A 144,179-nucleotide genomic window follows, 5' to 3' on the forward strand; every position below is an offset into this window, starting at 1 on the left:
ACTTGTCCCCGATGAGAATGGCCGCCTGCACCGCGGCTCCGTAGGCCACCGCCTCGTCAGGGTTGATGCTCTTGTTCAGCTCCTTGCCATTGAAGAAATCCTGCAGCAGCTTCTGGATCTTGGGGATGCGAGTGGAGCCGCCCACCAGCACGATCTCCTGGATCTGGCCCTTGTCCAGCTTGGCGTCGCGCAGCGCCTTCTCCACCGGCTCGAGGGTCCCGCGGAACAGGTCGGCGTTGAGCTCCTCGAAGCGGGCACGGGTGATGGACGTGTAGAAATCCACGCCCTCGTAGAGCGAGTCGATCTCGATGCTCGCCTGAGTGGACGAGCTCAGGGTGCGCTTGGCTCGTTCGCAGGCGGTGCGGAGTCGCCGCACGGCGCGCTTGTTGGGTGCAATGTCCTTCTTGTACTTGCGCTTGAACTCCTCCGCCAAGTGGCTCACCATGCGGTTATCGAAGTCCTCACCGCCCAGGTGGGTGTCGCCAGCCGTGGACTTCACCTCGAAGATGCCGTCCTCGATGGTCAGGATGGACACGTCGAAGGTGCCTCCGCCCAGGTCGAAGATGAGCACGTTCTTCTCGCCGCCCGCGGAGCCCTTCTTGTCCAGGCCGTAGGCGATGGCCGCCGCCGTGGGCTCGTTGATGATGCGCAGCACGTTGAGGCCCGTAATGGTGCCCGCGTCCTTGGTGGCCTGGCGCTGCGAGTCATTGAAATAGGCCGGGACGGTGATGACCGCGTTCTGCACCTTGCCCCCCAGGTAGGCTTCGGCGATCTCCTTCATCTTAGTGAGGACCATGGAGGAGATCTCCTCCGGGAAGAAGGTCTTGATCTCTCCCTTGTACTCAACCTGCACTTTGGGCTTCCCTCCCTCGCTCACCACCCGGAATGGCCAGTGCTTCATGTCCGACTGCACTGTGGCGTCCTCGAACTTCCGACCGATCAGCCTCTTGGCATCGAAGATGGTGTTGGTGGGGTTCATGGCCACCTGGTTCTTGGCGGCGTCCCCGATAAGGCGCTCGCTGTCGGTGAAGGCCACGTAGCTAGGGGTGGTGCGGTTGCCCTGGTCGTTGGCAATGATCTCCACCTTGCCATGTTGGAAGACCCCCACGCACGAGTAGGTGGTGCCCAGGTCGATGCCGATAGCCGGGCCGCGGGCAGACATCCTGACTGAGACAGGCAAGCGACGTTAGACGACAACACCTAGGGCAGAAAATCCGCGGCCTCAAGTAACGGTCGCCTCGCACCAAGCACAGCGAGCGCAACAACCGTCTCCCTCTCCCCTCGCTCGGCTCCCCACTCTTATAGTCGCCTCCCTGCCGCCTTCAGAGCCAATCCGCTCTCGGGACCGCCCTCCACAGGCTTGCCTGGGCCGGAGTGACCCGCCTGCGGCCCAACAGACTTCTAGTTGGGTGAGGGGCGGGACTACGGCCCGCGCTAGGATGCGACGGGCGGACGTTATGCAAGTGAGGCCCCGCCCACGCGCCCCAGGTGGCCAGTTGCCTCCGAGGCTCACTAGCAACCGGCGGCTTGGGGGCTTCAGGCTCGCGCCCCACGCGTTTTCGCGATCTTCGCCTTTCCTAAGGCGGGATTCGTCGACGTCCGTTGGATTGGCAGGAAACGCGGCCAATAAGCAGCGCGGACTCCCAAGTAGGGTGGGGAAGGAAGTGCTGGGGCGTGGCGCCGGGAGGAGGCGCGGAAAGGGAGCGCCGAGAGGGGAGCTACCTTTCCCCGTCGTTCAGTTCTTAAGGCCTGAAATGCTGTCCAGTTCCTAGTGTGTCCACCAACCTAGCTCGTAGGGGCGGCGTAATTCATTCTGAGTTGGTGGCCAGTAGGAACTAGGGCCAGAGCAGGCATTTTTCTTCCGCCGGCGCGTGGGCGTTGGCTTGGCTTGGCCTGGGCGTGAGGGCCGCTCTTGCCCCCTGGGAGGAGCGGGCGTAGGGGGGTTAGACAAAGAGAAATGACGCGGAAGTTCCTAGGCTGGGCTGTCGGCCTCCTGGAATTTAATTTTGCGTGCTTCGCAGCGTCTCAGTGGGTGTGAACGCTGGATAAAAACTGCCTGGCGGGCGGGGACAGCAGGAGCCCGGGAGAGCGCCCGGAGAGGCCGACCGTTTTTCCGCGCCGCGCGCGAGGCGGCCTGCAGAGTGGGAGACGAGATTGGTTGCAACTCGTCTTCCCAAAAGTGTAAACTTTCTCGACCTCGCTTTCCGTTTTCCCAGCTTGTCCTGCCACTTTAAGCGTCCTAGTATCACCTCCCTGTTCTCTCCACTGCTTTCTTTATTTTCCGTTTCAAGTGTTTTAAGCGCCGCTTTGAGTTCTTCACGAGGAAGTCTATAGTCAAATCCCACACTTTGAAGTACCATAAAATAACCCAGCCTCAACGCCTTTCACGATTCTCTCAACCCCAGGTTAAGCACGTGCGATCATGTTTATGACTGAGTTATGTTTATGAATGAGCTCAACTGAGTGAGATTATTTTCTTTAGCTATGCTGAAGTTACACTAGAGGCGTAAACTCTTCAGAGAAGGTAGATGAAAAGGAGCGCAACTTATTCTATAACGTTTAAGAGTAATATATGGGAGTAGGTCTGGAAGTATTGTCTGGCACCAAGTGATAGGTGGTAGAAGCAGTCCCTATAAATGGGCTCCGGAAGGAGGACAGTAACAAAACAGCGATAACCCTTCACATTATGTGGGGAAGTTGGAGACAGTCATTCAATTAGCTTTAAGAAGTCCCAGGATGTGAGGTAAAAGACAAGTGCAAAAATAATCTGTCTTTATGAGGTTGAAAGCCCAATAAATAGATAAAAATAATTCGAGGGGCTTCCCTGGTGGCGCAAGTGGTTGGGAGTCCGCCTGCCGATGCAGGGGTCACGGGTTCGTGTCCCGGTCCGGGAAGATCCCACATGCCACGGAGCGGCTTGGCCCGTGAGCCATGGCCGCTGAGCCTGCGCGTCCGGAGCCTGTGCTCCGCAACGGGAGAGGCCACAGCAGTGAGAGGCCCGCGTACTGCAAAAAAATAAATAAATAAATAAAAATTATTTGAGAGAAGTGCTATAGGGAACACAGAGGCGGGGGCACATCCAGACAGGGTAAAGTATGTTCCTGAGGGCTTCCTGGAAGAGGTGACATGCCTGGGCCAGGTGCTGACCTTTGCCATTCTTTGCATGGGTTGTAGCATGGGCAAAGATGAGAGCGGCGTGTGCTGGTGGCAACTACAAGGTCAGTGCGGAAGATTAGTGTCACTACATGGGGAGGGATACGAACCAAAAACAGTCCCTTCAGGAGGACAAGATACATTTAAAAGCTTTATGTGCCGTGATATTTTTTCTGAGGCTGTGGGAAGGGGAAACTCCTTTGAAGGAGGCTAATGTATAGTTAATATCAAAGTTGTTTAGGACAGTGCTCGAGAAAATTTTCTGTCTGAGAGACACAAAAGTTATCTGTGACCAAAAAGTAATGTTGACAATCCAATTAAGTCAATCAATGGACATTTAAGTTTCTTTTATCTAGTTGTGTATGTAATTTCCAATTTTTAAAAACACATCTATTAATTTGTAAATCTCATTTCACAATTCACATCTCTTTTTCCATGAAAGAAGTTAAGGAAAAAATTTGAACCAGGAAAACTAAGATCAAACCAAGAAGTTTCTATTGAAGTTGCCTTAAAATTTGAGTACAGATTTCTTGATTTTATTCTTAGAAATTCTTGTCTTTTGTGTAGTTAAAAAAGGGAGTGGAGGGAATTAGTGGGCTGGAGAGCAATACAAATTCTTTGTAGAACTAATGATATGATGTAATTTAGGGACAGGGTCCCAACTACAACTGAAAGCAGAAGAGAATTGTGAGAAACACAATCTCTTCAGATCTCTTGTGTTCAGACAGTCCTCACACACTTACCTCAAGCAAAGCAAGATTGCAAAAAAGCAGACATGCCAGTTCTTAACGCAAACACTAAAATTACAGCTTCAGAAGGGAGAGGTTCTTTTGTATAGTAACTATGTCCTGTATGCACAGTTATTGCAAAAAATCTTGCAATCTAACTACCACATTCACCTTTTTTAAAAATTTATTTTATTTATTTTTGGTTGCATCGGGTCTTCGTTGCGGTGCATGGGCTTCTCATTGCAGTGGCTTGTCTTGTTGTGGAGCACGGGCTCTAGGCGCGTGGGCTTCAGTAGTTGTGGCACGTGGGCTCAGTAGTTGTGGCTCGCAGGCTTTAGAGCACAGGGTCTGTGTCCAGTAGCTGTGACACACGGGCTTAGTTGCTCCGCAGCATGTGGGATCTTCCCGGACCAGGGCTTGAACCCGTGTCTCCTGCATTGGCAGGCGGATTCTTAACCACTGCACCACCAGGGAAGTTCCACATTCATCTTTAACACAGCTTTCTGAAACCAGAGTAGCAATTTTATCTGTATTTTCATTAGGTATATGTATTTTTTCTGCTGTAACTTCTCACCTAGTAAATTGATATTTCATAAGTTTCATACTTTAAATAGCATCCTGAACTTTTCTCAAAAAGACACAGTATTTGCATTTTTATTTCCTATGAAATAAACTTTTACAATCCTAGAACATTATCATATACTGACCATTCTTGGAGTTTTAATATTTTTCCTTATTTGTATTGATTTTTTTAAAATGTTCTTTTCTATTTGATGATTGTGGCTCATAATTCATTAAACGTGTAGCCCATTAAAAATGGTCAAATTAGCAAATTTATGATCCAGTGAAATTCATCAATGCCAGTAATGGTGCGGCAAAACAGGTAAACCCTACTGGTGGGAATGTAAAATAGTACAATCTTTCTGGAGGGCAATGTGACAATATATTTTCTTTACCTTAAGTATGATCATACCCTTCATTTAGCATTACTCTGTGGAATTTATCCTAAGGAAATAATAGAACATGCAGGTATATTATTTATGATAACAATGATAAAAGAGAAATGGCTTAAATATCTGACAATAAGAAAATGATTTTTTGAATTATAGTCATGGATTATTATGTAGCCCTAAAAATTGTTTACAAGATTTTTAATGATATGGGAAAATGTTCTTGGTATAATTAAGGGGAAAAATAAGATACAAGGCTTTTGTATATTCTTATCCTATATGTAGGATAATCATATATATGAAAATTGCATAAAAATGGTTATCTTTAGAGGGTAGGATTATCAGTAATTTTTCTAAATTTTCTTGTACTTTTACAATTGATTTTTCAAGCTTGACTATTAACATTCAACTGAAAGTTTGCTAATCCTACTATTTACATAGAAATTACTACTGATTTTCAACAGGTGTAATCTGACAGATTATAAATACTAGGGTGTTTCAAAATATTTTTAAAATCCAAGGACTGAGATTTTATACAGTCTAGAAAAAGCAAGAGCTTTAATATGTATCAAATTTTCTCTGATTAATTCCCCAAACCCAGAAGAGTACCTGGAAAACAGTAGTAATTTACTAGCTCAATGTTTATTAAAAGTGACCTGAGGCATATTATTTAACAACAACAAAAAACTGGAAATAATAACTTGTTTTTTCCTGTATAAGAGGAAGGTTCTCTGCCTACCTCTTATATTTCTGAACTAAATAATACTGCAGAGACCAAAAGTTGAAACAAATTTACATCTGAAAATATTTGTACCTAGAGATACAAAGATGAATAAGATGAGGTCTAAAACTGTGCGCTTGGGTAGTCAGGCCAGCCCTAAGGAGACTAAGTGAGCAAGAATACATTTTTTTCCAGAATTACTAGGAAAAAAATTTACAGATTTTCTGGAACCCTCTCAATCCCTACCCAGGCACAACCTTCATAAAGGTTGTGGATTGTTTTGAAGAGGTAATGTTGGCCCGAAGAGAAGGTGGAGTCAGTAGCAGCCTATAATTTGAGGACCTATCAGCAAACTGGAGTTCAACTATTACATTTAAGATCTCTATAAATACTACAGTTTTATAATTCTTTGGATGTACCTTGTCCCAAAACATTTCTCCAGTCACCTGTCACTCTAGGAAAAATTTCACCATCTGTTTCTTTGAGTCTTAAGAAACTCAGTCTTTGAAAGTTCTAATTGAACTGTAGATACACAGTAGCCTGGGGTAGGACACTACCATGCTTAGCCTTGTATGGCTAAGCATGGTAGTGCTTGTATGGAAGCCTAAGCGTCCCAAACCTGGAAGAGAGGCTTTTCCAGAAAAGAAGTGAATCTGTGCAATAGCAGACAAACTATACCTTCTTCAGTTTTGTAGAGTGCTAATCTCGAGGACAGACTCTTGTGGAATAATCTGAAAGAAGTGAAGCTGTTGTCTTACAAGTGGAGACTAAGATTCAACATGCCATTATTGCTAATGCTTATTAACTTCTGTGAAATTATGGCAATTATCTTTCAGGACTTACCTGAAATGAAGAGAAAACTCATTGCTTATCACTTGAAAAAAGAAAAACAACGTCCTAAACTGAAAATGAACAAAATGAATTATATTGGTAAGGAAGTTATTTCTCTGAATAAATTATTTTGAGAAATGGATTAAACCCTCTAAAAGAACTAAATACTATGTCAGTAGATTTTTATAAATAATTATCTATTTTTATATTATGAGGAAACTTAATTTGTTGCCGTTTGTGTTTGCTCTGAGATAGTACTTTTCTAGTCATTCTATATTGAAAGAAACCAGGATTTGGAAATAAGAATTTTAGTTAATCTTTGTGCACTTCATAAGCTGCTCAGAAATACCATAATTAGCTATATCAAATACTTTATTATTTTGGTATTATAGAATGAAAAGGATTGATAACTTTTCAATCAAATAATTTTTTTGAAAGAGCCAGGTTGGAAAAGTACAGTATAAATAAAAGTAATATACAGACATTTTAACTTCTGGACATAGAGGAGGAAATTTTATTAGGTAAAGCAATGGATTAAAAAATGTAACAAAAATTCTCTATGTAACCCAGTAACACCATTTTATACTAATATACAGAAAATAATCACATTATGGAATGCATTTATATCACTTATAATTACTGTAATTCATTACATTTGTAGTTTAGTACAGTCAGAATTTAAGCCATATTTCTTTTGTAAATCTAATTCCACCAGTAAATCAAAAATTATCTGTTGAGTTTCTGTTATATTGATCTGACACCTTTAATAATTGATAGTATTCATCTTTACTGTTTCCTATTTATTTGTTAGAAGTCTGCAGTTCTATATGCTTCTTCATGTTTCTAGATGACTAGCTATAGTTTTTGTTTTTGTTTTAGACTCTAACACTTTAAGCTTATTTATTATATTTCTCTTAAAGCAGGTGAATTCATATGAATTTGAAGTCTTTAGTGGATTTCTCATCTCCCTTTTCACCCCTGTACCCATTATCACATTCTAATTAACTCTTTCTGATTTTTTGTTAGTCTAATTATTAGAATGAATAGTCATGTTATTCCTACTTTATAGCTAGAGATGTTAATTGACTTAAATTCTTCATCTGCCATTATATATACTCTAAGTTAGATCTCTTTGTGTAACTCCTTATTATAACATTTGAAAACATAGGCATAAAAACAAAATAAACATTTCTGAAAATATATAACATCTTGATATTGCAGAAGAAACAATAATAAGAATATTGATGATGATATTGAGTTGGGTATGCTGTTAACCAAAACTACAAATATACTCACAATATGGAAATAATATGGCTATAAGATTCATATGGTTGAGAAATGTGTATCTATCTATCTTCAGGTTAAAATATCATCAAACATTTCATTTTCCCATGAAAGGTTTTTTAAACATGTTAACCATTGTTTCATTCAATACTTAGTTGAATTTTATCTTGAAATTTTAAAGCTGAGAAGCATGTTATTTTATATCAATACCAAGAAAAATGTTTAACAGAAGCTTATTCTGCGTTTTTAGGTTACATTGCTAAGTTGAGAAGAAAATAATGTGTCTTAAGATACATTCTTCTTGGTTGTCTGTGATTTGTGAAAATATACCACTGTTGAAATAATACCACTTCTGTTTTTCCTTCAAGTAACAGACTTAAAAGGGAGCCTCATCAATATTAATAATCAAGTTTGTGACTGGTATATACAGTGAAAAAAGAAGAAAGGCAAATGTTACATTACAGTAAGCAATAACTAGATTATCTTTTCTTGGTAAAATATTGGTCTTACACGATTTTTTCTCTGTACCCACATCTTTTTTTTTTTGCGGTACGCGGGCCTCTCACTGTTGTGGCCTCTCCCGTTGAAGAGCAACAGGCTCTGGACGCGCAGGCTCAGCGGCCATGGCTCACGGGCGCAGCCGCTCCGAGGCATGTGTGATCTTCCCGGACCGGGGCACGAACCCGTGTCCCCTGCAACGGCAGGCGGACTCTCAACCACTGTGCCACCAGGGAAGCCCATCTTTTTTTTTTTAAGATTATTTTTGATGTGGGCCATTTTTTGGGAAGTCTTTATTGAATTTTGTAACAATATTGCTTCCGTTTTTATGTCTTGGGTTTTTGGCCGCGAGGCATGTGGGATACTAGCTCCCCAACCAGGGATCGAACCTGCACCCCCCTGCATTGGAGAGTAATGTCCAACCACTGAACTGCCAGGGAAGTCCCCACATCTTTTTATTTATACTCTAAGCTACAGATTTTGGGGTGAAATTTTTGAAACTACATTTCATGATATGTAAACTGTAATTCCATTTAAGTTTAGAGTTTTATGCGTTTACACAGATATGTGATTACCTCACTTTATAATGTATTTATAGTAGCCTAGCAAGCCCTTTTCTTTTAGGAGGGATTCTTGAAGAGAATTAGTATATAGAGTTTTATTTTAGTGTAGCTTTAACCACTGATGTTGTATGAATATTCTAGTTACTTTTCTTTAGCTGATTTTTCACAAATAACAGGAGAGTCACCATGAATCGATTTTGTCACAACAAAGTGATTCCAAAGTAATCTTTACTGAGTTTTCTTGGATCCTTGCAACTGGAACTTTTGGGGTTGATGAGGTTTGTCAGAAGACAGAAAAGATGCTGTCACTTCAGATCTGATATTCCTGGGTCTGGACTTAAAGATTATCTGTTGAAGATTGATTCTTCCCCATGTCCTCTCCAAATTCAGATCTCACTTCTCCAGAGGTTTAGAAGGCCCTATTTGACCACTGCCACACAGAAAAAGACAAAACTCAAGAAAAATAATATTACAAGTTGACTGCTCTACAAGATACAACATAATTTCTTAGGTCAGAATTTCATGACTTTTGGCACCAGGCCAGCACACTGTTACTAGAATAAAGAATGGGAACAAAAGCACAGATCCTAGAACTTAGATTTATTTAATTTATTCCCCAATGTAACTCACTGTACCCTTTAAATATAAGGTGTTCTTTTTATCAATATAATTTTTCAGCTATTGGGGCACCTTTTTTTTTTTTTTCTCTTACGTGAGCTATAACGGGTAGGGCTCATAAAGATGTAACAGAAAGATAGGAGGGCAGCCAGGTGGAGGAAAGTAGGGAGGAAGGAAGCAGTTAAAAATTGTTTTCTTAAAAAAAAAAAAAGTGTTTTCTTTCAACTAAAATAATTTTACAATGAACTTGTTAATAGCAAATCCCTGAATGAAACATAGATCTAACAAGTTCGTATTCTTTTTACTGAGTGCCTTCAGCCATCAAGCTAACATTGTTTTTCTTCAATGTTAAGTGTTTTACACTCTGCAAATGAAAATACACACACACACACACACACACACACACACACACACACGAGGAAGAACTTTCCTTCAAATTCCTAAGCTGCCCCAGTGATTCTGGGTAGAATTATATTTTTCACAGCAATGATTTGCCCTAATTTTGTAAAAAGGAAATTGTCTCTTAAATATTTTTTTCCACATCAGGGAACACAGAAGCATTTGAAAGAAACGATGACTTTCATAATCTGGATGTTTATATTTCTGTCATCTAAAAATGAGCTCTGCTGATTTTGATTGGTAGAAGCAACTGGTTGAAGTAGAATAAAAACAACATAGTAACTTTAAAAATAAAGCTTACCTGGGATTTCATAAGCTGTCTACCTAACTATTCCTTTCTCAAATAGGTAAGTACAGAGTTATGCAACTTTTCTCAGATAAAATTATTAATATTCCTGACTCATGAAATCATGTCTTTTACATTTGCGTCATCCTTTGGCCCTAGAGTTTCCTGTGATCTTTACTTATTACAGTGGTGATTAGTACATTGATACATTTAATTCAGAGCCAAATACTGAATTGTAATCTTCACACCATCTTTTTTATCAGCAAATGAGTAAGATGATGAGTAAAATTATAAATGGCTTCCTGCCCACTAGTGATCTGTGGTGGATTCTGATAGAAAGGATGAACAATTCTGCCACTAATAATGGACCTCAATGATTTGGTTCTCCTAAAAATAGTAAGAGAGCAACTTATATGGATTTAACTTCTTTTTTTTTTTTTTTTTTTAAAGTTATTTATTTATTTATGGCTGTGTCGGGCCTTCCCTGCTGCATGCGGGCTTTCTCTAGCCGTGGAGAGCAGAAGCCACTGTTCGTTGCCAGGGCATGTGGGATCTTCCCAGGCCAGGGCCCAAACCCGTGTCCCCTGCATTGGCAGGCAGACTCCCAACCACCACGCCACCAGGGAAGTCCGGATTTAACTTCTTAATGCTAAAGTCAACTAAGCACATGCATGTAAGTATGTAAGTGGTATTAAATTGGTTCAAAATTAGCATAAATTTATAAGCCGCTATTGTCATTTAGTTAATATTTATATTTACCAATATTTAGAGACACAAACATTCTAAACCCTTGCACTTTTGCCTCTTACCCGCATATAAATTTATAAGTGGCTAAATTTCACCTGGTCTTATTATGAGACTCTGCCCATATGTTACCAAGGAATAGGTCCTTGAGTTTGACAGAAGGCAATGAAAGTGGGCCACCTAAGTGATTATATAAATATTATCTATGGAATCTTCACCATTTATTCTTCTATTCTCACTTCAAAAAAAATAACATTTGGCAGTTGGTAGAGAGATCATTAAAGTAGTAGACTTAACATAGTAATAGTAAAACCTATTGTATAGGTTTTAGAAATCAGGCAATAGATGCATGAAATTAAAATCAGATTAGATTGGGAGGGGCGTTGTTTCACTTAAACCATTAGGCTATTCATTGCTTAAAGGTTTGCTGCTAGGTTAGGGTGGATATTCAACTGTTGTTTCCTGAAATGTCATTTCTTTTACAAGTAACATTGTTAAGTTTACACTAGAAATACATAGGTATTTTTGGTAAATTGAATTATAAATGGCTAGAACCGACTTTTATTTTTAGACAAACTTAGATTGCTCTATAAACTTTAATCAATTACAATATGGTAATTAAGTATTTTGTTCTGTTTTTTAGCCAAACAAATGAAAAATTTCTTATCCACATCATCTGTTAAGGCAAAAAGAGGAAAACTGATTACTCTGGGGTCCTGATTTTTTGTGGGAAGATTTTCAAATGATTTGAGTTAGTCTACTTATCAGTCTCATAACTGATAAAAGGAAATGGTGACTGGTGGGAGAGATTAAAACATCAAGATGGGGAATAGGGAAAACAGAGGGGCAAAAAGTCAGAGGTAGAAATATAGAAGTTGAACTCAAATTAGTTTTTAGTTGAGCACCTATCATGGGCCCAGAAAAATGGCTGATATACCACTTAATGTTTTAAGTTTAAATAAAGGAAAATTAAAACATAAGAGTACTTAGTAATTATTTCTAAAGATCATTCTGAATGATCCGCTCAAATACAAATGTTTTGCTTCTGACTGGTGTATTTTCACATTATTCAACATGTTCATTAGGTACCCACTATTACCAGCTACCTTACTAAGCGCAGTAGATGACAGATGATGAACAAGGAGCACAGAGCACAGAGTCTCATAGAAGCTTTGTCACATGTGTTACTGAGCTGAAAAGGCCTTTCTTTGTACTTTTTGTTAGGTGGAATATGTAGCTTAGTGGTTAAGTAGGAATGTAGAAATCAAATAGGCCTAGTTTCAAATTCCAGCTCTAGGATTTAGTTTCTGTGTGATCTTAGGAAAAATACTCAGTGTCTCTGAACCTCAGTCTCCCATCTGGAAAATTAGAATACTTACCTTATAAGGCTGTATTAATTAAATTTAATCTGTAAAGCGTTTAGCAGAGTACAAAGAGTGCTAATGAAATGGATGATGGGATTACTGAGAGCCCTGGGATGGGTGGTTCATAGGTTTCCAAATCCGGGCCACAGCTTCAAGTTCTTAACACCAAATCTAACTCTACTTGCTTCAGTTCCCTGGCATTCATCCTGTCACCCCATTTACTGCACCTCAGGTATCAGGAGATGGGAGACATTCCACAAGGATATGTTCCCACAGTGCCTTTTGATACCCTGGGATCTTAGGCATTATCAATGCTAGGGTGCCTTTACAGCATAGGCTTGTATCGCTGAGAAGCATATGTTACAAAAGAGGTGGTGGTGGTGAGGAACTGATCAAAGTAGATTAATGGCAAAAAAAAGAAATGTGTAACTCATAAAACCCATTTAGAATTAATATACCAAATTGCTTTATTCTCAACTATGTGTGCACATACACACTCAGGTTTTCTCTTCTGGTTGGTACTAATTTAGTGTTTTGTTAACAACAATGACAAGTTTAATGTTTAACTTAACTGTTAGACTGGTTCTTTGGGGAATTTTCCAGAGATCTATTAAATACAGAAGTTCCTTAACTAATGATATAGAGGAATAGGTATTGTTTAATCAATGAGAAAGTTGCCAACCACCACGAGCCTCTCTTCCCACTCGTTTTAGAATATAAACTTTGGTATATTATCTCACATATTTATGCATATCCTTGGCATGTTCATAAAATTTGTTTTATTAGGCATTCTGTAGCTCTAATTGAATTAGTTCAGTCAAATTGTTTGAACCTATCAAATAACTTCCATTCTACTCACCTCACCTAGAAAACTTCAAATGTTTATTTTTTTATTCAATTTTTATACCTTGTTCATATTTTTGTTCTCAACTACAGTACTTAAGTACGATTTTTACTTAGTCTATTATTTTTCCTTTTAATTGGTGCTAAGAAAGCTCTGTCCCTATTTTATTTTTTTGCGGTACGCAGGCCTTTCACAGCTGTGGCCTCTCCCGTTGCGGAGCACAGGCTCCGGATGCGCAGGCTCAGCAGCCATGGCTCATGGGCCCAGCCGCTCCACGGCATGTGGGATCTTCCCGGACCGGGGCACGAACCGTGTCCCCTGCATCGGCAGGCGGACTCTCAACCACTGTGCCACCAGGGAAGCCCTGTCCTTATTTTAATTCTTTAATTTTTATACCTAGCCCCTGGAATCCTTATGTTCTTTTTTCTAATTTTTGTTCATACTCAAACTTCATGCATTAAAAATTAGCCATGTACCGTTTTACTCACGTGAGTCATTTCTCTGAATATTTTTACTTTAAAAATATGGGAGAGATTAAGACAAATTTCTGAGTTGTAATCCACTACTGCTTTAGTTGTGCTTTATTAACCTCTCAGATTCTTAGTCCTGTTTACTAAAAAGTTATAAACAGCTGGGCTGCACTGTAATCGGTTAAGCACTGACTCCATTCCTCCAGGATTTCTGTTGGAGTAGAAAAGGCCCTTTAAGCAAGACTCTATGTGAGACAAAAAGAGAAACAAGATTCCACATACATCTATCTAGATTTCCCCTTCATTTTCAGATTTGGAGCCTAATCACATAAATTATAAAGGCAGGAGGAGAAGGCAACTTCCACAACCTTGATTCATTGCCTTCACAGCACTGGAGGGCAAGAAGCAATAGTAAGTAGGTACAGCTCTGTAGCTCCACCGCGGGAGAGAGAGGAAAGAAGTGAGAGGAAACAGGGCTGGAGAGAGGTGTTGGATAGGTTTAATTCTCCCTAGTTTTAAAAGGCAAGTAGTCTTTAAATGAACTCTTTGCCTTAATAAGGAAAATTGTACATTATACTCAAAGAAGCTCGTGCTGCTGTAGCTAGTTGCAAAACAAAACAAAAGGTGTGTGTGTCCTGTAACATGAAACTGGGAGAAAACACATCGTGAGGTATGGCTTTCTGAAACTATAAACACCTCAGTTATGTAAAATTAGAGATTATGTTTAATGTTTATATATTTGCTTGCTAATTCTTGGCTGTTAGTATGTGTCTAAAACTAAACCCCCTTTCCTAATGGATTAAACAATCCTTTTTACAGAGTGGTAGTATTTAGAAAGACCCCTGTTCTTTAATGGTGGGAAAGCCATTGCAATAGAGGTTTTAAAGAGGGTCATGGAAAAAAGTGGTCCCAAAGAAAATGATGTCCGCTAAGATGCTATATAGTTTGGAAATTTGTTTTGAGTCGATATTCTCTCTTTACTCTGATGGTCTCTGGGTTAGTTACAGAACTCTTATTAGGTTCCTATCAGTAATATATATATCATATTTCATTTAAAGTTGTATTTCAGATCTAATTACTTGATAAACTATTGTACCCAAGGCTAAGATGAATCAATTTTCTTGCTTTTTCTACAATATGGCTTTTTAAAAATTCCTGATTTCTCATTTATCTTTTTGTGTATTTCCCCCATCTCTACTTGTTCTAATACTGCATGGCTCCTGTACTATTTCAATTCTTACTTAACACCTCAACGTTTCCCCACAAATCTCTGAGCTCACACTCTTTCAACTAAACCTATGCTAGTCAATATGTCTCTCAATTCTCTTGGCAACTTGTTCTTTTATGCAAATTGTATACAAAAATATGACTTGCATATCTTAAAAATGTGATGTAAACAAAAAGAACAATACCGTTAAATTACTGTTCATAATCACAAAATTATACTTTTAAATACAGGAGTTATTTAAAATCCCTTTCATTATGAGAAGGGCATTATAATGCAAATATAGGAGTTATTTAAAATCCCTTTCATTATGAGAAGGGCATTATAATGCAAGCAATTCACATTAAAAGGCATTCTATTCAACAGATATGTTGATTGGTGGGCCAGTTTTGCCAGTGTTTTAATTCACATGTAATTCGTGTAGACCCTGTGTCAGCAACAACTAACGGTAATACTACTTTATCTTAAAAGTGATAAACTATTTCCACTTATATGTTCTGTGATTATTTTACGGTTCTCAAATTTTAGTCCTTTACAGAAAAAAAAATAAAGCATGTTGATAAACTGCAATTTGCCATAACACATTCTCTCTCCAAATCTTAATATAAAACACAAGACATGACTTTTGCACACTCTACTTTGATAGAACAACCAGATTTGTAATTGATTTCTTTATTAGATTTGTCAATATACATGGCAGCTTTCTCAAATCTCAAAGTTCCAAAAGTATGTCATTTTAAAGGTGAAAAATCATTTTCCTTTAGATGTCATATTCCTAGAAAGCTATTAAAGTCTATTTATAAACAAAAATAATTCATAAACTAACACACTTTAGAAATCAGAATATTTTAAATTATTTTAAATGAATACAAGATATGCCTTTTTAATTAACTATCATAGTTAAATTTAATATCACAAAACAAAATGACTTGTCCCCACTAATTTCTCAAGTGGGGTAAAGTCATTGGGTTTTACACTTAATATAAGTTTTAAATGTGATTATTAAATGATAATATTTTATCAATTATAGGAAATATTCATTTATAGGAATTTCCTTAGGTTCATCAATCTTTTTAGGCCAAGTTTGAGCCCATGTCAACCTTCAAGGTTAGATTCAGTGCACCTAACCTGCCTATTAAGTTGTCAATTTAAGAATACGAATTTCATTGATAAGACAGGGAATAAACAGTGGCTAAATCACCGTTCAACTTCCAAAAAAAAAAAAAAAGCTACAGTGAATGGGATAGTTTCAAATAACTAATTATTTAAAACAAACAATTTTTAAAAAAAATTTAAACAGGAATGGCCAATGATGTTGGGTTTAAAATTTCACAGGGTAACTTTAGAAAAAAAAAAAACACATAAAAATAGTGAAGTCATCACCTTATTGATAAAAAACTAAACTTTAATAGTCACTGAAGGGGTAACAACCACTTGTAGTCTACATTTAAAAGTAATTTTAATATAGCTAAAACAAACTAAAAACAAAGAATTCTATTAAAAATAACAAAAATGATAAACATTTAATAACACCTAAAATGTAGATACTTAAGATCCTAAACAAAAAATATTAAAGGTAAAGGGCCTTAAAATTTTTTTCAACAATTCATCTTATAAATTCATTTTCTAAATAGCTCATATCCTTTGCTTTGGTGTTTTGTCTCCTATCAGCTAAACATTATACAGTAGAAAATCACTTATGTTCTTTTCAAATGCTTGGCATTATAATGTGATCTCATATCTTTCCTCAAATTAAACTTTGCTCCACATATTCCACATGTATACAGGTGAACATCCATGTGCTGTTCCAACTGTTCATTGTTTGGGAATATCTGAAAGCAGACCTGGCATATAGTCTCACCAGCAGATAAATGAGAAATCATATGCCGTACATGGTCATGTTTTCTGAAGTTGCCTTGATCACAAATGGAACAGACATACCTGGCCATGCCTTTGTGCATATCATTGTGGAGTCGCAACTGACGTTCCCTTAAAAACTGCTTTCCACATGTCTGACAAACAAACTGTTTTTCCTTGGTGTGAACAGTATAGTGTTCTCTTAAGTGACACCGCTGATAAAATCCTTTCCCACACAGATTACAAAAATGCTTTCGTCTGTGATCCCTTTCATTCTCTTCCATGATGGCACTCTTGAACATGTCTTGGTCTAGGCAACTAGACATATGTTCAACCACTAGATTTTCAGTTTCAAAACGCTGGCCACAATTAGGACATCGAAAAGGACAGGCAGAATGTTTAAATAACTGCTTTTTTTGGATATTGTTTATCTGGAAATGATTGTCCCTAAAATCATCCAACATTTCAACAAACATATCCCTGATTTCAGACTGTTCGTCAGGATTCTCTTCCATGTCCATCTTCTCCTCAGTACTTCCTAACCCGTTCATTGTCAGGTCTTGGGGCTCTCCACATCTCTGGGCATGTTCCTGAAGCTGTCTACCCTTCACAAGTATTTGTCCACATTTGCCACATGCACAGATATTTTCGATGTGTTTGGCTAAGTAATGAGATGACAGGTCCTCCTCAGTTATTGTGAGCCCACACAACTCACAGGATGCGTTTTCAGTATCCTCTTGTACTGGACTGCTGTTGTTAGGGGGCCTCATATTTTCTAAACCACCTCTTTCATCAGTGTTTATTGACATCCGAGGTTTCAGAGCTTTCCTCCCACTTTTTTTAATACTGACATCTTCTTGAACATAGTATCTATAAAATGTCTCTTCAGGTTCATCTTCTAATTCATCATTGTCAGTGGACTCATTACAGTCTTTATCAGTAACTTTAATAATGTTAAAGTCTTTCAGTTCATCTGTAGGGATATCTTCTGGTTCCATCTTGATAATGATTCTTTTCCTCTCAGCAGCTCTGCTTTTTTCTTCACTGGCTAGTTCAGACTCCACTGTGCTACTTTTTCTGCTTCCAGTGGTTGAAGTTGAGTCATCAGCAGCCTGGCTTGTGTCTCCTCTGTATTTGTCCGTCTGTGCAGAAAATGTCTTAGAAGAATCCTTTTCAACAAATTCAGCTTTGATGTTACTGTCTTTTCCATCTCTAATATCCACTATTCTGTGGTAGGATCTTGTATTTTGGTATGAATGTCTGTTAGTACAGGTTAGCACATGCTCATCTAGTAACTTCTCACAGCTAAAGCCAAATCCACAACTATCACAGGTAAAACTCCGTCCAAAGCGTCGTGAGACACGTTCTTTTGGAGTAGATAATTTGGACACAGAACTCTTCTTACATACATCAAATAATGGTTCAGGAAAATTACCTAATTGCAAAGACTCTTCATCAGGCTCTCTATTATGTGGTGTATTTACTGTTGAACTTGGCTCTGCACACCATCTATTGGCTTCACTGCCATTTCTAGCCACAGTGTCTTCATACATTCTTACCCCAAATATCATTTTGCTGTTCTGGTTGCTAGAAGCAGAAGATGAACATTTTGAACTAGAACAATCTGCATCCTGTATGTCTTCTAAACAGTCAGGAACATTGTACAGCTGTAGGTAGTTCATTGCCACTTTAAACTGCTCAAAACTGGAAGGAGCTGTCATAATTTTTCCTAAATACATAAACTGCAAAATAAGATCAAAACACTCGGCACTAATTTTCATGTTGCTGAGATTCAGCTGTGCAGTACTATGCTGATGATTCATGAAAAACATTCTAAAATAGGAGCTACAGGCAGCTAGAACTGCTTTGTGTGCTTGAAAGTAAATGTCATCAATTGCAATACAACAGTCACAGAGGAAGCCCCATTCCCTTTGGTTGTTTAGCTGCTGAAGGACGTAGCTGCTGTGGCTGGGCTTTGCCATCTTCTATTAATTATAGACCTATGTAAAACAAAAATATTAAAGTCAGACAGGATATCAGAAAAGCACTTAAAAAAAGAATAATTTTGATCATGACCTGTGACTTGTGTGAATTTACTATTACAATCAAGGTATGGCTAGCTTTCCAGTCTAATGTAGTAAAGAACAATAACATATACCTGAATCATTTTTAAAACTTGAAGGTGAAGATACCCAGCCATTTATTCAAGCATCTCGTTTTTATTTTAAGAAATACAAGCAAAGGTATCAAAAGCAAAAACCATACAGTTTTGGTTTCATTATGCCTTTAGGGAAAAAATGTATACTAAATTTGAAAGGAAAAAAGACACTAGTTTAAAAGTACTTGAAAAAAAAAAGTACTTGAAGGATACAAACAATGAAAGTTAAATAAAATAGCAATTTAAACTGAAAGTTAGTAATTCAGTCTCAGAGTATGAAAAACTTCTTAGATGATTGATATAAAGGAATGACTGCTCATCCTTTAGTGTGATATGGGTATGCTGGTTGTGTTAAAAGCATCCTTATCTTTTAGATACATAGACTGCTGTATTTATTGATGAAATATCTAAGATATGCTTGCAAATAATCCAGTGGGGTGGGTGTGGGGGCTATAGATGATACAAAACAGGCCATGTGTTGAGAACTATTGACGCTAGGAGGCAGATATAGTTCTATTTTTGCATGGTTGAAAATTTCCTTAGAAAAATTCTATTTACAAAAGCTTATTAGATTACATGGAAATGGCGCCAAGCAAATAGGTTTGATCAATGCTCCTCTCTTTTCTTGATTATTGGAGAGGCAATAATTCTATAGAGTCAGAGTATCTGTCTTATATTGCTTGGCTTGCACTTTACAGTATAAAGAAACAGTGGATCTATTTGGGAAGGAGATATCTATCCTTAGATTGTAAATTTTTCTTCACTTTTCAATCATTAAAAAAATACAAAAGTAACACACGTTCATTGAAAAAAACTGAAACATAAAAGTACATAGAATAAAAACACACCTTAGGTTGCACACCTCTTTCCAGAGGTAACCTCTCCAATCGTGTATCTTCAAATCTGTTTATGCTATACCTACAGAGTCAACAGCTACTGAGTGCCTACGACGTGCCAGGCACATAGTTTTGCTTTTGTTGTTGTTTTTGTTTGTTTTTTACCTAAATGGTATTGTACTGTATACACCTTTCTGCAACCAGTTTTCTTCACTTATCAACATATAAATATTTTTAATGTATGGAGCTGACAAGGAATAAAGAGAGGAGAGGAGAATATTAAAAGCACTGTAAGTCCTATTACATTACAAAGCGAAAATAAGATCAAATTTTAGCCTTAATTTTTAATCTGTACACATAATACTTCAGAATCTACCATCTACTCAAAAACAAGTTCTTACACAATTTGACTGAGCATAAGAAGAACATTTAACAAGCTGTTCAGAGAAATAAAACGTTCACTCTTCAGTCCACAAACCCTTCATTCCCTACAGTAGAAATTAAAAGATTATCTAACTTCACTAACCCACTTGTTTTTTATAAACTGTTTGTCCCAGATCACATGTGGATGACATACCCCTTTCCCCGACTACCTAAGGCCACTCTGCCTCCTTCTTCCTGCCTGAAGACAGGGTAACACAGTAGGCATGGGCACCTGGTGAAATGAAGGTGGCTTATAATGAGACCTGCTGCCTTCCTAAACTTGCAACCTCTAGGCCTTTTCTGTAAGCCAAATCAAGTATTTCAAGAAGGTCCAATATTTCAGCCTTGTGTAACTCAGATATCTGTACTAGAATTGAAGAGTCATGCTCAGTATGTACCCATATACAAAATGCAATGTATGCGCAGATCTTTATCAATGTGTTATTTATAACTTGAAATGCCTCGCAATAAGGTAGTTGTAAGTAAACCAAGGTAAATCTACTTCTTAAAATTCACCATCATGTGGCCTTTATGAAAATTATATTTATGAATGAAGGCTGTAGAAGGAAATAAGAAAAGTTTTCAGGATGGAAAGTCAAGTAAATAAACACAGGCTATGAAATTATGTAACGATTACAATTACATAAAACAAATCCAAACAACAAAGCCTTATTCAAAGGGTTAAAACACACACACACACACACACACACACACACAGAAAAATGCTGACCCCAAGCCCATTTTTTGTAGGATGAGATTTCTAGGTCTATAGACATTTTACAGGATTCAGAGAGACCTTTAATGAAAAAGGAGGTAGAGGGATAGATATTATCTCAATTTTTTTTCCCTAGTAATAAGAGTTGTTCAAAAATGAAACGAACTCATCTAGAGGATAATGAGTGCCCCGTGTAGAAGCAGGGATGAAATATTGTTGAGGACAGTATGGTACAGTGAAAAGAGCACAGGCTTTGGATCAGACAGGCCTGAGTTCCAACCTAGCTTTGCCACCTTAGGTAACTTGCTTGTCCTCATTGACTCCAAGTTTCCTGAACTGTCAAAGTGGGGATAATAATACCTCAAGAAAGTGGCATGGACATATATACACCACCAAACGTAAAAGAGCTAGTGGGAAGCAGCAACATAGCACAGCTGTACGGTGATCAGCTCGGTGCTTTGTGACCACCTAGAGGGGTGGGATAGGGAGGGTGAGAGGGAGACACAAGAGGGAGGAGATATGGGGATATGCGTACATGTATAGCTGATTCACTTTGTTATACAGCAGAAACTAACACACCATTGTAAAGCAATTATACTCCAATAAAGATGTTAAATAATAATACCTCAAAAAACACATCAGACATTAAGGTTCATAGGAGCAATGTGCAAACTGTATAGTGCTTGGCACATGATAATTAATGGAAGTAACAGTGGCAATTGTGACAGTGGTGATGCTTCCTTAAGCGTAGGAGGTAAGTTTGACGAGATAATCTTACAGTTTCCTTCCATATAAGAGCCCAGCAGTATGAAAGCCAATAGTTTATCTGTTAAAACTTTCAGGTTTTAAATGCCCTGTGCTTGAAATAATGACACGAAGAGCTTAAAAGTTCCAAGGACCCTTCTAATCTAAAGGAAAAGCAGTTTTATGGTCAGCAACCAAAATTAATGCAGCTACATAGAAGACCGATATGATAGACACATCGGTAGCTATAGTCATAATTCAATTAGTGAACATACATTCTGTATTAACATAAACAAGACACTAAAGCATATAAGAGCATCAACAGCATTTTAACACACACTTATTAATTCAACAAACATCTGTTGAGTATTTTAGTGTACCAGGCACTGTATAAAGTACTGAGAATCAGCAATAGCATAGGTATTCTATCATCTCAAGGATGCCTCACTGAGGGGAATTTTAACTTGTTCTAGACGAGTGACTTCATTGAACGTGTACTCTGCAGAGTGCCTACTCTGTACATGAAGGCACTGTGCTGTGGTGGAGAGAACAGGGCTCCAGGTCAGACACACCCGGGTATGAATCCCACTGCCTCCACATCCCTCTGTATTTCTATCTTCGCCTCTTATGGCTGGAAGCTGAACAAGTACCTTTTTGTCAAAAATTAATGCTAACACTACAGCTCCTAGGCTGACCTAAAACTGTAGTTTCTCCAATGTTATTATGCAAATGCCCAAGTTCTGAGTAAAGTGGATTTTAGGGAGAGTAACTTTTAATAGCAATCATTCACACATTGTACCAACAACTCTGTTCTTGTTACACCTCATTCAGAAAAGCTTTAAGAAGGCTTAATAACAGCAAAACAAAAACAAATAAACAAAAAGGTGGGAGGCGGAATCATGGGTGAAGGATCTAAATTCCTGTGAGACTTTTAGCTTGTTATGTCTTGAGAATAATTTTTGCATTAAAATGTTTATATTTCACTCACTTTTATTAATTAAACAATAATTTCATTCAAATTCCAAAAGAGGTTTGCTCTCTTCAATTTTTAAATTATCCTTAATAATGCTACCCAAAATACTTAGTGAACTTTGTTATAGTAAAGCTTGTTACCTGTTTTTAATAATTGCTTATATTTCAATTCTTGTTTTTATAATGGCATTGTGTGATTGCTTTTGTTTGTGTTACTAGCTACATCACTGGTAGAACAAGTTTGTACAGCTAGAAGTTCTTCAAGGGCTGGGGTTGAGAGCAGAAACTTCAAGTGATCCAAAGCCAAGGTTTCTCCTAAGGCTAGGATACCCAGTGTGGATGCAGTTCTCCAGAGGAATAAGGAGGTAGGTGATGCAAAAAAGTTTACACTGAATTTAAAAAATTTTTGTTTGAAAAAGTTTAACCAGCTCATCTCAAATTCAAAAACAGCTACCAAACACATTAAGAATATTCAGTAATTTAGATATTCATAGGCTTTTAGAGCTTAGAGATCTAATCTAGTCCAACATGCTGATTTCATAGAAGGACAAAGATGTTGTGCTGTTAAACAATGTATCAAGGATTAACTGTGGTAAAGTATTATAGGTACTAGGATTCCTGCCCACGCAGCTGGGTACTAACCACTGAACTGTGGTTACTACATGCTCCTTGGTATCATGCAGTGTACCCCCATATGTAAAGAACAGTCAGCAAGGACTGGGCATGAGTCCTTATCATAGCGTTTGTTAAGGCCCTTGCACAAGAAACTATGCCCTCTGAACTCTATCTGTAATGTGGTTATACCTATATATGCACATCTAGTCTCACTCAGCAGACGTGTTCCCTAAATTATACTCTGTACGCTGTTTCAGTAAATTTCTCACTGACACAGTAAGGTTTCAGAAATACTTTTCCTTCTTTGCTAAGTCTCTTAAATGGAAAAAAAGTTTTGCTGGACGTTTCTTTTGCCTTAGCCTTAGTGAAATGATAATTTAAGGGTCTATAAATAAGCATATAAAGTGAATGAAGAAGCAACTTAAAGGAATTTTTGAGTGACTCCTTCCATAAGGTAAACAACCACCCTCTGCGTCCCAGACTTGCATTATCAAGGACATTCCCCTGAGAAATATTTGCATAGCCTCAGTGAGTCTACAGTTCAGTGTCCCAATCTCTGAACTACTAACAATTACCTCTGGGTCTCAAGGGACATTGAAGTACCTACATTCATTTCCTTGTACCTATTTCTATGTCTTATATGACTGAATGTATGTATATGGATTTAACCTGTGGGCTATAGACTAGCTTCTTAAGAAGCTTGAAATGTAGTGAAAGGATTCTCCCCTGTTTATAAATCAGAGTATCAGAATGTATTGAACACCTACAATGTTCCCAACATGGCATAAAGCATTGAGGTGGAGAAGGATGGTATACAGTAGAGCTAATTACATATGAGGGATTACATTTTATACCAAGAAATGATTTGAGAAAAATTAAGTACTGAATTATATTGAATAAAGTTCAGTATGCATTTAGAAAAAGCATGACTTGTACTAGAACAGTAGTGGGCTTTAGGAAGGATTTGAGTGAAGTCTTGATGAATGAGTAGAAGAAAGAAAAATAGAAAGCGGTGTGGGGAAGGCATTTCAGGTATCTGTATTGGTGTGTACGTAAAAAATCGGGGAGAGGTACACAGCAGCATAAACAAAAGCTTGGAAATGTAATGGGAGAGAAGGTAAATTTGTTTTACTGGCCTTAGTACCAATGTGCCAGGATCTAGTCTAAGCAGGTGTGTGTGTGTGTGTGTGTGTGTGTGTGTGTGTGTGTGTGTGTGTGTGTGTGTGGTATCTGCTTAGACTAGAGCCTGGCGCATCAATAGTGAGATATATATATATATACACATATATATGTATATATATAGTGTATTATATATAAAACGTGTATGTATGCATGTAAATATGTGTATCATTTTATCATTTAATCCTCAAAACAAACTCTACAAAGTACGTACTGTTTTAAGACCCATTTCCAGATAAGAAAACAGAACACAATGTTATATAACCTTCCTAAGGCCACAGAGGACTGGGTGAGATTAGAACACAAGCAATATGACTCTTGAGCCTGAGATCATAGCCTTAACGACTTTGCCACCTATAAAAATAAGGTCACCTTGGCAAAATTCTTTCCTAGAATTCCATTTTCTAGGGTATACAGTGTTCCAATCTCTAAATTTAAACTTAATTCTTTAGGTTTTCTCCTTGAGATTTCTAAGAACTGGCTGTACAGGCTCCCAAAGATAAAAGGTTTTAATTCCAGGCATTGAAATTGGACAGACATGATCAAGTTTAGAAAATCTTATTCACTTTTTAGAACAAGCATCCTGGCTGATTATTAGACTGCAAATTCAGTACTTAGTACAGGAAGTTCTGAAATTGTAACTGGGTTATGTTCCAAAACTTTATTTTTAAGTTAGTTATTTGGAACTTGAAACACATATTCCCATAGAAACAAAGCTATAAATGGTGGCTCCATTCTGTGCTCACACCCTAAAGTCTTTAAAAACCCAAATGGAGCTGTGTGTTCATTTGTCCTAACTGTGCTGTAGTAGTACTTGCATCTTTAGGACTAACAGAGGGACTGTACAGCAATGCCTACTACACTCAACTCTTCAGGATGGGGACGAGGCTAAATGGCCTTTGTGTTCCCCGTGCCTAGCACACTGCCCATGTAGTTGGCACTTAATGCATGCTTGTTAAATGAAAGTGTTAAAAAAGAGCCCAGGGAGCAGACACCGATAGATTTGAATACCAGCTCTCCTACTTATTCAGCTACGAATTTTCTTCACCTCTCTAAGCCTGCTTTCCTCATGTATTAAATAGAGATAAGCATACTTCTAAACAGAACTCTTGTATAAACTAGAGATGACAAATGTTTGTCTTTTCAATCCAAGAGTAATAGGATTTTTCTTAAACATTAATGTCATCATTGTGAACAAAGTTCACAGAATTTTACCAAGTGACGATCAAGTTCAACCCACTACATCATAGATAAGAAAACAAATGGAGGCCCTGAGTCACGTACTCAACGTCACGTCTTGTTTTCGTGGCTGACAGGATGGGACCTTGGTCTCCTCAATCCTGGTCTAGGGCTCTTCCTTCTATTCTAACTGCTGCCCCCATATATAGCAACACCTAGCTGTCTGCTTGCTTCTCTGCATCAATTATGTCTTCCAGAAAAATAGCTGTTCAAATTTGCAAGGGTTGTTTGCACCTGCACAAAATGGCCTGAGGCTGTTATGCTCTTGGAGACTGTAGTTTGTTGGGTGGTATTTTTCTGTCTCCCTACTTGTCAGGCCAACAGCTGTCACTTGTAAAAGGTGTGCTGATCTCCTGCTGCCCGCCATTTCAATCTGTTATGAGTTATGAAATTAGAAAAAAACTCATTGAAACTGAATCTACATAAATAATTTAATTTTCTGTGAGGACCTAGGGCAGTGTTCTATGAATAAGATAAGGTTTTAATTCATGCACTTTGTTTAATCTATCTTAATTGTTGACAGGCAACAAATTGCCTTACTCTTTCGCTTCAGGTCAGGCCACTGGATAGCTGGGGTTGTCAACCAAATAACTGAATAACTGAGGTGTTACTGTAGTTAAGCTCTTAGGTCTGGGAAATGAATTCATCCACACAGAAAGCAAAGGGAACATAGGGGCTCCTGAAATTTTCCTCTCTTCCTCCAGGAGTGGAAGAGGAAAAGCATTTAATTCAGGCAGTCTAAATGTTGATCTGTTTATCCTAAAGAGACAACATGGCATCTTCTGACCACCAGAGGGCACTGGGGTGAAGAGCAGGCTTCTCTCAGCAAAAAGCAGCTTCACCAGGAAGTCCCTTTTTGCACGTGGCATTCATATTCTTAGGGCTCATCTTGTGGAACTTCTATTCCAGCGTACTCACGCTGTGACTTTGTCTGGGACCCACCTAAAACTGCTGCTCCCCCTTCTCCAGCATGCACCAATCACCCGGGATTCTTGGGAGTCACCTGGGACTTCTTCCTCATAATTAACTATTAAGTCTTGCCAGTTTTCTCACTATTTCTCAAATTTGCCCCTCGATTCCATCTTTACCTTCCCTGTCCTCTGAGGCCTCTATCATTACTCCTGAATTATTACAATAGACTCCTTAACTGGTCCCTCAAATCCATCCTTCACCCTCAGATGATTCATAAAGAACAAAAATCAGACCCTGTTATTCTGCTTCTGTGGGTCCTTTCACATACCCTCAGACTGAAGAGCAAACTCCTTCCCAAGGGATACAAAAGCCCTCCGTGCCCCCCCATCTAGTCTCCTACGTGGCTACTTCCTGCTTCAAACTTCTGTTCAAGCAGCATAAAGCTGCTGGCCGCCACCCCATCCTCCAAGCCCATATACTTCATGTATTTCTTACCTCCATTTTTACTCATGCTGATTGGTTCTTCTGTCTGAACCGGCCACATATCTTTTAAGAATCAGTTTATCACCTCCTCCAGAAAGCCTTCTGCAAGGCTTTGTTTTAGGTTTTGATATTACTCTGTGTATTATCTCCTTATTTTACACTTATTATGCTATTTTTTAAATCATCAGAACAGCAACATAAAGTAGATGTTAAAGCACAGACTAACCAGACTGCCTGGGTTCAAATTCTGGCTCTGTCACTTATTAGGTGTGTGAACTTGAGCAGGTTGCATCCAATCTGTGCCTCAGTTCTCTCATCTGAGAATTGGGATTGTAATCCTTCCTAGGGTTTAGTTACTGTAAGACAGTGTGTCACGGAGCAAGCGCTAAATAAGAATCAGCTACCACAATTATGTATATGTTGGTCTCCCTACTAGACTATGAGCAACTTGAAGGCCAATATTTTGGCTTGTTCGATTCTCTGCAACACAGTGTGTGTACTCAGTAAATGTTGCTGCATGAAAACTGGTGAGGCAAGGGGATATGGGGATATATGTATACATATAGCTGATTCACTTTGTTGCATAGCAGAAACTAACACAACGTTATAAAGCAATTATACTCCAATAAAGATACATATATATAAAAGAAAACTGGGGCTTCCCACAGTGGTTGAGAGTCTGCCTGCTGATGCAGGGGACACGGGTTCGTGCCCCGGTCTGGGAGGATCCCACATGCTGCAGAGCGGCTGGGCCCGTGAGCCACGGCTGCTGAGCCTGCGCGTCCGGAGCCTGTGCTCCGCAACGGGAGAGGCCATAACAGTGAGAGGCCCTCGTACCGCAAAAAAAAAAAAAAAAAAAAAGAAGAAAGAAAACTGGTGAGGCAGCTCTAAGATAATGGGAGGGACTACCCAGTTTCCTTCTTTCAGCAAGTCCACACATAATATTTTTTAACTGTACTGTTTCCAATTGTGTAGCTCCAAGTGCTACATTTTTTTTTTTTTTTTGCGGTATGCGGGGCTCTCACCGCTGCTGCCCCTCCTGCTGCAGAGCACAGGCCCCGGATGCACAGGCCCCGGACGCACAGGCCTAGTGGCCACGGCTCACAGGCCCAGCCGCTCCGTGGCATGTGGGATCCTCCCGGACCGGGGCACGATCCCGTGTCCCCTGCATCGGCAGGCGGACTCTCAACCACTGCGCCACCAGGGAAGCCCCCCAAGTGCTACATTTTAAACTCTAACCAAAATCCTGAAAATTTCACCCTTATCTAATTAAGTCAATGGAACCAATAAAAAGAGTATCATAAAAAGTATGTTCATGCCAAGAAGTTTAACTCCATTTTTGTCTTAAATCTATTTAACATTTAAGATTTCCCCTCATCCCAAAGCAACTAACACAGCAAAAGCCTTCATGCTTTCATACGTGCTATTCCCTTTGCTTAGAGCCTTTTCAACATCCAGCTCACTCTCTTCAGGACATTCTTTCTGATTCCAGAGTAAGGTAGATAAGCCTTCTGTGCTTCCAAAACAGTCTATACCTACAACTATAGGGTGAAAAATAATGTATCATCCAAACTGGGATACTATGTCTATCATCACACTCACAGCAGGGATTATAATGATATGGTTCCCCTGCTTTGCTGTAAGCTGCTTGAGATCATGGCACTGTCTTAGTCATTGCTGTATCCCCTGAGCCTCTAACAGTTGCCTGACATTTAGTTGATATTTGATCAGTTTTTGAATGAATAAGTGTTGAAGAAAGGAAGTTTTATTTTGCTTATCAATTTTTTGCATTATTTCAATTATGGCAACGTTTATATAGTAGTCAAAAATCTACAAAGTGATTTCCCATACATTATACAACTGATCCTTATAACAACCCCGAGGTAGGTATCTTTATTATCCTCATTTTGTGAATGAGGAAACAGGTTCAGTGGTTGGTACTCAAGCGCTCATCTTGTAAGATGGGACTCAAACTCTGACCCTTTTCATTCAGAGCCCTAAGTTTCTGTTTTTGTAAACCAGAAAACACTCTTTCTGGCAATGACTATTAACTAACATGTCCCCTTGGACATTCTAAGCCTCCCAGAGTCGCCCCATTCTCATAAAGCCCCATATTGCAGGCAGAATGCCCTGCACTCCCCATCTCCGCTTCCATCTTCTGACTCCCACGGCCCATCAGAGGAAGCCCTCCCCTAATACAAAAGATTTAAAGTGAGGATGGAGCTCTTCAGTTATCTCTAAAAAGGATCGCATGCATCTCACACAGACAACAAATAGAAAATCTGGTTGGCAATTTAATTCTTTCTTTAATTTGCCAATTTTATTTTGCAAATGATTTGTTCCCAACACTCTCAAATAACAAATGCTGTGATTTAACTTCTATGTACTATTTTGGGGATTTATTTTCAGAACATCAATTACTTCACAGCTTACTCTTCTTGAATATACCAGGCTAAGGAATAAGTGATTCTGTACTCTGACTAAGACTTCTTATACAGATAACTATACATGGCACAATATAAGTATACTTAGAAATCTACCTTAAATATGTACCGTCTCCTTCTAGGCCACATCTGAAAACCACAGTCATGAATCCCCTTCTTTCCTCTAATTTCCTTTCCTTGATGTTTGGTATGCTACCTCTGGATATAGATCAAGAGGGACCTCTCATCCCGTAACAGCACAGGGATTATCTTGGCAGTGGCCTTAATGGCAAGTATACCCACTCCTTCCCAACTATAGATTATGAAACTCTTTACAAATGTGAGGGTTTTGTTTTGTTTTGTTTTAATGAGTTTGGCAAGTATAAATCAACCCATCAAATGCTTGACACCAACATTAACATTAAAAGTGTGAGAACTAGCCCACCAAGCTACAGTAAGTACTTCATAAGGACAAACCTACAATAGCAGCCCTGTTGTATTTGAGCTCTCATGTCTGCTACTTAATCATAGAATTTAAATCAGTCCAATGCAAAACATTCCCTTTCCTCTACCTGGCCAATTCTCACCAACCTGAGCAGTGAATAGAGAACATGAGCCCATGAATCATCACGGCCATCCCTAGCCAGGGTGAGGCACACACAGCAGCACAGTATGACCAAATGTTGCTTTCTCTCATTTTAAACAAGAAATTGACTGTTAACAGAGATTACCTCTGGGGAGTGGGAGTCAGAAATGACTTTCATTTTTGTTTTTTATCTACTTCGGTATAGGCTGAATTTTTACAAAGAGCATGAATTTTATATAAAAGCATTTCCATTCTAAGAAAAAAAGAGACACTAATCCCTTTTAATTTGGTTCCCATAAGAGTATAAGAATAATGTCAATATTTTATGGTAAGAGATACCAGCACAAGAAGAAAAAATCAGGAGAAAAAAAATCCTATAGACACCAAAATGACCTCTCAGGCAAATATATCTCAATTTTTTTCAAATATATCTCAATTCTTTTTTGGAAGACAACAGATTGTGGCTTAAAAGTAAAAATCTATGGAAAAATTTCTGCATTTTTATCCCAAATGGTTTCCTCCCCTTTGGGCCAGAAGCTTCATAGGAAAGGCTTAGCACTTTTCCTGGATGGAAGAGAGGCCTGAAAGCAGGCACTTCTTTTCTCTTGCACATTAGAATGGCTGTCCTGCAAGGAACACAGAAATACCCTTAAAAAGCTCCATGGACTATACCTTTCCTGGAGCCTGGCAAAAGAGGAGAATGAGGAAACAGTACAAAAATTTAGCTGTGTTAAAGCGAAATCAAACACAAGGTCAACAGCAAGTGGCTGAGACTGTGCTCTGCCCTGCTAAGGTCCTGGTTAAATACGGTTTCTCTTTTCTCCGACAATGATGCAACCAGGGCTCCCCACTGCCTCCAATTTAGGCCGTGTTGGGGTAGGAAGAATAGAAAGGCTTCAGGTAAGATTGCTCAACGTGAGTTATTTTTCTATACCATGAAAATTTGGTCGTAATGGAGAAATCTACTTTTAAAATGAATGTAAGATGCTGATTGAAAGCTCTACTTGTAGACTGTCATTATTTTATCAATCTTTGGGAAAGCACTGCACCTCCACTAGGCTTCAATTTTCTCTGTTTAAGATGAGGAAGCCCCATCTAGCTTCCAAATACGTTCAGTTATTATTGAGACTTTATTATATCCAGCAAGTGATTCAAAAGGAGTTTTGAGGTTCTGATGGCCAGCCATCATTCAAGCTTCATCGTTTTGTATTCCAAGTGTCCTCATCATATCCATTTGCAATGACAAAATTTCATAATTTCAAAGGAGCGGGTGGTGATTGCTTTGGAGTTATCATGAGAACTGCATCCTTCATCAAATCTGCTCCAGAGTGCCTTGAACTTCAGCTCAAGAGACTGATTCTAAGTCTCAGAAAGCCTGGGACCACTTCTTGGGATCGAGTGTCAAAGGGAAAATTGTTCCTGGCATAGTTTTCCTGTCGTGATACATACTGCATGGAAATATACTTAGGCCAATAAATAAACTGCGTGTACCTACCACGTTGAAGCTTGATTTAGGAATATTATTACATACAGACAAATTCCATACTGTCCCCAGAAAACATCAAGGACTTTCATCAACATCTCCCTGACGCTCCCAATTTGGAAAATGTCATGTCAACCTTTCAGATCACGCAGACGCGCTGCTTAGGTAGGAAGGGAGACTGGGAGGGTGGCTGAGCTCAGACCCAAACCTACATATTTTATTGGTAACAACTCCTGATCTACATCCAACACATTTACCGAACACTAACAGAACTTCTAGCAAGCGCCCGCCACTGGAAGCGAAAGCACTCTCTTCCCAAGAAACAGATCTTTCCACCGAAAATCCCCAAACCCGAGACCTACCACTTTTTACTGAACAAAAAGCTTGTGTGCCGGGAGGGAGTGGGAAAAAGCGTGGCAAGAATTTGCACGGCTCTTACGCCTCCTCCCTCGGAGCGCGCCCAAGTCTGCGGCCTCGGGCTCCGGGACACTTCCCCTCCCACCCGCCAAGGAGCTGCGGCTGTAAGTTGAGAGAAGCGGGCTCTGGGCACGTCAATCAACCGGGTCCTCCCGCCTCCCGTCTACACCTCCCCTCCCCCCTCAAAAAAATAAAGGCAGAGAAAGAAAGGAAAAAGAAGGTAACTAATTTGGGAACTAGTCTCCGTGGGGGCTTCGCCTCCTACCCAGGGAGGCCACACGTCCCCGACCAGGCGCGCCGGCGGGCGGCGGGATCAAGCAGGCGGCCCAGCAGCCACCCGTGGCCGGGTCCTCGCCGCGCGCCCGCCGCGCTCCGGCTCCCCGCACTGGTCGGCGCTGCTCCGGACCCGCACTCCGCCAAGCCCGCTGCCCGCCGCCTTCCGGCCCGGGCCAAAGTTGCGCAAATAGCCCCACAACTGGCAAATACTCACCGGCCGCAGCAGGAACCGGGGCTGCGGAGATTTTAGGGAGTTTAAGGCAAATCGGCCACGGGAAAGGCGGGCGGAGGCAGAAGAGCCGAGAGCTGCAGTGGCGGCGGCGCGCGGCGCTCGGGCTGGGCTGCGCGGAGAGGCTCTGGCTCTGCCAGGGACTGTGCTGCAACAAAGGACTTCCGCTGCCGCACAGCCGCGCCTGCCGCACCGCACTGAGCCGGCCCCGCTTACGCGGCGACTCCGGGTCTGCCCACCAGTTCGCTGCGGCGTCCGCCAGCCTTCCCCTCCCTCTCGACCGCCCACCCACTCCGCCGCTGGCTGCTAGGGGCACCCGCGGTCGCCTGTTTGTTGCAACAAGTTTCTGCGTCGGGCTCCGAGGAGGCTGGCGCAACCCGCACCGCGGGGGCCGGCGCGGCGGCGGCCTGACCACCCCTCTCGCCCCTTTCCCAAGGGTAGGCTTGGGACCTCCTCCTCCTCCTCCTCCTGTTTGCACAGCTGGATGAGACTGGGCTCCTCCCGACTCCCCAAGGGCAGGATGCTGCTTTCCCACTCCCTCCAGATGTCAGACCCCGGCCCCAAAGGGCTCAGCAGTTAGGCAGTCCCTCACAGTACGTCCCTGGCGTTCTGGGGGCGCCGGCACCCTTGCCCTGAGCCGTGCGCGGCCAGTCGATTCAGGATCGCCCATTCCCCGCGCCTCCCCCACCCTTGCCTTCCGTGGGCCTGTCCGCCTCTGGCCTTGAGTCACTTCCCCCGCCATGCTCCACCCCGCCCAGCCGGCCTCCCCTCCCAGGCTCCCGTGGCTCAGCTTCCCTGGCCCCGCGCCCTCACCCCTCTTTCCGCGAACACGCGGGAGCATCCTTCCCCGCCCCCATCTCCTAACTGAGGGGGTGCTTGTGCTTTTGCACACCCTGGGGAAAGTCCCCGGGTCACGCGGTTGTGTGTGGGGAGCCTGACGCTCAGGCTCGTCTCCACGCTTCCGCCTACAGAGTCGCGACTAGCGACCGTGGCGAAGCCACCCGGAGCGGACCGACCCCCCTCCCGGCCACTCGAGCGGGCGGGCGGGCGCGCGAGCGCGCACCTACGCACGCACGCACGCACGCACACCGGCCCCCCCCTCCCCGCCCCTCTGGTGCGCCAGCTACGAGGCGTGCGGTCACGTGGGCCCATCCCTGGACGGCTGGCGCGGGAAGCCGCGCGAGAGCGGGCCGCGGGGTGCGTGAGCCGGCGCCGCCGCCGCCGCGTGACGTACGCGGCGCGTGAGCCGCCCCTCCCGCACGGAGGAGTCAGGCGGCCGCCCGCCGCGGCGGCCTCTGGGTAAGTGATGAGGCCCGGCCCCTGTGGGCTGCCCCGGGCTCAGTCCCTCCCGTCGCGAGTCGCATGGGGCGGCGGCCTGCAGCTGCGTCGGTCGCGGGACAGATGCAAGTAGCTGGGGGGGGGGGGTGCTTTTGGTCTGTATGAGATGTCAGTCAGGGCAGTGGAGGAAAATGGCAACCGCGAGTGAGAACTGGGCCGAGGAGGTCCAGAGCTGCCCTTCGCTGCCCGCACCAGGCGGCTGCCGGGGCCTGACGCAGGCCCGGAGAGGGCGTGAGGGCGCATTAAAGGCACTGAGTCCTTCCGGCTGCCAGTCCGGGTGCGACCGGCGCGGGAAGCCCCGACGGGCCTGAGGCATTCCCCATGCAGCCTCACCCCCGACCCCTCTCGCCAATGGGCGGGTCTCCAGGTGCCACCTGCGGGACGCTGCAGCCACTGTCCTCCCTTCCCCAACCCCGTTTGTGATTACCCCGTCTCTAGGGCAGGAAGTCCCCACCATCCCCATAATTGTTTTCTTTTTTCAGATTATATTAATCTCACTCTAAGCAAAGTCAGTTTTTCTTTTTAAAGCTTGCTCCATCTATCACTGCCTTCTCTAGCACTCATTATTTGGAGAAAGCAAGCAAGCTGTTGTCAAGCTGCTCTAAGCTGTACCTGGAAATTGACAGCAGCTAACATGTTTCATAAATTAACGCCCCAATGGCATGCATTCTCGAGACTAAAATCTTTTTGGCAAAGCTGTTGATTCTCAAAGGATGTTGTGAAGTGTGTAAAGTACACTTCGTAATCACAAATTTTTTTTTTTTGTGGTACGCGGGCCTCTCACTGTTGTGGCCCTTCCCGTGCGGAGCACAGGCTCTGGACGCGCAGGCACAGCGGCCATGGCTCACGGGCCCAGCCGCTCTGCGGCATGTGGGATGTGGGATCCTCCCGGTTCGGGGCACAAACCCGCGTCCCCTGCATCGGCAGGCGGACTCTCAACCACTGCGCCACCAGGGAAGCCCTGTAATCACAAAATTTAAAGCTGAAAGGGGCCTTATAGAAAATGCAGTTCATCCCTCTCATTTTACAGATGAGGACACCAGGCCGAAAGACGGTGTAGCTTGATCGAAGTCCCATACCTCTTCACTAACTGGACCCCAAGGCTCTAGATGCCTTGGTCGTTACGCTCCTCGCCACAGCCGGAGTGCGGTGCCAGTTTAACCCACGCACCGTAGAGACTATCTGCCAGAGGTGATTATGCTTGACTTGATTCCGGTTATTGAGAAATCAGACTTGGCTAGTGTGATGGCTCTGGTATCCTAAGGAATGCGGTTGACTATTTCTAGGTGGAATAAGCTGCCTATTAATGTACTTCGGGCTCAAAGCTTGTCGTCGTCGTCCCCCCCCCCCCCCCGCCCCCAAATTCAGCCCTATTCTCTGCAAGAATAACCAAGATTTACAGCATTGGTTGCTTCCTTGGGTAAAGGCATCAAAGACCTCTTTAGCAATCTGCATGTGCTTTAATTAAGTGTAAATTATTAATCCATTATCAGACATCAGCTCCTTAATAGAGAACAAAACACCGATGGGATAGGAAGCAGAATAGATGAGTTCTGATGGCTGGGAGGTTATTAGGAAGCAGTGGAGCATCACAGGGATGGTCAGCAAGAAAAGAGGAGGGGACCTCACATGACTTGCTACACCTTTTTGCCCAGCCCTGCTCTGAATGTCTTGGAGGTAGTAGAGGGATTCTGCTCAGGTGTGGTCACTGTTTATTGAGTACCTGCAGTGGCTAGCTGCTTTCATAGATGAATTTTGAATACTTAGCAAAAAGGAGGTAGTATTGTCTCCATCTTACAAGTGAGGAAGGAGTCTCAGAGATTTACCTGGCTTTGATGATGCAGTCATTTGCAGTAGAGTTCAAGCCTAAATCACTTTATCTCCCAAGTCTGGTCAGTGCTCTTTTGCATTAGATCTTGCTACCACTTCTAGCCAGGAAGGGGATGAGAGAATCGCCTGTGGCTGATTTATTGGCGCCTGTGGTTGCCCAGAGAGGCTGAGCAGGACTTTCAGCTGCCCTCTATGCCTTAGAAAGTGGAGCTGTGTGCTTCCACCCTATCTCCTGAGGGGAATGCGAAGGAGCCAGGCTGTCTAGCTGGGGAGGAGGGGCCCGAGTGCCTTGGCCATAAATTACCCTGGCCAGGGCTGTGCTGGGAAGTGTTGCATAATGCCCTCCCCACCACTGAACCGAAGTGATTTATTTACTATGGTCCATAGATGGTGCTTGACCATCTTGTTAAAGAAAAACTTCTCCATTTTAGTAATAACAGGGCCAGAAAAGCGTTGAGGGTTTTTTTCCCCCTTGTCTTAAAAAGCAGCACAGGTGCCCTTATCTTGATAAATTATAAAGTATTTCTGCACCACTTCCTGTGCCCCCTTTCTGCTTATATATTCCAAATTGCATGTGAAATTCAGTCTTTTCAGAGAAGAATGCTAAGAAAAATACTGTTCCAGTTTATAGTTACCAGCACAGGCTGTGGAGTCAGACGTAACTTTTGATCCCCACTTTATGCTATTTGCTAGTTGTGTGTCCTAAGCCTAGGTTTTTTCCTCATCTGTAAAATGGAAATAAAAATAATACATATAGTCATGGTGAGGGTTAAAAGAGATAATGTGCATAGAGCATTTAGCACAAGGCCTTGCACATACTATTTATTCTGTATAATAATAGCTATCGATAGTAACTAAACAGTATTTCCTCTAGGATAGAAGAGATATTGCTACTTGAACTTGCTTAGGGAAAGTGGAGGAAGAGGAAAGAGAGTAACAAACATCAGTTTCAGGATTATTGGTTGAATTTATTAACACTTCTACTTTCCCTTTGCTAGTAGGAATTTTTTTTCTTTCTTTCTCTTTTTTTAACCTTTCCTGGAGAAAAAGTGTTTATAGTGTTGTTAGTTATTTTTGAAAATTTTCTAATTCATTTCTTCCCTGGTTACAAATCAGTCATACAATGACTTTTTGTTCCCCCTAAAAATCCCTAGGCACTTTAAGCAAAGGGTTTCATTAGCCCACGTGGATAACGTGTTTGTGGAACATTCCATGGCAAAGGAAGTAGTGGTCCACCTATATTCAGAAGTTATAATCATTCTTGTTTATACTGTATTCTAGGTGTGTACTAGCATTGTTGTTTTCCAGCTTTCTCCTGTCCTGTGAGTAGCTTATTCTTCTTTCAGAAATGCAGACTTAATTTTTTTAGCAGACTAAGAAGAATCTTTTCCTTTCCTTTACGGGGTTCTGATATTTTTAAAGTCCAGTAGAAATTTGCCCTCACTGGTGTTAGCATTCTTGTTTGCCTGGTGTTGCGGCTTTATCAAGCATCCCACATGTTGGTTAGATGGGGGTAGAGATGTAGTAGGCTGACTGTGTCTGCCAACAGGCAGGAGGCCCCAAACTAACGTTTCCCTGTTCCGTTAAAGGTTTCTAGAGCATGACTGCTCTTCCTGTGTCATTTACCACGTCTGCTTCTTACCCTCTTCTCTTATACTCTCAGTGATTTTCATAAGCAAATGCCTAGAATTACTGCAGGTTTTACCTCACACAATAATTTTCAGATTTGGAATTTCCATGTCATTTTCAGATATTATGAAAATAGGTGTAATAGTGTATGAGAGAGTTAAATACACCTCTTTTTCTTAAGTACTTTTTAAAAAGTTTGAAAATGTGTTCCTCGTCCGCCCCCAATACCCATCCTACTAGTTTGGGAATATTTTTGTTTCTTAATCTGGCTAATATTTTAGTTTAAAGTTAAAATTAGAATTACAGTAGTTGATTTTTGTTCATTTAATGTAACTGGTATAAATCCCACATTTTGAGCACTTCTTGTGAAATTGCGTCTTTTTCTCTGTAACTTTAGTTTGTGAAATAGTCTCTAGGGTTTCCTTTATCCGTTGTTCTTTTAATGCAGTGGTTCTTCATTGAGGCATTATATTAGAATCACCTGAGGAGCTTAAAAAAGGATCTGTGCCTTACCCTCAGCAGTTCTGTTTGGGTTCATCTGGAGTAAGACTCAGGCAACAGTACAACTCTACATGGAAGGTTTTACAATGCAGTCAGCAGTTAGAGCCTCTATTCTGGGGTAAAATGATTTCTGCAAACATTCTCTTGGTTATAAAACGTTACACCACCACAATCATGTGAAAGTACATTAAAAAGTTAAAATCCTTGTATAAAGTCTTATTATGTAGCACTTGGGTATTTCTCCTTTTACTTTTGTATTTATAGCCATGAGTAAGTATCTCAAAAAGGCTGAGCACATTCCTGGGCCAACTTTCCTGTCTCCATGTCTTAACAATAATTAATAAAGTCACAGTGGTGAGAACCACAAAGAAAATATCTAAGACTTTGTTTTCCAAAGAAACAGATGTCTTACTCCTTTTGTTTCTTCTTTTGTTAAAGATTCTTATAGCCTGCAAGAATGAAAAGCTGTGTATTGTAGGACATCATTCTGGCTACCATAGATCTGAGAGTCCAGTCTAACTATTATAATAGATTTTTAAAAATAAAATCAAAGATGTTGGGTATCAAGCTAACTTTGAATTCAGTTAACAAAGATACTAGTATTAAGCTGTTCTAGCTTACTTAGTTTGAGCTAACCCAGTTATTGCAATCTAGTAAGTAAACAAGGTTTTTGTAGTCTCTTAAATATTAGTGCTATTATTATAAATACCACTTTGATAACAGATAAAGCATTTTAAGATGTAGGACCGTTACATTTGGCTATAGTATTTGTAAATATAATGATAGGTTATTTTTTTGCAACCTCTCTCACATTTTGAATTTCCACCAAAAATTCTCACATGTGACTTCTAAGATGTTTCTGTATACATAGGAAACTTTGGCTATTCCACATACTAAAGAAAATAAAATGAGTGGTCAAAAAATGATGAGCAAAGGCTATATAAAAAGCTTAGCTAATAATCTGCAAAGTAAGTTACATTAGAAAAATGTTCTGAATAACTTTGTGATGTATTGGCTCTATTAACATTAGGTAAAATCTGGTTGTGCTGCCTTAACACATGAAAGGTCTATTATGCAAACAAATTTGGATGAACTTATATATGTGTGTGTGTGTGTATATATATATATATATATGACTTTTATTTTTAACAGGTTTGAGTTTGTTTCATGTTATAAACTTGGAACATTTACCCCCTTATTTGATTCAATATATTTGCAACGTCTGCCATCAGTATATATGTTGAAAGTTCTAGATGGGAATTTTGAAGAAAGGGCACTGAGTTTAAAGTCAGACTTGAACTGAAGTTCTACCAGCACCATTTAACAGCTAGTTGTCTGACTTTGGGTACCTTTCCTGCCTTCTCTGAGCCTGTGGTTTCTTAAGCAGAAAATGGAAGTAATACAGTACCTGCTTCACTACCTCATAGGATCAAAAAAAGATAGAGTAGGGCAGAGGTTCTCAAAGTGTGGTCCAAGGACCCCTTGAAGGTTCCTGAAACCCTTTCAGTAGGTTTACAAGTATCTCCCTTTTGCCAAGGCCAAATTGTCTTAATACATTTGAACCAAAACAACATGTGGCAACAGATTGATTGCAGAAGCAGAGAAAAGAACCCAGCTGTATTTTTTAAAGCCAGGTATTAAAGAGGATTGCAAAATATAAAGCAATGCCACCCTTCTCACTTAAAAAAAAAATTTTTTTTAGAATAAATGTGTTATTTATATTAATATGTAATGGGTTTATTGTTATTTCAAATATATTAAAATTGAAAAAATTTCTCTTAATTCTGCATATGGTAAATATTGATAAATATAATCCACATAAACAGTAGTTCTTAACAGCCCTTAATACTTTCCTTAAGAGTGTAAATGGATCTTGAGACCAAAACTTTTTAGAACTGTTGATAAAGGGTGATGGCTGAGTTCCTATCAGGACAATTCTGCAAATAAAAATTATAAACTTGAAAAAAAGTTTTAAAAATGACCAGATGGCATTCAAGAGTGACAAAAAGCAAGCAGAAACTGGAATGAGGTCTATGCTTGGAAGAATGGAACAGCTGTGAATAATTTTCCATTTTTATGGCTTTTAGCCTGAGAGAAGGCCCCAGTTGGGGACATGAGGGGATGGCTAAAACTGTGATAATAACCCGTAGTCTTACTTGCTTGAAGAAAAGAGGACAGAGTTCAGAGTGACCACACAGGTAGAAAGTAAGGAGGAAAATCCTAGAAAGGATGTTGGGGGGGAGACCCCAAATCCTGTATCTAAACTCAGTTTGGATCTCTTGCCAGCCCCTAAACGTATACTAGTGTTGAGCAGCCTCCAAACAGCACACCTAGCACTAAAAAAAAAACACCTCCTAGAGAAATGGAAATAAAAACAAAAACAAATGGGACCTAATGAAACTTAAAAAGCTTTTGCACAGCAAAGGAAACCATAAACAAGACCAAAAGACAACCCTCAGAATGGGAGAAAATATTTGCAAATGAAGCAACTGACAAAGGATTAATCTCCAAAATTTACAAGCAGCTCATGCAGCTCAATAACAAAAAAACAAACAACCCAATCCAAAAATGGGCAGAAGACCTAAATAGACATTTCTCCAAAGAAGATATACAGACTGCCAACAAACACATGAAAGAATGCTCAATGTCATTAATCATTAGAGAAATGCAAATCAAAACTACAATGAGATATCATCTCACACCAGGCAGAATGACCATCATCAAAAAATCTAGAAACAATAAATGCTGGAGAGGGTGTGGAGAAAAGGGAACACTCTTGCACTGCTGGTGGGAATGTAAATTGATACAGCCACTATGGAGAACAGTATGGAGGTTCCTTAAAAAACTACAAATAGAACTACCATATGACCCAGCAATCCCACTACTGGGCATATACCCTGAGAAAACCATAATTCAAAAAGAGTCAGGTACCAAAATGTTCATTGCAGCTCTATTTACAATAGCCAGGAGATGGAAGCAACCTAAGTGTCCATCATCAGATGAATGGTTAAAGAAGATGTGGCACATATATACAATGGAATGTTAGCCATAAAAAAAAATGAAATTGAGTTATTTGTAGTGAGGTGGATGGATCTAGAGTCTGTCATACAGAGTGAAGTAAGTCAGAAAGAGAAAAACAAATACTGTATGCTAACACATATATAATGAATCTAAGGCAAAAAAAAGAAAAAGTCATGAAGAACCTAGGGGTAAGACAGGAATAAAGACACAGACCTACTAGAGAATGGACTTGAGGATATGGGGAGGGGGAAGGGTAAGCTGTGACAAAGCGAGAGAGTGGCATGGACATATATGCACTACCAAACGTAAAATAGATAGCTAGTGGGAAGCAGCCACATAGCACAGGGAGATCAGCTCGGTGGTTTGTGACTACCTCGAGGGGTGGGATAGGGAGGGTGGGAGGGAGGGAGACGCAAGAGGGAAGAGATATGGGAACATATGTATATGTATAACATTTACTTTGTTATAAAGCAGAAAGTAACACAGCATTGTAAAGCAATTATACTCCAATAAAGATGTTAAAAACAAAAAACAAACGAAAAACCTAAACCATGGGGAGGCAGAACTTGGAGTTTAAGTTCAGCCTAATTAATTTGCAAAAAACAAAAACATCAGTACGCTTTAGAAGAATATTACAGTACCTAGAGTCTTTAGTTATCGCAGTGTCTAAGATATTTTCCACAATGACTAGACATATGAAGAAACAGGAAACTGTCACCCTAATTAGTGGAGATTGACCCCAAGATGACCCAGAGGTTGGATTTAGCTGAGAAGATTTAAAGCAGCTACTATAACTATGCTCAAGGATGTAAAGCAAAATAAGGTTGTAATGTGTGAACAGACTGGAAATCTCTGCAGAGAAGTAGATACTAAGAAAGAATGAGATGAAAATTTTAGTCCTGAAAATATATCTGAAATAAAGAATGGGTTAGATTAGGAATGATGGTGAACTTGAAGGTAAGTAAATAGAAATGATCTCATCTGAAGCAGAAAGAGAAATAAATTAATGTATGTGAAAGTTCTCTATAAACTTCAACACTCTGTATTAGCATCAGGGATTAATAGGTTTCTTTCAAGGCCTAAACTCACCTCTTCCCTCTGCATATGGACTGACTTCATAGTTCGTAAAATCAATGCCATCTAAGAGTACACTCAAATTCTCTCTCCTTACCTCAACCATCTGCTTTCCACCATCAGAAAAAGAGATTGCTTTTTTCTCCATGGCTACCTGCTACACCTATACTTTTTAAATTAATTAATTAATTTATTTTTGTCTGTGTTGGGTCTTTGTTGCTGCGTGTGGGCTTTCTCTAGTTGTGGCGAGTGGGGGCTAGTCTTCGTTGCAGAACGTGGGCTTTTCATTGTGGTGTCTTCTCTTGTTGCGGAGCACGGGCTCTAGGCATGCAGGCTTCAGTAGTTGTGGCATGCGGGCTCTAGAGCTCAGGCTCAGTAGTTGTGGCGCACGGGCTTAGTTGCTTTGTGGCATGTGGGATCCTCCTGGAACAGGACTCAAACTTGTATCCCCTGCATCGGCAGGCGGATTCTTAACCACTGCACCACCAGGGAAGTCCCTACACTTACACTTTTGATTGCATTCTTTCTGGCTTCTAGAGATTACACCCCTCTTCAGCCTGAAAGTCTTTGATCTGCAGTTCCCTCAATGTCCTGTTCTGTCTGTACCTACCCTTTATGACCTCTGCTTTCTGACATTCCCCTGCAGTCAGATATTTTGCTCTTGCTGCTTTCCCGGACTGTTGTCAGAGGTCACCAGAAACCTCTTGGTCAGCACACTTGGGGGTGTTTGTAATAGGCCTCATCCTGTGTTTCTCTGCAGCATTTTATACCATTGCTACCTCCTCCCACCAAGGTTCTTGCGTTTTCTGTATCTCTCTCAATGACAATATATTTTCTTATTTCTCTTCTTCTGTCTAGTTGTACTATTCTTGTCTTTAAAGGATTCATTCTTAGCTTTTTTCCCCTCTTATTTCACTCAGTAGTCCCATCTAATCCTGGTGACTTAAGCCTTGTTATTGAAGAGAATCTCCTTTCCAGTGCTGCCTGTTGTCTCCACAGATAGCTAAACATTTCTACTCAGATGTCCTAGAGTGGACACATCGAACTCACTGTGTCCAAAATGAAACTTCTCTCTTACGAAGCCAGTTTCTGTGCTTCTCCTCTGGCGTTCTGCTATGCTACCTTTGTATCAACCTAGCACATGGCAGTTACTCTGCAAATAGGACCCAAAGCAATGAATGAATTCTTCCAGTTACTCCAGCTGGAATTCTGAGACTCACTTTTGACTTGATCTTCTCTGTGGCTGACCATATCCAGTCCTCTGCCAAGTCATGTCAGTCTCCATCTGGTATATCTTCTTGTATTCCTTTCTTCATTCCCACTGCTGTTGTTTGGATATTGCAGAAGGCTACTTGCTGGTCTTTATTTCTCCATGCCTTTCCCTTGCTAATCTTTTATGTGTGTTGCTACTAGACCAGTTTTGATTCCCAAGCCTAATGGTGGTGATTTTACTCATTCTTTTTTTTTTTGCTGTACGCGGGCCTCTCACTGTTGTGGCCTCTCCCATTGCGGAGCACAGGCTCCGGACGCGTAGGCTCAGCAGCCATGGCTCATGGGCCCAGCCGCTCCATGGCATGTGGGATCTTCCCGCACCGGGGCACGAACCTGCGTCCCCTGCATCGGCAGGTGGACTCTCAACCACTGCGCCACCAGGGAAACCCTACTCATTCTGTTTTTTTCTGCCTAGAATGCTATGTTCACCTTCTGCCTGTTCATTAAAATCCAGTTCAAATGGATTATTTTTCATTGGGTTTCCTGTCATTTATCTCTCCCTCATAGTGTGTTCTCCAGCTGCTGTTATTGGCACTTACCACTTCTACTTCATGTCATAGTTACTGTGTTTTATATTTTATCTCCCCTATTAGCCTATAATCTTGATTGCAATATCATTGTAATTTTTTTCTGTCCCCGTGCCTTGTACAAGGCATGCTTTCAAATATTTTCTCTTTATTAAATTTCTCTTCACAAAATATTTGTTCGATAAGTGAATTTAACTGTTACTCATAGAACATTAACCACAGATTTTTGTATATGTGGCTTTTTAGTGTGCTATTTTCATTTCCACATGGTTCAACAGTTCACTATACTAATGTACTATATGTATAAATATATATATATATATGGAACTGTTGAAAACGTTTATGATCTGAGGGAGGTTTTTTGGGACAGTTTGTAAGACTGGTTTAAGGTACTTCAATTTGAACCATTTTATTGAATCTAAGACATGTTTTCACATTGAAATCTCCAATATAGAGTTTTATTTTGGTTTTTTAATCTCCTTATAAATTGGTGGTATTTTAGAATCAGGAAAATGTGGTAAATACAATAAATAATTGACTTTTGGTTAAATGGCCTTTTGGAACAATACCCACAACCTGGATTTTCGTTTCTATTCTTAGAAGGTAGACTCAGGTCTTTGTAGGTTCTGTTATCTTATTTTTTATTTCATTGCTGCTTAAAAGCTTTTAAAATGAGATGGTATGGGAGAGTTTTGTTTTGTTTTGTATTTTTACTCGGGGGGAGGAGTAAGGGAAACTACTGTGTTTGAATTAGTAGGATTTTTGAAAGTAATGGTACCGAAAGCTCAGTTTCTCTGTACACTGGTGCAGAATCGAATCTTGGAGACAAGAGTTTTGGGTGAAGTAGAATAGGATAGCTTTATTACTTTGCCAGGCAAAGGGGGACACAGTGGGCTCTTGCCTCTAAAAACTATGTGTCCCAACTTGGAGGATACTGAGAAGTTTTATAGTAATGGTTCCAAGAGGGCATGATCAGCTCATGGACATTCTTCTGATGGGTTGGTGGTGAGGTAAGTAGGAGTCAGCAACATCAACCTTCAGGTTCCAGCTGGTCTGGGGTCTGCATGCTTGTGGGCAGCATACCATTGTTAATCTTAACTTCTCCCACCTGGAGGGGGTTTCAGTATCTCCAAAACAGCTCAAAGATGTTGTTGTGTGTATCCCTTGATGGGGAACCAAGACCTTGCACAAAGACTGCACTATTGTTTCTATGACTGTTTATTTCTCTCTGGTCTAGCATCCCCTCGTTTCCTGAATTAACAACTGCTTTAATCTGCCTGTTGGAATTCAGGGAAGGTCATGGAAGCTGAATGAAAGCTATGTCTTGTAATCAAAGAAATGGGGGACACAGAAAGGCTTTGTGCCCCAGAGCCCCACAGGGCCGTGCTCAGTATCGTAATGTATGAATGTAGAGTTAAAAGAAGCAAGTTGCAGGATTCCTAAAGTATAATATTATTTGTATAAAATTTTAAAACATGCAAAACAATACCAAACGTTCTTAAGGAATCTGAACACATGCAGTAAGAATGTGATAATGTACAGGAGAGTCATAAACATCAAAATCAAGATGGTGGTTACCTTTGGAGGCAAGGTAGGTGGGGGGGTAGAGTGTGGGAGAGATGCCAGTGTGTCTCTACCCTGTTTGTAATGTTTACTTTTTGTGCCCAGGGGTGGGTGCTTGTTACCTTGTTCTCTTTACCTACTGTCTGTCTGAAATATTTCAACATTTTCAAACAGTATAGTTCCCCCCACCCTTAACTCTCTGCTCCCTAGTTTCCCTCCCAGAAGCAAAATTGGTTTCTTTGAACCTTTCCAGACATGTGTATATAAACAAGAATATATTTATGTGTAAATTCCCCCACCTTTAAAAATAAAATAACCACTATCACTTTTACATAAATAGTAGTCTTCTCTACACAGTTTTACATTTTGCTTTTTTTACTTACTATGTCTTGGAGATTATTCCATATTAGTACATTATATATGTAGTTTTAATAAAAATAGATTTAACCTTTTATCAGTAATAATTGCCTTTATCTTTACCAGTTATAATCTAGACTTTATCCACTAATAAGTATAAATGTTTGTTTTGCTGTGTCACATTTGCTTAAGCAGTAGGAAATCTGGGTTTCTCCCTGGTTCTTCTTTGCAGGCTTCCCAGGGTGCTTGATGTGTAGACTGTTCCCTAGGCTCCTTCAGTTGATGAGTTGTGTTTTTTTCTGGGAGGTGGAGAGGGAGGACATTGGGGCTCTGGAGTCCATTTGCCTGGGTTTACGAGCAGTGTGATCTTGGGTCAGTTAACTCTCTGTGCTGATTGTTTCTTCATCTGTAAGGTGCATTGAGTATTTCCTTCCTCACAGAGTTGAACTGAAAATTAAATGAGTGAAAAATGCCTGACATACAGGAAACAGTATAAACCGTTGACTGTTTTTATTATATTATCCACCACTCAGCATTTTACTGTCCAAGCTACTGCGAGTCTTCAGACAGCTAAACCCACACTCTCATCACTGACCTCCTTAAGACTTTGGTCTCTCTGGTTAGTAGGAAAACTTCATTTCTTTTTTTAGGACCTGTTTTTTTAGAGGAGGTTCTCCCAGCCCCCCAGGGATGCCCTTTATACCACAGCTGCCTTCTGTCTGCACAGTTGAGGTGGAGAAGGTGGAGGAAGGAGAAGGTGGCACAGCCTCCCACCTCCCAGGGCCCTCACGAATGTTCTTGCTGCTCTGCTCACATTAGACTTCTCCGCCAGAATTCTTTTGCATGTTCTTCCTCATGCGTGATTTTTTCCCACGACACCAGTGGTCCCATCCTTTATTCTACTTCATCGGGAACCTCCATGCTTGTATGTGTCTGAGTCCAGTTAAGGTCAGCACTTAGTTTCTTTCCCATTGGGCTCCAGGCCCCGTGTGAATCTGGGGATGTGGCTTGACATCTATTTTAAGGGCTCCTGTGACTGATAAGTTACCCAAACATTATATGATAGGAGGCCAGTGTCCCCCGAGCATAACAGAGGATCCCTAAGGAGCAGTGACAGCTCTAGCCCAGGCTGGACACACTGTAATGTTATTAACATTTATAGTCAACATTTGAATAGTAGTTTCCATTACAAGGTGCTTTTCACATAACTTATCTCATTTGGCCCTGAGGCAAGGATCAGTACCTCATTCCCATTTTTGCCAGTGAGGAAACTGAGGACTAGAAACTGTGGTTGCATGGATAAAAAAGGACAGACTTCCTTCCACGTCTTTGTCACCACACCAAGCCACCTTCTTACCAGATTTTAAAAAGGCCACATTTTATCATTTCAGCAGGGTTGAAATCAGTTGTCATAATGGGGTATTTAATGTTAGCTAAGTTTGGGGTAAAATGAACAGTATTGAAAACTGTTGAATAATTTCATTTAAATTTAGGTCTCCTTGTATTCTGTAGGTTTGTATGATCTATAGCCAACCTTGTAAAAAAAAAAAAATCTATATTATCCTTTTTCTCAGAGCCGCAATGGACACAGCTAGCCATAGCCTTGTCCTTCTGCAGCAGCTGAACATGCAGCGAGAATTTGGTTTTCTGTGTGATTGCACAGTTGCCATTGGAGATGTCTACTTCAAAGCCCACAGAGCAGTGCTTGCTGCTTTTTCTAACTATTTCAAGATGATATTTATTCACCAAACAAGGTAAGGATGTGCTTTTGTAAATCAGAAGTATTTTTGATACTGTGATATAGCTAAGCCTTATTATAATCTCATTTTGGGGATTCTTTGTTACGGGATCACCTTAGGAAATAATAAAAATTTATAATTTTTTTACACATCTGTCATTAAACTCTGTGTAGGGTTCATGGTAGAAGATAAGAATGAAAACAATAATGGCTAAAATCTATTGAAGGCTTATACCATAAACAAGCACTAAGCATTTATCTAATGTAAATTCTGTTATCCATACTTTTTTAGAGAAAAAGAAACTAACTGAGTCGTTAAGTAACTTGTCCATCTAGGATTATACAGCTAATATATTAAACTCAAATGCAAATCAGTGCTCTTCATCACTAAGTCATTGATTTCTATTCCATAACACTTTCATAGCAAGGTTTCAATGTCATAACTCTGCCCACTTTATATTCCGTATTACAGTTCAAATGTCGTTTGTTTCAAATGTTTTTTCAAAAAAAATTTTTTAAATCTAGATTGCCCCAGCATGGGGTATTAAGGAGGGGGCTATAAAGTGGTATCCAGATTCTGAGCTCTTGGAAGAAAATAGCTTTAATACCTCCTAGGTTAAAAGTGATGCAACACTGTATGATTTTTTTTTTTTTTTTTTTTTTTTTTTTGCGGTACGCGGGCCTCTCACTGCCGCGGCCTCTCCCGTTGCGGAGCACAGGCTCCGGACGCGCAGGCCCTGCGGCCATGGACCACAGGCCCAGCTGCTCCACGGCATGCGGGATCCTCCCGGACCAGGGCACGAACCCGTGTCCCCTGCATCGGCAGGCGGACTCTCAACCACTGCGCCACCAGGGAAGCCCTGTATGATTTTTTTTAAAAGACCTTACATGGTGGGACTTCTCTGGCGGTCCAGTGGTCAAGACTCTTTGCTTAAAAAAAAAAAGACTCTTTGCTTCCAGTGCAGGGGCCGTGGGTTCAATCCCTGGTCGGAAACTAAGATCACATGCCAGGTGGTGTAGCCAAAAAAAAAAGTTTATAGTCTAAGAGAGCGGTAATGCGTGTAAAAATACAATGCAAATAATTGCAGTGTAATTGATCTCTTTGCGCCTCAGTTTCCTTCTCTGTAAAACACTAGAATAATATACCCACCCCATGGTATTGAGAAGATTAAATGGATTAATAATATTAAAATGCTTAGAACAGAGCTTTGCACTGTTAGCTGCTGCTATTAATAGTTACTGTGATGTCTATAATAGAAGTGCTGCACAAGGTAGAGTGGAGTGTCAGCAGCCTTATTTTGAGAAGGTTGGCACAGGTTTCACAGAGGCTCTGAATGTTGCAGGATCAGGAGGAGTTTTTCAGATGTTGTAGAGGAACGCAAAAAGTTACAGTTGCAGGCAAAGGGGGAAAATACATGAAAACATATGCAGATATGAACCAAGCTAGCACATTCAGAAAATGGAGTAGATCAGAATGATTGGAATATATGACACAAAGGGGAGAGGAGGTTAGAGTCGGGGACAGGTCATGGGTAGTCTTTTCTGCCACGCAAAAGAGTTTCCTCTCCGACTTAAGGGTCAGTGTAGAAACTAGATTGGAAACACTACCTTCACATAAGCCTCATCTAAGAGCAGTGAGTTGGTTCAGCTCTTAAAGCACCTGTTGTGTACCAGGCACCATGCTAAACTAAATCCAGGCGATACAAAGGTAGCAGGCCTACTTTGTGGTATCTCTGTTGAGCAACTAAAAATCCTCAGTTAAAAGAGCTCTGTGCTGATATAAAAAAAACCTTGCCACAGACCATGGCAGTGAGGTAAGAGTCACAGGTAAGAGTGAAACCCAAGAGGGAATCCTAAAATGTCAGGACTAAAGAAATGGATTGCCGGTGTACTGACACTTGCTTTCTGATGTATCGACACAAACTTTTGCTTCAGGGAAGGTGAGTGCATCAACTGATTCCATTGTTCCTTGTCATCCAGCATTTCCCTCAGGTTGTTTTTATCCTAATTTTGCAGGGTGTTTCCTGATTTCTTGTTACACAGTTATTTCCATCTATTTTCTGAATTCTAGATTCATATGTGAAAATTGGGCTTGAGATTAATTTAAACCTTTTCAAAGTTACACTTGTATTCGTTTGTGATTTAAAGAGTAGATATATTAATACAGTTTGGAAGCCAAAATAAGGTTAGTGTGATTTAAAATCCTAAATAGTACCAATTCCAATAGACCCTTTTAAATTTTTAAATTATTTTTTATTATGGTACAATATATGTAAACATAAAATTTGCCATTTTAACCATTTCTCTTTGTACAATTCAGGGGCATTAATCACATTCACAGTGTTGTGCAACCATCACCAGTATCTATTTCTTTTCTTTTTTTTTTTTTTTTTACCAGTATCTATTTCTAAAACTTTTTATCACCCCAGAAAGAAACTGTAACCATTAAATAATAACTCCCCATTCTCTCTACCCCCAAGCTCCTGGTAACCTCTAATCTATTTTCTGTCTCTTTGAATTTTCCTAATCTAGATGTTTCTTATAAGTGGCATCATATAAAAATTTGTCCCGTTGTGTCTGGCTTATTTCACTTAGCATGTTTTCAGGGTTCATCCATTTTGTACCGTGTATCAGAACTTCATTCCTTTTTATGGCTGAATAACATTCCATTGTATGTATATGCTGCATTTTGTTTATCCATTCATCTGCTGATGGACACTTGGGTTGTTTCTAGCTTTTGGCTAATGTGAATAATGCTGTAATGAACTTTGGTCTATAGGTATCTATTTGAGTTCCCGATTTCAGTTCTTTTGGTTATATACCCAATAGACTGTTAAGTTCCTTAAGAGCAGGGTACCTATTTTATTCATCATTTTTCTACCCCCTGGCATGCAGTTTAAGTGCATATCACTTAGGAGTCACTAATTAAATGTTGAACTAATCAGAATATCTGTGTTTCTTAACTTTAGGCAGTAGATTGAATACATGAAGACTTGTTGCTGCACCATAAAACTGGTATACAATGAAAACTTAAGCTTTTGTTGCTGAGTTTCATCAAGGCAGATTGCTAAGTTAGAACTTCTTAGGAAAAAACTGCTTTAGCCTAAGACTGTATACTGTTAACTAAAAGGCCAACCGGGTTGTTTCATTCTGTGTGGGTCTGTTTTTTTGTTTTTAACAGTGAATGCATAAAAATACAACCAACTGACATCCAACCTGACATATTCAGCTATTTGTTGCACATTATGTACACGGGGAAAGGGCCAAAACAGATTGTGGATCATAGTCGTTTGGAGGAAGGGATTCGATTTCTTCACGCCGACTACCTTTCTCACATTGCGACTGAAATGAATCAAGTGTTCTCACCAGAGACTGTGCAGTCCTCAAATTTATATGGCATTCAGATCTCAACGACCCAAAAAACAGCTGTCAAACAAGGGCTGGAGGTCAAGGAAGCTCCTTCCAATAACAATGGAAATAGAGCTGCTGTCCAGGGTGACCACCCCCAGTTGCAGCTCTCTCTTGCTATTGGGCTGGATGATGGCACTGCAGACCAGCAGAGGGCCCATCCTGCTGCCCAGGCCTTGGAGGAGCACCAGAAGCCCCCCGTGTCCATCAAGAAGGAGAGATGTGACCCAGAATCTGTGATTTCCCAGAGCCATCCCTCACCCTCTTCAGAGGTGACAGGCCCTTCTTCCACTGAAAGCGGTATCAAAATACACCTATGCCATTACTGTGGGGAACGTTTTGATTCCCGTAGTAATCTAAGACAACATCTCCATACCCACGTGTCTGGATCCCTCCCATTTGGTGTCCCTGCTTCCATTCTGGAAAGTAACGACCTTGGTGAAGTGCATCCACTTAATGAAAGTAGCGAGGCTCTTGAATGCCACAGGCTTAGCTCCTTCATTGTCAAGGATAATGAGCAGCAGCCTGACCACTCACACCGGGGTGCCACAGAGCCTTTGCAGATCAGTCAAGTGTCTTTGATCTCCAAAGACACTGAGCCAGTAGAATTAAACTGTAATTTTTCTTTTTCAAGGAAAAGAAAAATCAGCTGTACTATCTGTGGTCATAAATTTCTCCGAAAGAGCCAATTACTGGAGCACATGTATACACACAAAGGTAAATCTTACAGATATAACCGATGCCAAAGGTTTGGTAATACATTAGCCCAGAGATTTCAGCCATATTGTGACAGCTGGTCTGACATCCCCCTGAAAAGTTCTCGCTTGTCGCAAGAACAGTTAGACTCATCTTGTGCCTTAGAGTCAGAACTCACACAAGAAAATGTGGATACTATCCTGGTTGAGTAGCAGTTTCTCCTTCAGGATTTTTGTATCAGTTCTGAAAAAGAAAACTCACATACTTTTTTAATTCATAAATTGTTTTTCTCCTCAAGTTCTGTTGACTTTTTCTTTACCATTTATCCATAGTTTTAAGGTTGTATGTATTAGATCTTCTTATTGTAAGATATATTGATACATAGCTACTAAAATGTAACCTTCAATTAGGGCTGTGAAGTTTTCATAAATTAAATCACAATTTAGAAATTAGAAATCAATATAGAAGTATGGAAGTTTTTCCAGGTTGTAGAATCTGTAAAATCAAATTGAATATGAAATAAGTGAAATCTTTTTTAAAGAATATTCTAGACTATCACTTTTGGTTAATGTTCCACACGAAGTAAGCCCTTATGAGGATTATTTTAAAATATTTTCTGCCATACAGGGAATTAATAGTTTTTAGTGCATAACTACATGTTATAATGTATAAATCATTTGTTTTAAGGCATAGCTATACCAAATCATGAGTAGTTTTAACTTACTTTTTACTTACTAGCTCTGCAACATCTTATGTGGCTTTATTTTTTTTAACACTGAGCATACCTCATTTTCAATAAAAAATATTTAAGAGAGAGAAAGGGAGAAGAGTCAGAAACACACACAAAAACTTAAACAGTAAGATACATACACATAGATAAGCATAGAAGTCCCTGGTGTTAGAGACAGAAATTCAGATAGATCTGTGTTGACTGACACCCTAGTGTTGTTGTCTTAATCTAGAGTGTTTTCTTAAAGACCTTAAGGGAGGGGCTTCCCTGGTGGCGCAGTGGTTGAGAGTCCGCCTGCCGATGCAGGGGACACAGGTTCGTGCCCCGGTCCGGGAAGATCCCACATGCCGCGGAGCGGCTCGGCCTGTGAGCCATGGTCGCTGAGCCTGTGCGTCCGGAGCCTGTGCTCTGCTACGGGAGAGGCCACAACAGTGAGAGGCCTGTGTACTGCAAAAAAAAAAAAAAAGACCGTAAGGGAGTTTTGAGATTTTTATGACCAGAGGTTTACATGAGCTTATGAGGTAAATGATAAAATACAAATTATCTTTCTACCCACAGTATCAGAGGATTTTATAGGCTACCTGGGTTGACATTAATTTTCTAATAATCACCTGAAAAGGTAATTTTTCAGTGGCACAATTTAAACTTTTTTCTGGTCCATAAAACCAGTAGAGTAGATATAGTCATTGTCCTAGAACTATGTTTAAAATGCATGACAGCCTTCCCTCTATGAATCAACTTAACTCCCTTTTATATTGGTGAAACTTACAAAGCTAAAATTCCAGAAAAATTAAAATTGGTGGACTGAATGATAGATTCTCCTGCTCTGTGTAGCTGGGAAATAGCTGGTTAAACTTCACCACAGAGTATAGACGTAAATTGTTTCTGAGATGTTTAAATTTAAAATACTAGATAGTCAAGGATAACAAAAGAGAGAGGCTTCAGAACAGCCTTATCTTTTTTTGTATGCTGCCCTGCTAAATTCTAAACCTCACAGGTATCTTAGTAAATTTAATAAATTTGGTTTGTGAAGATTAGAATTAAACTACGTACAGAAACTGTTTGATCTCCTTCCTGACTGCTCACTTCTGCGGTTATTTCCTGACATCAGAGTTCCTCAACAGTATCCGAGTTCAGTCAGGATGTAGCTCAAAGAGAAATCCAGCTCATTCTGAGGGCACAAAGGTTTTCTCTGGGTTATCAGTGAGTTTAGGTGAATTATGAACTGATAAGTTTTTCTTAAGGAGTGAATGAAGAAAACCAATGGGCATTGTCTAAGGTGGTTGAGTTTCTGTCGTAGACATGGATGGGAAGCCTTGTGGGGCCCAGGTTGACATATGTTAAGAGCAAAATCTAAGTAGCTATTGATACAGAGTCAGTTGTATTGGGAGTAGTTAAAACAAATGTATAGCTCTTTAGTGTCAGAACTGCATCTAATCTTATATGTAAATCATTTAAGTAATTATTCAAGCTCATACTGTCTTCAAAGACTTCATCTCATAGGATGAACACAAATATTAACATTGATTTCATGTATCTTAGGCTATTCTAGATATATTCCCTAGCCGCCTTCAAGTAAAGTTTTATTTTTCTCATTTAGATAAAAATTTTCCTGATTTTTCTCTTCTGTTTTCTTTCCTACTTGCTCAGTCATTAGTCGTTGACACAAAAAAGTGTGTATAGCTAAAGGGTGGGAGTAAGTGTGCATATGAATTGTGGTGTAGGGCAGCAGTTCAGGCCAGAGTCTGGATGTGGCAAAAGTTTGCTTTTGGCTGACTGTTCATGATAGACAACATTAACTTAAAGCAGAGATATATCTACTTTTGTTGGGTGTTAAGAAAGGAGTGCTTAACTGTATTTTTATTCTTATTCATAAAGTTCCTTTTAATATTAGGAATTCAAAACAAATGTTCTTTTCCTTCATCTTCACAGTATTCTGTCTGTATTAGGAAGTGGGAAAATGATTACTCCATTTTATAGGAAAATATCCCAAAACCTGGGTTCCAGAGAGCCAGTGAATCACTATTCACTGTGGGAAATGACCCCAGTTTTATCTTTTTCATTCATTCAGCAGGAATATTTTTAAAATAGCTATTTTATGACTAACACTGTGCCCTGAGTGTATTTTTTTAAGACATGATTCTTCACTAAGAAAAATCTACTTTGTATAAAAAAGTCCTTCTAGCAAAACCCTTTAGTTTTGACTACATCATTTGTAAAATGGAGCTATTATCTTAGCCATATAGTATGGTTTGCATGATGATTACCAAACTCTTAAAACTGGAAATGCTGTGTACACCTTAATATATTGGGCAAGTACTAGACAGACATTTTCCCTTTGGATCAGCTTAGAATTTTCCCTTCTTTCTAGATCCCACATATAGTTGTTCTCTGGAGGAAAACAGACTGTTTCAGTATTTGTCCTTATTAGCCTATTGTCAGAACTCAGTATCTGATAAGTGCAGTCTGCCTTATAAGAAAACCAAAATTTCTTGATTTATCTCCTGAGATTATTATCTCTTTCTCTGATTTTCTGACTTCCCATCTGTAAAGTGTCTGTAAGCAATCCCTACCTCACAGGGGTGTTGTGAGGATTTGTATTAAAACTGTGTTAAAAAAAAAAAAAAAAAAAACTGTGTTAAGTTCTATCAGTATTACTGGTAAAAACCAACCATATAAAGAAAACTACATTCTACATGTTTTCTGCAGCTAAACCTATTAACTTTAGTATTCCAACTCATAAATTCTAGAATGTCTTAAAAGCAGTCATGTACTACTTAATACTCAATAATTAATTGGCAGAATTCTTATTTTTTTGGCAGAATTCTTTTTTTTTTTTTTTTTTACAAATACTCTAGAAACAGCAGTGTTGCTAGAATTCCTATTCTACTTACCATAGTTTAACCATCAGTATTTCTCTTCAGCCTTTAACAAGGAGGATATTAATTCTTTGGTGTTATTGGGAATGAAACTTTGCCAAGTGCAACTTTATTTAAAGTTCCCCCAAACATATTATTTACATATAGGAAAAGGAACAAAAGCAATGGAGAAAATACCATTTTCATTTCTCTGATGTAGGTCATCTAAAAAGTAGATGGAGACCAGAAATGGAGCAGGGCAAATAACCGAGTAATTCATTATGTTTTGTCAAAATAGTAAGGCTTCACTTAAAACTGAAGGAAATACATATTAATCATGGAAGAAGACAGTCTGGAAAATGTATAATTCCACTGATGTTTATTTGCACAGGCAAATTCTTGATGTTGTAACTCAGATCCTTGAGAAGTATCCGTTTTTTTGTAGTAATTGAGGTAAAAATAGGCAATGTGAAGAATTTTCATAATGTAACTTGTATCTTTGTATGTTTTAAACTAAATGTAGCTCTATGGTATTTTATTATAATTAATTTTTGAATTCCTAAGAATGAAATCTGTACATTTTTATTCTTTGCTGTACTTCTGTGTTTGTATGGTTGGACTTTTTTGAAAACTGGTGAGATTATACAGTCCTATGCCTGGCTGTCTTAAACATAAGGAATTACAAACTGTGATTTTTGTCTTCAAGACCTGGAATAATCCTTTGTGCTTCAGTGTATATCTGTGCCACACTTGATTAATTAGTAGATATTGCTCCAATGCAATTGATGTTAACTGTCATCAACTCTTCTATTTTGTGCCAAATAAAGTCATTTAATCAGATTAAATAACATATCAACTTAAAATACTTTCAAAGAAACTTGGATTTCAAAAACCTGTACCAAAACAAAAAGGCAAAAGGGAATTCCCTGGCGGTACAGTGGTTAGGAGTCTGCACTTTCACTGCCGAAGGCCTGGGTTTGATCTCTGGTCGGGGAATTAAGATCCCACAAGCTGCACAGCACGGCCAAAAAAAGAAAAAGAAAAAAAGCAAAAACTTGTACAATGAAAAAGGGCCCCTGAAGAAATCTTCAAAGTACTAGTAATAGTAACACATAATACAGGAGACTGAAATCAATAATATATTGTATGGTTAAACTCTTCCACCTAATGTATTGTGAGTTTGCTTCAGAAACATTATTTCAGAAAGTTTCGTATTCTCCATTTGGAATGAAAACTGTGAATTTCATGTATTTTATCATGACAAATAAATTAATGTGACTTGATCATAAACAAAACCTTTTATTAACTCAGCTTATAGAATGTGTTCTTATTTTACAGCAGTGTCTGCCAAATGTTGTCTTCCTAGTGTTGAGGTAAGTAGTCTCTGTACCAGGTAACATTTTGGATGTGTGATGCAAAAATGCATCAGTGAGTCCAATTCTTACCAGCCATAATCTGTGTTAATAGAAAAGTGGTGTCCTAATCAAGTGCTTTCCAACTGCCATCTCTGGAAAGAAAGGTACTATGTAGTCATTTCCCAGAAGTTTCTTGCTTTGCTCCTTCCTTTCTTCCCTATTTTCTCTCTATCTCCTCCAGTAGCGTAATCTGCAACAGTGGTTCTTAGCCAGGACGTATTAGTCAGGTTCTCCAGAGAAACAGAACCACACTGCGTGTGTGTGTGTGTGTGTGTGTGTGTGTGTGTGTGTGAGAGAGAGAGAGAGAGAGAGAGAGAGAGAGAGAAAGATTGAGTGATTGATTGATTATAAAGAATTGGCTCATGCAGATATGGAGGCCAAGTCCCAAGATCTACAGTTGGTTAGCTGGAAACCCAGGGAAGCCAATGGTGTAGTTCCAGTCCAAACTTTGCAGTTTGAGAATCACAAAGGCAGGAAAAGACCAATGTCCCAACTTAATAGGCAGAAGTTACCCTTACTCTCAGGAGGGTCAGCTATTTCTATTCAGACCTTCAACTGGTTGGACAAGGGCCACTCACGTTAGAGAGGGCAGTCTGCTTTACTCAGTCTACTGATTCAAATGTTAATCTCATCCAGAAACACAGACACATCCAGGATAATGTTCGACCAAATATCTGGGTATCCCATGGCCCAGTCAAGTTAGACACATAAATTTAACTATCACACGGGGTGGTCCCCTTGCACCATGGTGAAATTTGGCAATGTGGAGGTGTTTTGGGTTGTCACAGCTGGGTGGGGGTAGGGGAAGGTTGCTGCTGGCATCTAGTGGGTAGAGAGACCGAGGGTGCTCTAAACATCTCACAGTGTAGAGTATAGGCCCCACAACGAAGAGTTTTCCAGCCCAAAATGTCAGTAGTGCCGAGATAGGCTACTCCTGGTCTAAAAGGGCAAAGTAAGTTTTGTGAGGATTGTTAAGAGCTAAAGGATACAAAACTTAAATTTAGCGATTTTTGTCCCAGTCATCTTCGAAGTTAATACAGTTCTTATGGGCTATGAGATGTGTTTGTTCAGAATTAAATTTCTATCTGTATTCACTTTTATGCCATCTTTTCAAAGGTACAAAATGTGATTATTAAAAACCATAGATGTATTAAGCAACAAGACAGTTTTAAGTCTGTTCATATAACCTTTGAACTAAACAATTGTGTCTGTAATAAGGTCTCCCTGAAATTAAAATGTGATCGTAGTTTGTAATTTGTGTAAATATTTAATCTGGCCAAAAGGTGGCACCAGTGTACCTTTTAAAAGCCTATTTTACATTATGCTCAAATTTGGCATCACTGTTTGCTTAATTCACATTTATTTAATACTTAGCTATTCCTGAATCTTGCTTCACTTTATAGAGTCATGACTAATGAGAATCTTTCTTGAATCCCATAATATATTAGGTACTGAAATATATTGACATCCCTCTTTGATCAAGATGCTTCCAATTTACCTGTACAGCAGCAGATAACTTTTTAAAGTATCACATTTAGTGTGCTTGTTATATCAAGCATTTCTGAGGATTCTTGTAAGTCTTTAACATTAAGGCTTCGGAATTTTAGTCTCAATCACATTTGTTCTTCTAATCAGACATCAAACTCAGTTTTTGGTGTTCTGCCTGGTCAAGAGATAAATCCAGGGACATTTGAGTAAATACTCCCTAGTTTCTTACCTCTTGCTTCTTTTCTTCATAGCCACAACCTCGGAGTTTGGCCTGTATATTATTTTCTGAAATTTACTTTCTCTTTCAACTGTGATTCAACAACTGGCTTTCTAAGCTGCTGTTCTTTATCCCTTTCTTCCCTCACTTCCTTCCACCAGTTTCATTCTCCGAGACGGCTGAGACATTCTCTAATAGAGTTCTTGTACCTTCCAATACTGAGTGAATACAGGCTACTCTTTCCTCCCCATAATTTCTGCTTACAATTTACTATTAATATTATCCTAAGACTTTGCACCTCATCACCAAATGCTTCTCTTAAATTTATTTTACAACTGATTAGCCAACTTGGGCTTGGGCAACTTGGGAGAATGAACCTGCTTCCTCCCAGATAAATTCTCTTCCAGTATTTATATAATGTTGAAACTTTTTTCATTGAAACAACTTGGTGATATTGTATCAAAATAATGGAAATAAAGGATCTTCCCTTAAGCTATTAGAAAACCTTGGTGTCCTTTTATGTCAGAAATCTGAAGGAATAGCAGGGCTCTGGGAGAGCTTCTCTGCACAACTGAACTGGTCCTTGCTCTCTTGGGAGCTGGGGGAGAGGCTTGTGCAGGAAGGAGGCCTGGGAAGGAGGCCTTCATCAACTGCAGTTGTTACCCATTGATCTATGCTATTACTGAATTTCAGGAAGGTTCATGTTAGATTTTTGTGGACCAAACAGGCCTTTGAGGAATGAGATCTTGTGAATTTAGCTCTGCCACATTTTTCTGTAGTGGAAGCCATATGGTACTTAGTCCAAACCATATGTAGGAAAGTACCTAATTGAAAAAAAAATTTTTTTTTTGGTTTCTGGCATTTGTACTAAGTGCCTTGTAGGGAGGAAAATCTAAAGAACCTATGGTGGTTCTATAGGAAAAGGATACAACATTTGCAAAGATAAGGGAAAAGGTTTTAAAATGCAGACCAAAGATTCCAGTGGAGTGAGTCTCAAAAGATTTTTTTACTGGACCAGTTCTCATTTCCCAACATTGCCCTTCTTTCACATATGTGCATAGTCTGTGCTGTGAGCTCGGTGGTACCTGTCCTCTCTTTCTATCACAACATTTTAAAGTGTGGGAGGAAAGGCATATAAATGGAAGGCTCCTTTTTAAAATTTAAAACATTTCCTGTTTCACTGTTAACATCACCAGTTTTGCAGATCTCTCAAACTGGTGGTTATGTTCAGACCCACCACATAGAGCCATGCAAATTATGCACAATAAACTCTAGGGGGCGTCACTCACCAAATGCATGCTTCTGGAGTTGGGCTGTATAGTTTGAACAGCTGTGCAAGGCAGCCGTGCCTTTCCTTATCCTGGTTTAAATGTTGAGTCTAAGAAGCCCTTATTTTGAATTTCTGCAGCAAGTAGCAGTTTTCACTGATGCAGCCAGGAAATTATATTAAACTAAAATACACAGGTGGTATAAAGAACAATGAAATCAGAATAAGAAAAAACGAATACTCTCTAGGTGACACAACTATGTGTTTGTCAAAATGTGTAGAACTGTGCCCTAAAAAGGGTGTATTTTACTGTATGTAAATTGTACCTTAATGAAAAAAAGGTTAAGACCACCCAGATAAATATAGAAAGTCTTGGAGCTTAATGAGCCATGATGATTATCATTCACTTTTAATCCTTCCATAGGTCAGAAAAAAACACCAGCCAGATATTGAGTATAGAGAAGAAAAGCCATGAAACTAAAAAGGTAATTCTGAAATTCACTCTGAAATAAGCCAAATTACTGATAAGGCTGTTTGTGGCACATCTGAAAGGTTGACTTTTTTTCACCTGAATTGAATAGTGAGTGACCAATTATTTTGGCATTCCGTGCATGTTAGCCTTCACGGAGTACAAGAAGAGTTCTAACCAGTTATTTTGATCAGGGGGATAGAAATACTCTAGTTAAGTTTTGGGTTTTTAAAAATAATTTTATTTATTTTTGGCAGCGTTGGGTCTTTGTTGCTGCATGGGGGCTTTCTCTAGTTGCAGCGAGCGAGGGCTACTCGTTGCAGTGTGCGTGCTTCTCATTGCGGTGGCTTCTCTTGTGGAGCACCGGCTAGGTGTGCGGGCTTCAGTAGTTGTGGCATGAGGGCTCAGTAGTTGTGGCTCGCGGGTTCTAGAGCGCAGGCTTAGCAGTTGTGGCACACGGGCTTAGTTGCTCTGTGGCATGTGGGATCTTCCCGGACCAGGGATTGAACCTGTATCCCCTGCATTGGCAAGCAGATTCTTAACCACTGTGCCACCAGGGAAGTCCTCTAGTTGAGTTTTTATGCCACAAATGGCTATTCCACACGGAACCTCTGCATTGTAATTTATATATGAGGATATTTGATTGGTTTGAGCATGCATGCCTGTAGCTGCATTACTCTTACCTGTGACTGATCACAGATATGGTCCAGAGACCCACTTGTAGCTATACTGACTGGACCTTCCTGTGTTCTGAAGGTACAGATGTCAAAGTAGGGATTTGGGAATAAAAGGTTTGAGTACAAGTGTACAAATGACTGCATCTGCTTTTGTGTCACCCTGTGCTCCCTATCTCCCAGGAATATGGAATTGGAAGGCCTGTTTTTTATGGCAACAAGTATAGCTGTGAAAAGTGTAGGAAAGGCTTAATCTCTGCCCTATAATTGCACTGTCATAAATATCAAGATAAGGCCAAAAGTCCTATCTGAGTCTAGCCACGAAACAAATTGTGAGGGAAGTGTGTCTCGTCTTGCTAACATGCAGAAACTGCTGGACACCACTACCATTGCTATTATGATAGTTTGGAATTTACAGAGACAGTTTTAAGTTTGGGAGTTTCCCAACCTAGGAGCCACCATCCTCCCCTCACGTAGGTTTTCCTTAATTGTTCGTGGTGTCTGTGCCCAGCTTTGCTGAGGATTTTCTGTGAATGTATAGTGTGCTCATGTACATATATACATATACTTGCTTTTTTCCCTAAGTTCAGGAACTTAGCCTCCAGTGATCTCAAGCTTCAGGGAAAAAAAGAAAGGTATGTACTTCTCCAAGGGATTGGGAACTCCAGAATTCAGTGTTAAGGGCAGAATTGCCTGAGAGGACAAGTGTTGCAAAAGGTTATGTACTTTTCTCTTAAATTAGAAAGATGTGATTTAATAAAATTTTTTAAATTCTGCAAAGTGTGAAATATTAAATACCCTATGTACAGTGTACCTTAACAAGACATTTTATTTTGGAACAAAGTTTAGTTTTAGGACTTTTAAGACGCTATCAAGTTTAAATTGGTCCCAAGATTTGGAAAGCACATTCTTTCATAGTGCCTATTTACTGTCAATGGGCTGTGCTTAAGAAAAAAACAGGGTTGCTGATGTTAAGGGAAGAAAATCAGTGTCTTAATAAACACAGAACTTTTGAAACACTCAGCTTTAGCAGGCACCATCTGAATAAGCATTTCCACATAAAGATCGCTTAGTAATTTGGAAAACCATACAGATTATTACCAATTTATAGGTTAATACAGAAAAGACAACTAGTGACAATAGCAAGAGATGATGAAAACAAGTACACTTCTGTCAAGTTCATAGATGGCATCAAAGTCAGAATTGCCCTTTAGATGGAATTATTTCAGTGAAATTGAATTCAAGTTCGAGGTGTTTGTGTTTCTCTTTGCTGGAGGTGGGCTCTTTTAGGCATGTCTTGTAAAGTTTGGCCAACACTCAGGAGAATAGAACTTTTGGTGGTACTAACTCAGTAGTTTTAATCAGTGTGATCTTTATGGTTTTAGGAAATTAATGTACTATACCACGTTTCTCTTAAAAGATTTGGATAAATAAAATAAACAGCCAATATAACATTTATTTTGTATTAACAGTACATATATTAATTCAGGTTGAAACCTTTTTTCTACAGAGTATGATTTCTTTAATATTCGCATCTGATCCACAATAATATAGTACTAATTTTAATGAGAAATACAAATTGGAACTTCTGCTTTCATAATAGCTCATCCACTTAACATTTTTACAAAGAACTACTATAAATATGTAACATTATGCAGGCTTTTTTCTGCACCTGTTCACAAATCAGAAGGAATATACTTTTAAGCTATTTAGCAACCGAATGCTATCAAACTGCCCCTGTATTTATATGACCATCTCCCCATACCAGACAAAATGAATCTCTTTCTCTTTAGTCTCCATGCACTCACGATGCTGCATTACTGTGGTTCTTTGCTTTAACCCCTGTCCAAGTTTCAGCTGCTGCGGCTCCCTAGGTTGAGCTCTTCGAGGGCAGGGAGCCTGTCCCCTTTATCAGTGTTTGGCATGTGTCATACCCAACACATGTTGAATAAATTGAATTTAATCTAAATTTAAGTAGTTTCTTTCTGTTAATTTTTTGTAACTAAGTAAGGATTACAAAAAAACTTCCAAAATGTGCCATAAAATGTACTATATATTGAAATTTTGAATTCTGTATAATGAGAAACTTCATGTTTGTGAAGCAATAAAACATCATAGGAATTTGAAACTAAGAAACGCTAAACCTTAAATGAGGATGTTTAAAAATGCAGAAAGGGCAGGCAGAAAAGTCCACCCCTAATGTATTGAGTATCAGGTGAAATTAGAAAGCAGACTTCACACATTTGAATAAAGTTGACATTAAAGGGGTATTTTCAAACAATGGGATTCTAAAGCCTAATAATTATGTTAATTCTGCTGTAAATCCCCCCCAAATTAATTATTAACTATAAAAAATAAGGCAACTTGAAGTTAGAAACTTATGCAGTTAACTCTGGATTTTTTGCAGAAGCCAGATTCGACTGGTGCCCTCTCATGATCCATTATTTCTAAAAGCCTTTAGCTGGAAGGCTATTCACACATATTGGTGAAATAACGTAATCTCTCAGAAATAAATCAGAGTTTTTAAGACTTCATTAAATAGTAGACCAATTAAGATCACAAACTTCGTGCTGTCAAATGGATTATCTTCAAAGAAAATTATGCTGACAGCTTTTCTGAAGAACTCCATTTGTGCCAAATGCTGATTGTTCCTTGAGGTGGAGGAGGTGGCAGGGAACATGATTCCTCTTTGAATGTTCTTCTGTTTTCTGCTACCTTTACTTAAATGTGACCAGGGACTATTTTTATATCCTATAAAGTACTTTGAGAAAATGTTAAGTGAATAGTGCTACACAAAATAGAGGAGGATTTTTGTATTCGCTTGTTGTAAAGCAAACTGAATAATACTTGAATCTTAAAAGGGGGAAGATAATGTGCTGAAGAAGTTACCTGATAAACCAACCAGCTTTGTAAAATTGAGTTCAAAGAGAAACTGAATCCCAGCTACTTAATAAATGTTCACTAAAAGCAGCATTTATACCACAGCAAATTTAAAGGAAAATTAATGTGGTGTTATTAAATTGCCTTTTAAGTGATATTTTAATATTGTCAAATGGATGTGAATTGAATAAGAACCTATTTATATTCATTTAATGTCTTGCATATAAGGTCAGTCACATTGCTTAAAATAAATACCATTAAAATAAAAAAAAATTTTATGAGAAACTTCTAAGTCATCTGATTCCTAATTATTTCTATAACAACAAAACAATTTAGATCACCTTACAATTCATAGTAGTAGGATTTGGCCATGTAGCAGATATAATCAGATTGAGACCAATTAATTTCTGGAATCCTTTTTCAAACTGGATCCTACTTATTTAATTCACCAGATATTCTCAATAGAAAAGACTGAGGAGAAACCACTTAAGAATGAATGCAAATAGAGTACACATTTCATCACAAAAACTATCAATTATAATACATTCTAACCAAATATGTACCACACCACAGTGGAAAAAAACAGAAACCTAGGACTACTTAGATAAAATGTTACTTTCTTAGAAGAATTTCATTACACATATTTACCTCACGTTTTTAAAACTCCCAAATAAATATACCTGCACGTTTCAAAATATTTTCAATAACTGGTAAATGCTATACTTTTTGCTCATTCATGAGAAATTACTAAAAATTTACAATGAAAGTATATGGCTTGAGCCATCCTTGCAGTAAATGAAGGCAGGATTCTTCGAAAACACTGTTAAATGCACCAACTTTAATCAGTCTTTTTAAATTGCTCACTTTTAAATATGTAGTTGCTGGTAGCTGTCCAAGTCCATTAGCACCACATATAGTGAATTAAAAAGAGTTTTTAGGGAGGATGACTTAGCATTCTTTTTTAAAAAAATGTTTAAAAATTATACAATTAAATGAAATTGATTTCTTGGGTCATGTTTTGAAAGATCCACTTTTCATCTTGTGAAACTGAAGGATTTTGGTAGCTTCCCTCTTCCTCCCACCCCACCCCCCAAGGTTATAAGCATGAAGGTAGGAAAATCTGGGGGAATACGGGGAATACATTTACACTTCAGCAAAGAATCTTGCTAATAATATCCATTATCTGGTTCAGTTCCAAAGTCAGATTAGGTTCTTCTGCCAGAGGTCTCAATATGTACTTACAGGAAGAAACAAAGATTCTATTGGAAAATTAGCACATACTTTCTGTATGCAATCCATAAATAATGCAGGAAGTCACCAGATCATTTGAAATCATCTAATGTACATTCTTTTCTCCAAGAATGTACAAATACCTTACAACTCAAGCAAAAGCTCTTCATTACTTCATCTACTTTCAGAGTGACACTGTCACTCAGTGTAGACAGTGGAGGACTGTACAATAGGAACCCTGACCTGTGAGGTACGGAAGTGTGTTGCAGTATTAGGGCCATTTCACACAAGGAAAGGTTGAAACAATTACTTATTTTTTCAAAAAATGTGACAATCATTGAGATCGATGATTTAAATAACAATAAAATGCAAACAAGCCCTTCTCATTGTTATATTAAGTTCATTTTTTTTTTTTTTTTTTGTAAGGGACTAGCTGGACTAAAAGTACTGATGAAAAAGTTTATTTTCAACATCCGTGTAAAATTTTTACTGGTGTCTCTCAACACATAGGCACAATGAAAGATGTATTTGGCTCATTCTTAGCCAAGCATGAATATTTTCACTAAATTATTATGATTTCCTATGACTTTTACTGCCAGGTTTGCTTTGAGTCCACTCTCCCCTCTTTGAGGAGAGATTGATGAATACAGTCTCCAGAGATTTAATCTTGCAAGATGAATTGTGTGTTATATGTGGTAATTTGTTACTTGGGAAGTTTGTCTTCTCCTGGATGGAAAATAATCCACTTTTTGTTGTTTTAATTTAAAAAAATTATTTATTTTTTGGTTGAGTTGGGTCTTTGTTGCTGCGTGTGGGCTTTCTCTAGTTGCAGTGAGCGAGTGCTACTCTTTGTTGCAGTGCACGGGCTTCTCATTGCGGTGGCTTCTCTTGTTGCGGAACACAGGCTCTAGCTGCGTAGGCTTCAGTAGTTGTGGCACGCAGGCTCAGAAGTTGTGGCTCACGGGCTCTAGAGCACAGGCTCAGTAGTTGTGGTGCACTGGCTTAGTTGCTCTGCGGCATGTGGGATCTTCCCTGGACCAGAGCTCGAACCCGTGTCCCTTGCATTGGCAGGCGGATTCTTAACCACTGCGCCACCAGGGAAGCCCTGTTTTTAGCTTTTCAGCAGATGATCCCATGTGCAAGTGGATTTTTTTTTTTTTTTTTTTCAGTATGTGGGCCTTTCACGTTGCGGAGCACAGGCTCCGGACGCGCAGGCTCAGCGGCCATGGCTCACGGGCCCAGCCGCTCCGCAGCATGTGGGATCTTCCCGGACCGGGGCATGAACCCGTGTCCCCTGCATCGGCAGGCGGACTCTCAACCACTGCGCCACCAGGGAAGCCCGCGTGCGCAAGTGGATTTTTATACAGGTCTGCTTGGGGCAGAAGAAAGATGGAGATGGAAAATGCACTGCCTGTTTCCACACCTTTGCACTTGATAATTATTTGCCTGTTTGAAGTAATTTGTGAATGGCTTTTGTAAGGAACTTGAGCAAGACTAGAAAACCACTCATGTTTAATCAAACTATTATTTTTTTGGTTTGCAGTATTCTTTTTTTTTTTTTTTTTTTTGCGGTATGCGGGCCTCTCACTGTTGGGCCTCTTCCGTTGCGGAGCACAGGCTCCGGACGCGCAGGCTCAGCGGCCATGGCTCACAGGCCCAGCGCTCCGCGGCACGTGGGACCCTCCCGGACCGGGGCACGAACCCGCGTCCCCTGCATCGGCAGGCGGACCCTCAACCACTGTGCCACCAGGGAAGCCCTGCAGTATTTTTTTGAGATAAGACTACTACCTAGGAGTATAACAGCTATAAGTCACACATTCACAAAAATAGCTCACCTTATCACCATTTTATACAACATAAAAGTGCACTGTAAAAAAAAAGTTGTTGAAAACAGAATGCGATGTTAACCTATACACAGTGTTGAACTTTTAAAAGGAAACCAGGCTTTGTGACATCAGGACATTAAAGAGCTTACGGCATATGGCAAGTGCTCGATAAATACATCTTGCTTCTCCCAGGCAGTCTAATCTCCACAAACCATTTTAGCAATTTCCTGGATATTACTTTTCATTGCAATCTGTACTGACTTCCTCCAATCCAGAAGTGGCTACATTTCAGTGATAAGGGAGGGTTTTACAACTTAATTCTTTAGCACTTCTGGGTTTGAATTGTACCTTTAAATTCTACAGATGTTAAATCTCTCATTTGTTACTGAATAAGAAATGCCACAAATATGTAAAATAATTTACCATTAAGCATTTTTTCCCTCCCATGATATGGAAATTAAGTCACTGTAGAAGATTGCTTTTTGCATTTTCATCAGAGGCCATTTCATTAACCAGCTGTTCTATAGATAACTGGATAGCATTCTTGACAAGAGAAGAAGCTGTTTCTATTAAGAGTGTTTCATATTGCTCTGAAGTTCTACTCTCAAAACCACTATCATTAGCAAAAACCCCCACTTGCTCATTTTCGATTGAAATTAAGAATTGCTTAGGGACATTTTTAGATTTCTTAACATCAAATTCACTGATTTCAGTGTCTGTGATAATAATAGCAATTGGCTCCATTCTTTTGCTTTCTTCTGGTTTGGGTTTTTCTGCAGTGATTTCATTTACTTGAAAATCTGATTCCTGGCTCAGTTCAGTATCTTTCGGCTTGCTCTCCTCAGCAACAGTCTCTTTACTTTCACGGTCTTTCCAGTCTGGTCCACTTTCTAGGATACTGTTTCTGGCTTCTTCCAGAATTTGTTGATCTGGGACTGCAGGTGAGGGAGGGACATCAGAAACCACTGGGAGCTGGTGTTCTGTGTCTGAAGTTTCCAGTGGGCTTGCTTGCTGAAGTTGAATGCTTTGTTTTTCCTCAAGCGTTTCAATATCTTTTTCAAGGATTAGAGTTCCTGTTTGAATAGCAGAATGCCCTGTATCTAACTCAAGTTCTACTGAAATCACTTTCTCTCCAGGAGAAGTTATGCTGTTGTTCACATTTGATTCACAGACCTCATCACTCCCTTTCTGTGAGACATCTTCCCTTACATCCTGCTTCGACTTGGTCTTTGCTGCCTGGTCATCTGATTGAGTCAGAGTTTTTGTATCCAAACTTCCAGCCTGTCGTTGGACTTTGATACTGCAGTCTGAGTCTTCTATAATTTTGGAATGATTACTTCTTTTCTCCTCTTTTGTGAATTTTATACAGGGAATCTTGAGTCTGGATTTTGCCTTTTTTTTAGAATTATCATCCTCAGCATTGATTTCAGGTTGCACTTTGGCCTCAAAGGGCTTTTGCTGCTTTGAAGAATCTGACCTTTTGCTGCGCGTTACAAGGCGTTTGATGGAAGCCCAGGCCCCCCCGGGGGGCGCTGGCTGATAAGAAGCTCCAGCTTCTGGGGGACACTTCCTTGCTGCATCAGCAGCTTCAGAGCCAGCTTTGGGCTTCATTGCTTTGGCTGCTTTCTTTCTTCTCTTGAAGCAAAGCGTCGATGCTTTTTCCTCCTGCCTCTGATTCTGAGGATTAACTTCTGCTGATCTCTTCTCATCCTTGCTTTCTACTTGTATTTCAGGAACTGTGATCTCCATTTTTATATTACACTCTTTCTTTCTCTAGAAATCTATATCCTCTCTTCCTTAGCAGGCTTTTATGACAAAAAAGTAGGCAAAAATATCACACTAAGTAAAATTTCTTCCCAATGTAATCACTCCTTTCGTCTTACTCCATACAGTTGTTTTAGGTGGTTTTTCCAGTTATAAAAATGCCTTGTTTCACTATCACTTGTAATTTCTCTCTTTAATTTCTTCATGAAAGCCCTTTTACTGGATAGATTTTTGTTTTATTTAAGGGTCAACCTGATAAGAGAAAAGAGAGTGGTATTTTATTTCACCATCAGCCTACTGTTTTCTATAGAGACTATTTCAGTTGAATGCATATGGTTCTACTGGGCATGTTTCCCATATAATAACTTACTAAAATGACTGGAGAATAAAAATTGGGGTTTACTTTTGCCCTATCCAAAAGATTTCAGTGTGAATTTCTTTTGCTGTCTGTTTGTTAAAACTTCATTTTGGATTACTCTGCAAATCTGATATTATTTTATCAGTTCTGGAGTTGTGTTGTCTTTACGAATCGCTTATGACTCTGAATTGCAAGTTAACAAACAAAAACCACCACCACCACCATGAACAACAAAAAACAATGAAGGGCAGGGTGTAATTTTTATTAATGCAATAAAGAGCTCTGAAGTTGCAAAGGATCTTAGAGATTATTTGAGATTATTCAAGTCGAGCCAGATGAAGAAACTGAGCTCCAGAGTGGGCAGCTGGCCTGCTAAAAGCCACACAGTTAGATGAGGTCATAGCCAGAGTTAGAACTGAAGACTTTGACTCTCTAATGTTCTTTCCATTATACCATAAGGTTTCTGTTCTAAAAATGTATGTTCCATGAAGGAGGTGCTACTTTTCATACATGCCTTGGGAAATTTTTAACATTACTGTCATTCTCCACTCTTAAATCTGTTTGTGTAATTTTGACTTTTTTTTCTAAGTATCTGCAGTTCAGACATTTTCCATAACGAGCACATAGTTGAAGGTCAGAGTGAACGGTAATAATAGTTGACATTTATTGAGCAACTCCTGTCTATCAGGAAGTGCTAATAAGCACTTTTACATACATCTCTCATCTTCCCACAACATTACAGAGTAGGTGGTGGTATCACCATCTACAGATGAAGAAATTGAGGCCTAGAGAGGTTAAGTAACTTGCTCTAGATTATACAGCTAATCGATAACAGAGCTCAGATTCAACCCAAGATTGCCTGTTTCTAAAGCCCGTCCTCTGGAACTGGGTTTTAAGAGTTTCATCTGAAAAATGAATTGTTTGGAGATGCTAATCTGCACTAGACTCGCTAGTCAAAAAAATTTAAAAATTGCTTAAATGGTTGTGTTACCATAATGTAGCCCATCAACTGATAACTGAACCAAGACTAGACTGAGTTCTTGCTATTTTAAAATTTAAGCTTTTGCAGTTCTTTATATTTTATTTTCTTGGTTCTGGAACTAATTTGAAAGCCAGAAATAAGTTGATAAGATATGCAATTGGCAAACTGATCAGTTACATATAAACATAAAGGTATATTTTAAATCAATCCACAGAATGGTATGAGGGTACCAATGAATAGAGACGTGAGGTGATCACCTAAAAAAAAATCCTAAGAATTTTAGTTGATGGATGTCCTAAAATAAGCAAAGGGACTCTTTCTTTGTACTGTTTTTTTTTTTTTTTTTTTTGTAAATCCATCACTGTTGGAAGGTTTATTTGGGTAGCTCTTGATTCTGTGAACCACAGAAGGAATTGGAACTCTGAAAAATCAGTTCATGATCTAAGTAAATATTCTCTTAGGTTGAGTGTTACATACTCCATGCCCCTGACAGAAAGGCAAAATCATCCTAGAACAATGATGGAACTAAAATATGAACATTTTACAGTGTCCCTCCTCATATGATGTTTCCATAAACACAAGAACCACAGCTGATTATAGCTCCTTAAGTCTCGTCACCTCTTGTGAGTTCTCAGTGCCTGAGAGTTTTTATTAACCAGAGGCTGTATAGCTAATAGAAATACTGAAATCGGATCATGTTTAGGAATGTATCATTTGAAACTAACCTGGACTGCCCAAAGACAACTGCTTGAGAAGCTCACTTAAATGTATATCATGATGCAGAAATAAATACCCAAACAAAACCTAACTGAAATGGGGAAAATGCAGCCTGTAGATACTAAAACTTTGCAGGACATTAGACTGCAAATGATTCTCCCTTAACCTGCACAAATAGTTTTATCGCCTGGGCAATCTTAAAGTCCCTGTTGTAATTTCCTGATAGAATCGCAAAGTCTACTGCCACAAAAAATACCCCTTCCCCTTTTCCCGTGAGCAGAGAAGCAAGGAGGCAAAGAGCAGCCACTTCCTGGGGAAAGCAGTGAATCTCTCCCAGCGCCAGGTGTGGACCACGAAGCTTTCTCCTGGAGAAGGGCATCACTCCTTCGGCTTGAATCGCCTTATGGCAGGAGCTACAGCGTAGCAGAAAGTACTCAAAAAGGAAAGTGCTGGGGCGGGCGTGGAAGACATAACCCAGCTTCAAGCTATCTGCACAATTATAATGTCCAGGAACCCGGCACTCTTATCTTCCCCCAAAAGGGCAAAGAAGGAAAAAAGCTACCAGCAACACGAGCTGTAACGCGCAGAGGATAGGTGTGGGCAGAGCTTTTGAGGGTCGCGCTGGCTGGAGATTTCTGCAGACAAACGACCTTCCCGATTCGCACTCCGGCCACCTCGGGCGGCCCGGATTCCCGGTGTCCAGTGGGCACCTCCCGCCCACTTTTCCGCGCAGGTGCACCGGTCCGCACCCTTTACCTGCAACCTACTCGCCCTCTTCACTTACCGCGGGCGCCGGGGTCCCTGGCCGATGCTGTTGCCGAGGTCGCGGGGGCGCTCGCTGGGCTGGGCGCATGGGTAGGCGGGAAGCCACGGTCGCACCCGGAGCAAGCAGCCCTCTGCAGAGAACGCAGCCCCGCGGCGCCCCCTCCCCCAGAGGGCGGGGACAGACAGTCGGCTGCACCAATGAGGGCGGAGGGTGCGGGCGCGGGACGGGGCCGGGCTAGGGGCGGTGGGCGCGGGGGAGGGTGAGGGGGTGATCGGGAGGTCTTTCCGAGAGCAGTTCGCCCAGCCACGGGCGCTCCCAGCCTGGCGCGAATCCCCGGCGCGCGACCACATCGGGGGCCATCGAGAAAGAGAGGGCTGGCAGATGGGGAGGGGACCAGGGTCATAAGCCTCCCATTTTCTCAGACGCAAAGTAGCAAAATCCAATTTTAAATTATGGCACTCCCATTATAAATCGCCCCACTGAATATTTAAGTCACAGCAGATACCACATTTTCAAAGTAGGATTCAAAAGTGCAGAGTGAATCTCGTTTGGCGAGAAAATTACATGGACTGAGAGAAAAACCTCATTACACCCAAACCCACTCCTGGAAAAGTTTTGGTTATCAAAGGGTTCATTGCCAAATCCTCTCAGAGGCCCAAGACACAAACCCGTGTCTTCATAAGTATCTAGAAGGCAGGCAGAGATGATGCAACCTGTGTGCCATCGAGGTCAGAACACAGGAACCCAGCCCCATCCATCCTTTATACCTTATATATATTTCCAAGAATAAGTAGCTTACAAGCTATCCATGTTTCCCTTCAGGATATTCCTAGGTGCCTGCTTAACCTTGTTCCTCTCAAGCGGGGCGTGGAGAATAGGAGACAGCTTTCCTCACAATTCCAGTCCTGATCAGAGCAAAGGGCACAGGCAATATCTACCCTCCTGCCTGACTAGGCAGGCTGTGTATTTTCACACATTTTGAGTCTTTAAACACGTTCCTAGCCTTAGTGAAAAGCACCATAAGCATTTATTTGTACACATAATCCATTGTGTACAATGCATTTAACACTAATGAAAGGTGTTACAATGAGAGTGGGCTTAATGTTACCTACAACGGCATTCCTGGGAGCTCCAGAGGTGAGGTCCCGTGGGACGCACAATTCCTGCCTACTCCTCTGGCCCCTCCCAGGCAGATGAAGGACCTATTAAGATGGAGGGAAGAACTACTGAAAAGTAGTTGTACTTAACTCTCTTCTTCAACAGGATCATGATCTTTGAGAGTAAACCTCAGTTACCCATTTTTGGATGTTTTTCCAGGAATATATTTTACCTCTAAGTTTCTATAGCTTCCACTGAAACTTATTAAGCAAAGCACTATTAGGACACAACAGCAAAGCTGAATCTAAGCTGTCAAGATCTTAGAGACAAGAGCTGTAAAACAGGAAAATCCATAAGCATCTAATTTATAGTAGTTATAATTAAGAATTCAATTTATCTTTGTTCATTCATTGAATACCAGGCTGTGAAGATGTTTTATATCCCCAGATGAGTTACTAACCCTGCTTACTGTCAGTTTTGAACTTTAAACAAGCCAAAAGAAATCCATGCCACTCATAACCAACCGAGATGCAATTACTTATTGAGATCCAGGTTTTCTCAAATCTAGCAGATCTGGGAATTTGCAACAATTTCAGGCAAAAATAAGATGAGCTTATCTAGATGAAGACAGGGTAGAATAGCTGTCTTATTAGGAACTAACTGGAAATGAAATCAGCGATAGGTTAAAAGCAATAAAGGCCATCCTAAGGACTTGTAAGATCTTATCCCACTTGCTTTTCTTAAAAAAAAAAAAAAACGACTACTGAAAGGGAACTGAAGAGTGGTTTGAGGTAAGAGGTGAATTGATTTTGTATTTGAAGGGCAAATTTCTGTAAGGTGTATTACATATAACTCATCTCCAACCTCCAACACACACACTCACAAAGTACAGAACTATAAATAAAATACTGCACTGTCGTTTTTCTTTAGAATACAACTAGAAGCCGATGCCATATCTGAGTTAAAAAAAAATGTATCCAGTACCTCATACATGAAAGAAACCTGTCATCCTTGAACTCACTTAAGTGACAGTTAGTAAGTTATTACCCATATCATTGTCTGCTACTCAGTTAGTAGCTTTTCATTATATAATGAGAAACAGGCTCTAAATATATCTCCAATCTGATGAGAAATTATCCTACCTACAGCTTATCTTGTTAACATCACCAGATACAGCGTGCCAATAAAATCACTTGCTTATTTATGATCTCTACTGATCATACCGTTTCTCCCATCCTGGTCCCTATTCACCCACAGCCTGGGCCTGTAGCTACCAAACCATGAAACAATGGTTAAGTGTCCATCAGAAGGACTGTTTAAATACTCCACAGCCATATGAAACAAGATGAATCCCAAACTGCTGATGGAGCAAGACCTCCAAGGTATATTGCCAAGTGGAAAGAGCAAATTGTACCATTTGAATTTTTACTGAAGGCATATTTTACTTCTAGGAAAATTCTTGCATTAGTCCATTCACTCCAAGCAATACCTGGTAAAGACAATTTGGCTTATTTATTATATTAGGGCTGTTTATAATTTTTGCCTTATAAACCTCCACTTACCCTCTCCCACCAACTGTGTTCACTACTTCTATCAATATTAAAGATTTAAACCCACACAGCAGGGACTTCCCTGGTGGTCCAGTGGTTAAGACTCCGGGCTTCCAATGCAGGGGGTGCAGTCGGGGAACTAGGATCCCACATGCCGTGGGGTGCGACCAGAAAAAATTTTTAATTAAATAAATAAATAAACCCACATGGCTTTTGGTGATATGAGGAAGCCTAAATTCCTTAAGTCACCATGTCTGACAATAGACTGCTTTCTTCCCCTGTTTGCAAATTGAATTCCCAGAAAGTCCCATCCAGATGAGGTTTTATAGGACATTTTAAAAAACACTAGAAACAATGAACTCTGTGCAGACAGGGCCCAAATGATGCTTTTGAACAGGAAATGACATCACTGAGTGTGTACAATGTGCCAGGCAGTATACAAAGCATGGTGGAGCTGGGGCTCCGTGCTCATGACCCCTTTGCCATATGCCCTCCGAGGCACTGTCATCATTTCTTTAAACTGCAAAACCGACACTATTACAATCACACCTAGGGGATTACAAATAATAAAACCAAGGACACCAGGAAAACACTGCTCTGCCCATGCTAGCAGTCTTTTAGCACTGGCACCGGTGGGGATGCAACATCTTCTGGAAGGATCCAATGCAGGAAGAAGGGGAAAAGGGAGGAAAGATGGGAGAGGAAGAACAGAGTTAGAAGATAAAGAACAAGAAGAGAAGGGAAAACATGTGAGGGAAAAAACATCCTGTAGGGAGGGAGAGAGAGCTCAGAGGCACAGGGCAGAAGCTCAATAAATATGTGCTGACCCAACAGAGCAGAAAGAGCTACCCTACAGTTAATGCTGTATGACCACCCTTCCTGAGGACTTATTAAAAATAAATGGTGCTGGGCTTCCCTGGTGGCAGTGGTTAAGAATCTGTCTGCCAATACAGGGGATACAGGTTCCAGCCCTGGCCTGGGAAGCTTCCACATGCCGTGGAGCAACTAAGCCCATGTGCCACAACTACTGACCCTGCGCTCTAGAGCCTGCGAGCCACAACTACTGAAGCCCGCTTGCCTAGAGCCCATGCTCTGCAACAAGAGAAGCCATCGCAGTGAGAATCCCGTGCACGGCAACGAAGAGTAGCCCCTGCTCTCCGCCACTAGAGAAAGTCCGCACGCAGCAACGGAGACCCAACGCAGCCAAAAAAATATATAAATAAAATAAATTTTAAAAAAATGGTGCTAAAGCTGTGACAGAAACGGGAATTCTAAGGAAATTCAGGACAAAAACCTGTGTAAGCAATACTTTCTCGGTGTAAAAAAAAAAGAACAATACAGAAAAGTATATGACAAAAAGGCACGTCCTCCGGATTCTACTTCTCCCTCAGCCCTCTCAGGAGGTCTCCTGTCCTCCCAGAAACACACAAGCCATGCACCTTTCCCCCTTTAAACACAATGTATCATATAGTATACACTACAACTTGCTTCTTCAGTCCCAGGGGTCTCCCAGGTCACACAGGACAGCAGAGCTAGGGCGGCAGTCTGTTAATGCTACAATTTATATTTGAACACCGAGATTGCAAAATTATTTACTTTTATTCTATGGATGCAGTAAAGTAATTAGGCATGTGCATGAATGATTTGTGTTGATTTATACACAACGGTGGGAATTAAGACTGAAGAAAGGCTTCTGGGAAAACTCCCACTACTTATTTTTCAGAAAATCTTCGGGGCCGGGACTGACTTCTCTCAACTTCCACACACTTCCCGATAGGAGGCCTGAATAAACACTGGCCAAACTTTCAAAGTTGCTTCTTGAAGATGGACAATCTGGAAGGAAAATGAAACAAGAAATAGTTTTTTCTAGGCGCTGAAACATCTCCTCTTCCCTTCCACACAGCACCATCACCCTCTCTCACTGTCAAAGTTGTCAACATTTACCTCCCTTCCCACTGCCAGCTCTTCTGGGGTCTGTCCATAGACTTGAAGACAATGCACAGCATTTACATTATGGCTGTGTGAATACTGTTCAAGGGCAGACCAAGCATGAGCCAGGATGACATTTCTGTGTGCTCCCCCAGCATCTAGCACATGGTCTCTCTGCTGTGTAAGCAGAGGTGTTTCTATGAGCAACCACCCTTACAGTTGCCCAGATGATGGCCACGGTTTGCTTCCACCTGGACCTTTACATTCTTAAACAATGTTAGAGCTTTTCTTTTGCATAATTACCCTTTTGACACCCTTGTCTTTCTAGCTCTCTCTACTCTTTCTCAATTCCTCCCTTCTCCTCTTCCATGTGGGATTTGTAACTCTGGGTCACCTGCAGTTGTCAGGACTCCCCTTCTTTACAGTCCAGACCAGGCTTTGGTTTCCTGAAAACCGTGTCTCCCTTTTCTTTGGTCTTCGCTGTGCTGGAGTACACTGCTAAATCCCTTCCTAGGAAGAGGCATCGGGGTGCCAAACTGTGCGTGTCTGAAAACCTCTGGACAGATTTGGTGGGTGTAAACACAGGTGGAAAGTCATCTTTCCCCGTAGACCTGGAGGGCATTCCTCCACTGTCTAGGAGCCTTTTACTGCTGATAAGAAGACAGGGGTTCAGGCTAATTCTCAGTTTTTTTCATAGGCAAAAGCCATTTCTTCTTCTTTGGAGAGGATTTTTAGGATTTTCATCTTTGATGTTTCTGAAATTTCACCTGGATATGTCCAGGGGTGGCCCATTCATTGTGATGAGTACTTGGGGGCCCTTCACTTAAGACCCAAGAACTCCTGGACTGGTCCTGCTTCCTTCTCTTTTCTACTTTCTGGGACATTTACTTACTCTTGTGTGCCAACTGTCTATTCAGAGTATGCAGACCTTCAGCTGCTCCTGCCCTCCAATGTGCCATCACCTCCAAGCCCGGAGCCTCCTGGGGCTCCACAGAGGAGGTCTAACCTCCACTGGGGTCCCTCCTTAGTTCACTGGATGGCACCTTTCCACCCTATGCTGCCAAACTGTGATGAACCCTCTGCTCTCCTTCCAAAAATGCTGAAATGTAAGTACTTCATTCATTGGTTACACTACTGCCCCCTCTCCTCACTGATGTCTGGAAAGAAATCTTTTGAAAGCACTGAATTTGCGCTTTCATAGCTTTAGCTGGAGTCCTATAATTCATAAACATGCCTCATAAGGAAAAAAGCAGAACTTTCACCAGAAACAACTTACCTGTTTAGAACAGCCCATTCACCTGCTCAGTTTCAGGGTCCAAATCAATATCATAGAAACAGGGCCGGGTAGGGAGTCCAGGCATGGTGCTCATCTAGGAGATGCAAAATAGCATTACAAACAAACTTAATATGATTTTTTCCCACCTTCCCTTCGCTAGAAAGCTCAAGGCACAAAGACAGAATATTATTTTATAGTTAACCATAAAATGGCACTCTTCATGTTACATATTAAAAACCAAGTCACTGATCCTGTTATGATCTCAGAGAGAAACCCTGGAGTCCTCCAGCAAACCAAACACCAGATTTCCTCATGGGCTCCCACACAGACTGGTGCAATAAGAGGCTGAGGAGGTGCCTCCACCTTCGTCCCACAATGGCAGGTGCTGGGGGTGCTGAGGAGTCAGTTATTCACCCCCTCGGTCCTCACATCACAAAACCAAAAGGAGGTGCAGGGCTTGTCTGCTGTTTAATTTTATTTTAATGAGTCTTGTGTAGATACCCATATTATTTTTGCTTCAGCAACACAACATTAGGAATCAGTATCCTTTAACTTGGGCCAAGACCTTTCTGTACCTAATCTATATGGTTTTACAATCACTGTTCTTACTGGTCCAATTTGTCCTTCTAAACCTGAACTTGCAATGCTCATGTATTTTATTTACACTTGCTTCTTTTTCTAAAGAGTTGGCTTTGACAAACATCTACTTAGATATAAATCTGTAAGGCTTGTAAGTGGAAAACTCAGTATATTTTTAACCTGTAACAATGTCCTTTATAATGAATACATACATACAAGTTTCAAATCAGATCTAGACAGGAAAAGAGTTTAAGTGGAACTTCTACAACTTAACTATAAAAATGTCATAGAGGGCTTCCCTGGTGGCACAGTGGTTGGGAGTCTGCCTGCCGATGCAGGGGACACGGGTTCGTGCCCCGGTCCGGGAAGATCCCACATGCCGCGGAGCAGCTGGGCCCGTGAGCCATGGCCGCTGAGCCTGCGCGTCCGGAGCCTGTGCTCCGCAACGGGAGAGGCCACAACAGTGAGAGGCCTGTGTACCGCAAAAAAAACCCCACAAAACCTGGTTCTGACATCTGAGCGCCAATCAATACTTCCTAGAACGTACTACAGGTAGCTGTCAAGGGTCTCTGTTCTCACATTCTGTAAGAGATAAGCAACTGCTGAGCGTGGGGACAAGGAGGAAAAAGGAAGGGACTGGTCCTCCGCCCTAGCCTAAGAGCCTGAAGATGACGCTAAAGATGAAGGACAGGGCTTCCCTGGTGGCACAGTGGTTGAGAGTCTGCCTGCCAACGCAGGGGACACGGGTTCAAGCCCTGCTCTGGGAAGATCCCACATGCTGCGGAGCAACTAGGCCCGTGAGCCACAACTACTGAGCCTGCGCATCTGGAGCCTGTGCTCTGCAACAAGAGAGGCCGCGATAGTGAGAGGCCCGCGTACCGCGATGAAGAGTGGCCCCCCGCTTGCTGCAACTAGAGAAAGCCCTCGCACAGAAACGAAGACCCAACGCAGCCAAAAATAAAAATAAATAAATAAATTAAATAAAAAAGATGAAGGACAGGTGCCCACTGATGTAGACACGCATGTGCACATGGGCAGAAAATTCTGAAGATAATCCCCAAAATAGCGATTAGTAGAATTATCAGTACTACTCTTTCCCAAAGAGGACTTTTTTCCCCTTAAACATCGGTCATGTTGATAATCAGAAAATGTTTTTAAAAGAAAAGAGTATGTGTACATACATATAGGAACTTAGATATAAAACTCCAAAAAGAAGCCACCACACCTTGAATTAGTACATAAAATGCTCTCAAGTCCTCTGAACCCTGTTCAGGCCCCAACAGCAATCAGAAACCCTGAAGAACAGTAATTGTTAAGGCGTCTAGATTATGTGCGGAAACGTCTTGGTCCAGGTGGGCTTCTAAGGTGAGAGTCTGTTCTGGATGAGAAAATCCCAGCCTGACACTTTCAGCTTTGCTTTCGTCTCTACAGCCACCCCTCTGCACCCACACATCAAAGTAGCAGCGACAATACTGCTCCTTCAGCTGCTAGGTGCTGATAATTTCTCCGGAAACAACACACGTTCTACAGTATTCGAGGTGCTGGGTAAATGGTTTAACGTTCCTACTGAAAGGGAATTTCTACAAACCCCAGGCACTGATGAACCTCGGAGCAGAGCGATGCACGCCTTGTGCCTCTGGAGGGAGGGGCTGAGGGGCACTGGTGCACACACCCCGTCTGAGCACCACTGTGACGCGATGATGCTGCCCCACAGAGAGCTGACAAGAGCAGGGCTCACACCTTTAATAACCTGCCCAAGGCCAAAACCAGCAGGGGTGAAAGTGGATTCAGTTTTAATGTTCCGTACTTTCAACTATCATATCACCTCCTACTGCTTTCTTACTATACTGAAAGAAGCTCCAAAAGGAGGTCTATTGGTTTCCTTTACTTGTGTATTGGCTTAGTTTACTATTTCGATCCTGTATTGCGGTAAGAACCATCTGCAGATGTAGGATACTGGGCGGATCTGTGGGGGAACCTGGGCCCAGGATCAATGCAGACTCCGGGACAAAGTTAGTCCAAACTGCAAGTATGTCCTTAAGCTTTCCTCTACTTCCCTATTAGCAATTTTCCTCCTTAAACATGCATGAAACCTGTAAGATAAGATTTGATAATCAAATCATCTCAAAGTGTAAATAAACCCCCTCACCTTTCATATCTACAGGGTTCACTCACATTTTAAGGGGAAAATTCTTTACTCAAAAATGATGCATTCCCTGAATTTCAGGCATAGACTCCAGGCCTGTCGAGAAGACCTGGGAGGTGCAGAGCCTCAAAGGGGCTGTTGGGAGGACCGAGTCAGTCTGTGAAAGGTGCCCAAAAAAGTCAGTTGTGATTATATATAAGCACCACCACAGCCTACCAATCAAGCCCATCCTGGATTCAGTCAAGGTCATACTGCCACTGGGAAACAGTATTATTATTCAGTACAAGCAGTCATAGCATCATCCTTGAACTGAGACCAAGATGGTCCATAGCAAGACGATTCATCGTAACGGGCCCGACTCCAGCTTTCTCCTCAGCAATGAACTCTGCTAATCCGGCATTTGCGTGATGGCTTCAGTAATCAATTTAAGAAGCACGGGTAAACAAGCAGCGCTCTCTGCTTGCAGCGCTCACTCACCGTTCCCACCAGGGGGTACAGAAAGCCAGCCCCAACGCTGGCACGGATGTCGCGAATGGGGAGGACAAAGCCAGTGGGCACGCCTTTTTGCTCTGGGTTGTGAGACAAGGACAAGTGTGTCTTGGCCATGCAGATGGGCAGATTCCCAAAGCCCTGGGGAAAGACAGGAACAGAAGTGGGACAAATGAAAGGCTGGCAACGCAACGAAGAACATCCGGGCACTGTGCTGATATGGCTTCTGCAATTTATTTGAAACATCCAACTCCCTTTACATACATCTCTACATCACTGCCCTCCTCCAGCTTAGGTATTACTGATTAGAAAAAAAAAAAACCTTTGTTGGGTGAAGGAGGTAAGCACTCACAACCATATCCCACAAGTGAATATTTCACTTTCATTTATATGACCAGTTAAAAATGATAGCTTGGAGCAGACATGAAGGTACGACTAAAGGCTCTCAATAAAGACACCCCATATTTCCTCATGGCTTTCCCACGCTCACATACCACCTCTGGGTAGATAAAGAACTTGGGACCAGACCACCTAATCCACGCTCAGTATTTAAGAGGGGAGAAGGCTGCCGCCCAGAGGAGGGAAGCAATGCCTGGTGGGCTGGAAGAATGCAGGGATTCTGACCCCAAGGCCTGCTGGATAAAGAGCTGAAAGAACCAACCAAACATCTACCTGCTTTGTGTAGACTTCAGCTTTGTGCTGTGCTTCGGGGAGCAATTCAATGTCATCTGCCCCATAGATCTTCTGTGCAATGATCCTGATTTTATCCTCAACTGGGAGCTAACAGACAGGAAAGAGAGGGGAGACCATGACTAGATACCCATGAGGACACGAACCTTTACTTACAGCCATGTTCCAGGTCAGAGTCCCCAAAAGGGCCAGAGAAGTTTTTATACACATACACAAACAGGCAAATAGTTTGAGGTTTATTGGATTAGAACTTTTTTTTCTACCAAGCCCCAGATTTTATACGTGGAAAATGTCCCACAGGTGTAAAATTACTGTGTGTGTGTGTGTATTTAAGACCTCACTATCATAAACAATACTGCTCACTACTCAAGAATAACTATTTCTTCATAAATAAAATATAATGCTTCAATAACGAAGACCGGTCTCCTGTCAAAGCAGACCTGGGATACTGTTTATGAACTAAGGCAACTGATATCCATTCACAGAACCCCTGGTGTGTACAGGAGAGGCAGATGCTATCTTTAACACAACATACCGATCGTTAATTGCTGCTACTTAGAAATTGTTATAAAAACAAGATCATCTACATATATATATATTTCTTTAGCTCATCTACATATTTAAACAACCTAGTGACTTACACAACCAACGTGCAATGGGTGTGGTGGGAAAGGACATGCTTTCCATGGCACCTGTGCAAACAGTGCAGCAGAAGGAGGCCAGCGGTCCAAGCAGTGACCTCTAGGTCTAACAAGGAAGCCCAGGGCTGCTTCCTCCAGGGCAAAGCTTTTGGAAGTGGGGCCTGGCCTCTTAAATGCTCCTGGAGCCTAGCTCAGGGCACTAGGATTCAGAGCAAACAGCACAGGGAGAAACTACCCGAAGGAAATGGGAAGGACAGCTACTCACAGGTAACCTGGGTGAGCAAATCACTGAAATTAGGCAATATCAGACTCTGTGCTCCCTAGCAACTAAGGCTAAGAGAACACTGAGCTTTGTTTTGTGAAAGAAATATCTTAAATAATGAAAATAAACATTTTCTTTTCAACTAAACAGTGATCATTTATGAAGGGGCTTTGTATAATGGATATAAATAAATATAATTGTCTATTCAGTTACAGCTTTATAAAGATCCAATAGGAACTACTTTCATATGCCTCTTATAATTGGAGCTCTATAAATGCCAAGGCATATTCAGAACTTCTGAAGCAAAAGTACTTCCGCTGAAGAGTGATTTAAGACCAACAGATGCTTAAGACAAAAAGTGGCAGCCTCCTGTTTGTCAGAACAGAGAAAAGTTCCAAGTAGAAATGGGTTATAAAGTCCTCACTACCCCACTTCTTCCAGGCTTCCTGCTCGCCTTCAAGGACTGAGTTTCCTAATTCAGGTACTGTGGATGCGGCTTAGAAAGGGTGCCTATAAATGCTTTGTATTTGTGTGCAAACTTGTGTTTAGGGCATTTCCTAAAAAGATGGTTGGTTGAACAGGTTTTCAAACCAGTCTATAAAACTAAAGCTCAACAGGAAAATGTCCATGTCAATAGGAGAATGTTAATTAATTGTAACTAAGATATAAGAGTATTCTACCTGCAAGGGGCAAAGAAAACGAGATTGTTAAAATTCAAGAGTAATAGGGTTTCTTCCATCTACCTTTTTATGGCTATTTTTGAAAGTTCATGATTATCTTCTAAAAACCAAGCCAAAAAGCAGCCTAGATAATACAAGCAGAACTAGCTTCAACATCCATCCCATGTTCCTAACAGTTTCCAATTATTGTGGGCATACTACGTAATGTCTAATCACATCCTGAAATACACAGAGAACTGAAAACAAAATACAACCCTATAATAACAACATTTTTGTGAACTGTCTTTACTGCATCCCAGAATAAGCAGTGCTTCTGCCTGAGCCAGATGTACCATAATTTACTCAGTGATGGAAAGAATGCTGAAGCCTGCCAAGGTGCTTTGGTTTTGCACCTGAGTGCTTCTCTGAACTTGAGGCAGCGCCCGTACCAGGAAGTGCACTTCGGACCACACTGCTTTCCCCTATATTGGGGAAAATGTTTCTGAGTTTGATGTAGCCCCTTGCCAATTTGCCATGACTCTTGCTTCTATATGGAACCCTCTCTCTCCTGCCAGCAAAGGGACTGTACTGTGAGTCTTTTCAAAGTTAGGATGTGAGCCAACCTCCCGGGGTGTTCTTGCCTGGACGCCCTCCTCTGCCCGTAAGCAGCAACGTGCGTTGATAAGAAAGCTGTCTGGAGCTGAGAGTCCAGGCTGTGGTCGTGTAACTCACCTACATGGGAATTGAACCCACAGGTTGAAGCTGCTAAACACAGGCTCTAAGCAGAAGCAGCCACACAGAAACTGCACTGTGCTTTTTGTTTTTTTGCATACAGCAGGTAACCCACCTTGAGGTCATAGAGGAGCTGGAAGCTGCTGGGTGCCTGAGCTGCCCTCTGGACGGCCTGAGCCAGCACCAGGGCGCCCTTGCCCCCTTCTGCCCAGTGAGTGCACTTCACAGCATCAAAAGCCCCATGTTCTTTGGCGAGGCGGGTGATGAGGTCCAGCTCGGCCTCCGTATCTGTCCTGTAAAGGCAACGCTTCATGTTAAAGCACTGACGATGGCTGGAGAGGACAGAATCTGTCATGTTTTTGCCATTAAAACCCATGTGAATTACCCACTGATAAACAGACACTAATCAAGTAATACTGCCTGGGTTTGAACCCTGGCTCCACAATTTACTAGCTTGGTGACTTTCAGCCAGTTACTTAAACTTTATGTGCCTTGGTGTCCACATGGGTAAAATGGGCATAATCATAGCACTTATTTCATTGGGATGTTACGAGGCTTAGACGGTAAATACATGCAAAGTACTTAAAACATTCTAGGCACATGATAAGGAATCGATAAATACTAGCTTTTCAAAAATTTTGCTTCCTATTTTGCTGTGATTAGAACATCAGAACAAAACCAAAACCAGCATTACGATAACTAAACAACCCACACAAGTTCTCTTACAGGAACACTTCCAGCTCAATACGTTTAACAAATTGTCAAGACAACATCCTACCAGGCCTGGTGAACTAATGGAACTGTGTAGGGCTATGACCTTCTCTTAGCACAAAAGGCCTTTAAAGACCAAAAGGAACAGTTAACTTCTGGCCTGTGTGTTACCCACTTCACCTGGTGGAGAAGGGCACCCACAGGAGCCAAATCTGACTCTGGACCCTCAGCAAGTGAGGTGATGAGTCCCCTGTGACATATGCGGTGCCTGTCATATGGCAGGCTCTCATCAATAGCTCCCAAAGCACAGGCTTAATAACCAATAGCAGTAACTGAAGAAGAGAACAAAGCTAAAAGCTGGGCTGTACAATCAGTACCAGGAGATGTTTGCTGGCCGTTTTCCACAGTCCCCCTCGACTCTTACACTTTATACTTACTTGAAGGCGTTCACGGCCACTACCACTGGAACTCCAAACATCCTGGCATTTTCAATTTGTTTCTTCAAGTTACTGAAGCCTTTTTCAACCAGCTCCAGGTTCTGCAGAAACAACAGTGGAAGGTCTGTGAGGTCAGAGAGCAGAACTGAAAACAGTTGCAGGTTCTTCTTAAAAGAGAAACTGTCTCCTTGACCCAGAAGCCACTCACTGTCGGGACAAGCCAACAGAGACATGCTGGAGCCTGCAGCCCTAGGGTGAGCTGTGCTCCTGTCCTGGCTGCCCTGAAAGGGTGAGATTTGCTGGTGCATCTGCCCTCATCGTGCTGTATCTTCATAGCTTATTTGCTGTTTGAATGGAATCAGCTGCCTTTAAATAAATTACATTTATGACCCCTGTTTTATAGATTGTATGTACTTATATGGTACAGCAGTACAAACCGACTCTGTTCAGCATGGCACAGACCCTGCCATCAGAAGACAGGGCCTAGCATACATAGTGTGTGGCATTTGTCAGAAAACATGGAGTCGTCAGTGATGCTTTCACGGGTTTAAATGAACTCAACCATAAACCTTTTTTTTTTTTAATTAATTTTTATTGGTATATAGTTGCTTTACAATGTTGTGTTAGAACCATAAACCTTCTTGTGTCAGAAATGAGATAAATACCATTTTTAAGAACCAAATACTATGAAATTTAAAGGAAAGTAATTAAGGAAACACATTTTAAAATACGCTTCCTGGAGCACTGCTTGCAGCATGGGAAAACTGCAAACAACACAAAGCTCCTTCAGTAGGGGATTGAGCCAGTGAATCATGATATACACACTCGATAAATATGTATCAGGTACATGTTACGAAAAGTGCGAATATCTGTATTAGCATGGAACCTCTCAAAGATGTACTGAAATGGCAAAACTATGAAGAGATTAATTAATCCCATTTTTGGACAAATACAAAAATACATGTGCATATTCATGGAATTTTTTTAAATGTTGAGAGATACGCACCAACCGTTAACTGGGGACTCAAATAATATATATATTATATTCTTGTATTATTTAATTTTTTTTACAAAGGGTATATTATTATATAAGCTTAAAATACATTAAGTATTTTAAAAATGAAAATATCATAGTCTTATATAAAAATAAGTACACTAGATTGTGAGTAAAACCCGGCAGTAATAGCGCTTGGTTTGTGGATTTCATAAAACAGCAGAAAAAGGTAAGATATAGAAAACAACCGAGATCATTATAAGCATGATTTATGCTTTTTCCCCCTTTAATAATTGAAAACTGAGATTAGAATTTAGTTGACATTCTAAAGAGCACAGCTAATTCCTTACCTCTAGTCACATGAAAACCAATTAATACATAAGATTGATTGAGAACAGTTTTAAATAAGTAGAATTTCTTAAATGAAGACACCAGCTGGGCCAGTGAGGGGCAGTTGCTCTAATTAGATGCAGGAAAGGCTGCGGGGTGGCAGGAGGGCCAGAACTGTGAATTCCCCTCCTACGCATGAATCAGACAAATGACCATAAAAGGCAAATCATAACTCAGAAGACAGGCAAACTGAAGGCACCAGCAATTCTTTGCTAGCTGCTTTTGAATTACTTCATTTGGGGGCTGAAAAGTGACCCTGTACTGCCTGACAATTTAAAAGCCTCCAAAAAAGGCAGAAGAACTTGAATCAACAGTGATAGCAGCCGAGCTTACCATCTCATTCGGGGGCCTAAGCTCTCACATGATAACCCCAAACTGGTGCTAGAGATGCTTCTTCAACGGTTAATGATATAAATATGAAAAGGTTTGAGCTCACAATTCCTTGAGCCCCTGCTTAATGCCATAAACCAAATTAGTTTATGAAAACTGCCTAGAAAAATAACCAGGATGCTGACCCTATCTTGGCCCCTTAATATGGATTTAGCTCTGCAGAGGAAAAAGCATTTCAAAAAAGGCCCCTACTTGCTTCTGATATGAACGGCATTTGAGAATCAACGAGCTAATGCAGGGAAGACAAGGAAACTTCCATGAGACTAGTGCAGGCTTTCTCAACCTCAGCACTACTGACATCTTGGGCTGAGTATTTCTTTATAGTGGAGAGTGTCCTATGCACTGTAGCATCCCTGGCCTCTACCCACTGAATGCCAGTAGCACTCCCCACCTCAAGTTGCAACAATCAAAAATGTCTCTAGACATTGCAAAATGTGCTGGGGTGAGGGTTGGGATGGGGGGTATTGCTCCTGGTTGAGAACCAACCACTGGTCTAGGGGAGCGGTTTTACTGACATCCTATGCGTGCAATTGCTTTCTGAGGCATTTCTTCCCTGTTTCATTTAGTAAAGTTCTTTAGCACACTGCAGGCCTGTTAGCACACCCTGCTCCCAAGAGCAACCCTGGGTCATAGCGACAGCCCAGTCATTTCTAAATGGGCCAGGTTGAGAAATGCTGATTCAGAATGTGGTGCTTTCTAGGCCAAGTAATTAGAAGTGACTGAAGTTACCTCCTCTATGTAAGCCTTGGGCAGAGGAAGTCCAGCAGTAACCTGGAAGGAAAAGAAGCAAAGTCAGAGGCATTTTCTACTTCAATTAGAGTTCGGCTTCAAACAGTGCTTTGCTATGTGTTAAAGGCCAGAAGCTGCATGCTTGTGGGATACACAGCAGTAGAAGGTTGTTTTCTGCCCTAAGGATTTAGAGCTATGACCAAAACTATGGCACAGAACAAAAATGACTGCTTTGAGCAGAGTGGGAGACCTTCAAGGCCTGAACTGAAGAGGTGAGAAGGGATGAATCTATGAAGGCAGGTGAGGGAAGGGATGTGTCCTTGGCAGGGGCAATAACCCCAGCGAGTGAAGCACACAGCAGTGGGGGTGGAGATAAAGCTGAGTGTAGAGAACAAGGCAGTTGTGAGCCCTGCAAAAGCCACCCTGAGACATCTGCCGTGGAGTCAGATGCCCTGCGGCGGGTCCGTGCGCTGGTCCATGGAGCCAGCCACCCTGAGACATCTGCCGTGGAGTCAGATGCCCTGCGGCGGGTCCGTGCGCTGGTCCATGGAGCCAGCCACCCTGAGACATCTGCCGTGGAGTCAGATGCCCTGCGGCGGGTCCGTGCGCTGGTCCATGGAGCCAGCCCACTCCCTCGCGGGGCTGAATGGGGCACGTGAGCAACAGGAACAAGAGGGAAACAACACACAAGGATTTTCTTCCCCTGTGGGTGCTCACTGTTCCAGAGGTACCTGGTGGGTCAGCCCTGCTGCATCCACAGGGAAGTGCAACAGGGGTGAAGGCGCCAGTTCCAGGGACCCCACTGGGCAATGGACAGTGATTAAGAAGCCTTCAGCTTGCTCTGCTCCCTTTCCTCAGAGACACCATGGTGCTCCAACTCCAAAGGGGCCTCGGAGAGGCGGGGCACGAAGCAGGGACCTGAGCCCACGGTCCGGGCCACACGTGGCTCCAGCAGGTAACAGGAGCAGCAGGCGAGGGTCCCGGCAGAGCTGTGCGCAAAGCTCTCCTCTCAGTGCTGCCAGCTTACGCGCCCACAGTGTTTTCCAGACATGAGATCAGGAGAGGAGGTGCAAAGGCGTGAGGGTGAGTGAGGGGGTGCAAGAGAGAGAAATGTTGGTTATGATCAGGAAGGAAAAGGGAGTCCATCCTGCACGCCTAGCAGAAAGGGGCATCCTGGGTTAGGAGCGCCTCGGGGACGAGTACGACTGCAGAGGTGTGCTGGGGTTGTGAGAGCAGTGGCTCTCCCCTTAGTGGGGACCTAATCCTTTCCTGGGGTCCAAGAGTTCAAGACTATTTCCATAATTCTAAGACATTATGGCTCTTTTCACTCTCATTATTTCCTGAGTATACAATGGACTTTTCCAAAGATTATGTGACATGTGATATCACAACAAATCAAATGCCAAAGATGAGACTCCATCAGTCTTCGATTAAGCCAGATACTGAACAGATCTGAAAAACGTACAATGCCTAAATGTTGTTTTGGAAAATATAGTCACTTTTCACTTAAAAAAATGTTATTTATGTTAATATTTATGTCAATATTTAATTTCTAATATAGTAAATATCACCAGACATAACTCACCTGAACAAAGAGCTCTTTTAGGCCCTTAATAATTTTTAAGAGCGTAAGGAAGTTCTGAGACCAACATTCTTGAGAACTGCTATAATAGGAAAACCCCTGATCACTACACTAAGAAACAGTGATTTTCTTCTGTAGGTGAGGGAGGTCTTATTTATCAAGTTACTAGACCAGCTCCCGGAGGACAGGAATTTAATACTTCAACTAATTTCTGAAAACGAGCACCATGTCTTCACATGCAGGTGCTGAAGAAAAGGTGTTAAAATAATAGAGCAGAAAGTACAATTTCTAAGCAGTATGAATTCAGGAAAACACAAAGTTCAGGGTGGAGCTGAAGATAAACCATGCTCACCTGTTTCTCCCCATCACCTGGAGGCAGTCTGGAGCTCCTTCTCCCCTGACTCCAAGCTGTTAGCGGTCCTGCCCAGCACCCACCTCCCAATAAGGGGCTGACCTCTATCTCAGCTAAATGGTTTGATTGGCTGGCTGCCAGCATCACCATTAGAGGGAAAAGGACTCAGATTTAAAAAGAACAGTCTGAACATAAAGGTGTTTTTTGTAAATATAGCCAAGCACATGTCCTTGGAGGGGTTTTGATATTATCAGGTGTTTTGCTCCGAAAGGTAGGCCATGAAGACAACCTCGGCCCTCTTAAAATGCCAAGAGCTGGTACTGCCTAGAAGTGATAAGGCGGCCAGCACAAGAGCCGTCTGAACATCCCCTGCTTCTGGCAACCCATTAGTCATGAGGACAAGAGCAGCTTAATGAAGAAACTGGCACAAGTCATCCAGTTTCCCTTTAGCCTTCAGAACATTTCTGAGAACCAGCCTCTTCCAACTCCTGATCCTCACCGTGGGGCCGCCTCCGTGCATTTTCAGAGCCCTGACAGTGGCAACAAGCACCACCACATGCGGGCGGAGACCAGAATACCGGCATTTGATGTTAAAGAACTTTTCCATTCCAATGTCTGCTCCGAATCCTGCTTCAGTCACTGTCACGAGAAAAGCAACTGTAAAAATGCCATCCCAACTCCCTTGATTTTGAAAGAAAAAACAGTCTATCACCGATTTCGCAAAAGCACTCGCCTACAAACCCTTCGGGACCAACCAGCTTGAGTGCAATCCGGTCTGCAATGATGGAGGAATTCCCGTGTGCGATGTTGGCAAATGGCCCGGCGTGAACAAATACTGGAGTGCCCTGTGGAAATCAAGACATCGTGAGCGAAGCTGCGCATCCTACTTCAAAAGGGACCACTCGGTAAGGGGACCAAAATTAGCTGGAATCCAAAAGAAAAAGACTTCCCAAGGGAAAGTATGAAGCCGCCTCTTTTAGATTTCAGTAAAGTCCCAGTCACAACTATGAGAAAGAATGGGAAGAAAGAGATGACCAGGGAGAGAAGGTCTCTGACTCCCCAGGAACAATCTGCTTTACAACCAATCCAGGAAGGCAGGAGTCACTCTGCTCACCTCTAATGTCTGCATGAGATTGGGCTTGATGGCGTCCTTCATGAGTACTGTCAATGCCCCGCTCACTCCCTGCAAAACAAAGGCATGAAGGGTTGATTCCCATCAGCAAAAAACCTACCTTTTGGAGCCAAAATTCAACATTCTTAGGTCTTCCTTTTTTAGCCATCTTGGACCAATGAGTACTTTTACCTAAACTAGACCACCCATTCATTTGTTTATTTATTTTTCAGGATATACAATAAAGTTGCCAATTATCTTAACGGAGAAGAGAGAATGAAAATGACATCCATATGTAAATTCTGGAAAAATACGTAACCCTGGAAACAAGCATCTCAGTGAAGCTCTGTTGCTGATCGATGTGGATAATCCATTTTAGACTCATTTACGGTATGGAAACGCTAGTTCCTAAGAATACTGAATTATAGGTAACTTTGGTGTCTGGGCAGAAATGTCTGTAAACCTGATTTAATATGTGTCTCCTGTACCTTAATCTGAAAATTTACCCAGGAGTTCAACACCAACTCTTATATATCAGGTCCCTCTTTTTAAGCCATCCAGCCACAGATGAACAAACTGGTATCATTGTAAGATACAGCTATGGATCCCACTTATATTCAGGTTTAATGAGTTTCTAAGTTCCTGGCTTGGTGTAAAAATTTAAAACAATTTCTGTTCTTATACACATTAACTGTGAAAACAGGAAATTAATATTTCCCCCCTTTTCCAGATTCATCTGACAGACCGCTAATCATAGGCCAACCATTTTGGTGTATGTGAACACAAACGGGCTTTTAAAAAAGTAATCTAGGGGACTTCCCTGCTGGCGCAGTGGTTAGGAATCTGCCTGCCAATGCAGGGGATACAGGTTTGATCCCTGGTCCGGGAAGATCCCACATGTCGCAGAGCAACTAAGCCCGTGAGCCACAACTACTGAGCCTGCGCTCTAGAGCCCGTGCTCCGCAACAAGAGCAGCCACCGCAATGAGAAACCTGCGCACTGCAATGAAGAGTAGCCCCCGCGTGCCGCAACTAGAGAAAGCCCACGCACAGCTACGAAGACCCGACGCAGCTAAAAAAAAAAAAAAAGTAATCTATAAGATTATCTCATTTCAAACTCCATAATACCATGTAGATAGTTCAGAAATAATCCTGATGTGGACAATGAATATAATAGCAGGACCATTAGAAGAACTGGCTGAGCTGTTCCCAATGTGGTCATCAGCGTGGATATGGTGCCGAGCCTTATGATGAGAGGCCTCTGTGCAGGGAGGCCTGTCATGGGGAGAGGCCGGGGGGTGACTCCAAGCTCAGCTCTAAGGGCCTCACATGGACTCCTGATGCTCTCTGAAACCGAAGTCAGACACCCTCTCTTGGAAATACTCACAGGCTGAAGATACTGCTCAAACCACCTGTGGTCTATTATTGGAGCATACCATCTATCACTCACTATGGAGTACTTTTTATAAACTTCATAATTATATAGTGAGTAACAAGATCATATGAATTTATTAGTTAATTGTAGCATCTTAAGTATGCCACAGTTTTTGTCAGTGGTAACTGCTGAGAAATGCTGGGACAACAGACGCAGATGGATTGCCAAGTCTGGAGTGCCCGGCTACCCACCAGATCTTCGGTACTAATGGGCTCCCCTTTCTTGCTGGATGCCACCACCATTTTGCTCAGTCTCTCTCTCATATCTTCTAGAGAACTGGTGAGAGCCAGGACAGCCATGATTTCACTGGCCACGGAGATATCAAACTGGGCCTGTTGGCAGGGAAAAGACGCATCAGGGAAAACTGTGTTAAACAGAAGCGTGGATTGCAAAAGTAATCCTTGTTTGCATCCCAGGCTTAAACAAATAGCTTAAAAGGACAGAATAAAAGAACAGTACAAAAAGAACTTAATGAAAATAACCTTCCAACAGCAAAAATTTGTAATTAATTATTCTAAGACCTTGAGTAGTCGATTTTTACGCATAAATGTTCTAGTAGGACCAACGATCCCTGTGAAGGCAGCTTGTAATCACGTGATCATGGTTTCCCTAACATACAAGGGACTAACTCAGAAGCTCTTACACCGAAGAGGCATACTACAAAATGGCCACAAAAAAGAAGCAATTTTAATCAATTCATGTACAAGGATATTCACTTGGGGCACTCCACCTCCAGGAAAAAATACTGGGGGAAAAATACACAGGTGACACATGGGATTTACTGCAAAAACTGTCAGGAGTGCTCAATACCACACACCTACTCGCTCTCATTTTACAAGGGAGAAGGCAGAACAACACCTGGCAGTATCAGCTGATCAGGAGGGAATGGAGGAGGATAGAAGCAGCAAGGATCTAGTGCCCATGAACTAATTTACTTAGAAAGGAACAGGCAGTTACCGTCCGTGTGTGCCCCTTCTCCGTGGGAGCCTGTCCAATTGTGATCTTCCTCAGGAATCTGTCATTGGTATCCAGCACTACGGTAGAAAAGGAAGATACAGTAGAGAGGGAAAATACAGCAGATATAGTAGAGAGGGAAAAGGACCATAAAGTCAAAGGAACCAGCAGAATTTTAAGCAACAAATCTAACTTAATGACTATAATATTTGATTTCAAAATTTATGGTAAAGCTAGAATATGGGTCCAAGTTTAGAAATGATGTTTTCATACCATTAATGTGCAGGAATTAAAGACAAGACGGTAGAGTGGCTTGGTTTATTCTTCCTAGAGAATTCAAACAATTAACTAGAAATCTGGAATCCATTTCAAAGCATATTCCACACTCCACAAAAAAACAGAGCAGGCCAGTTTTTCAAAAGGCCGAGGTTTATGTTGTTCTGTGGGATGACTCACTGATCTTACATAACCCTGAGACACACAAGGCCCATAAACACAGGGCAAAGGCAATGCCTTTTGAAGCAGGCTGGGTAACAGACCTGCTCTTTCCTTTAGCTCACTTAGAAGAAGTAATTTCCATTCTGATGACAGAACATCTTTCCAATTGCATACTCTTGAAAACATGGCAAAGATCAACCTACTAACTAATCTTAATCCCCCCACCTCCTAGGTCTAACTACGGTGAACATTTTAGTGTATTCCCAATTTTGTTTTTTGTATGACATACCAAAAATAACAACAAAACACAAAATGAAAAACAGCAGCAAACCAGTTCACACTCTTTTAGGGTGGGTCAAAGAGGAGAGGCACTTTCAAGGTACTTGATAACATGCCAAAGTATTTTCCTTAAAGACTGTAATAATTTAAACACTAAAAGCAGTGTCTTGTGCAGCACTTGGGGAAACACACACACCACCCCATTTGATAAGTGAAGGATGTAATGAGTTGTTGGAGTTTATCCTTATTTTTAAAAAAAAAATAGTGTCTAGTTCCTTGCATCTAATTTCTGTGTATAGAACAGCCAGTCAATGGGTATGACCCATGTTTTCCCATGTCTGCTTCTACTTTCTTAGAAAGCATGAATTACATATAAAGCAAAGGAAAAATGATTGTGATAATAAATTTTCAAAATGGATCTTTAGCTTATTCCTCATAAAATATGATACCATATGTCTAAAGCTATTGAAGCAAAGGAAGAGAAAGATCAGTGTGGTTTTAGATATTAGGAGAGTTGCCTTAAAAATGCCATTAGCTAGCACGGTTACTGAGCCAATGACAGTCACAAAAACAGTCAATAAATGGCCTGTCAGCTGCACTCTGTACATCTAGATGAAAATTTCTTCTCAGCAGTGACAGAGTTTAGACGCATACACTGTTGGTACAAAATAAAACTCTAAGCCATGCTAGTTGACACAGACAAAAGCAACATCTGGCAGTGAAACCAGGCAACTCACTCACCAATCTGCTGGATGTTTAAACCTTGAAGGCTACCTACTTTGTTACAAGAGAGTTTAAGAAAATGAGGTAAAAGTGAGCAGGCAAGCTCCAGACCTACAAGAAAAATCAAGTCACTTATGCCAGACAAGAGTTCTAAGAATAAAGGGCAACATGATTTAAGAAGTGATTAAACATCACTTCTCTACTTAATGACACCAAAACTTTCTGCATAAAATGAAAGTTGCAAAATGTTATTTTTGGTTTATGTATGAACTTCCTTAAAACCCTCCTCACGCCAATGAACACTGAAGAGCCAGCAAAATGTCCAACTAACCAAACGAAAGGAGGTTTGATTACAGCTAATAAGGAGGGAGACTGATGGAGGTGGCCAGGAAAACGAGTGAGTCGCCATCTTAGTCAGGCCTTAACCATGAAAACACCAACACACAAGCTATGGACCTCCCATTTTATCACCTCTAAGGGAGGTCATGGGGCGTGCAGTATAACCAAACCAATGGGGTGTACACCCTGCTCTGGTACCTCTTTGCCAAGTTATAGTTTCTGGATCAATGTCCAATCTTGCAAATCTGTGTATCTCTTCATCTGTCAGTGTGGTAGGGTCAGTCTTTTCAATGCCTAGTCTCTGAAGAGGTAGGAAAATTAAAAAATAAGACAAACCAAACAAAAGCAGATATGATTTAAAAAAAAAATTTTTTTATCCCTATCTCCAGATAGGGGAAATATAAACCATGTTAAATTCAGAAGGGAAAACTATGATCCCTTTGGCTAAATCTTTATTTCCCATTTACACATGTACAAAGGTATTATTAACATGTTTGTCCCTATCACTGAGCACCAGAGGCATTTCCCTAAACCGAAGCCCTACGTAAACATAGTGACCAAAAAGTGTTGTACCTAACTCACCATATGCAAACATATTGAAAGGAAAAGCTTTTTCAATCAAACAGTTGAGAAGCCCAAGTCACATGCAAAATTAGAAGGGCAAAAACAAGTATCGATCAATAAAAATCAATGTAAATCACTTTAAATGCTTTTTTAAAAACTAATATGCTGACCTTTTGAATATATTTAAAGGGATAAATAGTCCTTTCGATGCAGAAGAAAAGAAGAGACATTGCTCTAGCACAGTACATGCTTTCTAAGTAGTACTATCCTTTCACTGCCTTCTTACTATTCCAAAAGGCACAAGAAGGGTTTGTTTCTTCCTCCTCACGGAACTTGGAAATTTATTTATTTACAATGTGTACCATGGTCAAATACTGAAATGGAAAATGCCTTTAAAATGTACTCTCTTTTTCTCTTAACTCCTGGTAGATCTGAGTGGCCCCAGCAAACCCTACTCTTCCCATAGTTCCCTTCCTGTGTTATGAGGTTAAAACCTCAGGTGTGTTTTCAGAGCTGGTGCTCACTGGCTTGTCAAATAGCATCACAAGCCTGGAACATGACATTGTTTACAGAAGTCAGCAAAACCCTCAGTCACTAAGCTGAGAATTTGCTGTTGACAACCCTTCTTGACTGAGTACCTGGTGGGTAGACTGTGATAATACAGCACAAGAGAGGATGCCTGGGGACCAGGAAACAGAAGATCAACGTTCTAGTTCCAACCTGGTGAGGGGTGCTGTGGCCATTGACAAGTCCCTTGATCTCAAATCCCAGAGCTTTTTAAAAGATCATTTAAACGTTGAGTCCAGCCCCTCCCCACACCTGACAGAAAGTTCCATCAGCAAAGGTAAGATTAGAAGTTGCCTGCTCTTCTACAGTACTTGCTGCCTTGCAGAACACAATTCTTTTACATAACAAGGTAATAGCTGACTTACCTTATGCAAGGATGTTTTGTGGGGTGTGAGAACAAGAGAAGCTAAAAAATATCAAACTGTGTAAAAGTCACTTTTTCTCAAGTCCAGAGAAAAATGCATATATATAAATAGTGACAGAACTGTAAAGCAAGTAGGGCAAAATGTAAATCATTACTGCATCTGGAGCTTGTGTACTATTCTTACAGCATTAAAATATAAAGTTGCAAAAAGTTAAAAATAAGGTGAGTGTAACTACTATTGATAACTAGGTAGCACATACCATTTATTGAATGCTTATGTGTGTCAGGCAGTCTAAAGAATATTTACAGATATATAACATTTCTTTCATATGTAAAAGTAACACAAGAATATATTTTGAAAATTTCCTTGTGCTACCCCTTTATAGCCACACCTTTCCCCAACCCATAACTCCTGGCACCCACTGATCTATTTTCCATCACTATAGCTTTGTCTTTTGAGAATGTCATATAAATGGAAGCATACAGTATGCAACCATTTGCGGCTAGCTTCTTTCAAGCAACATAATGCCTTTGAGATTCATTCAAGTTGTTGTGTGTATCAGCAGTTCATTCCTTTTTACTGTATGGATGTACCAGCTTGTTTATCCATTTATTACAGAAAGATATTTAGGTTGTTTGTAGATTTTGTTTCTATATGAATACAAGTTTGCATTTCTTTTGAGTAAATACCTAGGATTAGAATTTCTGGGTCATATGGTACAGTGTACGTTTAATAACTATATATTTGTAATAGAAGTTCAAATAAAATACAGAAGCAACCACTCTTGCTTAAGGCCCTGATGCTGCAAAGAGCAGGTATTCAAACTCTAGAAGCTGCTATGTTGCCACGCTGGCATCCTGACTCCTATATCCATGCTATAAAGAAGTGTCATTCTTCTTAGCTGAGAGCAGGTCCTCAGTGCTCTATCGATCCTGGGACTAGCCACTAAAAATTCTAAGATAAGTGAGAAACAACCTCTGCCACCCATCTTTATGTATATCATAACCTTATGACTATGGTTATGGATGAACTTGTCCAAAACAGGCTACTCTAAGGAGATTATAACCTCCTTATCAATCACCTAATTTCACACAATATCAAAAATGAACAAGGGAAAAGCTTACCCGTAACCTCCGGATTTGGATATCAGAGAACTTTCTCACTCCATTTACTGATGGTACCAAACGATTAAAGAGGGCCTTAGAGAAAAGGAGGAAGAGGGCTTTTAAGAGAGAGGAACGCCACTGTCTTGCTACCTGCATTATTGGTACCCAAGGGTCCAACATTAATTTGAGTGCTTCAAACCTTCTGAAAGTGCCCGTGGGGGTCTCAGCAGCCTACCTTGTCTGTCTGGGTCTGTTCGTGGAACATCCGGGCATCGATGGCTGCAGCCACAAGGTTATTAGCCGCAGTGATGGCATGGATGTCACCAGTAAGGTGGAGATTAAACTACAAAAGGGTAGAAGCCACATCAGTCTTCCAACTTCTCTGCATCTTTTCACATTCATTCTATTGCAGCCAAACCAATCCCTATGTTAAAGCCAATGGGAAACTGATGGCAGCACAGCTAGTGGACAAACACCAACACAGCTATCTCTTGAAAACAAATTACTATCTATCCTCAGAAGGAACACTGATTTTCCCTAAGAGACATGGCCAATAACCATAAACGCCACACCCCTGGGATCAGCAGCAACGCTGGATTAGTAAGAACACACTCACGTCCTTTAAACAGTGAGCAAGAAGTACACTGGAGCGACCCAACTCCATGCCTATACGCTGCTCCCACTTCTGTGGTTATTACTTTGAATTCACTTCATGTTTGTTCTTCCCTATCTTATGCTTCATTTAATCACTTGCTTATTATTTTCACTGCAAGCCAGGCTTTGAAGTCCTTGTCATGTCAAAAAAGTAAACTGTTGGGCTTCCTTGGTGGCGCAGTGGTTGAGAGTCCGCCTGCCGATGCAGGGGACATGGGTTCGTGCCCCGGTCTGGGAGGATCCCACATGCCGCGGAGCGGCTGGGCCCGTGGGCCATGGCCGCTGAGCCTGCGCGTCCGGAGCCTGTGCTCTGCAACGGGAGAGGCCACAACAGTGAGAGGCCTACGTACCGCAAAAAAAAAAAAAAAAAAAAAAAAAGTAAACTGTTTAAAAGTTGGCAAATTAAGATGTTTTTCTCTGAAGTACTGCTTCTGTTGAGCAAACAAGTCATTTGCCTACTAAGATCTCTACAATAAACTTTAATCCCATGAAGGAAAAACTATAAAAAAAGGTCTCATCCAACCAAATCCCAGACCACATTACCTCTTCCATAGGAATGACCTGTGAGTAGCCGCCACCTGCAGCACCACCTGGAGGACAGGTCAAGGTTGAAGACTCATGTTAAGCACGTTTCACCATGACTTGCAAATCAAATGAAAACAAATCGGTTTTTGTAACTGCTCCGCATATTATTTACTTTTTACAACCATTTGGACAGATTCGATCAAGTGCTTTCTAATTTTCTTGACCAAACTAAACCGCTTGATCTTGTTCACTCTGAATAGTCTCTCAACTGAAATCTGAATCTAACTGACAAAACCATAAACACATAACATACCTACTCATTATCTTTAGAAACAGGTTCCTCTTGATTCCTAACATTTGTTAAGAAAAACCCAGCCTACAGTTACATAAAGGCAAACCTGTTCAATTTCCTACCCGCATAAATGCTATTCTGGCATTTTAAAAAAGGAATATTTAAAAGAAACACAGCAACACAAACACAGAGACTGCAATTCTTCCTAAATAGGACACATATGGTAGAAAACAGCTTAACTGCTAGATTTTTGCTGGCCCATTTGGATTACTAACCAAAATCCAGTTAAAAATGTCCAGGTTTACAGTGAGATAAATGTCAATCTGAGGTAGAGGTTTTGTGTGGGGTTTTTTTGTGGGGCAGAGATCATGCAATGAAAATGGGGCAATTTGTGATAAGAGGAAAAGGAGCATATTGGGTTCAATAAGGGGGAAAAGGCTCATTCTGAAATAAAAGGGGGTTGTTAAGCTCAAAAGCAGAACTAAGTTAACGCACTTATATCAAAACAATAGGCTGAAGAAGGACAAAGGCGTACCCCGTGTCAACATTTGTAGTAATTGTTAGAACAAGCGGGATATGTGATACCCTATCGCCAAGCAAATGATGAAGCTGACTCTGAGAACCTATTTTAATTAATAAAAATAATTTTAATTAAATGAACATGTCTGCAGTACTGCAGCTATCAAAAACTGAAGGTGAAAAAAAAAAAAACTGAAGGTGAAGTACAGTTATTGTTGTTGTGTTTTCATCTAATCAGAAGAAACATTGGGTTGATGGTATTATCTTAGAGCTTGACGTAGACGTGGGGACCCACCCTGGTACTTGATGATACTGCCTTGAGTTCAAGCTACCTCTGAATCCCAGTTGCTGCTACTGTAAGTGGAGATAAAACTAACCATCTTAGAAGATAAAGTAATAGGCATAAACTGCGTAGCACAAAACCTGGCACGAAGCCTATACTCATAAGCATATACTTTTCTTATTCCCTCAGTGTGAAACATCTGTAGGGTTTGTCTTTGTCTCTAGAAAGTCAGCATGGTGATCAGCGGCTGTGATTACCTTTATTGTTACTATGAGAGTCGACTATCGGTCATATAAAAGCACCCCTGGCTACATATTACCCATCCCAGGGAATCCCTGTGCAGTATCAGACAGTGACAGCAGGAGTTGGGGTGATCCAATGAAAGCCTTCACCAAAAGCACCATGATGCTCTTCTGGGATGTGATGAAGCTGTTTCTAGTGTCTAAATGAGCTGAAGACCCCGCACACATTCATGGGCCAAGTGGGCCAGGAGGACTGAAGGAGGTGCAGGCGCCCTCTGGCCACCCAGGTCTGGTCTCACTAATACCTTTTATTCCGAAGGTGGGGCCCTGAGAAGGCTGTCGCACACACGCGAAGACATTCTGACGGAGATGGGCACTGAGGCCCTGCACCAGCCCAATCGTGGTTGTGCTTTTCCCCTCTCCCAGGGGTGTTGGAGTTATTCTTCAAGATGAAAGCAAAATAGGAAAATTACATTTATGTAAATTAAATTCATGTGTATCACTAAGTCAGCTCTGATCCTAGAGAGTGACTCTTAATCTGAATAACCAGAAAGATGAAACACATGAAAGGGATCTTTTCCAAGGGTCTTAGTTGTAACTTCCCCCCAGTTTGAAATTAAAAAAGACTTCTGCATTTTAGCTCTTCTGACAGTTAGGGGCAAATATACTCTACTTTGTAAGAGACACTGCTATACTTTTAATTTCTCAATTTAGTCTCAAAAACTAGCTTTTAACTCAGCCAAACAAAAAAATAGATGAATCCTCAACAGATCTACAGAATTAATGATCTGGGGTTTAAAAAAGGCAATTCCATCTGAAGATCAGGTTTTAAGATTCAAACTCTTCCACCTACTAGATGAATAACCTTGACAAATTTTCTCATCTCTATAGAGTTGTCTACTCTTCTTCACAGGGTCGCTGTAAGGATCAAATTAGATAAAATACATATGAAAATGCTAAAACCAGGGCTTCCCTGGTGGCGCAGTGGTTAAGAGTCTGCCTGCTGATGCAGGGGACACAGGTTTGTGCCCCGGTCTGGGAAGATCCCACGTGCCTCGGAGCGGCTGGGCCCGTGAGCCATGGCCACTGAGCCTACGCGTCCGGAGCCTGTGCTCCGCAACGGGAGAGGCCACAACAGGGAGAGGCCCGCGTACCACAAAAACAAATTTTTTTAAATAAAAAATAAATAAAAATCTAAAACCAAATTAAAGGAACCTCCACATATACATGGCTAAGCGCAAATGCAACCCCTGGTAATAATAATCAGGACTAATATTAAGATTCAACTGGCAAATGGGCAAAAACCATACCCGGTCACCACCACGTATTTCCCGTCGGGCTGGTGCTTCAGGCGTTCCAGTACTGACAGCAGGACTTTGGCCTTGGTTTCACCATACAATTCTACCTCTTCAGAGCTCAGACCAATTTCTCGAGCCAGGTTACCAATGGGCTTTGGCTTGCAAGACCGTGATATATCAATGTCACTTAGAAGAAATATAGAAAATATGTATCAACCTTTATTCACGGGACTCAATCAATGCCATCCTAGTAATGACCCACCTCAACCACGTTCGGAGGGGGCATACACATAACCATGGTATCCATCAGCTAAAACCCCACCATCCACAGTGTGAAAACAGCAAAAGCTTCTTTTTACCTTGGCACAGGTGTCTTCAGGTTAAGTTTGTTATACTGAATGATCCACTTCCCGGGCTTAAATTTCTCCAGGAAACGCTTTGCACTCTCTACCGTGCTCTAAACAAAATGACACAAATGGAACTGAGAAGAGGTGATGATTTTAACCTCCACCTCAGTTCCTAGTCCTGGTCACTCAAGTTCAATCACAAAATGAACAGCTTCAGGATCCGCCTGTTAACATGCTTCAATTCGAGGCCGGAGTCTATAGGCAGCAGGATGCCCTGGGCTGTGCGCCTCACCCCCACCAGCTGGTGTGTGTTACAAAGGGCAAGAAGCCAAAACATACTGAGTGAAGCCAGGCTGCTCGTACTTTTTTCCCCTTAAGTTATCACATTCCAGAGTAAATCAGAATCATGCTACCCCTACTTCCCTCTATTAATACGATTGATTCTACTTCTCTCTACTTCCATTTCCTTTTTCTCTTCAACAGATTCACATCCTTACTTAGATCCTGAGTAGGTTCTATGACATTTCTACTTGGGGAGAAATGCAGTACCTGGAATTCTATCAGCTTCGTAGAACTATTACAAAAACGTCCATTCACACTTACCTGCATTAGCATCACCACCGTCATTGGCCCGACGCCACCAGGAACAGGAGTAATGAAGCTTGCCCTCTCCTTGGCCTCCTTGTATGCCACATCACCCACAATTTTCCTCCCACTTGATTTTGTATCATCTGGTCAAAGAGGTAAAAAAGTCAAAGCACAGTCTCAGAATCACAATCTTCGTGTTTATTTCTAAGTTATGTGATCAATTACAACAGCTTGTTCCAAAAACTAAGTCGAGTTTAGGGTGTGTAGTCCCATCTGGTTCAAGTGCCTACTTTACTTAAAAGCTGTGGGATGTGATAAAAGCTCCCCATTTATGATAAAAACTCTCGAGAAAGTAGGCATAGAGGGAAGTTACCTCAACATAATAAAGGCCAAATGTGACAAACCCACAACCAACATTGTTCTCAATGGTGAAAAACTGAAACCATTCCCACTAAGATCAGGAACAAGACAAGGTTGCCCACTCTCACCACTATTATTCAACAGAGTTTTGGAAGTTTTAGCCACAGCAATCAGAGAAGAAGAAATAAAAGGAATCCAAATTGGAAAAGAAGCAGTAAAACTGTCACTGTTTGCAGATGACATATTATACACAGAGAATCCTAAAGATGCTACCAGAAAACTAATAGAGCTAATCAATGAATCTGGTAAAGTAGCAGGATACAAAATTAATGCACAGAAATCTCTGGCATTCCTATACGCTAATGATGAAAAATCTGAAAGAGAAATTAAGGAAACACTCCCATTTACCACTGAAACAAAAAGAATAACATACCTAGGAATAAACCTACCTAAGGAGACAAAAGACCTGTATGCAGAAAACTATAAGACACTGATGAAAGAAATTAAAGATGATACAAACAGATGGAGAGATATACCATGTCCTTGGATTAGAAGAATCAACATTGTGAAAATGACTATACTACCCAAAGCAATCTACAGATTCAATGCAAGCCCTATCAAACTACCAATGGCATTTTTCACAGAACCAGAACAAAAAATTGCACAATTTGTATGGAAACACAAAAGACCCCAAATAGCCAAAGCAAACTTGAGGAAGAAAAATGGAGCTGGAGGAATCAGTTTCCCTGACTTCAGACTATACTACAAAGCTACAGTAATCAAGACAGTAAGGTACTTTTAAAAAAAAAACCAACACAACAACAACAACAAAGAAAACAGTATGGTACTGGCACAAAAACAGAAATATAGATTAATGGAACAGGATAGAAAGCCCAGAGATAAACCCACACACATATGGTCACCTTATTTTTGATAAAGGAAGCAAGAATATACAATGGAGAAAAGACAGCCTCTTCAATAAGTGGTGCTGGGAAAACTGGACAGCTACATGTAAAAAAAATGAAATTAGAACACTCCCTAACACCATACACAAAAATACACTCAAAATGGATTAAAGACCTAAATGTAAGGCCAGACACTATAAAACTCTTAGAGGAAAACACAGGCAGACACTCTATGTCATAAATCACAGCAAGATCCTTCTTGACCCACCTCCTAGAGAAATGGAAATAAAACAAAAATAAACAAATGGGACCTAATGAAACTTAAAAGCTTTTGCACAGCAAAGGAAAACAGAAATGAGACGAAAAGACAACCCTCAGAATGGGAGAAAATATTTGCAAATGAAGCAACTGACAAGAGGATTAATCTCCAAAATATACAAGCAGCTCATGAAGCTCAATAATAAAAAAAAAAAAAAACCAACAACCCAATCCAAAAATGGGCAGAAGACCTAAATAGACATTTCTCTAAAGAAGATATACAGATTGCCAACAAACACATGAAAGGATGCTCAACATCACTAATCATTAGAGAAATGCAAATCAAAACTACAATGAGGTATCACCTCACACTGGGCAGAATGTCCATCATAAAAAATCTACAAACAATAAATGTTGGAGAGGGTGTGGAGAAAAGGGAACCCTCTTGCACTGTTGATGGGAATGTAAATTGATACAGCCACTATGGAGAACAGTATGGAGGTTCCTTAAAAAACTAAATATAGAACTACCATACAACACAGCAATCCCACTACTGGGCATATACCCTGAGAAAACCATAATTCAAAAAGAGTCATGTACCACAATGTTCACTGCAGCACTATTTACAATAGCCAGGACATGGAAGCAACCTAAGGGTCCATTGATAGATGAGTGGATAAAGAAGACGTGGCACATATATACAGTGGAATATTACTCAGCCATTAAAAGAATCAAAATTGAGTTATTTGTAGTGAGGTGGATGGACCTAGAGTCTGTCACACAGAGTGAAGTAAGTTAGAAAGAGGAAAACAAATACTGAACACTAACACATATATATGGAATCTAAAAAAAAAAATGGTTCTGATGAACCTAGGGGCAGGACAGGAATAAAGATGCAGACAGAGAGAATGGACTTGAGAACGCGGGGAAGGGGGAGGGTAAGCTGGGACATAGTGAGAGAGTGGCATTGACATATATACACTACCAAACGTAAAACAGATAGCTAGTGGGAAGCAGCCGCATAGCACAGGGAGATCAGCTTGGTGCTTTGTGACCACCTAGAGGGGTGGGAGGCAGACGCAAGAGGGACGGGATATGGGGATATATGTATATGTATAGCTGATTCACTTTGTTATACAGCAGAAACTAACACAACAATGCAAAGCGATTATACTCCAATAAAGACGTTAAAAAAAAAAAAGCTGTGGGATGACAGGTGTTTGCTATCTCCCAGGGAGAAACTTACTTTACCTGCAAAATTCCACAAGATGCTTAAGTGGTTTTTCAGAACCAGGAGAAACCTTTTGTCTTCTGTCAGGTGGCAAATAAAATACCAACAGTGTTTTATTCTTAAAGCCAACCACCAAGTATACAATGAGCACCTTTTAAAATGTTAATTTGCCAAGGCCTTCAAAGGAATTTTTTGGGTGCACAAAGCTCCAGCTATATCGCAGCTGCCAGATATGGTTTCTACAGCAACTGTCAGCATTTTGTAAGCTCCAGGCATGAGCTGGAGGAACAATTCAACATCCAATTCCAAAGACGAGCAGCTACTTAAATGTATGCAAAAAGGCAAAGAATATAATTACACTCCCGTTAAAAGGATACAAGAACAACTACAAATCTTAGCAGCAAAGAATAGCTATTCAAGAGAACAAGACCCCATGATGCATCACTGCTCACTCACTCCTACACTTGGCTTCACTGCACTTCCAGGAGGGGCTGGGGACAGGGCTAGACCTTGTGGTTGGTTCTAAGGCAGGACCTCGTAAGATCTTAGCCATTTCACCTCTTTGATCAGATTGCCACAACTAAGAAAGGAAGCCTCAGGATTCAGCCAAAAAGCCAGAATTAAGCGACTTCGGCTCTAGGATCAGCTCTTTCACTAACCTCGAGTCTCCAGCCCCTGTGGGCTCCTTACTGATCAGAAGTCTAAAGGGGCAAAGAAGGATGAACACTACCTATTTCACAAGCTTGAGGAGAATCAAGTAAATTGTGTGTGTTTCTTGAGATTGAAAAAACACTCTCTGGGCTTCCCTGGTGGCGCAGTTGTTAAGAATCCGCCTGCCAATGCAGGGGACACGGGTTCGAGACCTGGTCCAGGAAGATCCCACATGCCGCGGAGCAACTAAGCCCGTGCGCCACAACTACTGAGCCTGTGCTCTAGAGCCCGTGAGCCACAGCTACTGAAGCCCACACACCTAGAGCCCGTGCTCCGCAACAGGAGAAGCCACTGTAATGAGAAGCCTGCGCACCGCAATAAAGAGTAGCCCCCGCTCGCCGCAACTAGAGAAAGCCTGCGCGCAGCAACAAAGACCCAATGCAGCCAAAAATAAATAAATTAATTTAAAAAAAAAAAAAGAAAAAACACTCTCCGAACATAAGGGTTTCTCTTCCTACCCTAGATAACATTAGATATTTTCTACATGTACTCTCAGGAGCTGGTGAACACAACCCCTTGTGATGGTTTCAGGCTTCTAGATTATAAGGCAGCAAGCTACGGCAATGGCAGAACATTTCCTCTCATAATCACTAAGGTCGTTTCAAAATGCCAGGGAAATAACGGTTGAGGGTTGCCCTTGTATGGGTTTCAATTGTCTAACACACCGAAGTTAGCTAAAAATACCCCTGTACCTCCTTCTATTTATGAATGTTAGTCACTTTCTCCGTGTGTTTCTGCACATACAGGAGACACGTCAATTACTGCACAACCTCACGCTGCACTGGGTGAGCTCAGCTCTGCTCCTTAATCAAACGCTATCAGGGCTGGCTTCAGTGCCCTCTGATGTACGTACAGGTTTCACGGAAGGTGTGATGTGGTCAGTGGAAAAGTGACTGTCTCTAAGCACATGGCTTCAGTAACCATCAAACATTTTGCTTATCTATCCCAGCCCTAGAATTTCTCTTTCATCTGGAACTATTAGTGCAAAACTAGTTAAGATCCGGCTGAGGGACTTCCCTGGCGGTTCAATGTTAGGACTCTGCGCTTCCACTCCAGGGGGCATGGGTTTATAATCCCTGGTCGGGGAACTAAGATCCCGCGAGCTGCGCGGTAGAGGAAAAAAGAAAACCCAATCCAGCTGAGCCTTGAGTCCTTCACGTGTAATTTGGGGGCCCCAATAACAGGGTCCAGTATAGAAGCCACTACGCTGGATAGGTTGAGACTGGATTGAGAGGGGTTAGGAATCTGTTCCCCCCTTTTATAACCCTTCCAAATAAAACACTATTAATCCAGCCCTTTTCAATTATCTTTAGTAAACCACCAGGAAGAACAATTTTACATGTTTCTCTGGCCAATACTTTCTGCTCTGTACTTGAATCTTAAAAAAATATTCCTCAAAAAAACCCCCAACAAAACAAAAACCCATAACAAAAAAAACACAAAAAACTACGTACCTTAATTCATCCTTAATTTGGAAAATAACTTAAGATGTTATCCCTGAAAGGACCGTGCAAACGAGTTAAATCAAAATATGAACCAAGAAGTGGCCCAGTTGTGGAAAGTGGTGTTTCAAGAATGAACATTTGAACCCTCCTACACTGTTGGTGGGAATGTAAATTGGTACAGTCACTATAGAGAACAGTATGGAAGCTTCTTAAAAAAACTAAAAATAGAGCTACCATATGATCCAGCAATCCCACTCCTGCACATATATCCAGAGAAAACCATAATTTAAAAAGACACATGCACTCCAATGTTCACTGCAGCCCTGTTTACGATAGCCAGGACATGGAAGCAACCTAAATGCCCATCAACAGAGGAATGGATAAAGAAGATGTGGTACATATATACAATGAAATACTACTCAGCCATAAAAGAGAATGAAATAATGCCATTTGCAGCAACATGGATGGACCCAGAGATTGTCATACTGAGTGAAGTAAGTCAGAGAAAGACAAATATCATGATATCACTTATATGTGGGATCTAAAAAAAGGGGTACAAATGAACTTACCTACAAAACAGAAATAGAGTTACAGATGTAGAAAACAAACTTTGGGTTACCAGGGGGTAAAAGGGGAAGTGATAAATTGGGAGACTGGGATTGACACATTCACACTATTATATATAAAATAGATAACTAATAAGGACCTACTGTATAGCACAGGGAACTCTACTCAATACTCTGTAATGGCCTATATGGGAAAAGAATCTAAAAAAGAGTGGATATATGTATATGTATGCCTGATTCACTTTGCTGTGCACCTGAAACTAACACAACATTGTAAATCAACTACACATCAATAACAATTTAAAAAAAAAAAAAAAAAAGGAATGAACACTCGCAAAGAGCAGTCCTTAGGTCCTCCCGCTCACCCTCGGATCTGTAACAGTGATCCTGCCTTCCTTGGGGAACAGTAACGATACTTATTCACCTATATCCCCAGGATCAGAAAAAGTACAGCTGACCAGGAGGAAAGGTACTGCTCTGACCTTATTCATACTTTACCTTCTACATGAGGAATAAATGTGAATAGGAGGTTAAGTTTCATGTGTAAGTCATACGAGACTCAAGAGCCCTACCCAGGTTTTTCTTCTTTCCTCTCTCAAATCCAGTCTAAAACAAAAAAAGTCAAAAGCAGAAATATGATACAGAAGATGCAAGGTTTTAAACAGAATGAGCTTGAATGTCACGTTGCAAGTACTGAAAGTAAGGAGTTGTAGGAGAGCGATTTCTTTATCACCCATCAGATAATTACACTACAAGAAAAGGAGTGATCAGTTATGAGCTACTGTCTTAAAAACATGGTACGGAGAGTGGGAGGGAGGTTAAAAACGGTGAAGGCTTGACAGTGACTCATGTTCCTGGCAGCTTAGTGACTATATTTCAAACTTGAGATGGGAGGGGAGGAAAAAGAATATTCTTGCTATAACTCTTTTTAACATTCCAACAGATATGGCTGCCAGCAGTCAGAAGGCACACGCTGGACACAGCACCTAGAGGCAGACTAGTGGAGAAAAGGCACAGGACACCAAGCATGATGACATACAATGAGAGAAACACCAAGTTCTGCGGGAGGGGAGGCAGGGAGAGAAGGATTTTCAAAGAAGGAGAGATCACCTCTTGCTGAAGGAAAATCAGACAAGGTTTGGAAGGAAGAATGGACATTCTGGACAGAGAGGAGGTGGGGAGGAAGTCACTGAAAGTGAAGATCACGGTTGCGCTTTATTCAGTTGTGTAGCCCAAGGCCTGGAGTGGTGCCTGATGCACAGAAACAGTCGCTTGATTAAAAATTGTTCCTTTTTTGAACCCACGAGGTATGTATACAAGTATTCACTGAATTGTCCTTTCAGATTTTACATTTGAAAACTTCATGAGGAAAAGAACAGCCTGCCCCACTAAAGATGCAGGCAGAGGGGCAGCAAAGTACAAACAGGCATGTGCAGGAGAGCATGTGGCCCATTTTACGACAGTTTAAGACAGGTATTCACAAAGTGTGTGTAAGAGAGAAGGCCACAGAGGTGGCTGAAACTAGTATGGGGCTAAGGAGTCTGGCAGGTAACATGGAAGAAAGAGGCTCACAGGTCCACATCAAGACCCATAAACATGGCAAGAGTGCACAGATGGATCTGAGTGGGAGTCAGCTGGCGGTAGGGAGACCAGGGAGAAATTTAGAGCAGTGCATCCAGCAGAGAGGGTGACTCTCAGTGGTGACACTGAGAACAGAGAAGAAAGGGAAAAAACTCATAAAATTTAAAAACGGATCCATACATGGAACGACTGGGAGGGAAACTAAAAGGTTTCAGACTTGTGGGAAGGAAGAATGGTGATGATATCACTAACCAAAACGGCGCAGTGAGGAGTAACTTAGGGACGAGGATACAAGGACAGTTTTGGACATGACTATAATGTTGGCTTTATCCTTGACCTAGAAACAGCCCAGGCCAAACATCTTTGCAAAGCCCTAACTAGAGGACTCTTGACACAATGTGTCCCTCTCCTGGAGTCTCACAGTGCTTTGCAAAGATCACACTATATTTTAACCATCCTTTGTTAAAATCCATCTCTACGTGATGATAGAGCGAGAAATCATCTTGCCTCCTCTCCCACCCTCTCCCTGGACAAGGTCATCTTGGACTGCACGGCACGGCACAGTGGCTAAAATCACAGGCTCCTCCTGCAAGGGGCAACTATGCCCTCTACTAACTTCATGCCCCCATGGGTAGGCTGATCACTCTAAACCTTAGCACTGCAAGCCTAAAATGGGACAAGGGGTTCTCGCTTGGGCTTCATCTTCCTCTGCCCAGCCCGCCTCCAGAAACCACCTTTTTCCCCCAGCAACACTCACCTGGGACATAATTGATTCCACAGTCGATGACTATTGCCCCAGGTTTGATCCATTCCCCTTTCACCATTTCAGGCTGGCCAGTTGCAACTACCAGGATGTCACCTTTACTTACCTAGGGAAAGACAGTTCTGACTTCAGAAACTAAAACAGTGAAACATAAAAAAAATCTAGAAGTGGAAAGGACATCCGTAAGCTTTGTATGAAATTCTTCACTGTCGTCAGCTATTTTATGCAGGCCACACACTGTCTCTGACAGCTCTTCATATACTGTGCTCATTCCTACACACGTCAAAACCTCCCCTTTCACTAGATATTTTACTGAATGGGGAACCTGATGAGAACCTTTGAGACAGGGAGGAGTACAGGCTTGGAGCCACAGGCCTGGGACAACGTCCCTGAATTACATGACACCTGGAGACTGCCCCCTCTTCCCCAGAATGTGGGGACCACCACCTTCAGCAGAGCATTGCTTGGGGAGGATTAAAGAGGTGCTGGGCCTCTCTTCTGGTCTGTCGCCACATTTAAGAGACTGCACTGTCAATGGGATGATTCCTGGGAGTCATTCCTGGGAATTCCTGGGCTCAGGAATCTGATGCAGGGGACAAGAACAAGCTGTGACCGAGGTCACAAGACCACTGTCCATAACCTGCTCTGGACACCTCCACCTCTGAGACCACCCACTGTCGCATACGTGGGATCTGGCTGCTGTGGGTCAATCCCAGTTCCTATACTGCTAACCCCTATATCTACCATGAGATGGACTGGCACAGAAAGAAAACAGTCCAAACAAAAATCTGCATAGACTTGGACAAGTTTTAAATTTGAATTTGTTTCTTCATCTTGTAAAACAGACAAGAATCACAGAATTGTTAGAGGGGTTAAATGCGGCAATGAGGTAATGAAGTACATGGCACTTGAATATGAACCATCCCCATTAGGCAAGAACCCCTGCCACACGCAGGAACGGGCATGCAAACGTGTGCGCGCGACCCCTTACCTCCTCGCCTAGGTGGGCAGTCTTGGAGTGGCAGGTGGTCACTGTGGCGTGGCTCCACAGAAGCAGGTCATGCATTGGGGCACCAACTATTTTACTGCGCCCGACCACCACAGCGTGCCTTCCAGCGATCTGCACCCCTGAAAGGAGAGCCAGCGTGCATCAGAGAACTGGGGGAAGCTGCCCTCCTTCGCATGCCACCTAAATGGGAGAACTCAGGACAGGTGCACAAAAGCAGGTTCTTAGCATCAAAAAGCAATCTTCCTAAAACCATCCCTTCGTTGGCTACTCAGGGTTTCAGCTACAAGTTGGGACTTGTACATGTGTCCTTCTTGCTGTGGGTTTCTGAGAGGAGCTTAAGCCAAGATCCATTCATCGAGCCATAGGAGAGTGGGGAGAAAACCTACACTCAAATCAGAAAGAAACCCTGACATACAGCTAAACAGCCATATGGCAGAAGAGGACATATTACATTACATGGGAAAAACAGTTATAAGAAACAGGGTGAACGTAATGGGGTGGAGGGAAATTAGATTAGTGTCAGTAACTCTTTAGTTCCTCATCCAAATTTCTCTTTTGGCTTAGGGCCTGAGCCACAGGGTTATTTGCAGGGAAGTGATAAAGGGGAACTTAACTATAGTAAAAAATTTTCTTTTTGTTTACTGAGCACCCATTCTTCTGGCATTATCCCAATGTCCTTTTCAGGACTGACATACTCTCCTCAGTAGAGATGGTGTGGGTGAACACCCAAGAGTGAACAAGTGACCATATTTCATCCCCTGGACAATGAGATCCATCCCATGACTCTTAGGCACAAGGATGCAACAGGCTGGAGCTGCTCGGGGCCACCAAGTAGAGCTCAGAACGAGCCACCACGCAAAGGGGAGCAGAAATAAGGTCCTGAGGACTCTACTGAGCCCTTCTACCCAGCCCCACTGAAGCGAACTCTTCCTTAAGGCAGTTTGTGTTTAAACTGTGCTTCTTGTGTAACATTAACTCTATCCGAAAAAGGCAAGTTTCTATATAATGCTAACATCATGAACATCTAGAAGTAAAGCCCTCAAAGTGTGAAGTGTTTAGAAGGTAACTTTCTATACTTTTTAGGGTACAGTAAAGGACCTGAAGCTGCATTAGGGCAAATGGTTGCTTCAATATCAACAAGAGGAGGTGGGGAGCCTACAGCTGCCACGGCTCATGGGATTTTTTCTATCAAGTTGGAACACACTGTGTGCTAAACATGCCGTAGAGTATAAATTTTGCTGTAAGACTGAACAATAATAGCTGTCCGAAGGCTTACAGATTGACCTTTCCTTGCCAGCCACAGAAAGTTTTCACGTACGTTAGCTAACACTTTCCACTTTAAATTTCTGATCCACTTCTTTTAAACAGGGCACACTTCCTTGTAAAAAGTAACCTCTGCTAACAAGTATTCATGATGAAATTAAAATACCAAGAGGCTGACTAGGTAACAGGGTAATACAGCCAATTATCCAAGGAATCCATTTCCTAGATCTACAAGGGTGACTCGGGGCCCATTCTGGGATTCAGACTTTTCACTCTGCACCCTACAGACTATCTGAATCTTTATTATCATATAGGTTACTTTTTCACACAAAATAAATTGCTTTGAACTCAAATAACTCTGAGTTCAAATCTTGGCTCTGCTGCCTCTTGGACAAATTACTCAATCTCTCTGAGGATGTCTTCTCAGCTATTAAACAATAAGAATACCTACCTACTTCATAGGGTTGTTGAGAAAATTGAGAATTTAGGTAAAGAAGCCCCTAGCACACAGGTCCTGTGCCAATCAGGCCTACTTATTTAGGGCTCACTTATATAGGTGTATCTCCCCTATACCTCTGAAGGTCAAGACCAGGCTCCATGAAATGGTGCTTTGTTTTTGTCTGTTTGTTTTTACCTGTCTCCTTGATGAGTTCCAAGCATCCTTTGGGTGTACAAGGGATGAAACAGTCATTTAGGTCACCTCTAGCAAGTTTTCCAGCACTGATGCTAGTCAATCTAAAACAAGGAAAGTGATAGGTGTCTTTACTCTTTAGAACCAAAATGATGTGTTCCTGAAGTAGAAATAATATTATAGTCGCAATCATGCAATATGGTACAGAAAGCCAAGTCACACTCACCCGTCCACATCCTTTTCGGGTGCAATAGCATTGACCAATGCTTCAGTGTTAATGGGATTCTCTGAATCTAAAGGTAGCTGCACTATGAAACCATGCACATTGAGGTCTTCATTCAAAGATGTAATGCACTTTAACACCTAAAAATATTACCACATACAACTTATATACCACATAGAAATCAACAGGGTGGAGAAACACTTTCCAAGTCAGAAGTCCCATTTTCCCCCCGAGAGTTTAACTGTAGTCCTCTCAGAATGTACCTTGCCTTGGATCCTGAGAGCAACTCTACCTTAACACAGAATGTAACCTTCAGGTGTCTTGCAAGAAATCCAACAAACAAAAGAGCTAAGAACTTTAATAAACTATTACTGCAACAGTAAAATCCATGGTACCATCACCCAAGTCAAGATTTCTGTGATGACAGAAATGTTCTGTAATTTGTACCTTACAATAGTGGCTACTAAAATACTTGAAATGTGGCTTGGTTCAACTGAGGAACAGAATTTTAAACTTTATTTCATTTTAATTAAATGACCACATGGGGTTAGTGGCTATCCTGCTGGACAATGCAGATGTAGAACATTTCCACGACCTCAGGAAGTCCCTTTTCCCTCCTGCCGCTTCCCAGTTAATCCCCCACAGTTCTGACTTTACTAACCCATGATCTGTTCTGCCTATTCTTGAACATCACAGAAATGAAATATACATTTCATTTTTCAAGTGCAGGTAACAACAGGACAGTGATCAGTTTTCAATGAACATCGCAGGTGATTTGCAAACAAATGATACAGCAATCACACTGTGAGTACCAAACATTCATACCTAGCACTGCCCCATTTACTCTGTGGGTATTTTCAAAGATTTCCTGAAGGCTGAGTCTGTGAAGAAAGAACTACCTGGAGGTTTCTTGTATGCTGAATGCATCAGTCCCTAAAGTTGCACTAAACTAAAACCAGAGAGGAAAGCACTTCAGCTGCCCTCTTAACAGTTGATTCTTAACAGCTCACCTCAGATTCTGTGGCCGTTCGCGGTAACTTAATGTGCGTGGCTTTGATCCCAATCTGCAAGAATGAACATTTAAAACAGGTGCATGGCAAAAGGACTTGAGACATGGGCCCATTTCTTCTACAGATGTGACTAAGACAAACCAGGAGGTGGCAGGCATCATTTCACCCTCATATATCCTGAAGAACAAGTCTCTCACTTTGACCCATCCATCGTTTACTTGTTAACTGTCACCACGGCACTTAAGCAGTTTTATGTCCACTATTCCTGCTCTTTATTTGTTTTTTGTTTTGTTTTGCTTTTGCGGTGTGCGGGCCTCTCCCGTCGCGGAGCACAGGCTCCGGACGCGCAGGATCAGCGGCCATGGCTCACGGGCCCAGCCTCTCCACGGCACGTGGGATCCTCCCGGACCGGGGCACGAACCCGTGTCCCCTGCATCGGCAGGCGGACTCTCAACCACTGCGCCACCAGGGAAGCCCTATTCCTGCTCTTTAGAAGCAAGCAGATCACTGATTAGAAAACATTCCAGGGCAAACCAGAGGCTGAAGCTCTGTCACCCATTTCTAACTTGCGAAATACATAAACTGAAGTCTGCTGTGGGCGATAAAAGTTTTTGTGGGGGGAGCACAAAGGGGAAGGGGTGGCAGATAGGACCTGGGGAGGGGGAGGGGTAAGAGTGGAGGGCGGGGGCATTGGTGCCGCTGTTCTGGGCTTTACCTCTTCAGCAGCCTTCAGCTTCACATTTATATAAAGATTAGAATCATCTCTGTTGCCGACCTAGAAAAATAAAAACATGCAAATCAGACGATTAGGGAAAGGCAAAGTGTATGGAAAAGCTTCTAAAATTTTATTTTTGATAAAAGGAATATTTAATCACGAGACTCCTGTTAGGGTGGACCTAATCCTAGCTCACACGGAAGAGACGCCCACGCCAGGCAAAGGGCAGTCTGCTGCCCTCAAGACAGAGGAGAAGCACGCAGAAGCCAAATCCCCTGCCCCACCATGCTAGGTCTCACTATGTTCCCTGTTTCTTTAATCATGGACATATTTAGTTTTCCATTGTAATCATTTATCTAAAATTTTCCTTTACAAATATTTTTCCACGTTTCGGTGGTTGACATTTGTCCTTTTCAAAGTTGAAACATCCTCTCGGGGTGATATGCCACAATAAGTTTGGTTTCTCCCAAAACTGCAGAGGGAAAAACGGTACGTCCTTGACACCAAAGGTAACTGATGCATGGTTGCTTTAAACAGGACAACTGTGGAGAAAGAATCTGGCCCTAGGAACAGAGTATCTCCAGGTCTGGTCACGCTGATGCTGTTACTGGAAGCTCCGCTCAGGCTCACAGAACACAGCCTTACTCTTAGCTGCAGGTGTCCTTTATAGAGAAGTCTCAGTTTTGCCAGTGCTAATTTGAATTTCAAGAGCCAGATGAATGCAGTGAGGGGAATTTGATTTTTCTATGGGTTATGTGCACCTAAGTGCATTAGGTGCTTCCTGTGGGGCTTCCCTAGAATTTTAGTGCCTCTCATGTTTCGTTTTCATCATTTTATATATATGACCTCTGCCCCTATCATCCAATCTTCATTGATTCAGTTACCAGATTTAATACACTCTGGGATTTTTAGATCAAAGTAGGAAACAGAGTACTGTTTTTTCATTTTTATTAATATTGTAAACAAAGAATTTTGCCTGCCATTTAGTTCTATAAGGATCAAGTCATTAGCCCCTGCAGTTGCTGACCTGCAAGTACACCCTGAAAGGAATTCAGGGTGCAGCATTCCATGTTTTGGAATATACGGGCCCCTTAGATAGTTCAAATGCATGTCTTAGGAAGAATTTCAATGACCCCAGATTCTTGCATCTTCCCACACACAGAAAAGCCCTAAAAGTATTAACTGAGGGGACTTCCCTGGTGGTGCAGTGGTTAAGAATCCACCTGCCAATGCAGGGGACATGGGTTTGAGCCCTGGTCTGGGAAGATTCCACATGCGGCAGAGCAGCTAAGCCTGTGAGCCACAACTACTGAGCCTGCGCTCTAGAGCCAGCGAGCCACAACTACTAAGCTCGTGTGCCACTACTGAAGCGCACGCACCTAGAGCCCATGCTCCGCAACAAGAGAAACCACTGCAATGAGAAGCCTGTGCACCACAACGAAGAGTAGCCCCCACTCACCACAACTAGAGAAAGCCCACGTGCAGCAGCGAAGCCTGACACAGCCAAAATTTAAACAAATGAATAAATAAATTTATTTTTTAAAAAAAGTATTAACTGAGATAGCTGATCCTGTGACCAGCAGTAGGCTTTCACTGAGATCTTGACTGCCTGTATCTCCCAGCCCAAATTCACACACACACACACATTATCTATATACTGGCTCCTCCCCTACCTCTTTGGAACAGCTTCTCTGAGCAATTAGAGACTGTCACTGTCTCCTAGGCTATAGCACTCAGTAAGACACTGAATAAACTCAACTCACAGCTCTCACGTGGTACGCTTTTTAAGTTGACAATATTTATAACTACAATTAGTTATTACGACTTAACTCGGAGATTAAATGGTTTTATCACTCACTGCCGGTTTTTTTTTTTATATAAATTACAACTTCTCTGTTCTATACTTTATCTTCACCTCTCATGTAGCTAAATGCAACTGTAAGTCACTTTTCCAGGAATGGCGTGTGGGCATTTTCCTGAGTCTGTATGCACCTGAAAATATTTCTCTGCTGTCTTTGCACTTGAAGGCACGTTTGGCTGAGTTTGGAGTCATGACATTTTCCTTCAGAGTTGCTGTCTTTGGCATCTAGTGTGACAGAAGTCTGAAGTCTTTTGTTGTTGTTCCTTTATAGGTAACTTTTCTGTCTGAATGTTTCTGAAGGAATTTTTCTGAAACTCCAAAACTACCACCAGTTTTTTAGCAGAAAGCTTAACAGTTATGAGCATATGTCAAAATCTTACTGTAATCCTAATGCAAAGAAAAAGACCTCTTAAGATCCAGTTCAAATATTCTCATCTAGGCATTTCATAGGGAAAAATGGTTATATAATCATTGATGGACTGGATGCAAAAAGAATGTTTAGTTGAAGAACAGTAGATTCTTGACTGACAGGCAAGTGGGTGGATGGCCTACTGGTTTCCCAGAACAAATCTTAATCCCATTATAGTTTATTAAAAAAAAAAAAATCACTTAAGCATTTTATCAGAAATACCAATTTCTTCCTTGAAGGAGGTGAATTACATCATCCAAAGAAGGTCCTATTGAGACAGAAAAGGAAGTGGGCAGGGCACAACCATTATAAGAATGACACAACCATTAAGAACAGGATACCACAAAAATTGGCTAGAACACATTAGGTCCAAAATGGCGGAAGAGTCTACTTCCAGTGGACCTTGAGCCTCATTATACACTCATTGTAATACATTAGCACATGCTAAATGACACACCCATGGGTGCCATGACAGTTCCGAGGCTGACCATAAAAGGCCCAAAAGCAGCATGATGGCCCAATTCCTGGAAGTCCCTGCCCCTCCTCCAAAATACCTGGACTAAACCTCCCACTTGTTTGCCTATGAAATTACCCAGCCCATAAAAACTAGCCACCCCCACACCACGGAACCACTCTCTCTTTTTAAGATGGCCTACACTGTCTATGGAACGTGTATCTCTCTAAATAAACTTGCTTTCACTTCACTATGGCTCACTCTTGAATTCTTTCCTATGCAAGGCCAAGGACCCTCACCTGGCGGCCTGTCTGAGGGACTCACCTGAGACCTGGGATATGACCATCCTCTTGTGCCCCATTTTTCCTACAACACTATCTTGGAACAAGTTAGGGATTTTTTTTTTTTTTTTTTTTTTTACACCAGGAATCTACAAACTGTTTCTGTAAAGGGCCAGGCAGCATATATTTTAGGTTTTTCAGGCCACATACTCTGTCATACCTTCTTTTTTAACCATTTACAACCTGAGCAGTTTTGGACATGGGCCACAGCTTACCAATCCCTGTTTTACACCATAAAATATCTTGGGTATTGGTCTACTGATTAACTTTTCTTCTGCTCCAGGAGCCTTTTGTAAACATTCAGGCCAACTGAGTTTATTTTTTTTGTTTTGTCCATATCTTTTGTGAGGACTGAATAATTTACTATCTATAAAGCGCTTTAGGGCTTCCCTGGTGGTGCAGTGGTTAAGAATCTGCCCGCCAATGCCCGCAAGCCACAACTACTGAGCCTGTGCTCTGCAACAAGAGAAGCCACCACAATCGCACACCGCCAAGGAAGAGTAGCCCCTGCTCGCTGCAACTAGAGAAAAGCCCATGCGCAGCAACGTAGACCCGACACAGCCAAAAATAAATAAATTTATAAAAAGCACTTTAAATAATACCTGGTAGGAAGCAAATGTTATTATATTATTAATAACTATTTTATGGAAATACAGCCTCATTTGTATCTCTTTTTTTTTTTAATTTTTATTCATTTTTGGGCTGCGCTGCGTCTTCGTTGTGGTGCATGGGCTTCTCATTGTGGTGGTTTCTCTTGTTGCAGAGAATGGGCTCTAGGTGTGTGGGCTTCAATAGTTGTGGCTTGTGGGCTCCAGAGCACAGGCTCAGTAGTTGTGGCACACGGGTTTAGTTGCTCCGCAGCATGTGGGATCTTCCCAGACCAGGGCTCAAACCCATGTCCCCTGCATTGGCAGGTGGATTCTTAACCACTGCACCACCAGGGGAGTCCATCATTTGTATCTCTTGTGATGAAAAGCCAAGTCTTAATTTCCATTAAATATTTAACTATTTGTAAGTTATCAGTCCGCTGTTTTAAAAGAAATTCCAACTTGTAGGTATATATGCCTGGACCAGATCCTGAATACCCTTAATACAATGCTAATGAATTAGAAAAACGAATGGGAAAAGCAAATTGATTTTGGAGACAGATAGAGCTGGGTTCATATCCAGACTCAGTACCTTCAGGTCTGTGGCTTTGTGCAAGCTACCCAAGATCTCTGACCACCAGTTACTGTTACTGAACACAAGTTAGGGTGCTCCAGGCACAGTGAGGCCAAACAAACTGAAATGTCGGAGTTTGGAGCAAAGAAAGGTTTATTGCAGGGCCAAGCAAGGAGAATGGGTGGCTTGTACTCTAAAACCCCAAACTCCCTGATGGTTTTGAGGGAAATGCTTTTATAGGCAAAATTTGGGTTGAGGGCTATAGGGTATGTGACTTTCTTTTGATTGGTTGATGGTGAGGTAACAGGGCTGTATTCCAGGAATCTTGTGCTCAGCCTGTAGTGGCCATCCTCCACCTGGGGGTCTCAGTTCTTCAGAAGAACTCAAAGATATTGTTATGTATATTCCCTGAGGAGGAACTAGGACCCTGCCCCAAGGCTGTGCTACACCACTGTTTCTAGACTGTTCCTCCCATGTTTCTGCATCCCCTCCCTTCCCTGATTAGCAACTGTTTGAACCTGTCCTATGGAACTCAGGGAAGGTCAAGGAGGCTGAATGAAGCCTATTTCCAACAAACAAGATATGGGGGACACAGGAAGGATTTGTACCAGGGAGGGCCCCACAGGGTCCTGCTCGGTTTCATACATCTCCCATCTTGTTGGGGTAGTATAAAAATCAGAACCACTAGTAATATATACAAATCATTTGAACTACAGTAGTCACTCTACATAAGCAGTACTGTTGTTCCTTCTGTAAAGGATGGGGAGAGTGGGTGTAGCTGGATGGATTGTGATCAGATTTGCATTTTGACAAGGGCTACATTTGCAGTTAAAAGGACTGAAAGCATCCAGATCAGAAGCCTGTAAGCAGTTGACCAGTGGCCCAGAGGGAGGGAGCAGTAGAAATCAAAAGGAGGGAAGATATCCCAAGAGCTTATGAGAGGCATTACCAATAGGACCTTAGTCCCTAAGGGGATGTAGAGAGCAGGGAGATGCCCAAAAGAGACAGCTCAGGTTTCTAGTTTGAGTGTGTGGGAAAATGGTGGTGCCTGTCACCAGGATGGAAAAAAAACAAGAGGTCTGAGGTGGCACAGATGTGATTACAACATAATCTGTGAGCCTTGCATCATAGAAAGATGTTGATTCTGGTGCTAAAGTACAAGATTAATATATTCTACCACTGTTTTATTGCAAGGACATAAGAAACAAGCTGCAGAACAGTGTTTATGTAACAAAAACACTTTGCAATCAATAAATTTAAAATAGGAGTTTGGAAGTCAATTTTTAAAAAGCGGGAAAAAAAAACCCTCGATATTGCTACAAAAAGGTTTACAGAAACAGATTTCTTGTCTACGACATTTACTCATTCTACAACAAACAATTCACAAGAATAAGCCAAGAAATAACTGGTCCCACAAAAGTACCAAGTGGACACCCACAACATATACCTTTGATTCTCAGTAATTTGCAAAAATGGAAAATCCACCACAGCACAGGACATACCAGGCAGAACGACAGGCCTTCTGTGCTTTTCTTCTCAACTAAGGCCTCTCAGATAATGAATAGCAATGGTGGAAAATATTTAAGTACTATTCACTCTGAAATTCTTGATGAACATGGATCAGAAACTTAGCAAGGGATTAAATGACATACATGGAGACATACATACAGAGAGAAATGTGAAGTGAGGAAGCAGGTGTTTCTGAAGGGAATTTCAAATGCAAGCTATCAGTTTCCTGTCATCCCAATCAACCCTTCAAACATTCATTTGTACATCTGGCCACATGACACATATTTATTAAATACCTCCTGCCTATTTATTGAAGGCCTCTTACTGGATGAATCTGGAGCTCTTGAAAGAAACCTCAGATAAGAAGTATTCTCCCATGTAGCTATGGGACTGGGGGAGCTCACTTAGGGAAAAAATAAGGTAGAAAAGAAGTCTAAGGGCTGAGCGTTGAGGTATTCGAGTGGTCTAGGTATCAGGAAGGTATCAGGAACAACAAGCAAAAAAGATTAGAGAAGGAGTGATGTCCTAGAAGCCAAGAGCCTAGAACCAGAAGAGATCCAGGTTTACAAGTTCCTGACCTACAGCTGATATCTGGGGTCAGATAAAACTGCGTAAGGCAATGGTTCCCAAAGTGCGGTTCACACACTTTTGCCGGAACCCCAACACCCTTTCAGAAGATTTGCGAGTGCCATAATACTATGATGTCATTTGCCTTTTTCACTGTATTGACATCTGTATTGAGGCTGCACAAGTTAGGCTGTGTAAGACTGCTGATGACTTAGCACTAAAGCAAGACAATGGCACCAACCTGTACTAGTCACACAGTCTCAGTAAAAAAAAAAGACACCAATTTCACTTAGAAGTGCTCTTGATGAAGCAGTAAAAATTATTTTTATTAAACGTTGACCCTTGAGTACATGTCTTTTTAATATTCTGCATCAAGAATGGGGAAGCAATCACAAAGCACTTCTGCCGCATACAGAAGTGGTTGTCACCAGGAAAGGCACTTGAGCTTTCTTGCCTTGCAAGCAGAACTAGCAGATTTTTAAATGGAACACCATCTTTACTTAAAAGAACAACTGACAAATAATGATTATTTGGGCTTGAATATTTGGCAAATATTTTCTCAAAATTGGATAAAGTGAGCCTGCTACTTCAAGGAAAATAAGTAATAGTATTAATTACCAATGACAAAATTTGAGCTTTCAAGCAAAAATTGGTATTTACGTACTCCTGTGAGCTTGACAACTTCTCAACACTTAAAGACTTTTCTGATAAGTTTGTTGGTGATATTAATGATTATGATTTTTAAATATTGCATAATGAAACGTGTTAACATTTGGAAGACCTGCATAATTCAGTGAACCATTATTTCCCAAATGGGGAATGAAGGACATAACAAAAACCAGACACAGGTAAATAGCCATTCAAACTGCAACATGAAACAAGATTTTGATTTAACAAAGTATGAAAGTTCACTGATAACAGTTTCAGAGTCCACACTGCAACTACCTTTTAAAAACTTTACTTACTGAGTGCTTATAGTATTAAAGAAAAATATCCACAACTATCTGGGAAGACTATTAAAAGAACTCTTCCTTTTACAACCATACGTCTGTATAAGGTCAGATGTTCTCCATATATTTCAATCAAACCAGCATAGCAAGAGATTGAATATAGAAGTAGATGGGAATCCAGCTGTCTTCGATTAAGCCAGACAGTACAGGGTTTTGCAAAAATGTAAAACAATGCCCCTCTTCTCACTCAATTTTGTTTCTAAAAGTTACTTTGTCATAAAAATGTTACTTATGCTAACACACAGTGAGCTTACTCTTGGCATTTTTAAATATACAAATGCCTTTAAAACTCTTAGTTTTAATTTATAAATAGTATATATCAACGGATAAATCCATATAAACGAAAGTTTACTGGTGTAAAGGGGTCCTAAGACCAAAGGTCAAGAGATACTGGATTAGGGAAAGGTACCCACAGAGAACAGTAGAGGGCCAGGACAGGCCAACACATAGAAGTTGAGCTGAAGAGGAGGAGCCTGCAAAGAGAAACTGAAAAGGTCTGAGGTTTCATAGAAGCCAAAAAAAAAAAGAGGAAGAGCTTTGATGTGCCTGTTGTCTTAAATGCTATCGAGAGATTGAGAAAGGAAGAAAGATATTAGTAGAAATACACTATCACAATACCTGTAAAATTGCCAGACCTGGTGTGAAACCAGGTGCTTGCTCCTTCATCTGAATGACTTGGTTCTTCAGTCTCTCCCTGATTTGCCTAGAGAAACAGGAAAAAATTGGAGTTAACATTTAATGTTTCAAGCCACAAATAAAAAATGTGTATTACTGGATGTATTTCTCTTTTAAATTAAAAACACCTTAATTAACAGACATTATCTGATATAATATGTACCCTGTACAACCCATCAGTTTTCCAGGCCTCAAGTAGACATGGATCTTTTCTAACTCTTACTGACACTGACTGGGCCATGGGGTATGGGCCAGTTTAAAACATACTTGTTGAATATATAAAATAGACAATCAACAAGGACCTACTATATAGCACAGGGAACTCTACTCAATATTCTATAATAACCTAAATGGGAAAAGAATCTGAAGAACAGATACATGTATATGTATAACTGAATCACTCTGCTGTACACCTGAAACTGAAACATTATAAATCAACTAACTCCAATATAAAATTTAAAATAATTTAAAAAAATACTAGTTGATGGCATTCCAAATCATACAGTGAACAAATAAAAACTTGGACCAACACTTCTGGAAGGCTGCTAATCCTCATCTTTTTCAGCCTTTCCACTCTTCAGGTGCTGTAGGAAAAACGTTTGCGGGAAAGAACTCAAGCTCACACCTTCTGCTCAACCTACCCTACCTAGTAAGATGATCATAGGGTATCCACATAAGGCTGAATGATAAATCAATGAATCCCACTCTGAATTCAATATGAATTTACAAATTATATCCTAATTCACAAAAGAATTTTCCTTGCTCAAGGTTCAAAGTATAACCTCATGTGAAACAAAGATACATCAATTTACTAACACACAACTCTCAACAATACAATAAGACATCACATAAGTTACATTACATCTATAAGTAAACATTCAAAGTAGTCCAACCTTGTCCAGTTACGATAGTTATTAACTTGAACAGGATCTGTCTCTCCTGAAGAACCAGTTTTGTCATTTATCTTTTTTCATCCTAACCACACTTAACAAACAAATATACCCGGACATTAGCAAGCATCTCTTCCCTCATCTAATTTGGTTACTCCCTTCCCCAGTTCTCCACATTTGACAAATATCTGGCATAAAAAGGCACAGGCGTCACAAAAATAGATTATGTGTATTAGCCTAGTAAACGGTAAGAATGTTGAAAGATACAAGAAGTCATACCGAAGACTTCAAAATCTTCTAAGCTAATAGACTTGTTTTTTCAAATCAGTATTCTATAAATCGTATCATTCAAAAGAAGTATTGATGGACTGTTGGATTTCCTTTTACTGGGATTTGACCTGAACAGAGTACACAATTCTGCTCTGACACAAGATAACAGGAGATACTATAGCTGCCAAGTTTTCCCTAGGCTGCCACTGAAACTCCCCAGCAGTTCCAGCCACAGCTGTTTCTCCTGCATGATGATCAGAAGTGCTGCCCGGGGAGCTGCAGAAGGTCTGTCTCTCCCAGGGGCCAAGTTTCCAGACTCCACTCTCTCCTCTCCCCTTCCTTCCCCCAACCACTGTATGATCACAAAGTGCTAGGCAAAGGTTTCCACTGCTTCTCCTTAACCCCCTGGACCCAAACAAAACCCACGGTTTGGGGTGGGGGTGGGGGTAAAGACCCCACCATTCCTGGCACAATGTGAGACAGTAAGGAGACAGAACAGTGAGAAGAAGTGAACACGTCTGAGACTCTCAATAACCCTCTGAAGTACGCGAGGGAGAAAAAGCTTTCTTATTCCTGCTCACAGATGTAGACACGGGCTCTAAGCAGTCAGGTCGGGTGGCTTTCCCAGGGCCAATTTACAGAAAGAACAGCAAGTGCAAAGGCCCTGAGTACGTAATTGAGGCCCAAGGGGAAGCAGTAATCAAATGAGGTATACAGTCATTTATTCGGAATGTGATGGGAAGCCATTAGAGGGTTTTCAACAGGGCTGACATGATTGGACTTACATTTTTTTTTAAATAGATCTTTATTGGAGTATAATTGCTTCACAATACTGTGTTAGTTTCTGTTGTGCAACAAGGCAAATCAGCCATATGCATACACATGTCCCCACAACCCCTCCCTCTTGAGCCTCCCTCCCATCCTCCCTATCCCACCCGTCTAGGTCATCGCAAAGCACCCAGCCGATCTCCCCGTGCTATGCTGCTGCTTCCCACCACCCATGTATTTCACATTTGGTACTGTATGTATGTCGATGCTACTCTCACTTCACCCCAGCTTCACCCTCCCACCCCATGTCCTCAAGTCCATTCTCTACGTCTACCTCTTTATTCCTGCCCTGCAACTAGGTTCATCAGTACCAAGAATATGGAACACTTCATGAATTTGCATGTCATCCTTGCACAGGGGCCATGCCAATCTTCTCTGTATCGTTCCAATTTTAGTATATGTGCTGCCAAAGTGAGCCCTGGGCTTACATTTTTAAAGGATTATTCTGGCTGCTGAATTGGGAACAGACCCGAGAGGGAACGGTGAGAATCAGGGACAGCAGCAAGAAGTCACTGCAATTGCAAAATCCAGGCCAGAGGTGATGGTGGCTTGGATTAAGGTATCAGTGGTAAGCTGGCAAGAAGCAGATGTATTCTAGATATACTAAACATGAAACACAGAGGAAATGCCAGGGCTACAGATGACTCTCAGGTTTTGGGGTGTGTGAAATGGAGCTGGGAAGACGGACAACTACAAATACTTTAAGAACAGAGCAGATTTCATACTGATACAGTGAATTTATTTACCAAATCTTATAAGGATTGTAGAATAAGTAAGCATTTGAGACCCAAGGAAGGAATCTAGGGACAAATAAAAATAATACTTACACCCAGCAGGTAGCAAGCTATAGGAACCCAGTACTACAAGGTGGTATAGGTGGAAAATGTTGTTTCAGCCCAGTAGGTTAAGAGCAAAGAACAAAATGTTCTGTGTTTTCTATGCTGTAATTTAAATGGGTCTAAGTACGCATTTTTTTCCCCTAAAAAAGATTATAGCTTGAGATCAGTTATACTGACTCCCCTAAACTTTTTCTAAGAAGCAGGACTGTTTTAAAAGTTGCATTAGCAGGGATATTCTTCCAACTACCAAGATTTGTTTAAAAGCTAACACTTGGGCCTCTGAGATATGACCAGAATAGCAATGAGACATTTTTAAGTCTCATTTTAAGCCACAATCAGCAAGAACTAGAGAGCCCAGAACACTAAAGCAACCAATGGAAAATTTTCTGCTCTGGTGAGGAAAAAAGTAAAAAAATCAAGACAATTGTAATTACATCTCTGTTAAGTCCCTTAAAGATTTTTTCCTGCCTGGTTTTCTTGGTTGGCCACTAACCGAAGCACCTTAAAACGAAAAGTGGAATAACAAAAGTCAAGTGTCAGGTGTGTCTGAAGTTGAAGAAACTACAGAAGAAGAACATGGAGAGAAAAATTAATACTCCCTCCCTCGTCTATCTTTATTTTAGGGTCATAGAGCTGTGACGAATTAAATGGTGGGAACCCCTTTAATTTTTATAGCTCATTTCCAGCAAGTATAAATGCTATAATGGAACAACTTTCGAATCACTGAAACCTCCTAAATAAACAGTAACTTCCTTGAATTGCAGATGCCTCCCATTTCTATCCTCGGCCCCATGAGTTATACCATCCTGGTAAAGATTCTGGGGGCAAAGTGAGGCAGAAGTGGGCATGTGGAGAAACACCCCTGATCCCTGAATAGAACTACACATGCCAGTCACACCATCTTCCATCAACATTCTCTAAAATCTAAGGGAAGACATATCTCAATCTTGATGTAGGAGAAATCAGTACTAGAGTACCAATGAAGGTAGCAGGACCAAGTAGCAGTAAACCATTGAAGTCTCTCTGGTCCTGATGGACAGATACTAGTAAAAATAGTCATAGCTAATTAAACACGAACAGACACAGATGCAGTTTTAACTAAGTTGCTACTGGTATCTAGTGGGTAGAGGCTAGGGATACAATTACATATCCTACAATGCACGGGACAAAGAACAACAAAGAATTGTCCAGCCCAAATGTTAATAGTGCCCAAGGATAAGAAACCCTGCTACTGGCCAATGAAATGCAATGTTTGCGGTTATCTTTTCTAAGGTGCAAAAATCACAGTGGAAATCATTTATAGTTCAACCTGTCAAAATTTGTTTGAATCTCTATGGATAAGAGTTATTTGCGTGACTATCAGTTTTCTCCAAGTTGACTTCTCCCACATATAGTTGTCAAAGAGCCTAGTCAACAAAAGTCAAAGGTGTACATCCCTACAGAATCGCATCACCCTTGAAGAGTCCTAGTCAGAGCCTAATATCTCTAACAGTCACCCAGGTCTCTTGACTCAAGTCTTATACAATTATTCCTCAGAAAGTCCACTATGAATTCCAACTCATTCTGTTTTACATAATGGCCTATTTTCAAATTTTGGACATTTTATGACTGAGAAAGAAAAAGCATTGCTAAAATATAACGTAACAAGGACATTTCAACAGAAGCTACAGGTAGGAAAAGGAGGCGGTAATGGGTATTTAGCTACATGGCTAAGAAATCTACATGACGGGAAAAAAGCTGCCCAGTCAACGAACACTGAAATGTAGCACAGGCTTAGAGGAATTTGCAAATGATCTTCAAAAGGTCCACAGAGGGGACTTCCCTGGTGGCACAGTGGTTAAGAATCCGCCTGCCAATGCGGGGGACACGGGTTCGAGCCCTGGTCCGGGAAGATCCCGCATGCCGCGGAGCAACTAAGCCCGTGTGCCACAACCACTGAGCCTGTGCCTTAGAGCCCGCGTGCCACAACTGCTGAGGTGTGCACGCCTAGAGCCTGTGCTTCCCAACAAGAGAAGCCACTGCAATGAGAGGCCAGTGCACAGCAACGAAGAGTAGCCCCCGCTCAATGCAACTAGAGAAAGCCCGCGCACAGCAACGAAGACCCAATGCAGCCAATAAATAAATAAATTAAAAAAAAAAATGGTCCACAGAATAGGGCTTTAAGTAACTAATCAGAGAAAAAATCAAGAACATTCATCTTCAACATGCAGGGCTATTCTAAACAAGGACAGACATTTCTCACCCTCAAGGAGACTGTTGTTATAAGATTTTACAATGCAGTACAACACAAATGTCTGATTTCATCTGCTTTATTTTCATTTTGTTCATTTGCTGTTTTATGTTTCATTACAACTGTTACACTGCTAAAAAATTCTTCAAATTTTCTGAAAAACTTAATATGTAGTTCCTTGTAAAAACAATTGAGGCCACCTAGTGTTCCAAGAAAGGCATATATTTCAAATTCCTAGTTAGTTAAGTCAAATTAAAAGATTAAATTATGTCCTTGTTGAAGAACATATTTGCAAATGATGCAACCAACAAGGGCTTAATTTCCAAAATATATAAACAACTCACATAACTCAATAAAAAACAAGCAACCCAATCAAAAACAATGGTCAGAAGACCTAAATAGACATTTCTCCAAAGAAGACATACAGATGACCAACAGGCACATGAAAAGATGCTCAACATGACTAATTAGAGAAATGCAAATCAAAACTACAATGAGGTACCACCTCACACTAGTCAGAATAGTCATCATCAAAAAATCTACAAACAATAAGTGCTGGAGAGGGTGTGGAGAAAAGGGAACCCTCTTGCACTGTTGGTGGGAATGTAAATTGGTGCAGCCACTATGGAAAACAGCATGGAGGTTCCTCAAAAAACTAAAAATAGAGTTGCCAAATGATCCAGCAATCCCACTCCTGGGCATAAATCTGGACGAAACTATAATTCAAAAAGATACATGCACCCTTATGTTCATAGCAGCACTATTTACAATAGCAACACATCCAATAGCCTGGCCGGGGGGCCTCGTTAGGACCCAGCAGAAGGTCCCACTCTCAGGAACTCTCACTTGCTCTCCTGCACAGGCTCCCAGAGTGAAGCCAGCTTTGACAGTCAAGGTTCCATGGACCTTCAGAAAGGCCCACACTTTGGAGCTCATTACAGGCAAATCTTTTTAAGCACAAAAAGGCCTTCAGGTACTCTACCTACAGGACAAAATGAAAAGCTTATCAACTTCACTGTGGTGAGCAAACTCTTTTTACAGAAGATAGTTCTAGCCCTGTAGCTAAACATATAGTCATGGTTCCATTTTTATCTTTGAAAAATAGGATACATTCTAATTTTAAGGCTCAAGATAATAAGCCAGCTGCCGCAGATAAAGCTTGGATAAACACAAACATCACTTGCTTATTCAACAGGTACTCTCTAAGTACCAACTTATTAAAACTTAACTATGTGCCAGAGACTGCTCTAAATGCTTTACAAGTCATGACTCATTCAATTTTGACAACCTTGTGAATTAGGTGGCCAACATATAGATGAGGAAGTTAAGGCACAAGTAGGTAAACTAAGTCACCCCCTGATTCTGGAGGAGGGAGCAGCACTGTGACTAGCTCTGGGGATACCACCCACAGGGAGCTGTGTTACAAACACACCAACCCGCTCTGCTCAACCCACAACTCAGAGCACCTTCTCTCAGTGGCCTGACAAGTGGCAAACCATCTGTCTCTTCAGCCTTTCTAAAAGATTTAATCAAGAAAAACGCCACCCATGGAGGGAGCAGGCTCAACTATAGCAAACAAACAGAAGGAAAGGTCAAACAAATCATACAACACTTAGTAGGCCCCACTCTGAAAAGCACACGTATATAAGAATTGTGGTTTCTGGTCTAAAAGCCAAATCAGGGCAGTTCTTCTGACACTATTTTCCACCCCTGCCTTTGTATAATCTCTTTAGGAGGTCCTCCCTTAAGCCAGGGTAGGCTCTTACCACCATCAGTGCTCTTTTCCTCAGCCCTTCTACTCACCTTCAGCTTCTCGGAGGCCATCACTTCTGACCCCAAAGCAGTCATTTAATAACTGGTGAGGTCAAGGGTCCATGGCACAGGCTGTGTTTTTGGTCAGGAACCCTCTTACATTGGCAGGCTCACGGCCCCGCCTCCTTCAAATCTTCGCCCAGAAGTTCCTTTCACAATGAGTATGAGCTTAATTCCCATATTCAAAATTATAACCCCCATGCCTCAGAAATCTGTCCCTCTTCCCTGCTCTGGTTTTCTCTTTGGCATTTCTCACTACCTTACATTCTGTTTTACCAATTTTACCATCTGTCTCTACGTATCAGGACAAGAGACTCCACGAGGGTAGGGATGTGGGCTGTTTTGTTGACTGTTATAGTCTCGTGGCTTTGAAGAGTGCCTGGCATATAGGAGGCACACAGATATTTATTAAGTGAATAAATGTCCAAAAATAGATATTTGTCCCTAACCCTCAGATCTCCCCCAATTTTCAAATTCAGGCTATAACCTTGGAACTCCCCTAAGGAAGAAATGGAAGTGTTCCTTCCAAAGGGACACAAGTGGCAACTAGATCCAGGTTTCCCATAGGCAGAGAAGGAATCTGGAATGATGAATTTTGTCCAGTCCTGGCTACCAGAAAGATATAAAGGGAGAATAAATAAAAGTAGAGAAAAGTCAGGGATGGCCTTCTCAGCAGAATGGGAAGCCCGGCAAGAGGAAGACTGCTATAAAGAAAAAAAAATTAGTTTATGAAATTCCTTTTAGCAAAAGTAGTAAGTGCCTGACAAAGTAAGAAGCACCATGTACTGGGTTAAGACCTTGGTTCTAACTGAGCCTCTGCCATTAACCAACCAAGTAACCTTTGGCCAAATCACATCACTCTTCTTGCCTCAACTACTTCCTCAGCTTGCAGGATAGGATGGGCAGTGAACTAGATTTTAGAGAAATTCTGACTGTGGAATTCTTGACTTGCCCCATCCTTCCTCCCTCAAGGAAGAAATTTTACAATTCATATACTACATCAGACAAGAAGCTGCCCAGGGAGCTTGAAGGCTTGCACATTGGTCCCCAGAGAGGCCCAACAGTGGTGGCAAACAAGGAAGCTGACCTGCAAATCTGGGGAATGAGGGACCCTTCCCTTTGACTCCAGGATCCCTGGCTGCAATGCAAGAAGTTCACTTACCTTTCCTCTCAAGAGTGTCCCTGGCCTAGTAAGAGGAAGGTAGGGACACCCTGCCCAGACCTTCTACCTGCAGCCCAACCTGCTCAAGTTCTAAGAACCACCTTCTTGTTCAGGATTCCCCCAGGGCCATGGCCAAGGCTCAGCTGCCTGCTGCAGCCTCAGCATGGGGAGCTGAGGGACTGCACTACTTCATCAACCAAGCAGGCTGTCCCCCGTTCCAGAGTTCCTCTTCTCTAAGGAATTGTGAGCTCTACCTGCTCCTGGAGTCAAGCTCTCCATGAAGGTCAAGGTGCCAAGCTGTGGCAGCATCTGAAAGAGCCATTTATAAGCACATTAAAGAAAAATCTTCAGTAAGCGCAAAATCCTTAGTCTTAGTGCTTGTTTATGAATTGTGTTAGTAGGAACTAGTATCAATTAGTTCAATTGATTGCCCTCAACCACGGGGCACTGTAAAAGGTTAGCTATGTTACTTCTGAGCCAACAAGGGAGAGGAACAGTACCTGGAACAGTCATTTCCGGAGAATGCTTTCAGTACCTGCCACCAAATCACTGCCCTATTCCTCCTCATTGATGAAACTTGGACTTAAGCATTAAGGCTTTAGGGACTTCCCTGGTGGCGCAGTGGTTGAGACTCCGTGGCCCCAATGCAGGAGACCTGGGTTCAATCCCTGGTCAGGGAACTAGATGCCACATGCATGCCGCAACTAAGTTCACATGCCACAGCTGAGGAGCCCGTGTGCCGCAACTAAGACCCAGCGCAACCAAGTAAATAAAAAAATAATATTAAAAAAAAAAAGAGTTAAGGCTTTAGATAAGTGGTTCTCAACCTTCAAGATGCATTAGAATCAAACAATGAGCTTTTAAAAGATTTTTAAAATATTGAGTCCAGTGGCTTATTGCTAGAAATTCCAATTAAATCAGTCTGTGTGGTACCAAGCATTGAAGCTTCCTATGAATATAATTTAGTAAAACTACCTTGGAAAAGATTGGCAATTTCTACTTATATAAAACTGCTCATATATATGTCCTATTACTCCACAATTCTACTCTTAGGGATGTAACCAACAGAAAGGTATATATTATATGTTCCATGAAAAGACATATGAAAGAATGCTCATAGCACTATTCATAATCACCCAAAACTAGAAACCAAAATGTCCATGGATAAGCAAATAGTGGCATATTCACATAGAATACAAAACAGCCATGAGAGTAAATGAACTACAACTACCTGCAACATGAAATAATTTAAGAAACACAACATTGACTGAAAGAAGCCAGACACAGAAGACTTTATACTGTATGATGTCATTTATATAAAGTTCAAAACCAGGCAATACTAATCTGCAGTGTTGGAAGTCAGGATAGTGATTACCTTTGTTGGGGATGGTGATGGGATGGGAGTGAGAGAGGGGCTTCTGGAATGCCAACGTCATTTCTTACTGGGTGCTACTCAAGTTCAGTAATGAAAAACTCATTGAGCTCTACACTGATGACAGTTGCACTTTTCTGTATGTATTCATATGTAAATAAAAAGAAATATCAAAAACAAAAAGCTCCCAAGGTGATTTTAATCTGTAGCTAATGTTGAGAACCATTGAAATAGATCTCAAGGCCAGACTTCCCTGGTGGTCCAGTGGCTAAGACTCCGTTCCCAATGCAGGGGACCTGGGTTCGATCCCTGGTCAGGCAACTAGATCCCACATGCTGCAACTAAAGATCCTGCATGCTGCAACCAAGACCCCGCAGGTGGCAATGAAGATCCTGGAGCAGCCAAATAAATAAATAAATATAAAAAAAAAAAAAAACGGAATGAATCTTAAGCAACTATCACTGTCAAAGAGATAATGAATCAATCATCTCTGTATACATTAACTAATTACTAATCGTTAACAGCTAACTTGTACTGAACGCTTATTATGTACCAGGAACAATTCTAAATGCTCTTCATTTAGGAACTCATTTAATTCTCCTAACAATTCAATGGCCTAGATATTATCTTTATTTTACATTTGAGAAAATTTTGGCACAGAGGATAGCTAATTTGCTTAATGCCACAAAACTAGTAAGGAGTGAAAGAAGGTTTCTAGGTGTTTTGGATATAGACACAAATAAGGCAATGCATGTATTTGCCCTTATGGAGCTTACAAGTATATTTAACTTGCTCTCCACTCAACCAAAACATATCCAGTAAGCACCTATTCTCAGTAGCCTGCCAAGAAGCAAACCTAAACTACCTCTTCACAACCAGTCTTTCTAAAAAGACGATTTTACCAAGAAAAGCCACTGATTAAGGGACTGGGTTTGAAATATAAGCAAACAAAAAACGAAGGTCAAGCACAAACAATGCAGTTTAGCAAACCACATGCAGAAAAGCACTCAGATGTACGTATTGTGATTTCTAATGTAAACGTTTGGGGTTCCTCCTCACCAATGTGAAAGATTCACCACCATCTAATTTACATCTCACCTTCTTTGTCCACCATCTCTATCTTCCAGGAAACTCAAGGTGGGTTTCACTGCCAATGACTCTATAATTCACTCAAAAACCTCTGCTCACAAAATTAGGGCTTCATGGGGCAATTATTGTTGCCAGCTACAGTTGTTACCAAATAACTGGTGAGGTCCAAGGTCCCAAGAGCAACCTCCAGGTGGATCACACAAAATATATCCTTTCGCCTTCTACTTTCATCTTTCCCCACCAGTCACCTCCCAGACAAAAAACAGCCAGGTGTTACTCCCAGGGAATTAAGTCTGGCAATCATATACAGTAGCGAAACATTCAGACTTCCCATAGGGTAGAAATGGCAGAGGTCAAAAGGAATAGAAAATACTGTCAGGACTCAAGAGCCAAACTAGAAAGTAAATCTAGGACCAGGACACAGGAGATAGCTGTTAGAGGGGCATGAAATTGACGGAAAAAGAAAACGTTTAGTGGGTTCCACTTAGCAAATGATGACTCTGGTGCAGTGGGTAAAGCTATGGTCTGGAAGGAGACTCTCTGCCACTAATCAGACTTGTAACCTTGTTACCTCACTAATCTCAGTCTCCGCACCTCCAAATTACAGGGCAAGGGAATTAACTGGATTTCTGAGTTCTGACTGGGATGCTGCAGGCAACCCAAACTACTCTCTCTCCGGCAGCTGCACTTCTGGGAGCACAGTCGTCGGGGTGAGTAAGAGGACTTGTCCCAGAAGCATAGGAGCCAGCGGGCACAGCCACCAGGCCCCTTTCTTTGGTTGTAGGGAACCGGCCTTCAGGTGTGAAGGGCTCAGGACAATGTCCCCCCTCTCCACCCGGCTGGCCAGACTCTTAGGCTACAAGTCTCCCTCCCGCAAAAAAAAAAAAAAAAAAAAAAAAGGGTCCTTAGGGACCTGCACACCCTGCTCACAGCCCTTGCCGGCAGCCCAACACGTCCTAACAACAATGACAGGTCCTTACGCAGAGATGACCTTCCCGTTCAGGATTTCCGCCGGCGCCATGACCTCTATATAAGTCCGCAGCCCACAATGGACACCGACAAAATCGAGGCTCGACTCGCTCCACTGCGGCGCGGGATTGCCCAACACACGCGCTTAGCGACTGCCCAGGCCGACCCTGCTACTGCGCGTGCGCCCCCCTGGTCATGGATGCGCGCGTGCGCGGTCCAGACGGACGTAGGCCCCTTAGCGAAAAGCTGAGGAGTAGAGGGTCTGAAATGCCACGGGAAGATGAGGGAACTCTGTGGAAGACTGGATGGAGGAAATAATTGGCTGGTGGAAGGACCCTTGCGAGAATGCGCCATCGTGTGGGCAGGGAAGCAGCTGAAGAGGGAATCACCCCCGATTCCAGCCTTTAGGTGGCGGGGCAGTGGGCGGAGCCAAGGGGCGGTCTCGCGGGAGACCAGTTTGGCGGGCGCCGGAGGCCTGCGTGGGCTGAGGGGGTGGGGCTTCTACTGGAGTGTTGTGCTCCGGCTCCCGCGTGGGGAGCTTAGGTGGGCCCCGGGCTGGCCGGCAGGGGGTAGGCCTACGGAGTGTGGGGCGGTGTCCGGCGTTCTCGCTCCCCGGCTCCGTCAGACTGGTGTCGGGGCCCCCACCCCGAAACTGAATCGGACAGTCTGGGTGGCGCCTCTGTTTTAAAAATCTCCTCAGGTGAAGCTGATACTCCGCCATGGTTGAAACCCAGCCCGCTGTTTCAGGCCAGTGGAGCTAGAGCTCCGCGTGGCTCCCTCAGGGTGTGGATAACCCCAAGTTAGACAGTACGGGGAGGGTCGTCAGCTTTGCGAGTCTAGATTTTGCCAGATTCCCCCACGCAGATCTGGGGTTGGAGAAAGGACGCGGGCCTTACATAAACTGGATGCCTAGTGACTGACAGGGGCAAGCACTCCTCCCTCTTGGAAGGCAGCCGGGGTGTTTGCGAGGACTGGGCCTGCAAGTTTCTGATTGGTTCCAGGACCGACACACAGATACTAAAATCCTCAAATGCTGAAGTCCGTTATAAACAATGGCGTAGTTTTTACATATAACCTAAGCACATACTCCCGTGCATACTCCTGAGATTACTCTAGATAAGTAATCTCTAGATGACTGATGAAGGGTAAATGCTATATAAATAGGTGCTGGTATGCTGCAAATTCAAATTTTGCTTTTTGTAACTTTCTGGAACCTTTTTTTAAAACTTTTATTTATTTATTTTTTTATCTTTTTGCGGTACGCGGGCCTCTCACTGTTGTGGCCTGTCCTGTTGCGAAGCACAGGCTCCGGACGCGCAGGCTCAGCGGCCATGGCTCACGGGCACAGCCGCTCCGCGGCATGTGGGATCTTCCCAGACCGGGGCACGAGCCCGTGTCCCCTGCATCGGCAGGCGGACTCTCAACCACTGCGCCACCAGGGAAGCCCCTGGAACTTTTTTTTAAAAAATAATTTTTGACCCAGGATTGGGTGAATCTGAGGATGAGGAACCCAAAAATACTGAGGGCCAACTGTATAATAACTTTAAAATGTTAAGGACTTCTGAATGCATACCGTCACATTATGTTATACCTGGACAACTGAAATTAAGACGAAAATTGAAGCAGATGTTCCTGGAAAATTACAGGTAGTGAAACTTTTGTGATTGTAATACTAAATAGATATTGACTCCAGCTTCTTGTTTGCTGAGGAAGATGACATAAACCCCGATTTACAGATGGAGAAATAGACTTTGAAGGATAACTTAGTCAAAGATACATAGCTGTGCCTAAAATTAGGACCAAAACTGGATGTTTCAAATATGTTGCCTTTGCACCTTAACGGCCTGGTTTTCAACTATAATATCTCTATGTGACCTGTACAATTCATTCATTCATTCATTGAGCAGATAGTTATTGAGTAGCTACTGTGTCAACAACACAAGACACTGCTCTAGGTGCTAGACATACCACGGTGAACCAATAAAGTTGCCCCCCCCCACATCAGCTAATGATCAATTAAAGAAATATGTACTCTAATTTTAGATATTGAGACGTAGCATTTTTTTTAAAATAGGCAAGCTAAGAGGATAGGGAATGGTGGTGGGAGGCAGGAGAGTGCTGTTTTAGAAGTGTGCTAAGAGAGGCTTCTCTGGGGAATCTGACTTGAGCAGAAACCTCAATAAAGAGAGGAAGGTAGGGTGTAAGAAGAAAAAAAGCAAGGGATTGGTTTGAGCAACTGGTAGATGGAGTTGCCATTACAGAGATGAACTAAGTTTTTAGATGTTTTTAGATGCCTCTTAGACATCCAGATGTCTTAGTGATATTCATATAAACGAGAGATATGATAGTTAAATCCATGAGATTGGATGAGCGCCCAGGAAGAGAATGAGTGTAGGTAGAGAGAGGACCTAGGACTGATGCCTATGACACTTCAATGTTTAGAATTCAAAGAGATGAGGAGGAACCAGGAAGGAAGATTGAAGAGTCCAGCGTGTTATGAGAAAAAACTCTGAGAGCATGCAGACTTAGACGACAAGTGAAGAAGAGTCTCACAGGAGTAAGAGGTAACTAATTTTGCCAAGTATATTGCACATTGGTCAAATAAGATAAAGACTGAGAACCGATCATTTCACAGAGAATAGAAAGATAAAATATTTTTATTCAAACCCTGTTAATGGTAATTGCTTGAAAAACTGTGTATCCTTTCTGCAGAAGTTCCATTTTTACAAAAATTTTGAGGGTTATTTGATAATATCTATCAAAACTTTAATGTGTGCTTTCTTTGATCCTGTAATTCCACTTCTACGAATTCATCCTATAGTAATAATTACACGTATATACAAACATATATGTATAAAAGTGTTCCTCACAGCATCAATTTACATAGTAAAAAGCAATAAAATCTCCATCAGGATGGATGAAGTTGTTAAAGGAACAATGGATATGGGCTTCCCTGGTGGCGAGGTGGTTGAGAGTCTGCCTGCTGATGCAGGGGACACAGGTTCGTGCCCCGGTCTGGGAAGATCCCACATGCCGTGGAGCGGCTGGGCCCGTGAGCCATGGCCGATGAGCCTGCGCGTCCGGAGCCTGTGCTCCGCAACGGGAGAGGCCACAACAGTGAGAGGCCCGCGTACCACCAAAAAAAAAGGGACAATGGATATATACTATAGATGCACTGTAAGACAACTTTCACAAATTGTTAAAAGATCAAGGCAGGTTATCCAGTAAAATGTATAATATGATTCATGTTAATATATTCAAACCAGGCCTTCTTTGATTACATTATCAAAAACTGCCCCCTCACTTACCTCCTTGTTATTATACATTAGCTTATTTTACTCACAGCACTGAACACTATCTAAAATGATTTTATTTATTTATATACTTGTTTACTATCTTTTTCTTTTTCCACCAGAATTTCAGCTTTATAAGAAATTTCCTGTCTTGTTCATAGTTATGTTTCTGCTGCTTGGGGATGTAATTTTTAAGATCTAGTTTTAGAGGGAAAAAACGGATATTTCTTATTTTCCTTGTTTAGTTATTAAACTATTACTCTCATTCCTATTAATACTAATTTTATCCCTGCCTCATTTTTATATGTAAATAAAGATAGGGGGACAGTCGTTCTCAACCCTAAAGTCACACTAGAATTACCTGTGTAGATTTTTAAAAATATTTGTGCTTAGGCTCTCCACTGCAGACCAATTAAGTCAGAACTTGGGGTAGTGTCAGAGTATCAGTATTTTCTTTTTTTTTTTCTTTTTTTGGCTGCGTTGGGTCTTCGTTGCTGCATGCAGGCTTTCTCTAGTTGTGGCAAGCGGGGGCTACTCTTCGTTGCAGTGAGCGCGCTTCTCATTGCGGTGGCTTCTCTCGTTGTGGAGCACGTGCTCTAGGCATGTGGGCTTCAGTAGTTGCGGCACATGGGCTTAGTAGTTGTGGCTCACGGACTCTAGAGCGCAGGCTCAGTAGTTGTGGTGCACGAGCTTAGTTGCTCCTCTGCATGTGGGATCTTCCCGGACCAGGGATCGAACCCGTAGTCCCCTGCATTGGCAGGCGGATTCTCAACCACTGCGCCATCAGGGAAGCCCAGTATCAGTATTTTTTGAAGTTATCTTTGAGATTCTAATGGGTGGGCAGGGTTGAGAACCACTAGATTAGATGATATTTGAAGTATAATTCTAGTGATTCTGGTATCAAGAATACACAAGAGGGACATAATTTCTAAGAATTAGAATACCAGTTTTTCAGACAAATCATCTTTTGCTTTAGGAATTGTAGATGGAATCATCATTTTTCTCCTACTTTCAAAATACTTCTTTCTTGATAAGGTGTAGGTATTGAAGTACAAAAATTTGACCTACTCCAAGAATTTCACAAAAGAAAACTCCAAAATATAAGTTTTACCTTTGCTGGAATGTTTACTTTCAGTGGGATCACTTTCCTAAGAGTTGTTAAGTTCGTTCATGCTTGATGAAGCCAATTTATGTTTTCACTTCATTAATTAGGGAAATAAAGACCCACAGGCCTTACTTTATCACTTTAGGAGGTCTCTTTGCCCTTCCCTGGACCTCTGTGATGCGTTCACCTAGCAACAGCTCCTTTGATGTGCAAACATTCTTTTGGTAAATAGTGCAGGGCAGCCACTCATACTGGACACTTCAGGTTTCTTCTAGAATTGACCTTGGATTTGAAATTTTCTCTTGTGCCTGATATGGTAAAAATTTATGGTTTTTACTTTCCACTAAATGAAGTATAGCATACTGTATCTTTCTAATGTGAGTATTGATGAATCTTATGACTGTGTAAAAAATAAAGTTATGTACAAACCTAAATTTAACTGAATAATTGTGTCATATTGCCGTATTTTACTTTTTACTTCAGACTCCTATTATATTTTTATTGTATTTCTATAAGGTAAGTTTGGGAGAACAGTACTATCACCTATATAAGTTAACTTTGTATATAAGGGTGGTTTTTTTGAAAGAACTGTTGGGTTCTTTAGTTGTTCAGTCTGTAGTTTTTGTTCCTCGTATGGGATGATAGAGATAAACCAGATAAACCAGAAATAGATTCTGCTCTTAATGTATCTTTAATTTAGTAATATTTTTACATAATACAATATATATTTTTTTAATAAATTTATTTATTTTTGGCTGCATTGGTACTTCGTTGCTGGGCATGGGCTTTCTCTAGTTGCAGTGAGTGGGGGCTACTCTTTGCTGCGGTGTGCAGGCTTCTTATTGCGGTGGCCTCTCCTGTTGCGGAGCACGGGCTCTAGGCACACGGGCTCCAGCAGCTGTGGCGCGTGGGCTCAGTAGTTGTGGTGCATGGGCTTAGTTGCTCCGCAGCATGCAGGATCCTCCTGGACCAGGGCTTGAATCTGTGTCCCCTGCATTGGCAGGCGGACTCTCAACCACCAGGGAAGTCCCCATGATACAATATTGAATGAGATAACAATCAAAGGAAAAGTATAGATCATATACTATAAGAGTCAGGAGGAGAGAGAGATTACCCTCACCTTGTGTGAACCAAGGAAGGAGGTGGTACTTGAGATACTGCAGGATCAGTTCATGCTTCTGGGGATATATTTTGGCCCACATAGTAGCTTTTTTCTTAGAGGCAATATGAGTGAAACTAATAAGTTGTTTTTAATAGAGCATAAGATTCATAAAATGGTAAGGAAATAAAAATAAAAGCAGAGGATAGGATTCTTAAGAAAACCTTTGTCTCCAGTATGATTCTTGTGCCAGGACTGAGGAGCAGTTCATTCTCCCTTTTCAATTCACCAAAATTTTAGTTGTTCTTTTAAGTCTCTTCTCTGGTTCTTAGAAAAGGAATTGATATAGTAATGATTTTAAGTATCAAATAATTAAAATGGGGACGAGACTAAAGTTTCATTAAAGATAATTGTTCTTTAGTAAGTGTCTTCAGTATCAATAAATCTAAGTCCACTGGGGTGGTGAGAGATGAGGGTGTTAGGGCAGCTGCTATTACAAGTCTACGTGAAAGTACTACTGGACCATCCTGTACTGTTTTCGTTTGTTTGTTTTGCGGTACGCGGGCCTCTCACTGTTGTGGCCTCTCCCGTTGCGGAGCACAGGCTCCGGACGCACAGGCTCAGCAGCCATGGCTCACGGGCCTAGCCGCTCTGCGGCATGTGGGATCTTCCCAGACCGGGGCACGAACCCATGTTCCCTGCATCGGCAGGCGGACTCTCAACCACTGCGCCACCAGGGTAGCCCTTTCTTCCGTTTCAGAGATAACTTCTGAACTAAGTGTATAGACTTTATGTCCATGTTTTTAGATATATGTGAATGCTTCTTATGTTGTTTTGGGGATATAAAAAATTACATAAATGATATTCTACTAAACATAACTTTCTACCTTGCTATTTGCACTCAATCTTATGTTTTTGAGAGTAGTTCTTTTTTTTTTTTTTTTTTTTTTTTGCGATACGCGGGCCTCTCACTGCTGTGGCCTCTCCCGTTGTGGAGCACAGGCTCCGGACGCGCAGGCTCAGCGGCCGTGGCTCACGGGCCCAGCCGCTGCCGCGGCATGTGGGATCTTCCCGGACCGGGGCACGAACCCATGTCCCCTGCATCGGCAGGCGGACTCCCAACCACTGCGCCACCAGGGAAGCCCCGAGAGTAGTTCTTTTTGAGTCACATAAATTTAGTCTGGGCATGTTAACTGCTGCATAGAATTCCATTACAAATTATAGTAATATATCAGTTTTTATACATTTTAGTTTTTTCTTATATAAACAAGCTACAGTGAGTATTCTTGTACAGCATGTCTCCTTGTTCATATCTTCTAAACTATGAAATAAGAAAAGTTTTCAAGCTGTATTTGAAAGAACTTGACTACAAAATTAATTGCTGGTTGAATATTTCTTACTTTTATAAATTAAAAACCTAATTGAACATAGTATTATATTTTTCTTTTTATTATTGGTGTTTGGAATCTTAGTGATATTGTGGTGTACTAAAAATAAGACATTTAGCACATTTTAATCAATTTGCCCTTTTGTTTTAGATCTCAGGTACACAGTCAAGTTAATCATGCTTAGTTCATGGTACAGTATCATCTTTCTGTGCAAGACCCCTCTCACTTTACTTTTTCTCCATCTCCGTTTCTATCTCATCTCAGTCTAGTATGTTTGACATATGTCTTTGGATATATATGCATCTTAAAAAATATGTAGTTTTGTTTTGTGAATGGATTTTTTTAAAACATAGAATAAAAGAATATAGAAAAAATGAATAAAAAATAGAAAAGAACTGTAAAATGTATACACACAGATTAGGTAATAAAAGAAATACCTATGAACCCATCACCTAGTTTCATAAAACACTGCCAGTACCTTAGAACCTTCCTGTGTGCCCCTTACTAACTGAATCCCTTTACTCTCACCTAAACTTAAAAATAGTGGATATTTGAGTTTTGTGTCTATCATTTCCTTGCTTCTCTTCCTAGTCTTATCACTCATATATGTATCCCTAATAAATATTAATTTTATCTGTTTTAAAAGTTTGTTTAACGGAATTATACTGCTTTTGTGTTTTTGTTACTTCTTTTACTTCATGAGATTTCTGTTGATCTATGTACAATTATTCAATAATTATTCTATTGTACAAATATACCATAAGTTACTTATCCATTAAACTCTTATTTAACATGTGGGTTGTTTTCAGTTTTTTGCTTTTTTGAATAACATTGTTAATCCTTGCTTTTAACTGGAAAGTTTAGTCCATTTGCATTTATTGATATTACTGGTTATTTGGGTGTATTTCTATCATCATATGTGTAATCTATTTGTCCCATTATTTTTGTTTCCTCTTCCCTCCTTCTTTCGTACCAGAAACTGATTGTTTTTGTTTTGTTGTGTTGCATTTATTTCTTTTTTCTCATTCTATTTTTTCCTTTTCTACTAGTTTATAAGTTATATGCTGTATGACTATGGTTTAACTAGTTATATTAGCTGTTTTAACATATATACTTAGCAAAGTTAACTGAAATCTGTATGGTTACTCTTGAGAAATATGAATATTTTATAGTGCTTTAAACTGTTTTTCTCCTCTCAGTGTATATGCTTTTTTGTCCTGCATTGGTTCTATTCCTTATTTTCAATCCCATAAATCACACTTTTTAAATTAATTAACACTTATGTAAATATACCCACATAATATTTACTGTTTGTTCTTTTTTTTCACTAGTCTTTCTTGTATCTCAGACTTTGTGAGTTCATTTTCTTTCTATGTGAAATGCATCCTTTAGAATTCTCTTAAGTGAGGACCTATTGGTGGTAAATTCAATTTTTGTTTGTTTAAAATATCTTTATTTTACTCTTAATCTTAAAACATAATTAAGTATAAAATTCTGGTTGGCAGTTACCTTATATCCTTGATTTGAAGAAATACTACTATTTTATCCACTCTTTTGAAATTCAAAAGTATGTTTTCAGCTAACCTATGCATATATGAATTAGCATCAACTTTAAGCTGCAGCCCAGTTGCAGAGATGTGAAAATTTGTGCATCTTAGACTCAGTAAAAGATGATATATTTTTCTTAGTACATTACAGATATCATTTTGCTGTTTCTCAGCCTCTGTTACTATTGAGAAGTCACTCACCAGTCTAACTGCTATTTCTTTGTAATTATCTGTCCTTTCTATTATCTGCTTTTTAGATCTTTCTTTATGTTCTACAGTTTCATTATGAGCGTGGAGGTAAAGAAATTTTTTTTAGTCACTTTTCTTGGGATTTGCTAGACCACTTAGATTGGAATCTTTCAACAATTCTGTAAAATTATCAAAACATTATTTCTTCACATAGTGTCTCTTCCCCCTTCTCTAGAATGTAGCCTTCTTGGACTCCAAATAGATGTATGATAGGCCTTCTCATTTCAATCTCTCTGCCTTTAAACTCTCTTTCACCATTTATTTTTTTTCCTATATGCTTGATAATTTCCTTCATATTTGCGTTCACTCATTCCTCAGCTATGTCTAGGTTGCTTTTTAATGTGTCCATTCAGTTTTCAAATTAAAACGATTACACTTTTTATTTCTAAGAGTCTTATTTGGTTGTTTGGAGTTTGTGTGGGCTAAAACATTGCGGTTTTTGATCTATAGTTACATGTTTAATTAATTAACTTGAAATTTCTTTTTGTAGGCTTGTTTTGATCCACCTCTTGAAGTGGTTCCCACCAGGAACCCAATCACGTGCAACAAAAGGGCAGCTGACCCAGTCCATCCTGACCTTGCTGGTTTGTTGGTGAAATACAAGAATCTTTTAGCTGAGGTATATGGATTACCTGAAAATAAAACACCATGGGAAATTATATCCCCTGTAGGGAGAGAAACATTCTGATAAAAAGCTCAAAGTATTATCTGAACTCAGTTTTGCTGTTTTCTCAATATTGAAGCCTCTTATCACCGAGGAGCACTAATGTAGACCCAAATCTGTCTTTTGCCAGAGAAGTCCCTTTGAAGATGGTATAATATGTAGTGCCACTTTTGAGTTAGTGCTGAATGCTGTAGTATTAGAACATTGCTTAGGAACTGCCATGCTCAAAATGTATATAATAATAATAGTTACATGTATTAAGCATTTTTCAATGGAAAGGGTGAGTTCCCACTTTCCAATATAGCACCAAATGGCAAATACCCACTGCTCTTATTAAATACTTAATGAAACATCTGAGTAATATCAACAGATGAAAAAGAAACCACATTTGTAGGAAATGCCTTGACACCCTGTGATGAACTAGAGAGTGCCTATAGGAATTCCTTAGTTGAACTCAAGCACCCTTAAACATTTGTTGCAAGAGATAGGTAACCAAGTTCGGAATCCCAAAGGCCATTGTCATTGTTAAAGGTAACATGATGTGGCTGCTTATGTCTGTATTGCCTCTATGGTTACCTTTAAGTAAAATGTTCTAAATGCTTTTATTGGGACATTGACCACCCTTTTGAATAAGTAGCTATCTATGGTGTCTGTATTGGTTTGCTTGGGCTGCCAGAATAAAGTGCCATGGACTGGGTGGCTTAAATAACAGAAATTTATTTTTTCACAGTTCTGGAGGCTAGAAGTCCAACATAAGGTGTCAGCAGGGCTAGTTTCTTCTTTTTAATGTTTTCCCCAGCTTTATTGCCATATAACGGACATAACATTGTGTAAATTTAAGATGTACAATGTGGTGATTTGATATACACACGTATTGCAAAATATTACCACAATAAGGTTGGTTAATACGTCCATCACCTCACATAATTACCTTTTTTTTTTTTTCATGATGAGACAGTTGGTTTCTTCTGAGGACTATCTCCTTGGCTTGTAGATGGTCATCTGTTCTCTGTGTCTTCGCTTGGTCACTGTGTCCAAATTTCTTCCTCTCATTAAGAACATCAGTCATGTTGAATTAGGGCTCACCCTAAAGATCTCATTTTAACATAGTTACTTCTTTAAACACCCTATCCTCAAATACAGTCACATTCTGGGGTACTAGGGGTTAGGACTTCAACATATGAATTTTGAGGGGACACACTCAGCCCATAAGAGTGGCTTTATTCCTTGAGACCTCTTTTCTGCTCAGGACCTCATTAAAGTTCTTTTCTGCTATCTTATCTATCAATAGCCTGACTCCAGGTTTCATGTAGATAGATAGATAGATAGATAATTTCTTTCAATTTTTTATGCCAACATTTTCCCTCTTTTAGCCTAGAGAGGTGGATGGAAATTAAATTTAAACATAATTTACATAGATACAATAAATCTTATGACACTTTGGAGACATTTCTTAGTTTTTTCTTTCAGGAAAAAAATGTGATGCAAATCCCTGAAAATTGTAGCAGTTTTACTATGGGTAGCATTGTTCTTCTTCTCCACAGAATAACTTACTACTAATAATTATGAAGTTTGGGATTTTTTGATAATTTGGATTTGGATTCAATTAGGGTTTATGTCTATGCCTAATT

The 144,179-nt window shown here is 41.1% G+C and overlaps 5 protein-coding genes and 2 non-coding genes across 10 annotated transcripts in view; 2 read left to right on the plus strand and 5 right to left on the minus strand.

Annotated features, from left to right (window-relative positions):
* Positions 1 to 1,318, minus strand: part of HSPA2 (heat shock protein family A (Hsp70) member 2) — a 2,550-nt gene extending 1,232 nt beyond the window's left edge. Inside the window, exon 1 of the mRNA XM_065871278.1 lies at positions 1 to 1,318. This exon is cut by the window's left edge and continues 1,232 nt beyond it. Within this exon, the coding sequence (XP_065727350.1) occupies positions 1 to 1,162 (1,162 nt within the window). The 5' untranslated portion in view covers positions 1,163 to 1,318.
* Positions 1,319 to 6,360: 5,042 nt separating this feature from the next.
* Positions 6,361 to 6,429, plus strand: LOC136119747 (small nucleolar RNA SNORD2). The gene has a single exon (XR_010655706.1). It is a non-coding gene; the product is annotated as a small nucleolar RNA SNORD2 (small nucleolar RNA).
* Positions 6,430 to 9,121: 2,692 nt separating this feature from the next.
* ZBTB1 (zinc finger and BTB domain containing 1) lies at positions 9,122 to 32,425 on the minus strand. Of its 2 annotated transcripts, XM_065872249.1 has the most exons (3): positions 32,211 to 32,424; positions 16,620 to 18,535; positions 9,122 to 9,158 (listed from the first exon to the last, which is right to left on the minus strand). In XM_065872249.1, exons 2-3 carry the CDS (start codon positions 18,515 to 18,517, stop codon positions 9,122 to 9,124), a joined length of 1,935 nt encoding a protein of 644 aa, XP_065728321.1. In that variant the 5' UTR covers positions 18,518 to 18,535; positions 32,211 to 32,424. The 2 variants fall into 2 exon arrangements, with proteins under 2 accessions (XP_065728321.1, XP_065728320.1); XM_065872248.1 differs by lacking the exon at positions 9,122 to 9,158 and having other exon boundaries at positions 15,181 to 18,535; positions 32,211 to 32,425.
* A 796-nt stretch (positions 32,426 to 33,221) lies between these two features.
* On the plus strand, positions 33,222 to 51,476 carry ZBTB25 (zinc finger and BTB domain containing 25). Of its 2 annotated transcripts, none has more exons than XM_065871445.1 (3): positions 33,222 to 33,524; positions 46,912 to 47,091; positions 50,257 to 51,476. In XM_065871445.1, the coding sequence occupies exons 2-3, from the start codon at positions 46,919 to 46,921 to the stop codon at positions 51,389 to 51,391; spliced, it is 1,308 nt and encodes a 435-aa protein (XP_065727517.1). In that variant the 5' UTR covers positions 33,222 to 33,524; positions 46,912 to 46,918; the 3' UTR covers positions 51,392 to 51,476. The 2 variants fall into 2 exon arrangements, with proteins under 2 accessions (XP_065727517.1, XP_065727518.1); XM_065871446.1 differs by lacking the exon at positions 33,222 to 33,524 and adding an exon at positions 38,120 to 38,147 and having other exon boundaries at positions 46,914 to 47,091; positions 50,257 to 51,391.
* A 15,219-nt stretch (positions 51,477 to 66,695) lies between these two features.
* On the minus strand, positions 66,696 to 67,982 carry AKAP5 (A-kinase anchoring protein 5). The gene has a single exon (XM_065871447.1). It carries the CDS (start codon positions 67,980 to 67,982, stop codon positions 66,696 to 66,698), a length of 1,287 nt encoding a protein of 428 aa, XP_065727519.1.
* Positions 67,983 to 75,044: 7,062 nt separating this feature from the next.
* MTHFD1 (methylenetetrahydrofolate dehydrogenase, cyclohydrolase and formyltetrahydrofolate synthetase 1) lies at positions 75,045 to 133,499 on the minus strand. 2 transcript variants are annotated; one of them, XM_065871443.1, is made up of 28 exons: positions 133,215 to 133,499; positions 121,686 to 121,770; positions 113,756 to 113,815; positions 113,041 to 113,094; positions 112,034 to 112,170; positions 111,811 to 111,911; positions 109,896 to 110,032; positions 108,899 to 109,010; positions 101,100 to 101,227; positions 100,509 to 100,606; positions 100,162 to 100,335; positions 99,157 to 99,293; positions 97,534 to 97,580; positions 96,572 to 96,679; positions 96,355 to 96,429; positions 93,933 to 94,035; positions 91,959 to 92,035; positions 91,193 to 91,333; positions 89,571 to 89,639; positions 89,190 to 89,301; positions 88,956 to 89,095; positions 86,523 to 86,564; positions 84,020 to 84,120; positions 82,987 to 83,164; positions 80,560 to 80,667; positions 79,876 to 80,028; positions 76,674 to 76,767; positions 75,045 to 75,301 (listed from the first exon to the last, which is right to left on the minus strand). In XM_065871443.1, the coding sequence occupies exons 1-27, from the start codon at positions 133,253 to 133,255 to the stop codon at positions 76,678 to 76,680; spliced, it is 2,808 nt and encodes a 935-aa protein (XP_065727515.1). In that variant the 5' UTR covers positions 133,256 to 133,499; the 3' UTR covers positions 75,045 to 75,301; positions 76,674 to 76,677. The 2 variants fall into 2 exon arrangements, with proteins under 2 accessions (XP_065727515.1, XP_065727516.1); XM_065871444.1 differs by lacking the exons at positions 76,674 to 76,767; positions 133,215 to 133,499 and having other exon boundaries at positions 75,221 to 75,301; positions 121,686 to 121,733.
* LOC136119466 (U6 spliceosomal RNA) lies at positions 124,043 to 124,149 on the minus strand. Its single transcript, XR_010655469.1, has one exon. It is a non-coding gene; the product is annotated as a U6 spliceosomal RNA (small nuclear RNA).
* Positions 133,500 to 144,179: the final 10,680 nt, after the last annotated feature.

This window comes from Phocoena phocoena, chromosome 2 (genome assembly GCF_963924675.1).
Source record: "Phocoena phocoena chromosome 2, mPhoPho1.1, whole genome shotgun sequence".
Classification (NCBI taxonomy): Eukaryota; Metazoa; Chordata; class Mammalia; order Artiodactyla; family Phocoenidae; genus Phocoena; species Phocoena phocoena.

Excerpts from the sequence above, each read along its gene's own strand:
- ZBTB1 (XM_065872248.1), bottom strand. The coding sequence starts at position 18,517 with ATGGCAAAGCCCAGCCACAGCAGCTACGTCCTTCAGCAGCTAAACAAC.
- ZBTB25 (XM_065871445.1), top strand. The coding sequence starts at position 46,919 with ATGGACACAGCTAGCCATAGCCTTGTCCTTCTGCAGCAGCTGAACATG. Across the intron at positions 47,092-50,256 it reads ATATTTATTCACCAAACAAG|TGAATGCATAAAAATACAAC; the intron begins GTAAGGATGTGC and ends TGTTTTTAACAG.
- AKAP5 (XM_065871447.1), bottom strand. The coding sequence starts at position 67,982 with ATGGAGATCACAGTTCCTGAAATACAAGTAGAAAGCAAGGATGAGAAG.
- MTHFD1 (XM_065871443.1), bottom strand. The coding sequence starts at position 133,255 with ATGGCGCCGGCGGAAATCCTGAACGGGAAGGTCATCTCTGC. Across the intron at positions 89,640-91,192 it reads CCATTAGTACCGAAGATCTG|GGAGTGAGCGGGGCATTGAC; the intron begins GTGGGTAGCCGG and ends TTTGTTTTGCAG. Across the intron at positions 83,165-84,019 it reads GTGGCCGTGAACGCCTTCAA|GACAGATACGGAGGCCGAGC; the intron begins GTAAGTATAAAG and ends TTGCCTTTACAG.